The sequence below is a fragment of the Schistocerca gregaria genome, chromosome 2, assembly GCF_023897955.1.
Source record: "Schistocerca gregaria isolate iqSchGreg1 chromosome 2, iqSchGreg1.2, whole genome shotgun sequence".
NCBI classification, from domain to species: domain Eukaryota; kingdom Metazoa; phylum Arthropoda; class Insecta; order Orthoptera; family Acrididae; genus Schistocerca; species Schistocerca gregaria.
The window spans coordinates 172424123-172568301 of record NC_064921.1 but is presented as its reverse complement, the minus strand read 5'-3'; the positions used below and the strand labels follow the sequence as shown (position 1 = coordinate 172568301).

Here is a 144179-nt window from a genome sequence, read left to right as displayed (position 1 = left end):
TGGTTATGTTCATTATTGTACCTTTTGAACTGCAGTGGACTATTGACAACAAACTTAATGAGGAAATAAATGTACTGAGTAGCAGTAGTCAGAATGCCCAAATCATTAAACAGATGTCTATAAGATGATCATGGATGAGCACCACATATTATTCTCACAGCATGTTTTTGAGCTTTGAAAACTTTCTTTCTTAACAGTGAGTACCCACAGAACTTATTCCATACGACATCATTGACTGAAAATATGCAAAATAGGTCAGCTTACTGATGTGTCTCTGCCCAAGATTTTCAATGATTATGCAAATGTGGCTCAACTAAGTTGTTTTACGAGTTCTAAAACGTACCTTTTCCAGTTTAAATTCTCATCAATACGGAATCTAAAATTTTGAAGTTTACATTCTCTTTATTATCTCCTGACCATGTGTTACCCTTAGCATTGGTGTCGTACACTAGTTGTGTAGAGCTGAATACGTTAAGTCTTTTTAAAACTGAGGGAGAGACTATTTGCGGAAAATCAGTGAACGATATCTTTAAGAACTGTCTTTACTATTTCTTCTGTTTCTGTATGTGTGCTTGGATTGATTACAATACTTGTGTCATCTGCAAAATGATCGAATTCTCTTTGTTGTATAGTAGATGGAACATTGTTTATATATATGAGGAGCAATAGTGGACTAAAGATTGAAACTCAGGGACCTCTGTACATGATATCTCCCCAGCCATAATAACGTCTCTGGGTATATGTGATATCTCCCTAGTCATAATAATGTCTCTGGGTGCATTCCTTGAATTACTAAGCACAACTTCCTGTATTCTTTTGGTAGGATTTGATATTATCCATTGGTTTGCTAGACCATCAGATACATAAAACTTCTGTTTATCCAGGAGAATACTATGATTCATACATTCAAACGCCTTAGGTGTGTCACAGCAAATACTAAATGGCTGTATTTTATTATTTAATGTCTCCAAACTCTAGTGAGTAAATGGCATTTTCAGTAGAGCAACATTTTCTAAATCCAACATGTGATCTGTTGAGGAGAGATACTGTTCTAAAATACATCAAATTCTCAAAAATTTTGGAAAATGATGTCTCTTTATTAAAGAGAGGTTTGATAACAGCATAATTCAGCCTGTCTGGAAAAATGCTTAAAGCTGGTGATGCATTACATGTTTCAGGTAACACAGAACTTACAATGTTATATGGGAACAAATCCTTTGTACTCTATTGGGAACACCATAATAACCAGATGAGCTTTTATTTTTGAAACAACATCACTTTTTTTTTAATTTCAGAAGGATAAGAGGTGATACATTCATATGATTGAATTGTATGAGTTGCTTTTTCCATGCATTGCTGTGATTTTTCTCTTGAACTCTTCGTCCCTATTCTTTCTTCTATATTTAAAAAATGCTTATTAAATTTACTTGCTACCTTTGACCCATTATGTACAGTCTATCAATTCAGTTCAGTAATCATGTTAGCCTTTTGTTGTCGCTGGTTGTACTGTGCCTTGTTTCATTTCATTCCACCTACTCTTAAGTCTGTTGTTGGAATTGCTGATTTGTGACATTATGTCCATGTTCCTTCCTTTTTTATAACTTTTGATAGCAATTTTGAGTAGTTTTTGTAGCATATGACTACTGCAGGATCTCTACTCGTTCTTGCCTTTTCCTATCACAAGGTACTTTAATCCCTCTAGTGGTCCACTGTTTTTCACATGTCTGTTTAATGTTCTTTCTGATTAGTTTATGTGTAAATTAGTTTATGCTGATAGCTTCTCAAGAATAGAGTACATTTTCTGTTGGGATTTGGGTAATTATAAATTCCATTTCTTGTAAACTGTTCTTACAAACATTTATGCTGGAGTCATTAATTGTTCTAACTGATTTCTGCTGAGGAGTATCCACACTGTAAGGCACTATCTTATTTATGGTAACTAATTGTGCATCATGATCAGAGAGGGCACTTGTTACTGGCCAAACAGTTATTTTCTTGCTTTGATCTTCACTAAAGAAAACATTAACAGTTAGTGTCCTACTGCATTTATCTAGGCATTTTGGAAAATTATTTACTGATATCAAACTGTAGGATCCAAATGGGGTTACAATGTTCATTTTCCTATTAGAACCCCTTATAAAATCTCCACTGAAGCCACCAATGATCATTAACTGCTTGCTGCTGTCTGTCAGATAGCATAGTAAGGAATGCAGATTCCTCAAAAATGGATCACGTCCCATTCCATCACCTGATTATGCAATGCATTTCAAATAGAGACATCCACATTGGACATCCCATCCCATCATTTCACATCATGGCACTGTCCATGTTTCTCATAAAGAAAATTTTGAGTTTTGATGTCATCCATCCATTGTTGATCATGTGACCCCAAAGCTCAGTTCATTCCATTACACAGCCATGCACAGATTTACATACTTCGTTTCATTGTGGTCCTCATGACTGATATCAGTTGTTTGTAGTTCCTTATTTGTTATAAATTATTTTGTTTCATTATTTATCCAAATGTGTTGGAAAGATAATTACTAAGATCAAACTGTAGGATCCAAATAAGGTTTCAAGATCATTTTTCCTATTAGAATCCCTTCGAAAATCTGCACAGACAATTAACTGCTTCCTGGTGCCTGTCAGACAGCATAGTGAAAAATCCAGAGTCCTCAAAAACAATTCAAAATTTCCCAATGGGTATCTGTATACAGTTAAAATTAAAGGTGAAATGTTTTTCAGTAGTAATTCACAAACACACACTTATAAGTGCTGCTCACTACAAAACTACTTGTCTCAATGCCTGTGAACTTGCATTCTTTCTTAATATAATGTAACAACTCCTCCTTTCATCTGCACGGGTAAGCTGCTGTATGTGTAACGTAACTAACCCTGTGGTTATGTGGTGCTCAGATAAGCAGAGGGTGTCTGTCTTCTCAGAACTCTCTAAATCTTCCAAACATACAAGAAGCTTTTCTACCTTATTACTCAGTCGTCTAATATTTTGATGAAGTCAGCTAACCTTACTTTTCTCTGCTTTCTTAAGTATTAAGCATTTTGTAGGCCTCCTCTGTTATCTTGGCTTCTCTCAAAACAGAGTGACTGAATCCAGATTCTAGCTGTATGTTCGTCAGTTGCAGTCTAATATGTCACCATGTATTCTAGTTTTACGGTACCATAATGTTTTCATTTCTGCCACCCTTCAGACACATTACAAAAAATGCAGTCTATATATTGTAATTCCCATTCAGTTTAGCCTTTTAATGTACCTCATATTAAATGCACCAACTACAATCGTGATCTTTCGACCATAGAGAAATTATGTATACTGTGCCATAGATGGAAAATGTAACAAGAATTAATTGTTGTTCACAATCTTGCATTACTAGAAAGCCTAACCACAGCAGATTCAAGAGCTGTAGCAGTTATGATACTTCACATTAGTGGCCTGAACTAAATGTTACTACCTGCAGACAAAGACTAGCTATTGCACCAGACATTTGATGTCAAAAATAGTTTCGTGTGATGTAGCCACCATAGCCTGTATTGTTTATTTATATATTTGACCTAATCTGATTAGGGTCATCAGGTCCTCTCTTGTATCAGAGCAGAGTTTCACACAAACAGTGCTTCTTTTACATCATAGTTCCTAAGAAATGACTATTACTCTCACAGTTTACTCTCACTGCAAGCAACATCGTAGGTTCTGTTACCTACAACAGTTGAAAACCTATATGGCACTTTTCCTGTAACTTAAAGGCTACTACTGGAGCTTATTTGACATGCTATTCCAAGGCTTCATTGAAGACTCAAGCAATCTATATTTACCACTAAAGACCAGTTCACACTGGTCATTATGTAATGTCATGTCAGATCCCATGAGAACATTATTCAATACATTTCAAATGGCGGCATCCACATAGTGTAACGGTAGTCACATAAATATTGACATTTTTATCGGTTGTATACGGCAGTTAAAGTATTTTATGAATATAATTAGTGTAAAAGATATAGTTAATGTTCTTGAAACAACTGGTATGCAGCGATAATTTAAGATTGGCATCATTATTTAATGCCTATGAAGGATCGAAAGAGACGCGATTGAACGGCCGAGGAGGGAGGACGTATACACTCCTGGAAATGGAAAAAAGAACACATTGACACCGGTGTGTCAGACCCACCATACTTGCTCCGGATACTGCGAGAGGGCTGTACAAGCAATGATCACATGCACGGCACAGCGGACACACCAGGAACCGCGGTGTTGGCCGTCGAATGGCGCTAGCTGTGCAGCATTTGTGCACCGCCGCCGTCAGTGTCAGCCTGTTTGCCGTGGCATACGGAGCTCCATCGCAGTCTTTAACACTGGTAGCATGCCGCGACAGCGTGGACGTGAACCGTATGTGCAGTTGACGGACTTTGAGCGAGGGTGTATAGTGGGCATGCGGGAGGCCGGGTGGACGTACCGCCGAATTGCTCAACACGTGGGGCATGAGGTCTCCACAGTACATCGATGTTGTCGCCAGTGGTCGGCGGAAGGTGCACGTGCCCGTCGACCTGGGACCGGACCGCAGCGACGCACAGATGCACGCCAAGACCGTAGGATCCTACGCAGTGCCGTAGGGGACCGCACCGCCACTTACCAGCAAATTAGGGACACTGTTGCTCCTGGGGTATCGGCGAGGACCATTCGCAACCGTCTCCATGAAGCCGGGCTACGGTCCCGCACACCGTTAGGCCGTCTTCTGCTCACGCCCCAACATCGTGCAGCCCGCCTCCAGTGGAGGGACGAATGGAGACGTGTCGTCTTCAGCGATGAGAGTCGCTTCTGCCTTGGTGCCAATGATGGTCGTATGTGTGTTTGGCGCCGTGCAGGTGAGCGCCACAATCAGGACTGCATACAACCGAGGCACACAGGGCCAACACCCGGCATCATGGTGTGGGGAGCGATCTCCTACACTGGCCGTACACCTCTGGTGATCGTCGAGGGGACACTGAATAGTGCACGGTACATCCAAACCGTCATCGAACCCATCGTTCTACCATTCCTAGACCGGCAAGGGAACTTGCTGTTCCAACAGGACAATGCACGTCCGCATGTATCCCGTGCCACCCAACGTGCTCTAGAAGGTGCAAGTCAATTACCCTGGTCAGCAAAGATCTCCGGATCTGTCCCCCATTGAGCATGTTTGGGACTGGATGAAGCGTCGTCTCACGCGGTCTGCACGTCCAGCATGAACGCTGGTCCAATTGAGGCGCCAGGTGGAAATGGCATGGCAAGCCGTTCCACAGGACTACATCTAACATCTCTACGATCGTCTCCATGGGAGAATAGCAGCCTGCATTGCTGCGAAAGGTGGATATACACTGTACTAGTGCCGACATTGTGCATGCTCTGTTGCCTGTGGTTCTGTCAGTGTGATCATGTGATATATCTGACCCCAGGAATCTGTCAATAAAGTTTCCCCTTCCTGGGACAATGAATTCACGGTGTTCTTATTTCAATTTCCAGGAGTGTGTTTTATGGGACAAACGCTGTTTTGTTTCCCTACATGGAAGGCAGCCATTGAGCGGCTACACATATTTTATGTAATTTATTCGTATTTATGATACAATAAACTTGTTATTGTTATCACAAATTCAATTTCTTTGTAATAGTTGTCACCTCAAATGCTCGCAGTGGCTAATTACTTTTAATGAGCATTTTTCAGTAATTTGTGCTGTGAGAAGCTCATCTTCCGATGCAGCCTCTGGTCTGCCATTACGCGCCGAAGTATTAATTTATTTTTCAGTGTTAACAGTAACTGTAAATGCGAGAGATTTCGTTGTAAGAACCTTTTTAAATTGCAACAGATAATTGATTTACGTTAAAGTTCATTTTTTAAATTATACTGATTCTATGAGTTCAGTAAGTTTTATCTTGGCCGCTCCACAGCAACAATGGAAATTCTCTTGAGCTTTGCTTTGCATTCAGTAAATAGAAATTACCAAAGTTATATTCAATTTGGTTAACGGCAACTATATTTCAGTCATCATGTTCAAAATCTAAAGTTGGTACATGAATAACAGCGGCCCTTCAAGAACCCGTTTCATATTTACTTATGCATGTAAGTAAAGTGATAAGAAAAGATAATATCCCTGAGAGAAAGAATCATGTACTAACAAAAGAAAAATTATCCTGATAAATTAAAAATATATAAAATATATATGTAATTTTTTTGTTTATAATGTAACAAATGGCACCGACGTCACAACTGGCCATCCCATCCCATCCCATCACGTCATTGAACTATCATGGTTTCTCAGGAATAACGTTTTGGTGATTGACATCGTCGATCCATTGTTGATCATGTGACCCCTGCACTCATTTCCTCCCAATACATGGGACGAACTCACATCTTTTGTCATGGTTCTTGTGGTTGATATCAGTTGTTTGTTGGTCTTGTTTGTTATTTCTTTTGTTGAAATTTCTGTTAAATCGTGAAATATTAATTGAAACAGTAAGGTAGCAATGTGGATAGTACGACATGAGCATACTAAATTACTTGCCCTCCACTGCATATATAAAATAGATTTTTATACATACCGCTACCATATTTAATATTGTACACTGAAATGGATTTAGTGCTCTTGGTTGCATGCTAGGCGGGTGACCTTGAACGGAACTTAGCCGCTGGATGAGGCTGCCGGGCAACACGGGCCCTAGTATTAATAGGCTACCGTGTTGCAGAAAAATTCACTTCCGGTCGCGCTGATAAGGCGCTCTGGTGTTGGGTAGAATTGGATTGATTCATAGGTGAAACTTATTTTAACATTGCCAAACATTTGTAGTGGTTAATAAAGAAATGAACTGAAACTTTCAGATAATGCAAGTTGTTTGTTGAAATATGTTTTTATGGCAGGCTTATTTATTGTTAAGTAGCTCTCTGGATTGTGTGTGAAATCATTTTTCAAGCATCAGTGGTCAATATTTATCGTGTTTCATTAACTAAACCCAGTACAAATAAGCCACTTGAGCTATTAAAAGCCAAATACAACATGTAAAGAAAACCTGTAAATCCTGAAGGAAAAAGTATTGAGGGAGATATGAGTATTCTACTGGATTAGCAACTAAATCTTAAACAAAGCAGTTTTTCATGGGATGTAAATAGAAGCTCATAGCACTATGCTCTTTTTAGTAATTCTGGGTGCAATTTGTTGTAACAAATGAAAAAAACAATTGCTTCGATTTTCTAAAATAGAAAGTCCAGATTCCTCATCTTCAAGCTCTTGGTATACTTTGCGAAATTCTGCTTCTGTATCATGTAATGCCATTTTTCGGATTTAGACTCTTTTTGTGTTGTTTTTCACTTCCTTCTGTAATGTACAAGGTCTCCCTGCAAGCTGCAAACCATTTGAGCCCAATAAATGTCATTTATGTATAAATGTATAAATGTGCACTCCAGCTCCACGTATATAAGCTACTGCATTGTGTATGTGCACTTCACCTGTAGAATTAGTTGAAAACTAGTTGAAGATCACAATTCCCGCAAAAAAGAAACAGTTGAGGACAGCCATGCATATTGAAATCACATGACCTGAATTGACGTAACGTGCGATGACGTGGTGGACAGTGTGAATACAACTTAAGATGATGGTGCAATGATGCGATGGAGCCACTTAGTGTGAATTGGCCTTCATGCATTGGGTTGTTCTAAGCCACATGAATCCAAATGATACAGCGCTCATCAGTGACAGAATGCTCCATGTTTTCAATTCTTGGAATATAGCATAACATCCTCCACTGAAATGTATACTGAGTAAGATCCAAAGGGATAATGTCTGTTAGTAGCAAATTAGCTATAGTGCCAGTAGCGCCAGTGTCGTCGTAACTGCCGTCTGCATCACGTCTGCTGTGCAGCGAGCTACGTTAATTTAAGCATTAACTGTATTTTTCTTACTTGTCACTTCTTCTTCCGTGTGTTTTTGCTTTTAGGAAGCTTTAATTGTCGAGTGCTAGTAATAGTGATCCATAGATTTCGTGTTTTTTTTTAATACAGTCAGAGAGAGTCCCCTTAGTCAGCCATAGTGCCAGTAGTGCTAGTGTTTGTTTTGAATACAGTCCAGAGAGAGGTTGTACTAATTTCATTGTTATCTATAAGAAGTGTCTAGTAACCACAGTTTAGTCAACAATCAGCCGCCTTTAATGAATTAGCAGTATAGTTAAAAGTTGATTAAGTCTCTTCAGCAAATTGATTCCTTAGGATGGATAGGATGTGTGACTGCTGTGTACGGATGCAGGAGGAGCTGGCCACTGTCCGTGAACAGCTGAATGTATTGACGGCCACAGTCAGCCGTCTTCAAGCTGCTGCCTCGGAGTGTAGCGGCAGTTGGGAGTCTGGTGCGTCGCATGGTACACCCCAGGTGTCACATGCTTCACCCACTGTCCCTGCTGTCGAGACATCTTTGCGGGTACCGGGTGTGGTTGGGCCACCCTCTCCCCAAGAGGAGTGACGGGTTCAGCGGCGTTCACGGCGCACGAGGCAGAGGGTCAATGCGGAGGCTGGCCGTGTGGCATCGCCCACTCTGCCTGTGAGTGGACATGTGGCCACTCCTTCAGCAAGGTCCGAGCAGGCACACAGGGCGAGGGGTTTATTAGTGATTGGGAGCTCCAACGTCAGGCGAGTGATGGAGGCCCTTAGGGAAATAGCGGAAAGGTCTGCTTGCCGGGGGGTCTCATCCGAGATGTGGAGGAGGCCCTGCCGGCGGCGATAGAGAACACTGGGTGCACCTGACTGCAAATTGTTGCTCATGCCAGCACCAATGACTCCTGCCGTCTGGGTTCAGAGTTCATCCTCAGTTCATAAAGGCAGCTGCTGGAGTTGGTGAAGGCGGAAAGCCTCGCTCGCGGAGTGGAATCTGAGCTAACTATTTGTAGTATCGTTCCCAGAACCGATCGCGATCCTCTGGTTTGGAGCCGAGTGGTAGGCTTAAACCACAGGCTCAGACGATTCTGCGGAGATCTGGGGTGCAAATTTCTCGACCTCCGCTATCGGGTGGAGAAATGTAGGGTCCCCCTGAATAGTTCAGGAGTGCACTACATGCAGGAAGCGGCTGCAAGGGTAGCGGAGTACGTGTGGAGTGCACATGTGGGCTTTTTAGGTTAGAAAATTCCCTCCCTAGGCCTGACAAGACGCCTCCTGAGACACGGCAAGGTAGGAGTAGGCAAAATGCAACAGGGAATAACAATATTAATGTGCTAATAGTAAACTGCAGGGGCATCTATAGAAATGTCCCAGAACTGCTCTCATTAATAAACGGTCACAATGCCCACATAGTACTAGGGACAGAAAGTTGGCTTAAACCAGATGTAAACAGTAATGAAATTTTGAACTCAGATTGGGATGTATACCTCAGAGACAGGCTGGACAGTGAAGGGGGAGACGTGTTTACAACGATAAGAAGTGCAATAGTATCGAAGGAAATTGACGGAAATCCGAAATGTGAAATAATTTGGGTGAATGTCATGGTTAAATCAGGCTCAGAGGTAATTGGATGTCTCTATAGGCCCCCTGGCTCAGCAGCTGTTGTGGCTGAGCACCTGAAGGATAATTTGGAAAATATTTCGAGTAGATTTCCCCACCATGTTATAGTGCTGGGTGGAGATTTTAATATGCTGGATATAGACTGGGAGACTCAAATGTTCATAACGGGTGGCACGGACAAAGAATCCAGTTAAATGTTTTAAAGTGCTTTATCTGAAAACCAGCTTGAGCAGTTAACAGAGAACCGACTCGTGGCGATAACATATTAGACCTTCTGGTGACAAACAGACCCGACCTATTTGAAACAGTTAACGCAGAACAGGGAATCAGCAATCATAAAGCGGTTACTGCATCGATGATCTCAGCTGTAAATAGAAATATTAAAAAGGGTAGGAAGATTTTTATGTTTAGCAAAAGCGACAAAAAGCAGATTTCAGAGAACCTGACGACTCAACACAAAAGTTTTGTCTTAAGTGCAGATAGTGTTGAGGATCAGTGGACAAAGTTCAAAACCATCGTACAATATGCGTAAGATGAGTATGTGCCAAGCAAGATCATAAGTGATGGAAAGGAGACACCATGGTACAACAACCGAGTTAGAAAATTGCTGCGGAAGCAAAGGGAACTTCACAGCAAACATAAACATAGCCAAAGCCTTGCAGGCAAACAAAAATTACGCGAAGTGAAATTTAGTGTGAGGAGGACTATACGAGAGGCGTTCAATGAATTCGAAAGTAAAGTTCTATGTACTGACTTGGCAGAAAATCCTAAGAAATTTTGGTCTTATGTCAAAGCGGAAGGTGGATCAAAACAAAACGTCCAGACACTCCTTGACCAAAACGGTACTGAAACAGAAGATGACAGAGTAAAGGCCGAAATACTAAATGTCTTTTTCCAAAGCTGTTTCACAGAGGAAGACTGCACTGTAGTTCCTTCTCTAGATTTTCACACAGATGAGAAAATGGTAGATATTGCAATAGACGACAGAGGGATAGAGAAACAATTAAAATCGCTTAAAAGAGGAAAGACCGCTGAACCTGATGGGATACCAGTTCGATTTTACACAGCGTACGCGAAGAAACATGCCCCCCTTCTTGCAGCAGTGTACTGTAGTAGGTCTCTAGAAGAGTGTAGCATTCAAAAGGATTGGAAAAAGGCACAGGTCATCCCCGTTTTCAAGAAGGGACGTCGAACAGATGTGCAGAACTATAGACCTATATCTCTAACGTCGATCAGTTGTCGAATTTTGGAACACGTATTATGTTAGAGTATAATGACTTTTCTGGAGACTAGAAATCTACTCTGTAGGAATCAGCATGGGTTTTGAAAAAGACGATCGTGTGAAACCCAGCTCGCGCAATTCGTCCACGAGACTCAGAGGGCCATAGACACGGGTTACCAGGTAAATGCCAGGTTTCTTGACTTCCGCAAGGCGTTCGATACAGTTCCCCACAGTCGTTTAATGAACAAAGTAAGAGCATATGGACTATCAGACCAATTGTGTGATTGGATTGAAGAGTTCCTAGGTAACAGAATGTAGCATGTCATTCTCAATGGAGAGAAGACTTCCGAAGTAAGAGTGACTTCGGATGTGCCTCAGGGGAGTGTTGTAGGACCGTTGCTATTCACAATATATATAAATGACCTTGTGCATAACATTGGAAGTTCACTGAGGCTTTTGCGGATGATGCTGTAGTATATCGAGAGGCTGTAACAATGGAAAATTGTACTGAAATGCAGAAGGATCTGCAATGAATTGACGCATGGTGCAGGGAATGGCAATTGAATCTCAATGTAGACAAATGTAATGTGCTGCGAATACATAGAAAGAAAGATCCCTTATCATTTAGCTACAATATAGCAAGTCAGCAACTGGAAGTAGTTAATTCCATAAATTATCTGGGAGTACACATTAGGAGTGATTTAAAATGGAATGATCATATGAAGTTGATCGTCGGTAAAGCGATACCAGACAGAGATTCATTGGAAGAATCCTAAGGAAATGCAATCCGATAATAATGGAAGCAGCTTACAGTACACATGTTCGCCCACTGCTTGAATACTGCTCAGCAGTGTGGGATCCGTACCAGATAGGGTTGATAGAGAAGATCCAACGGAGAGCAGCGTGCTTCATTACAGGATCATTTAGTAATCGCGAAAGCATTACGGAGATGATAGATAAACTACAGTGGAAGACTTCACCGTGGAGTCAAGCAGTATATTGCTCCCTCCTACGTATATCTCGCGAAGTGACCATGAGGATAAAATCAGAGAGATTAGAGCCCACACAGAGGCATACCGACAATCCTTCTTTCCACGAACAGTACGAGACTGGAATAGAAGCGAGAACCGATAGAGGTACTCAATGTACCCTCCGCCACACACCGTTAGGTGGCTTGCGGAGTATGGATGTAGATGTAGATATGTGCAGTACCACAGTGCTCTGTTGGAATGCTCATCATTCCACCTCCATCGAGAACAAGATCATTTTCGTGTGCTACCAGTGTACTGTTATAATATAATACCATTAACATCATCACTGATGATACTTGAAGTGTTGAGTAAAACCACCTAAAAAAGTTCTAAAAATCATTCAAAAATTTTGGTCGATGTATATTTTTATAAACAAAATATCGTTTTCACCAATTTGTGTCAAATGTAAGACCTTTGGCTGGAGAGTGGCTTTAAGGTCAGTTCACATTGACCATCATATCATGTCACATGAAAGCATTCTACAATGCGTTTTAAATGACAGCTTTCACACAGGCTGTCAATGGACTGTGAAGTCATATCAAGATTTCTCAGGAAGAAAGTTTTGATGGTGTCATCGCCTGTTAATGTCGGAAGTTAACCTGGTTCTACATGCTCATTAGCGTTATTGTGGTCGATTTTGTGGTTTTGTATGTTATTTATACGTATTTTATTATTGCACTTTGTTTTTGTGGCACTTTCTAATGTTCCATAACGAGTTGAATATTTTTTCCATTGAGTGTTCTTCAAGTTTTACAATAACAGAACAGAGCTTGTAACACCGAAAATGCAGATAAAATACCTTCTTCATCATCCAAAATTTTTAGTCATATAATATCCATCAATAACTTGTACTGTACTTCTGATTCTAAATTTGTAAGCTTCGTTACAGAAACTATAGTTAATATCTAATGTATGTAATAGTGTATTTATATCTGACTGTATATAACTGATTGTAATTATAATGTAAATATTGTAAATTGCTGCGTAGTAGCCAAGTGAATTTTATTTTTGTGTATCGACGAAGTGGCAGTAGCTGTGCGATTCTTTATCCTTGTGTGTGGAGAGCCTCTGTCACACTGCGTGCAGAGAGGAACCAAAGCAATTTGAGTCATGAAAGAGTGTGGAAAGTGCTCATTGGGTGTTTCCACAGATGCAGAGCACAGCTAATGATCATTCCATTGTAGCTGCACCTAATTCATTAACCCACATGTATTGGGAGCATGGTATGAGTGAACAGGTGGAGGAAGCTGCAATTCTAACTATTGCCTATCCCATAATTATTCGTGGTTCTTAAGATGATTCGTGGTTCTCAGCCAGCAACAGCAGCAATGACGGCCGCTCAGCATTGTCATCAGCTACATTCTTCATCACCCACACAGCTACAGCATCATAAGACTGTTAACCAATGTAATAGAGGCATTATCCAGTGGCATTTATTCAACAGAGGTTAACTATCTTCGATAATAAGCAGCAATAGTTAAAACCTGCAGGACACCTGTGTTGTCATTTTCCTCAGACATTTCCTTTCCATGAAATCACCGAGTGTCGTAAAAATATGAAAATTGATTAACTATTTATCACCAGTTTTGTTTGTTTGCTAATGACCAGTTGCAGTCTAAATGTTACTGATTCAGTAACTGTTCATTCTTGTGTAGCGTAACAGAGACTTAACTGATTTGCAATTTTGAGTATTAATTTCACTCACTTAAAATAGTGTAAAGCCTAACTGGTAAAACTAAAACTAAAGACTGGCACAAATTAAGGGAGTGCAGCTTCATTTATTCTGTGTTTAACTTAGCAATTGACTTCTGGTGGCTTGGTACATGCCTTATTGTTGTGTTAATACGCAATCAGATACTCATTTGCTTAAAGTAAATTCAGTTCAATATTTCATTAATTAAAAGTAAATGGCTTCCCATTTCCAAAATTTTGCAGTATGTTAACTTGAGGTTACTGAAAATCATTTTAAATAAAACAAAGTTTCAGTTACTGTCAGCCATTCATTTAACTAGCAACTTCATTTAACTTTACTTTCAAAATTTAGTATTTCAGACTGAGTAATGGCCAACTTAGTGATTTTTGATTAATTTATTTTCTCATGCACTGTTGTATTGTGGAAAAGAGAACCTTCCACTGCTATGCCAGTCATCATTTGCTTAATTTTCTTTGCTATTACCTTTCTTAATATTCTGGATATTCACTACCCTAGTGGGCTGGCGACCTTTTAATTATCCTCTTTTTGCAAATCAGTATTATTTCTCTTATCAGTATTTCTTGTTTTAATATATCATGTGGTACCCTACCTTTCCCTTCCCCCAATATGCTTCATGAGTGTTTGCACTATGTTCAACCCATTTTACAGTTATCAACAGAATTTAGATTAGGTTTAGAATAGATTCTTCCTTGAGGAGGGTCTGTTGTACACTTTCTTCCTACTAACAAGTTATATTTTCCTTTGGTAACGATAGCCTTACTCACTGTAAAATTTCCTTAGACATATGTGATCATGGTCAATTATATTGCAGTCTAGTAGACTGATTTGGAAGAGGGAGGTTACAAGCTGACACCTGCACTGTATATAAATAAAAACATAAGTTGATGAAGCAAATTTAATTAAATAACAAAAATGGTTCAAATGGCTGTGAGCACTGTGGGACTTAACTTCTGAGGTCATCAGTCTCCTAGAACGTAGAACTACTTAAACCTAACTAACCTAAGGACATCACACACATCCATGGCCGAGGCAGGATTCGAACCTGCGACTGTAGAGCCTAGAACCGCTCGGCCACTCTGGTCGGCAATTAAATAACATTTTTGTGACAAAGTCGGCTGTAATGAAGAAGAAAAGTAGTTCTTTATGATTCTATTAGTTACAGTAAGAACAAAAGGGCACACTGGATAAGATAAACAAGCTCTGTTTATTCACGTTTGATATGTTTGTGTGAGTGTGCCTATATACACTCTGACTTTTTGTACAATGGATGGTAACTCATAAACTCAGTTTCACCATTGAGTTCTGGGCTATGTAATGTAATGTGACAGTGTGACTACACCTTCACATAATGGTGTTGTAACATGATATGATGTGATGGCATATCATGTTTAAATGTTTCAGAAAAGTAACTATTTCATACATAATTTTGGTTTATGTGATCATCTCTAACAGCAATATACAGTTTTACAGTCCAGAGTAGTATCTGTGACAGACACTAAAAGTTCGTCCAAGTTCTGCTTTGGTAGCTCCTGGAAGCTGAACTGCCTGTATCAGTGACCAGTAGACTGCCAGCTGGAGTGAAAGGCTGAGCAAGTTGTGGAAAGTTCGGAAGCTGTCGCCAGCATGGGGAAATGACCAAGCACCCAATCTGCAAGTGAAGCATAATGACAGCATTGAACCTGAGAGATACTATCATACTAGTGGCAAAGCAGATCGTTGTAAGGAAGCCTATGTGCAATGCAACAATATGTACTCAGGTACTGCACCATCATGAAAAAGCCTCAGAAGGATGAAGTAGCAGAAGTCCGTAGTCAGTAGGAGAGCTGACAGCGAGGGAAAACCAGGACATATGATGACATTGCCATTCCCATCACCGAAGAGCGTTCGTGAAGTGCCGACAAAAATACCCCACCCTTCTTAACAAATGTCTTATTGCTGAGTGCTGATTGTCGACTGCCCAGTGCATCTTGCAGGTCTGTTGGAGACTTGATCTGTGTGAGCAGGGCGCTGTCCTTCATCCTCCTTCAAGAAGGGGAGAAGAGGCACTGCAACTATTCATCATGTTGCTATGTTGCTGCGACAGACATTGATGCTGCCAGCTCCTGTCTCATACACAGGGGCTGGGAGCTAACCCCTATGAGCCAGTGAGTACTTCAGGTGGACATGGGGCAAGACTTCTGAGTGCAAATCTTCGACTTCAATGAGAGCACTTTCGAGATCAATGCATAGAGCTGCATACCACCAGAGTCCATGGGTCGACGACCACCCCATGATGCAACAGCCATCAATCGATGCATTTCTGTGCTGGTGGTATTGCCAGTCGAGCCCATGCCAGCCTTCTGCTGCTGGTGAGGCTCTGCTCTTCCAGCCTATTTGAGGCATGGCATTTTGGAAGACAATCTTGTATTACTGCCTAGTAAATGTGTTATTGTCAATACTGTTTTCTTGGAACTTTTGAGTGTAACTAGGTTCTTACTATTGCATCCTGCCTGGCTCTCTCCTGATGACTGTAGGAGTATGGGTCTGGACTCCTATAATACTCTAGAGAGAGGCGGAAGTAACTATAGATGTGACACCTTCACTATATTATTGGTCGTTTTATAGAATCATCTCGATTTAAAACTGTTAATTCTTCTTTCATAATGAAAACACCTATTCTCAAATGTGACAGAATTAGCAGAATTGTAGTTAGTTGCATGGCAAGATCCAGTGAAGGCAGGGAGAACTGTATTAGTTACAAAAAAAGCATGAATCTCAAATCTGGGATCAGAAAAGAAAAATTATAACAAATGATTCGCGAATAAAAATATATTAATCTATATACATTTGTTTGTTTTAATTTTGTTTAATTGCAACAGAGAACTGAAATAATTAACAAAATTGTCACTTGTGCATGTTGCCCATTGTCGTAAAAACTCTTTTGATAATTCTGATGGCTGTCCCCTTGTCAGAAGCAGCGCAGTTTCCAATGGACAGAAGGAAATTACCAGGGGCAAAATGAGTGTCAGTAGTAGCTGGTTTATTATTGGAACTGAGTTAGTTCTGAAAAAATGAAATGATCACGTGAGTCAAGTTGATTGACAGTACAAGAGAAGATTAAAAACCTCATATACCATCCACTCCTTCCACATCTTATGATTATGCGGATTCAGTAACTAAAATTGGTGTTAATTGAATGACAAGTACCAACGCTCAAATAACATACAGGTAACTATTATTTTGTGATTAATATGACTGTGCTTATGTGGACAATACTAATAAATAAGAAGCACAACAGCTATATTCTATAGCTGAATAAGCATCATCTTTTTCCTTTTATTTTTTTGAAAGAGAAAGTGCTGACTTCGTTAATTAAAATAATAACCAGTCTCGAACACAAAGATTCATTAAAAATTAATAATTCCATGTTCTGATGGTAACAGGTTTCGATTTTAACTAAAATCATCTTCAGACCATGTCTGAACAGAGATGATGGCTTATACATTGGTAAGCATCGGAGGTCACTACTGGTAACTACAATGGGGACCTGAGAATGAAGGTTGCAAGGCTGGTAGTATTGTACCAGCGCGTAAATCGCAAACTCACATTCTTTTAGATACTTGTGGAGCAATACCTTAGGTGCAGAGTTTGGGAGAAGGGAAGGTACGTGGAGGTGGTTACTTGGCGCTTTACTCGTGAAACCAGGTTGGACAGGTCAGAAGGTAAGTTAACAGCTGTTGGAAAAAAAGTTAGTAGGAAAGAAGAGCTCTTCGCCATACAAAATTTCAGTGAGCGAAGCTACAAGGCTGCATTTGCGGTTCTGTACACACTCCCAGGGGTACCAATGTTAGTGCCTCTGTCCAGAGTCTACAGTAGCACATGAGGTGCAATGCCACTGCTCGACGAACCTGTTGCTCTGTGGATTATATGCTATCGTTGGATGGGTGCCACCAACGTTGCATAACTCGAGGGAAAGGGCTGATTCTAACAGCCGACCTTGGTTGGTCATTATGAATGTGGGACGAGTGAAGCTCGAAATCCTCATATCAGTAATGGCTTCGACAGTGGATTTGGCCATAAAGTCCTTAAGAGGTATAGCTTCCGCCCATTGAGTGATGCGGTTGGATGATGACATAATGTACCGACAGCCATTAAAAGTGGGTAGTGCACATTCTGAAAACGTCCTTTTGGGACTTCAGAGCGACTTAGGGATGGTTGAGCGTGGCGTGATACTATGCTTATTTTGCACAGAACACACACACAAGTCCAGAGCTTACAATCCTTCTTAACATTAGACAATAAGAAATGGTCCATCACCAGGCGCGTATTCGGACATATGCTTGAGTGTGCTAACTTATGGAAATGGTGAAGTATGAAATAGCGAAAAGGTTGAGGTACACGGGAGAGTGTTCGTTTTTGAGAAATGTCTACATTTGCATTTAAATCTACAGCGATACACCGCAGTCCACATTTTGGCGCGTGGCGAAGGGTATCCCATACCATTACTAATTCTTTCCTTCCCTATTCCACACGCAAACAAAACGAGGGAAAAACGAGTGTCTATGTGCCTCCATATGAGCCTTAATTTCATAATTTTTAACATTTTTATGCAGCGACAGCAACTAATATTGTTTATATAAGAATATACAGCCTACAGCCCTAATTTCTCATGTATCATCTTCGTGGCAATTCATCACACCAACTACAATTTTGTCTAAGTCATCTTGTATCCTCCTACAGTCACTCAATGACAAAACTTTACTGTACGCCACTGCATCTGCAGCAAACAACCAAAGATAGCTGCCCACCCTGTCTGTCTGCCAAATCATTTTTGCATATAGAGAATAACAGCGGTCCTAGAATGAAATTTTCACTCTACAGCAGAGTGTCCGCTCATATGAAAGTTCCTGGCAGATTAAAACTGTGTGCCGGACCGAGACTCGAACTCGGGACCTGTTGCCTTTCGCGGGCAAGTGCTCTACCAACTGAGCTACCCAAGCACGACTCAGGCCCCGTCCTCACAGCTTTATTTCTGCCAGTACCTCGTCTCCTACCTTCCAAACGTCACACAAGCTCTTCTGCGAAACTTGCAGAACTAGCACTCCTGGAAGAAAGGATATTGCGGAAACATGGCTTAGCCACAGCCTGGGGGATGTTTCTAGAATGAAATTTTCACTTTACAGCGGAGTGTGCGCTGATATGAAACTTCCTGGCAGATTAAAACTGTGCTGGATCGAGAGTCGAACTCGGGAGTTTTGTCTTTCGCGGGCAAGCGCTCTACTGACTGAGCTACCCAAGCACGACTCACGCCCCGTTCTCACAGCTTTAATTCCGCCAGTACCTCGTCTGCTACCTCGGTAAAGCGCTTGCCTGCGAAAGACAAAGGTCCTGAGATCGAGTCTCGGTCCGGCACACAGTTTTAATCTGCCAGAAAGTTTCATTTAACAGCGGTCCTGTCACCTTCCCTGGGGCTCTCCTAACTATACACTTGTTTGTGATGAACATTTGCTGCCGACGACAACATCCTGGGTTCCATAACTTAACAAGTTTGTGAGCCACTCACATATCTGTGAACCAATTCCATATGCTTGTAAATTCTGTAACAGCCTGTAATAGTGCACTATGTCAAACACTTTCCAGAAATCTAGAAATATTGAATCTATTTATTGCCCTTCATCTATAGTTCGCAGTAAATCAGGTGAGAAAAGAGCAAACTGAATTTTGCACAGCAATGCTTTCCAAAATCATCCACATAACAGAGGATCAGATGCATCGCACTCGAAATAGGCCGAAGTTCGATCTAGAGGTTCATTGAGGAGTCATGAAGAAGAGTCTGTAACTATTAGTCTTCCTGTTGCACTTCTGTGAACTGATCATAGTCGAAGAAGGACGACATGGTATTGATGCACGAGAGGTTCTGTGACGTTTTCCACACATTTCACTTCACAAACGCTGGTGGTGAACTGTGCCGAAAATATTGTGGGCAGGTGTCATTGATCATATTTTGGATAGAGTCTGCAAGCAGTCAATGGTCCAGTAAATAATCGCGGGTGGTGGGAGGCTCGATGTCTTGCCAGAAGTAGTGTGCTACTTGATAAACTGCTAGCTGCTCTTGAACATACGTTGACCATTTGCATTGCGTAGACAAGAGCGTGCTAAAAAAAAAGAAGTATCTCTTGAACACCCCCCATCTCTTGTTGCACGGCAGTGCCAGTAATGGAGTTACTAGCAACCGTTATTATGAGGCTCTGGGCGTCAGGTACGGGTGTGAGCCAAAATAATGGCTCAGGTGAAACAGTTTTCAATGTGATCGAAAGTGTATTGCTTCTCTGAAGTCCACGTGAGCTGATGAGGGTTCAAGTGAGTAGGTCGAAGAGAAGCAGCCACCAGACGATTCCGGTAGTAGAAATTAACCTTGTCTAAAAATTGATGTAGTTCATGATAGTCTTACAGCAGCAGGAGATGTTGAATGGTCTTTGTGTACTGTGGCACAGGGAGAATGCCACAGATGTTTACTACATGGCCAAGGAAAACGAATTCATTTTGTTGGAGCTGGCATTTTTCTTCATTGATCACAGCTCTGCTGTTAATCAATGAATCAAAAACTGGCTGAGATGCATGTTATGGGAGTCTTCATCTTGTGAGAAAATAAGAATATCGTCAACATAAGCATAACGGAGTGAAACTTGAATAGTATGCTGTAAATAAAGTGCTGCCAGGCTCGAAAGGTGTCCTTAAGTCCATATGGAATAAACATAAATTCAAACAAGCCAAAAGTGGTGGTAATAGTCATTTTGTGGATACTGTCTGGGCATAAACGATTTGGACATATGCCTTTCTGCAGTCATTGACACTAAACACAAAGGTATCCACCAGATAAGGAGTGAAGTCCTGAATGTTTGGTATGGGGTAACTGTCCAGTACAGTTTGGGCATTGAGAGTTCTTTGAGCTACACACAACCTAACAGAGCCATCTTTTTTCAAACTAATTTGATGGGTGAAGCCCAGGAACTGTCAGAGGGCCACATGATACAAACCTGTAGGATTTTGCTGACTGATGATTTAGTGACCTTTAATAGATCTGGCAGCAGTCTAGGTGGTCTGTGATTTACTGGGGGGAGGGGAGGTGGGGAGGGGGCTGGGTGTGGTGTTGATCTTGCGGACCATTCCGCTTTTAATGGCACATGGCACAAACTGTTCTTGCAGGGAAACTAAGTCACATCAAGAGCAGGATGAACGAAAAATGTAGAACTGAACTTTGTATCAGCAGTTGGTTACAATGTTGTGGGTGTATCTGCAGATGGCGAAAGAGTTTCAAGGTCAGGGCAGTGCAGATAGACGGTAGGTGCGTCGGAATCGGTTGGTGATGGTCAAGGCTGCTGGTGAAACGGTGCCTTGTCATGTGGAATTCCTCTTCAACTTCGTAGATTCTCCACTGGATGGCATAATTTTCGTGTTCCAGGTGGATATTCTTCATGTGCGAGTTGAAATATAGCTGCAGCAATTGAACGCGACTGATAGTGGGAATGCAGTCCTGAAGGTACTGGTGACCATTGGGCATCTGGATAAGCAGCTCATGCTGTTGTGTGAAGTGGGTGACTCTTCTGTGCCAGACTGTCTATGGAACGTGGCTGATGACACCTGAGACAGACCAGTAATACCTCCATGACTCAAAATGCCACCAACAGCTAAGGAACCAAGAAGAATTTGTAAAAGAAATCTGTGGCAAGTACTGGCACACTAACATCCACAACAATGAATGCCCAATGAAAAACATCGTCAGAACCCAGGTCCAGCATGCAGGTCAGAGATCCATAAACTTGAATTATAAAATTGTTTACTGTGAGAAGCTGGATGGCTGAGCAGGCAGGCATTATCAATGTCAAAATGCCGAGGCTGACAAGGAAGTGTTGGCCACTGATATGGATGAAAATGAAGAGCCTGTTGTTGTGATGACAATGGGGCAGGAAAGATCCTACAGCATTATTCCACGTGTCTAGTCGGCTTAGATATACTGCATCGTTGGCGCACCTCCTGTGAACTGTGCATCAAGTTGGGGCTGTCGCTCTGTCCATGAAAGTTGTGAGTAGTGTCACTGAGTTGTATGTCGTACCAGCAGAAGTGGTAAGTGAAGTGCAATTGGTGTGTGTGTGGATGCTGTGATTGTGCACAGGTCGTCAATTTGGCTGGCAGCAGTGATGTCACAGTTGGCAGAGGTCAGATGAAACTGGCTTGGTTTGTGGTAGTGGGAAGCTAGTTGTACACCCATTGCAGTTGTAAGTCACATCTGATGCTACTGTCGTCTACATAATTAATATGTGTTCCATGTTGAATCATGGAAAATATTCTATCTGCAATTTTAAGGCGTGCATCTAGTGGTTCCAGCTCTTGGGCAATCATGGCCAGTGGAATGTGCAGGGGAGTGCTGACGACTCATGATGTCCATAGTGCGTTGTCAGGCATGAGGTGCAAATGTATTTGAGTGCATAACTGATACCATAGTTGCGATGGAATCCTGACCCTTAAATCTTCATTATAGATGACACTGTGTAACTGTTCTTTTGGTAAGCACGAGAGGCAGTGGAGGAGTGCTGTTGTAACAGCCTCTTAACTGTTGTTCAAGGGTGGGGCGAGGATGATATTGCTGATCATACTTGCCAGTTCACCCAACTGACTAAACAGTGCGATGCCTTTTGTGCTTTCACTGATGATGGCACTTGCAACAAATTTGCTTTCCATGATGACAAACCACAGGCTTGGTTGATCTGGCCATAAAATTGGCTGTTTAAGGCGAGTCCCCAGTAGGTTACCACAGTGACATCCATAGATGAAGAACAGCCATGCAGTTTGGCTCCCCATGTGGCATGACACGATGCACATTAGGAAAGTCAAAAGACAATGCATCTAGCTGCATGAGCCTGGAGTGAATGACTTCACACATGGTGTGGATGACACCTCAGGCAAAGCTAACGAATGCATATCTGACTTGTCAGATTGCTCTAACTCGAAAGTAGTCCAGTTTATGAGCAGAGCAGAGTCCAATCTGAAATCACAAAGTAAGACGTTCGATGCACTCCATTGTTCAGCACCCTTGTTCACTGTCGGAGCACTGTCATGAAGATTGCCACTATCACTTATGATAACATGAAGGATGTTATCAATAACACTGTATATTGTCGCATGAGGACTGCTGTTTGCTTGTGTGAAATGTGCAGCACAATGGGGTCATGACAGCAGCATTCTAGCTGCTCAGTAAAAGTAGTTGCCCAGAAATGAATGTGAACACGATCATCATAGATCAATAATGTATTGCTCTACTATAGGTAGGATATGGAATGTACAATAACACAATCTGTATCTGTACAAGCGCACACGTTATGTAATGAAGTTGGTACAACCACAGTCTAACACAACAGTCGCGACTACTGTAAAAGTTGTTACCGTTTGATAGCTGGAGCGACACTAGCGCTCCAAGCGGCGAGAAAGGAGAACGTCAGATGCGTCGTAAGCATAATGTTTGTTTTGCATCCCTTTTCTACATGATTTACGAAATATTTGAATTATTTTTTGCCTGATAAAGTTTGTGTAATATCAGAGAACACAGAAGCTTAAAAACGATTCTATAATAAGCACAAGTACGGATAAAAATCATGAATCCAGTGGAAACCTACAACACTTTTGTGAAGAAACACTTGTGACATTGGATAGAATTGCAACTTACCACGTTGATATCAAAAGCATATAGACACACATTTTCACACTTAATTAGCACAGACATGTACCTCTATGTGCAAAAGGGATCAACACCCCATTTGTCTTTCTATAGGTCTACTTTGTTTTAGTCTTTGTCGCCTGTTGCCCCAAGTACGACCTTCATCTTTATATTATTCTAAGTGGGACAAGCAATGGCGAAATAGTGGGAGAAATATACTGTGTGTGTAAATTCCAAGTCCTCAAAGCCAATAATGCTGTCAGAAGTACTGTCATATGTTAATTTTCAATTAGATACATTTCATCTGATGACATATTCACTAGTTTATCAGTATTGGAGAAATGCTTTACTTTCTGCTTTAAAAGGTGGAATATATTATCACTTATCCCACGTTTTATTTCCATGCCTTCCACATACCTCTGTAATGTATGCACTTATGGAAGCATAAAACTTTTGACAAAACCTGTATGCCTGAGTGCTGTCATATAATAAATTTAGAGCAAACAGCTTGTTTTCGTCTTTCCATCTTGCAGTACGTTTCTCCTTCAGTGGCATGCTATTCTGACTTAACAACTCAAGGGCATCTTATAGGCTTTACAATTTGTTTGTCCTTCTCCACTTGATCCTTCTGATACAGTTTCTTTTGCTGTCTGTACTTAAAATGACAGGCACATTCCTTGTCATGTAATAGTTTTGCGTGAAGACTAGCGATCTGCAAATTCTGACACTTCAGAGCTTTTGTAAAACACGAATAACTGCACTTAAACTAGCCACTTCACCATCATAACAGGTCTCTGTTGACGATCCAGATGAATTTGGTACTAATACATGAAGAGTTGAACTGACTGCTTTTGTGCCATAGGATTGTTTTACAGCTTTAGACGGTTTGTCGAAACTTTGTAGCAGTTTCCTCTTCATCGTCAGTTGAGGTGGCTTTTTTGGGATGTCAAATAGTGTGGGTTCTGCATTCCACACAAGTTTATTATTGTCAGCGTTCATGAACTGGTTTGGTTCACAGTGTAGTGAACAAAACTTAGCATCATTGTAAACATGTCTTTTTTCATAAGATCTTCTCGTCTGCTATTCACAGACCATTTTCTGCGTGTAAAACGAAACATTAATCATTAATACACACGTGGTTGGCAAGCGAATCCTGACGATATAGTTTAGTAACATGATGGTGTATACCTCTTAGAGTCCTTAGGAAACCTAGAAAAGGCAGATGTGTCTTCTTCTTGTATTTGTGCTACAGACTTTCCTGTCTGTAAAAAAACAATTGTAGAAACCAAAATAAACAACTACTATTCGCTTTCCCTGACACGATTGCGTCGAACTCAACAGTTTTACTTACTGGCTGCTTGGCACCCTGCTGGCGCAGTAGCCAACAGAATAGAGGCGAAGTGTTGCGAACATTATGTTAGACCGTGGTACAACATATTTTCCATAGTTGAAGTCCGTAAAGGAATTGTCTGCGAGAGATCTCTCGCGTGTGGTCTCAGTCGGCAACCAGCGATATTGTTTATGGTCACGGAGTACCCGCAAACATATAAATGCCGCGTCCACACGCTTGCCAAACTCCGACAAGCCATCACAAATTCAAACTTGTGGACAGGGCGTTTGGCTTGGCTTGCGTAGGCTTGTTAGGGCTTGTGGCCCATCCGATGGAGTGTCGGTTTTTTGGTACAAATAAAAGGAGGTTTGCGGCGAGCGCCTGCAACGCGTCCACACATTTGTTGTGGACTTAGTATTGTTTGTGCACTGGCGGCGGACAGAAGTGCGTTCCTCTTTGTATAGAAGTAAGCTACAGCAGAGAAAATGAATACTGGTCTAATGAGGAAATATTACAATCCATCGAATGTTATCAAGCAGAACCCTGCATTTGGGACCCAAGGAATAAAGACCATAAAGGTAAAAAAGTGGCTGATTATGGAGTCATCTCCGTGAAGTTTTAAAGAAACCGGTCTAGGAGATTAAAAACTGTGGTGACCGTACTGTAAGACCTTCCATACACACACCATCAGATTATTTGGCTTGTCACTCTAACGAAGTAGAGTGTCAGCAATATGTCTCATGGTCTTATCGTGGCGTGTTTATCTTCTGCCGTTAGGTCAGATGATAGAAATGCCACTTGCATGCTTAGAGTAGCAGATTGACGGTGACCAATTTAAACAGAACTTGATTAATTTTCATACACATGTATTAAAATAATAACAAGCATAAAAATTACTTAACTTGGTTCTGGATGCTATTTACAATTGACAATCTGAAGCTCCTTTGGTACGTTAATCTTATTCTCATATATATCTCTGATACTGGACAAAAGTGTCTATACATTTATCGTCGTGGCTATGTACAGGAATGTGGTAATCTTATTGGGTGCAGACTGAACCTTGACTATAGACTGGTACTGACAAATGTAGAACACGTACAGACTGTTGCAGACAAATGCAGACTGGTGCAGACAAATGCAGACTGACCAATCGGAGGTCTGTACACTCATTATAATACCTTGCGCGTTCATGTATCACTGCGCGAGTGTGATCCATGAGGAGAAAAAGTTCTACATTGTTTTAACTGTAAGACGGCAGAGTTCTGCGGGGAGAGGAGGAAGCAAGCATTGGCTGGCGAGGTGAGAGGAGCCATTGGGGGGGGGGGGGGGGTGACGACGACAAGGCACGCCTACCAGTTGCAGTGCTGGCACTACAAATTGCGCGTCATGCTTACACGAAAGCAGACGAAAGACTTGGAAGTAAAACTCGCTTTAAATGTTGTTCGTAAACGAAACTGAAATCGTCATGTATATTAAATTCTATATATATAAAAATGAATGTATGTATGTTTGTCTACTATGCGCTCGCAAACCATTCATCCAACTGCAATGAAACTTTGGTGAGTTTTTCTTCGAACCGCCGAAAAGAGTAATGGAAGCAATTTTTCTGCTCCCTTTCCCTTTCGCAGCATTCAATCTCACACAATATAAGTTTGCGAGCGTCCCTACGTAATACTGGTTTCCTTCTAACCGTAGCCCTACCGGTAGGGGTTGTTGGCGACTTCTGAGATGGGCCAGCAACTGCCTCTTCACTCATTTTGATAATGTTTAGCACAACTAGACGATAAAAACACGCAGAACAGTACAGCGCAAAACAATAACGAAGCAGACGACAATGGCTACCTTGTACAACACAGTCAGCTACGTAATGTTGGCAGCAGTCGCAACTGCGGGTCTGCCGAATCCTCCTGACGTTTACCGACTTCTACCGATTCAGGACTAGGGAGACGTCTGCCACCTAAGAGTTTACACACTGTACATTAGCAGCAATCTCATTGGCTGCGTTACATATTAATACACAGACCGGCGGAAGCAGAATTTGGACCGTCTCTGTGGCAGCGCCACCTCGTAGTGCAGAGACGGACGAGCACTGCGCTTGCAGTGTTGTGATTAGCGGGGCGCGCTCTAGTGGGAAAGTTGTGTACGCGCTGACTACGCAGAACCATGTGCACAACAAAAACAAAATAGGAAATTCTTATGGTCACATTTCGTAAACATTTAAAGAACAAACAAGGTTGTATTCGTTCTGACTCAGGTAAAAATTTATTTATTTATTAATATTTACTGGATATACGAAATAAACTTGATAAATGGGTGATTGGAACAAAGTGTCTATTTTTCATAGTTCTATATTTATTTTTACTAAAATAGTTGTGTTTCTAACAAAATGACATAAATAATAAATGTTTATGAAGTAAATAATAAATAATAATAATTTTCCCTCAGGAGTCGAAGATATTTACAAACCAGTTTGCTTTGCTTACCAGCTTATGAAATCATTTCTTCTGCCAATATATACCAAGATTGGTTTGAACTCAGGTGTGGTAAGCAAAAACACTTCAGTATTTTCGAACCTATCAATTTTGATTTTTACAGTTTCTATAACATGAAGTACATGCCCAAAAATTAAGAAGTCAGAACTCCTTGTGAAGCATTTGTTCTCATACAAAAGTACGATGTCCTTGACGGTATTTAGTGGTGATCTTCGAGGTACAAGTAGCAAATTTGGTATTGCATTATATTCTTTTATATTCCGCCATGCACCAGATGTTATCAGATTCCCATAACTACCCCATATATCCAAAGTTCCAGGGGGAACACATCTTTCTGAAGAAGATCTACTTTTTCTGAGTAAGTTATGTACTAGCACACAGGTCATAGTAATTTCTTTCAAAGTTTCGAGACCTAAATTAATAGGTCTTCGAAAAATTGTGAACACTGAAGTTAAAATGCCAAAAGTATTATCCACTCCAACCCGGGTTCTAGACAATTGTTCGTTAAATATTCTTTTTGGCGATCCAACCTCATGATGTCCAGGGTAAGGCTTCATAACATGTGTACTGAGTGCAAAGGCACCATCTGCTAAAAATACATACGGCACGTTTATGTTATTATTCGATCCAGGAAGTGGGCATGGTGTGGGGAAGTTCATTTCGTTTCTGAAGATTCTTTGCCATAATAATGAACTGTTAAAAACCCCACCATCGCTAATCCTCCCTTGACATCCTACGTTAACAAATATAAAGTTATAACTGCTATCGACTAATGCCAAAAGCACTATACTGAAAGTTTTCTTGTAGTATCCCCTTTCTAAATTAATCCAATCTTCTGCTGTTGAGGGCATCTGAGCAGATAATGTTAAAATAATAATTAAAATCGGAAATAATTCTTTGTACTGTAGAATTATTAATAAAATCTAATTTTTGCAGCAATCAAGATCATCAGAAACAGCTGGCGAAGAAATGGTGGATGAATCCGAGAAGACAGAAAATTATAACAGTGTGGCAGGTTCCTCAACTCCTGCGTCTACAGTTTCTTCACTATCTACAAGTAAATCTAAGGAGAAATCTCTTCGTCACACTGCGTGGAATATAGTGGAACAGCAAATGGCCACAGCATGTACTTAATCAACATCCATCATGAGCAAATTCTGAAGATGATGAATGTGCTCTGTATGCTAAGCTATTAGCCAAAAAGATGCGGGAACTTCCTCAGGACGACAGGAAATTTATGATGTATGAAATAGATGGTTTATTTATCAAAAGAATTAAACAGAGGTCATTTTCGTTGAAAGACCATCCCCTCATAATTTATTTCAATATTCTAGACCATCATCAGTGTCAAGTGGATATATAGTAGTACCAAACCGCTCAGGACGTGTTCAAACGTTTTTTTCTGAACCTTCTACTCCAGATGGTGACCCCTTCACTTCCAATCCCATCTCCAATTTTGAAAGATCCTCCACTCCATTACCACCACCATATCCTCGAAATAGAGACGATAACACAACTATTTACTCAACCGAATCCAACCCTTCAAAGCTCACCTCTACAATTACAGTAATACCGGTACCAGCATCTGAAGAAATATCCATGCCTCAGAGACAAAACATTATTAATGAAGCATTCCAGAAAGCTTACAAAGATTTTGAGCTGTATGATACTAGTGCATAAGTAATAACAATTGTATTGAACATTGATTAATATTTTTGTACACATAGCTCTTCAAAGTAATAAAAATATTAAAAGAATGTGTCAAACATTTTTCACATTACCTTTATTTCATGTTTCAGAACGTCGTTAATAGCTCTGCAGACTTCAGGTATAAGTTTTGATATTGCCTGGGTGGATACTTTAAACTAATAGGGTAGACTTTTGTAACTGTCTCCACATGTTAAATATCTTAGTGTTATTACCAGACGATATTTAGCGACAGTCTAACATAACAGTCGTGACACTCACTGCTGTAAAAGCTGTTACCGTTTGACAGATGGAGCGACACTAGCGCTCCAAGCGGCGAGTAAGGTGAACATCAGACGCGTCGTAGGTATGTTTGTTTTGCATCCATTTTCTACGTAATTTACGAAATATTTGAGTTTTTTCTTGCCTCCAAGGGTTTGTGTAGTACAGTATCAGAAGGCATATATGTTTTTAAAAATGATTCTAAAATAAGCGCAAGTATGGACAAATACCATTAATCGAGTGGCAAGCTACAACACATTCGTGAAGCAACACTTGTGATGTTGTATGGAATTGCAGTTTAACTCGTTGATATGAAAACAAAGATTCACATGTAAGAAGCACAGACATGTACCTCTACATGCAAAAGCGATCGACAGCTCATTTATCGTTCTGTAGGCCTACTGTGTTTGTAATTGTCGCCTGTTGCCACAAGTACGACCTTCGTCTTTATATTATTCTAAGTGGGACAAGCAACTGTGGGTGAAATATGTTGAAAACATTATAATGAGCTGATTACATTACATTTCACGCAAAACCAAATATCTGAATAATTTTCAATCTGTCAGTGAACAAGGTGCTAACAAAATAATGTCATCACACGAAGGAAGCAAGGAAAATTATGTGACTAACAACAGAAGTGAATGAAATACATGCCAAACATTACGATTTTGTAAGCCACGAATAACTGCACTTAATATAACCACTTCATCGTCAAAGCAGGTCTGTGTTGACGATTCACACGAATCTGGCACCGATACACGGAGAGCTGAACTGGCTGCTTCTGTGCTGGCTAAAGCTTTAGCTGGATTGTGGAATCTTTGTGGCAGTTTCCTCCTCATCGTCGGTTGAGGTGGCTTATTTGCGATGTCAAACAGTGTGGGTACTGCATGCCACATGAGTTTATTATTGTCTGCGCTCATGAACTGGTTTTGTTCGAAATGTAGCGAACAAAACCTAATATTATTATACAGCTAAATTGGGTCTTTTTTCATAAGTTCTCCTCGTCTGCTATTAACTAACCATTTTCTGCTCCTAAAACGAAACATTAATCATTAATACACCTGTAGTTTGCAAGTGAATGAGGATATATACCTCTCAGGATCCTTAGGAAACCTAAACAAAGACAGCTGTGGTGTCTTCTTCCTGTTGTTGCAATTTATTGCGCTACAAACGCTCCAATTGTAAAAACCATTGTAGAAATCAATATAAACAACCACTATGACTGATGACCATAGATGTTAAGTCCCATAGTGCTCAGAGCCATTTTTGAAGAACCACTATTCGCTTTCACGATCAGTTTAAGTTACTGGCCGCTTGCAGCGCTGCTGGCGCGGTAGGTGAAGTGTCGCGAATGTTAGACTGTGGTATAGCTTCTCTGAAGTCTGTATTTTTCTTCGAAATCATAGGTGAAAATTCATTCACCAAATACTCAAAATCAGCGTAGCTCATCATGCAGAAGATATCAAATTATCCAGATGGTTCATGAAGAAGCTCATTACATTTTTCTTCCATAAATTCTCTGCAATCACATATTGTAAATCAATAATTTTTTCATAGGCCTAATTATATTTAATGAGATACACATAAGAAACTATATAGTGATCATAGATATATGAATGAAGCTATAATATAATAATTTAACAATTACCTGTTACGATTTCTACGAATTTTTAACATCCATCACCTTCTTTGCCGTATTTTTCGTTTTCTTTCCTCATTCTTTTTACTTCTATAATAAAGATAGGTTAAGCCAGAAGTTAAGGCCGGCACAAGCTTTATGTCCATCATGCTTGCTTCTCCAGAGCAAACAAGCGCCCTCGCGAGCGTGTGGATAGTTCCCCCAAACGTAGCCAAGCGTTTGTAGAGGCTTGGAGTTTGCGGCAAGCGCCAAACGGGTGGACGCGGCATAATAGGTTGTAACTGTTTGTTGCATAGGGACTTTACGCTTTTTAAAAACTTGTTCGACACACACTTTCAACCAGTCAGTTTCTTCCTAGAATTCCCTGCCAAGCGTTTGTAGAGGCTTGGAGTTTGCGGCAAGCGCCAAACGGGTGGACGCGGCATAATAGGTTGTAACTGTTTGTTGCATAGGGACTTGACGCTGTTTGAAAACTTGTTCGACACACACTTTCAACCAGTCAGTTTCTTCCTAGAATCCCCTGCAGTGTGAATGATACCTACCATAACGAAATGTATAAAACGTTTATTCTGTTGTCACTAAAAAATACCTTCAACGGGTTACACTATTTCTGTCAATTAAGTACAAAAGGTGTAAAAAGCACTATGTATAATGAAAGTTTTGAAAAACCACAACTGTCACAATTAGATTTTGCTGGCTGTTAATTTTAGTTTTTGGATTTTCGGAAAATACCCGTCATTGGAGAGGCATTGTGAAGCGGACTGGTGTACATGCTTGCATTTATTGGCGACTAGCAACTACTGATAAACGCCACTTTCGCCCATGTCTAGTCATGGCATAAAAGATGCTTTCAATGTAATTGTAAATGACTAGAGTTTCAATAATCGTTTGATTCAAAATGATCTCTTAGTTTACCGCGACCTTAAATAGATAAATTTATTTAACCGCTTATAATTATGTCGGTATGAGATTTTATGGGAATTAAACATTTCATAACTGAAGCAGTCAATAAAGAAGGCTGGTAAGTTTACACATATTTTGAGGTTATGTGTCAGTACGAAATAATTCCTTAACGCAGAGTGTTATTGTTCTGTACCGAATATTGAAATAATAATTATTTAGGTTTTCATATCTGCTCTCATAATATGATGGCTGTGAATTCTCTTGCGGGGCAACCATCCGTATATGCGAAAATCTTGGGGATGTTTCCACAGAACCTGTCGTTCGCATTTGCTTATGGTTCAGGCGTTATGAAGCAAAGTGGAGCCAGTCGCAAGTCAAAAAATATGATTGATCTTATTTTTGCTGTGGATAGTTCATCCCTTTGGCATGCAGAAAATATACGAAGAAACCCGAAACATTATTCTCATTTAAAGTGGTTCGGACACAATTTTGTCGCCAATTTCCAAGAACACTGGGGAGCTAGGGTGTATTTCAATACTTTAGTGCCAGTGGAAGGTGAAGATGTAGTGATAAAGTATGGGATTATATCTCGTCAAGCAATGGAAACTGACTTGTTGGACTGGTGTGATTTGTATGTTGCAGGACGCCTCCATAAGCCAGTTGTAATATTAAAACAAGCTACAAACTCCCATTTGCGCTCAGCATTGCATCAAAATCTGTACAGTGCTGTCCACGCTGCTTTACTCATTCTTCCAGAAACATTTACGGAAACTGATTTTTATCGGTGTATTGCTGGATTGTCGTATTCTGGTGACTTTCGTATGACATTTGGGGAAGACAAGAATAAAGTTGTCAACATAGTTGCCCCGCAAGTGGAAGCTTTCAGGAGCCTTTATGCACCTGTTGTAAAATCCCTTCAAGATTACATGCATATGCCAGTTCTAGTGGGTGAAGGCGAATGCTGTTGCCAGGATATTAGCCCAAGTGCCCGAATGTATCATCTTAATCAGCTTCCCAGAACGCCCCAAAGAGCAGTAGTGAGATTTTGGAATACTAGGGGTCCACGCCGCCTTCGTCAGGATACCGAAGATACTTTAAGAGCCATTTCTCATGACCCTGAATGTGGGAACGTAGTAGAAACTTGCATACGGGACATTGTATGGAATTCCAGTGTAAAACAAAGTGTAAAGGGCATTGCCACAGCAGGTCTAATAAAATCCATCGTTTACAGTTGGAAAAAAATTAAAAAAATGTTGAAGGCAAGTTCTTGGAAGTCTAAGGATTAAAGATTAACGATTGTCAAATATGTCGTACTTTGTTAACAAGGGCTGTAGGCAGTATAATTGTTATGTACAAGTTAAAGTGCTTGTAGTATTTTCAAATTGTATTACGAATTCAAGCGCAAACATTATGCTACAAGATTACAGCTATGAAGTTCTTGCCAGTCATTGTCAGGTATGATTCATCTAAAGATAATTACAATTTTCTCTGAGCACACCATCATTCAATTTTTGTTACGTTGTTTATAAAATTTACTGTAAGTATGTTGCTTTAACTTAGTGGAGTTTGTAGATAGCATGTTAATCCATCTTTTAATAATTTCTGTAACAGTAATGTGTAGAAGGTGGTGGGTAGAAATTACTAACTCATATCTGTATATTTTTTTTCATTTTGTAAAATGTGTAAAAGACTTGTGCCACGTCATTACATCTATCGTGCAGAATGACGCATAGAACATGTGACTAAGTAACTAGAGCCGAAACCACCCCAACGCAGATGATATGTGAGCAGTTGTGGGTTTACAACTAACTCCCAGCAAACAGTTTACTCTCATAGAGACTCATATTACGCAATTTCAGAAAAGCAAAAACTATCTGCAGGAATCAGAACCAGACCTTAATGGTCATAAACCAGTCAAAGCACTGTCTGTCTGGTGTGTTTTCCTTTTACTAAGTACCTCATTATTCTGATTTGCAGTAAAGTTGTTAGTGTATTTTGTTTTCCTTCATTCCCTTATATGTGGAACTATCTTCTGTGGCAACAAAGCAGAAGTGTTTATTCAGGAAAACTGCGTAGGGAGAATATTGGGTGAAGGAGATAACAATACGTACAATAAATGCTTTCAAATAATTTGGAATTTGTGCACTCCACTTTGTTGAGATTGCTTATAATAGTATGATAATTGTCATTAAATGCTAGTTTTAGGAAAACAAAGTTCACAGGTGGTAGTAATAATATGAGTACAAATGTATACGGCTTTTGTTTAAATTAAAGGTAACAGGTTACACTGTAATAAATAAATAATACCACCCGCAAACCAGCACTAACATCAGTAATTCAGTTATAGATGCCGATGTGACAAGCAGAGGATGAATGGAGAAAGTAAATATGTGAGGGTAGTGAATTGGTAATTTGATACATAAATGGAGATGAAAATCTAATTATCATGGGGGATTGCAATGCGGTTGTAGGGGAGGGATTAGACAAAAGTGTAATTGAAGATATGGGCCTGGTAGTACGAATGGGAGATTAGAATGACGGTTCTGCAATAAATATTGAGTAATAGCAAATATTCTGTTCAAGAATCACAAGGAGGAGGATGTGTTCACAAAAATGCCGGGAGATATTGGAAGATTCCAGTTGCATTATATCATGGTCAGGCAGAGATTCTGAAATCAGATATTGTATTATAAGGCTTACTCAGGAGCAGATACAGACTCAGATTACACTTTAGTGCTGACGACGAATAGGCTCATGTTTAAGAGAACAGTTAGGAAGGATCAGTGTGCAAAAAAGAGGGATACAGAAATACTAAGGAATGAAGAGGTATGCTTGAAATTATCTGAGGCTATAGATACTGTGATAATGAATAGCTCTGTAAGTAATTCAGTTGAGGAATGGGTATTTCTAAAAGGGGCAATCATGGAAGTTGGTAAGAAAAAAATAGCTAGAAAGAAGGTAACTATGAAAAACCACAGTTAACAGAAGACATACTTCAGTGTTTGACTAATGAAGCAAGTACAAAAACTTTCAGGGAAATTAAAGAAATTGTTGCCTGAAGGACAGACTCAGTACATAGAAAAGTCAAAGCAACCTTTGGTGGAATGAAAAGCAAGGTTGGCAACCTTAAGACTGCAATGGGAAATCCACTGGTAAATGCAGAGGAGAGAGCAGATACGTGGAAAGAGTAAACTGAAGCCCTCTATGAGGGTTAGTACTTATCTAGTGACTTGATAGAAGAAGAAATAGGGAGCAGTCAACAGGGAAGAAATAGGGAATCTATTATTACAACCAGAATTTAAAAGAGCTTTGGATGACTTACGATCTAATAAGGTAGAAGGGATGTATAACATTCCATCAAAATTTCTAAAATCATTAGGGGGAAGTGGGAACAGAACGAGTATTTATATTGGTGTGTAGAATATGTGAGACTGTTAACAGCCCGGCCAATAACAATACAATGCCAAGAGAGACCCGTACAAGCTAGGTGCAGCAGCCTCCTGCACAAATGTGAGTTTTGTTTGTTTTGTAATGTGGCATGATCAACTGTGGATAAACAGACACATCGGGTGAGTCAACAAGGAATGGACCCAATTTCTGCTGAGAGAGAGGAGGAGGAGGAGAGGGAGGAGAAGAAGAAGAATAAGAATAAGAAGATGATGATGACTTATATCTTAACATGAAGGGGAAAGATGCTTAGCTGAAAATAAGGAGGTTGGGGAATGCCATCACCAAAGGTAGAATTCCTTTGATTACAGGCATGAGAGGTAAGCCTTTTTTATATTGAATACCGTATTCAGACAAACTGCTGTAAAAGAGATCCAGATAAATGTAGTGTCACACACAAAAGAAAGTTGAGTAAACTTACCATTATGCATTAGAGCACTAAACAGAAATGTTAACAAACCTCTTATTTCATTACATAGTCTAGTTCGTCAAAAAGAAGTTGATGTATTTGTCCAAACACCATGTAAATACAAGAATCCATATGTTAAACAGAGAGGACTACAAATTAGCAGACCACTTCTGCAGCCTTGAAAAAATTAGAGAAAATAGTGATTGTTTTACAGCATGTAAGAAAAAAAATAAAAAAAAAATCAACGTCAAATCTGTTGATACAAGTCGTTTCTGCTTAGATCAAAAATTCGAAACCTGCTTTTGGATTGCTGCTATTAGAGAAGTCATTTATAGTTGTTATAGTATATAGATCCTCGCTGGAAAACTCTCAAATAGTCGTACAAGAAATTAAAGTCATTATCATATCATCTAGTGGTGAAAGTAAAGTAAATGACAGTCTGGGCTCTTGAAATATTGTGAAAACTGTTTGATGATAGAAACAGTATCTGTTTTGCATTTTAAACTGTCAACATGTGAGTGGCTTGCCTCACATATTTTGGCTGTTTCAAACTGACCATTTTTTCATCTGCACTATTCTGTTTGGTTTGAAAGGAATCCTGTACACTACAACAGGTTCAAGAATTAGTAACAGCAGAGCTCTAGGTGTGGTTGGTAGCATGCTGTCTGCAAGTTTTGAGGATTTTATCTGTGAAATGGAGATTCCAGCACTCTCCGGATGGATCAGAAAGTAGGGAAAGAATGGAACAGTGAATGTTAGAGGCTGCAGAAGGGTGAATAAGGTACTCACATACAGGGTGTCCCAGCTATCTTGTCCACCCAAAATATCTCTGGAACAATAACAGCTATTGGAAAACGACTTTTACCGGTATCAATGTAGGGCTGGGGCCCATGAATGTACATATTTGGAAACATTCTAAAACGAAAGCATATGTGTTTTTTAACACAAACTTATGTTTTTTTTAAATGGACCTCCTATATTTTTTCTTCAGCAATCCATAGCATGACAAAGCACATACACAATGGCATTGATTGCATCGCAATATTCTCATTACATCCCGAGATATTAAGACGCGAAGTTGACGCTTGAAACACCCGACATGCGCTGCTAGCGCACGTCCTGAGGCTCAGGCGTGAACCCCATGCTGCTCGTAATCGCAGCAGGATGGCAGCAGACCGTATTATTCATTTCGGACCTCTTGATAAGTATGGAAGTGTGATTATGCATGTCAATCACATAATGATTACGGGCAGCATGGGGTTTACTCCTGAGCCTCAGGACTAATAAAACAAACGTGTCACATTACTGCCACATAAATGATGGATGAGAGACTCATGATATGAATGTTGTAAGATGGAAGTATATCAGATCACTAGACCAGTGTTAAGTTAAAAGAATGATAATCCAGTATGTGCGTATTGGGATTGGAGGAACAGAGAAAGTGAGAAAATGAAATTTACGCTGTATGTGTTGAATGGAAAGTTGCACAAGATACTAAACCAAGAAAGAGAGGTTAAGATGGGACTTGACATATTATGTTGCTCTTTATATGTGAAGAAAGCACATTTGTTCCAAAAAGTTAATATTCATTCACCATTTCATGTACTTTGCTGGTAAATTTACACTGTACATTGCAGTTACTTAATGGATACAAATAAATGTTGTGTTCTGCAGCAAGAATTTATTGTCACAGGCCGAGCACCTTTCCTCATCAGTAACAAGCAAAAGCATGATTACATGGTGGTGCTGTAGGGTTTTCAAGGGCGCATATTAAGAAAGTGATTGCAGTGTAACTGTTTTCACTGGTTAGCTTTTGGCCCTTGTTAATACCTTCAGTTTCTTAAGGAACTGAAGCCATTGGTTTACTCTTCAGTACATTCATTTTGCTCTGTTTAACTGGGAGTATGTGAATAAATAGGTTTTTACAAAATTGGTACTTCTGTATTTTGTTCATGCTGTGTAGCACAGTGTGTAATATTTTAGTTTGGTTTTTCGTTTCATTTAATTTTTAATTACTATTTTCAAGTTCAGTTGAGTGTGGTAACAGTTGAATTGTTTGAATTGTGCAGGACACTGAGACAAAGAAACATGTCCAACTTCATTGGACCAGCACTGCCACCACATCTGAAGATTTCAAGGAAAAATTCAGATGACAAAAATGAGTGTAATGATGATGATGTCGTAACAGGTGATGTTTCTGATGAAGAGTACCGTGAGGATGCTCCAAGTGAGCAACCTGTAGTCTCGGAAGACATGTATGGTCCAGCATTACCACCTGGCTTCAAGCCTCGGGTGGTAGGTCCAGCTGCAACAGTTACCATTTCTATGGCAGAGCAGTCATCTACACCGCCTGATTCCATAAACAAGAGCTCAGATGATGAGGATGGTGATGTGGTAGGGCCAATGCCTGCCAGTGATATATCAGCTCAAGTTACACAGCAATTACAACAGCAGCTAGAGAGCCGGGCTCACAGAATGAAGGAAAAACTTTCTGGCAAGGTTAGTGATAGCACTTTATTTTTGTCTCAATTTTTGTTTATAGAACAGACAAAAATACTGGTTGCTCCACAAAAATAACTGCCCAAAAACATTAGGCCATTGTGATACAATGCCTACTAGAACCATTTAATATGAATAATATGTTACGTATTGCAAGTGAGTTTCTTAAAAATAGCTCAGAACAGATATGGTATAAATAAGTCTCTTATAAAAAACCATATTGTCTAGTATGGGTTCTGCGATGGTTTCGGATCTTAAAGAATAGAATTTCGTAAAATAAACATTGCTTTTGAAAAACTGTAATTATGTGCCACTAATCAATCACAACTATTTGACTTTTTAAAAATTGTGTAGAAAATATGAACTAGGAAATGTATTCAGAGTTAGCATTTTTTGATGTAGAAATATGACTTATTAGAGAGTGCTTTCATAAAGTGCAGAAAAGCAGTAATCAGAGTTAAATTGGTTCAAATACCACATTGTTTATAAATCACAGTGCTGGTGGCTGCTTCTCTGTAACCTGAAAACCCAATCACTCTTTCAGTTTTAGAAAGACAGTTTATTGTGATATCTGGATGATGTTGCAGATTGACGTGTTTGGGTATAAAGTATTCCCAGGTTGAAAATCGCATCCATGGGACATAATTTGAATATAAGCAGACACGCAGACACCTGAACTATGGAGCGCCACTCATTGTCTCAATTTTGCAACTAAAAAAAAATAAAAAATAAATAAAAGAGCTGTTTAAATCTAGTACAGCTGCAGTTACAATTTAGAGTAAAAACAGAAACAGGTTAACTGTGTAATTGACTGGTGAACACTTCTTTCTGCATATATAATAATTTTTTTTCCTTTGTACACACTCTGGCATCATCTTGTAGTGTGTAGATAGCATATTTTTGTTGAATCCTTAATATCAAAATCCTTGAGTTACACAGCATAGGCAATTTAGGGTGTAATGTGTACATCCGAGCAACTGAAGAATGTGTTAGATGGCTTAAAAGTCAGAAGTAAAAGTATCTTAAGAAAGGAAGGGAAATTTTTTATTGGTCGTGATATTGATGTAATTTTGACCCTTTAATTGCTGCTTCTGTAGATCATTGTTTAAAGTATGTAAAACATATTTGTTATACACATTGGTCATTGGTCAACCAGAATTGTTTTCACTCTTTTCGCATTGTCCCTTAAACATCTTTTCAAGAACCTTTGACTACCATATTTACTCGAACCTAAGATGCACTTGAATCTAAGCCGCACCTGTAAAATGAAACACGAAATCAAGGGAAAAAAAAATTTCCCGAATCTGAGCCGCACCTGAAATTTGAGACTCAAAAGTCAATGGGAGAGAAAAGTTTTAGACCGCACCTCCAAATCGAAACAAAGTTGGTCCATTGTAACCTGAGACATAATTTAGGTGAAATGGATGAAGATACAGATACAGTAGTTTAGTTCGAGTCGTAAGCTTAACAGTTAAGCTTTACCAAGTAGCCATTGCTATGTGTTAGGCACTCCGTCTGTATTTATACGGGTAACCTTCCTTTTTCACGTGCTTCGTCTGGTTTGAATCGATTGCTTATTTTGCTTTGATCTGATAAATGCCGTTCTCTTTGTTATTGATGTTTGTCACTCTAAGCTGAAAATGCATTATTGTACTGTGTCATGCATTGTTTGTCGCATTCTGATAACGAGTGTTTGACATGTCGTCGCTCGCGGCATGACTTGCTTTTGTGCAGGCTACCGCGGCTTACAATTAAAAAAAAGAGAGGAATTGTCTCATAAGTGAAACAATGGCAAGAGACTGCTATTTGTTGTTACTTACACTGCTGCTTTCTTTGATAATGATCAACAAGAACCAAATAATAGACTGCGTATGATAGAAGATGTTCTGAACGAGAGTTTAGCGAAAATTTTTCTCCGTTTGAAAATCTTTGCAGACGTCTCCTTAGTACATTATTCTCCTCTTTAGTATATTTCATTCTGCACAGAAATTAGTCATCTTAGATTTAAAAATCTAGTTAGTTGCCTTGCTTCATTTCTGACTGTATTACTATTCAGCATAAGAATAATACGAATATAAACATGACACGATATGCATATTCTTCCGCATTTGCTGTTGTCTCACTCTAGTTTCGTAGTTTATTAGGCAGACAGGATTTAAATGAGAGAGCAGCAAACACAAAAGAATACGTGGTATAATGTTTACATTATTCTACATTTTCTTTTAATTTATTTACTGACGCAGATGATTTGGTGCCAGTATTTATCTTTGTGACTGCAAGCATGCCTGTGTAGTGCTACATATATTCGACGACAGATGTCAGTTGTGGCGGCACCTACAATTTTTCAGAACTTCCGCTTGCTTTGCACTCGATTCTAAGCTGCAGGCGGTTTTTTGGATTACAAAAACCAGAACAAAAGTATGGCTTAGATTCGAGTAAATACGGTAAGGTGCTGTTTTGGGCCTAAGACACAACTTCAAAACCTGCCCTATCATCTTGGTTTAACTTATACAGTTTGGCCAAATCACACCAAGCCATTGTCAGGATGGTTTATTCATCAGGGACAAAGCTGATCCGTCCTTGTAGTCATTCTCCATACGAGGCAGTCTAAAGAAATCCAGTCTGTGCTGTTAGGAGGCCACAAGTCTATGGATCAAACCAGTTACACATTATCTCCAAGCAATATTTGAGACAAATATGGTGAGGAAGTGTAACTTTTTAACTGGCCATTGTTTCTGTTCACCGCTGCCCTACCATCATAATTGGTAGGTAAATTAATCTTTCCCGATGATCCCTCCCATACCCCACCCTCCATTTTTAAATTAGTCGATGGCATGTCAAATGTTGTAGGAAAGTTCTTGGAGAATTTAAATAATTTAGGATTGAAGGAGACCACTCGCCAAAAGTATGAAGGTCACTCCAAAAGAAATGCATACTATTTTTTTTAATCCATATTTTATTCTACATGTTTGAAAGTTTTACAGTGTGTAAATACATCCTTTAGGAACAATATTTTCATTTCTCCACGTAATTTCCATCCCTCTCAACTGCCTTATGCCATCTTGGAACCAGCGCCTATATGCTCGCATAGTAAAATTCTGGACCAACCTGTTGGAGCCACTGTTTGGCAGCATGCACAAGGAGTCATCATCTTCAAACCTTGTTCCACGAAGTCTTTCAGTTTCCCAAAGAGATGACAGTCACAAGGAGCCGAGTCAGGATTGTAAGGCGAGTGTTTCAGTGTTGTCTATCCGAGTTCTGTGGTAGCTTCCATAGTTTTTTGACTGACATGTGGTGTGCAATGTTGTGCAACAGCAAAACATTCTGCTTTTGCCGTTGTGGTTGAACATGACTCAGTCGAGCTTGAAGTTTCTTCAGTGTCATCACATATGCGTCAGAATTTATGGCAGTTCCACTTGGCATGATGTCCACAAGCAAGAGTCCTTCGGAATCGAAAAACACCATAGCTATAACTTTTCCAGCAGAAGGTGTGGTTTTGAATTTTTTTTTTCCTTGGGTGAATTTGCATGATGCCACTCCATTGATTGCCTCTTCATCTCTGGTGAAAAATGATGGAACCATGTTTCATCACCTGTCACAATTCTTCCCAGATATTCATCTTCACCATTCTCGTACTGTTCCTAAAGTTCACTGCATACTGTTTTTCTTGTTTCTTTGTGAGCCACTGTCAACATCCTGGGAACCCAACTGGCATAAACCTTTTTTAATGCCAACACTTTCAGTATTCTGCAAACACTTACTTCCCCTATCCCAACGTAGTGTGACATTGTCTGGAGTGTGTGCAGTACGAGGCCTGCTGCGAGGACAATCCTCAATATTGCCGTGCCCGCTTTGTTCACGCAACCTGCTTGCCCACCGACTAACTGTGCTGTGATCGATTGTATAAGGATTGCCTTCATAAATCCTGTCATAACTTATTATATTACTATCTAGCCCTTGCTTCATTAACTATGTCTCCTAACTTACTTCACAGGATTCTCTCATCCTCGCCCTCTGACCTCTACCAACAAGTTTCTCATCCTATGTGTGTCTGCTTCTGCTGTGTCCCAGCTCTGTCTTTACTTTCAATATTATTTTTCTATTTAATTTCAGTATTGTTACTGGAACTTCTCTTTATCACTGAGGACACAACGGTGAGATGGACTATTGTTAGGCCTACAGTTGGCACTTTTACTTCTGTATGTAGATCAGTGTTTCCCAAATTGTGTTCTGCCAAACACTGGTGTTCACCAGGAAGTTAATAAGTGCTCTGTGAAAAACAATTAATAACATGGTGACTTTTTTGACATTTTGATGATACTAATTGTGGTTTTAAGATCTTATGATTTCTGTAAGGAAAAAATGGAAATGAGCGTTTGGCGTCATTGGCCGGGAGGCCCCTTATGGGACAGGTCTGGCCGCCTTGGTGCAGGTCTTATTACATTCGACGCCACATTGGGCGACCTGTGCACCAGATGGGAATGAAATGATGATGAAGAAAAACACAACACCCAGTCCCTGAGAGGAGAAAATCCCTGACCCAGCTGGGAATCAAACCCGGGCCCCTTAGGACGGCAGTCCATTACGCTGAACTTTTTTTTTTTAATTCAACAAAAACAATAACAAAAATGGCTAACTTACAATGAAATGACATAAATAAGGTGACAGATAATTGCAGTCATAAATTACAGCATTCAAAGAAAGTGGAATGATATGCAGTCTTTAACAGTAGCACATATTTAGCACCTCCACTGTCACCTTCAACTGGTGGCAGTTCATCATGCACATTTTCTTTTTCTGCAGCCTGAGGTTCCTTATCATCATTTCCCAGACAAAAATTAATCAGTCAGTAAATCCTTGATGTGTGTTCCTACCAGGGTAAATTACGTGGACAGAAGAGCAGTCCCGAACAGCGACATTGCAAAGTCCTTCACTGTTATTTTTGTCAGTTCCAGCTTTCTAAATGCATCCTTAGGGAGTTCAAGATCTTCCTTTATAACAGACCCCAGATGTTTGTCGCCATATTCTTGTATTTTGCTGTACTACTGATTTATTTTTCATGTGTGACTTGTAGGTGAGGTTAGGGTCAGAAACGTGACACAACCCATCCACTCTCCATGAGGAATCCAGTTCCTAACCTATACACATTCTGTTGAAGACAATTCGGACCATGTTACCATATTTCTTATTATGATTCTGATACTTAAGTGTTTTATTGAATTCATTTTCCATATACATCTTATATTCAATATGTTCATCGCTCCCAATATTGTTAAATATGTAACTTGTATATTTGCCCATTAACCAAATCACTGCGCTATTTTTTGCCTGAGGGTAGTAACTTTCTTCTGCTCTGAAGAAAATGTTAGTCTGTACGTTGTTTGCTGAAGTTCTTGTTATTTGAGCAATTTTCTCCTTGGTCCACCTCCAGTTGATAATCCGATCTCCACATGTGTAACGATGAGGCATACTATCAATGAGGTTGCATTTGCTGCAGAGGTTAGTGTCACTTAAACTGATGGCAAAGAGGAACTCATTAGTGCTGATGATGTTACTGACTATCTTGTACCACACTGTTCTCATGTCAGACAAAAGAACATCACTACTGATGTTTTTCCAGACCACATTACATGCTACTCCAGCATATTTAGTTTCTGTGTTATTTTTCCTTTCATGTTTCTGTCTTTCAGCTAAAATCGCCTTCGCTGTAACATTTTTGGAGTTTAAAAGCTTTTTCCTGAGATAGCTTAGTTCAAGATAATACTCCATAATATGTTTTAGTTTAAAACTTATTTTTTGTATATTTATTGGTGGCTCTACACTTTCTGGCCTGGCAATGTCTTATAGTTTTGCTGAAATGCACCATGGATCGATACACATTATGCTCCATGTTCATTTGACATACAGTACCATTGCTTTAGACTTGATGTCGATTAGTCCCATTCCTCCATTGCCCGTATCTAAAACTGCTGTCTTCCCTGGCACTCTAAACAACTCCCTTTTCCACAAAAACTTTGCTAAGGTGGACATGATAGTCTTCGCCACCATTGATGGAATGGGGAGAACCTGTGCTATGTGCTATGTAGTAGGCCTTGGATAAAATATATATGTTGATAAACAGTTTTCTCTGGAACTGGTCTATGCTACATTGACAGTTTTCAATCAAAGCTCCCTTGATTTTTCTTGCGGCCTCCCGCCAATTCATTGCTATCATTTTTAGAAGAGAAGTTGTCAATGCTATTCCAAGAGCTTTGTGTTCATTAACATGGTTCACCCACTCAATGTGCAAGTTAGCAAGCCGTTTTATATTTAGAAATTTACTTTTGTTTTCATTTTCCCTTGTGTCACGTCTGAGTGGTCTCTGATGATTATGCCTACATCGTCCGTATAAGCACCTCCACGGTCTTGCACCTACCACGGTCTTTGTTCGTTGAATGGTAATGCCTGTCAGCCTGTGCTGTAGCTGTCTCAGGAAAGGTTCCAGCGATATAATGAACAGGAGCACGGGTAAGGGGCTTCCTTATGTAACACCTCTTTCTATTTCAATTTGTTTTGTCAGTTGACAGTTAAACGGAGATTTGTGCAGTAACACTCATTGCCATGTTTTTGATTATGTCATTGGTTTTTGGCAGGAAGTCTATTCTTTGCATTCTCTCTATCTGGTATGTGTGATTAATTTGACCAAATACCTTATGGAAGTCTATGAAAAGCAGTCCACATTTTATGTTACTTGCCTGCGTTAGCGCAATGACATCACGATACAAAGCTGCAGTTTGTAAAATCGTCCTTCTAAAAGCAGAAGTCTGCTGTTGGCCTATGGTATCAGCAGTGCATGGAGTATAGTGCTTGTTAATTACTCGAGCTCACTTGTTAATTACTCGAGCTATAATTTTATAATCCGAATTTAAAACCGAAATCGGCCACAGGTTGTTTATTTTTTTGCAGCCTCTGTTCTTGGGGTCAATACGATTTTGCATTGTTTGAACTCTGCAGGCACTGGCTTTCCCTGTAAGACTTCATTGACAATTTCGGTTAACTTTTCTCCTATTAGGGTCCAAAATTGTTTATAGAATTCAATGGGTAGTCCGTCAGGTCCTGTAGATTTCCTAGCAGGGAAGCTGCACACGATTTTTAATACATCTTCCTTGGTGATGTCCAAAGAAATGTTTTCATCATCATCTCGCAATATTTGTGGAAGATATGTACCAAAGAGCTCATGGTATTCTTCTTCGTTTGTTTTCCCTGACGCATACATACGTTCATAGTACACTGAGATCTCTTTAATTATTTCCTTCTGGTTGTTGATTATGGTACCATCATCAATTTGAAGTTCATCCATGAAACTACTTCTTCTATTCTTGGCGTGTCTGACAAGGTGGTACAATGCAGCAGTCTCATCTTCAGTGACTGACTTTGCTTTGGATTTTATTTTAAGTCCCTCCAGTTCCTTACATTTCAGACTTATTAATTTTGCTTTTATTTGCTTGATGTCTTTTAATCTTTTAGGAATTGCATGTATCTGATTGTAGAGATCCCTTAGCATGTTGTAGTAGAATTCTACAGTCTGTGTTCTTTCTCTGGCCATATCTAAAAGATATTAAAACTTTCCTTACCTTCAGTTTCGCTCGTTGGCTCCACCATTCTATCACACTTGGGAAGTTGTTCAGTGAACGGAGACACATTTCCCAACCTCTGGTTAGGGCACCTTCTAAGTCTTCTTCTGATAATAATGATATTTTTAGATTGCCCTGGCTTCTTACTCGTCGGGTAGGTTGTGGTGTTAAATTTACACAGGTCAACAACGCACTGTGATCGGAAAAACTAACGGGAACAGTATCTATTTTCAGTACTTTATCTGCTAAATTTCCAATACATAAATTCTGTCAATTCTACTACAGGAATTCACAACAATATGAGTGAAGTTCACCATTGTTGGGTATTTTATTTCCCACGCAATTAATTTTAAAACTACAACAACAGGACATCTCAAGTCAGTTGAGTAATTGAAGTTGGGGAATTGATCCTTTCGACTCAATACACAATTAAAATCTCCTCCTATTATAAGTTGGAGGGGGTTTTTCCACAGTAAATAAATTACGCTTTCATTAAAGAATGTGGCCCTTGCAGCTCTATTGCTGCTGCCAGAAGGCGCATATAAATTGATGATAGTAACTCCAGATACATTTATTCCAATACCTTGCCCCAATTCTAATTTATCAATGTTATGTATGAGGATGTCTTCTCTAACTAAAATGGCCATACCAACACTCGTTTCAGTGGAAATATTGTAAAAATCAACATAATTGGAAAATTTTAATTGTAGGAATACCGCTTCCTGTAGGACAGCAATGTCCGTTGGTGACTCATACAGAAACTGTTTCAGAGCAGCTATTTTAACATCCGACTGTATCCTATTAATCTTTAGCGTGGTAATTGTTTATGACTGTAACATAGGGGAATGACCTTTTGTCCCCGCTAGTCTATCATTTCACGCCATTCCATGCCAGATACTTCCTGAGACTCTGCCAGGAGACCACCATCCCGGTTTGCATTAGAACCTGTCTTTTTACTTTTCTTGTGATGCTGGCCTTCACCAAATGTCTGCTCCGCCCACCCCCTGAGTAGTTTTCCACCGAGGGTGGCGCTGGTGAATCTTTGGGTCGTGCGCCACCATCTCTTCTGCCAAAGGTGGCGCAGACACAGTTTGCAAAAATTCTTCTAATGCCTGGTCACTTCTATGATCACTTTCGTCTTGGGATTTGGGCTGTGGCGTTGCTTGTTATTGACAATCACTCGCTACCTCCTCATGTTTGCTTTCAGTTGCATCCGTGAATGAATCTGTCTGCATTGATTGATGTAGCAGTACCGCAACGTGAGGTTGTGGCATCACCAAGACGAGCGCATTGCCATCTACTGGTGCATCCAGCGCTACAGAGTGGGACTGCGATGTCACTTCGACCTGTTCGGTTGATGGTGATGTACTCAATTTGTCTACTGGTATACTTGACTAAGAGTTTGAATCTCTGCTGACAATAGTGTCTGGAACAGTAGTTTCCAGTACTGTTTTCTGAATTTCACCTACAGCCTTCAGCGACGGGTTGATATCTTCATATGTGCTACTGCCGTCACAAGTTTGTCGTCTCTTGTTAGCGGCTATACTACTTTTTCCAGCCAGATTGTCTACAGTGTCTTTCCTGAGTAAAGGTGGACATGCTTCAAGAGTATTTCGTGGCCTGTCATCCACATTTCCCATAGTGCTGGAAACTTCACCACCAGTCATCTGATTTTCGGTCACAAGATCAGCCAGTGTTAACCTTTTATGCTGTTGTAAATTATTCTCCAATACAAACATCTTTTTTGGACAGTTTTGCTGAAGATGCCCACTTTCATTACGTATGTGACAAGTCAAAGTCTGTCCATTGTAAATAACGTGCATTTTGTAGCCACAAATCAAAATATGAGATGGAATGTTTCCTTTGACATGCATATTGACAGAACAAACACCACACAATCTATGTTGGCTTGACCACCGTTCATCACGAATTTGCTTGATGTCTCCATATTTAGATAATATGTCTTTTAAGTAGCAGTTTTCTGCATCAGGGGGCAAATTAAATACTCGCGCTTGTTTATAATAAACATCAGCATTTGAAATGGTGACTGTACTCAGCAAATTATCACGATGGTGGATTTCAGCTTTTCCTTCAAATTTTTGCAAAATCCGTTCCAGCACCAATGGGGAAAGCAGTTTCACAAAAAAGCAGTATTACTCCAAGTCATAATAAACAGTGTATGTCTGATCCAAAGTAAAACCAAAAACATCAACAATTCAGTAATGAATTTCCAGTGAACTTGGCTGAACATTACAGGTTGCTTTGTCAAATCCAGATTCTAGGGTAAGCTTCCTGAGAAACATGGTTGCCATGTGAGCAGTTAACAGCTCGTGAAAACAAGGGAACTAAAATGCTGCATCTCCACAATCACAATTTTACACAATACTGTCATGCAGAGACTGAATATAAAGTCGTAAAATCCAAACAGAAGCGCCACAGTGCGTCCGCTTAGTATGGCCACAAACACCGCTATTCTGGTCCCAGACAAATGAAACTTTTGTGTAATTGCTTGTCAAAAGGCTACGAACGATAATGGACAATGCTCAAAGTACAACTGTCTGTAATACAACTATATTTTTAAATTATTTTGCAATGCGAACCAAACTGAGCTCTCTGTTTGACCATTCAGCTATTGGGGTGGACATGATTACTGTATTATTAGCCATGATTTAAGATTGAACTAATCACTGCATAAAACAAATTTTCTGTTTTTAAAATTTTATTAACCGTCAGAATTCTTAAAGTGTAGTGTCAGAGGAAAAGGTTGGGACCCCCTGGTGTAGCTGCCATTCACATTAGTTCTAAAAAAATTTTCAGTAGAAATATATCCATTAAGTTTGTTTATTTGAAGATGATAACAACTCCAAGTGGCTGACATGGTGACAAAAATTGTAGGAACAGGTACTTCACTCTGATTAATATTATTTGTTAGCTTTGCTTATGTTTGTACATTTTTAGCAATAGTATTACCAGGCTTTGTTCCTTCATGAATGTAATAAAGTTTTGGTTGCAGGAAGAGGACCAAAAACAGAAACGTGAAGCCTGGATGCTTGAACTTCCTCCTGAGAAAGCTAATCAGTTTGGCCTGGGACCACGGCAGTTTCGGGCACGAGCTGCGCCAAATACAGGAGATCGCTCAGTGTGGACAGACACACCAGAAGACAGAGAAAGAAAGGCATCACATCAGGTATTGTTGCTTCAAATGAAATTCTTGCCATCTTTACAATGGATAACATAAATTTTGTATATGGGTGTTACCTGTTCCATGTCAGGCACTGTGCAGACATGGTTGGATGACATTGTAACTTTGTACATGTACACACAGTCAGTGAGTATGTGAATGATTACAGTTGCAATTGTCTGTGACTGGTAGAACAGCCACTAGAGGTTGTTCACGTTTAGTGTCGTTACCAGGCCTAGTAGGGTATAACAGGGGCATGAGGTAGGATACATCAGGGGCATGAACAGCATCATGTGTTGAATTATCACTGTGAAGGACTCTGAGATGCCATGCACGCATGTGAGATGGCATAATCAGCACCTGATACAGTTTTGTCATTGTGGATCTCCATTTGGCCAGCTAGTCAGATTGTGCAATATCCAGATTTGAGGGGCATTCGAACGTGACAGTGGCATGATGTTGGACTGCATGGGAACAAGAGGACAGGCATACTCGCCATCAAGATGCTGGTTGGCCTTGTCTGACCACCACGTGTGCTCCTGCCATTTGTGAAAAAGTAGTGGACTCCCTGAAGTATTCTGTGTCATCCCACACCATAGGTCAGGTACTGTCAGCAGTCAGACTAGGGAAGTACTGTCAAAAGTGTAGGCTGCCATTAAATCACAGCACAAATGGCTGTAGTGGTGCCATGATTGGGAAGCATGGACTACTGGTGAATGGCCTGCATTGTGTTCAGCGATGAATCACAGTTCTGCACTACCCTGGATGACCATTGTAGGTGAGTGTGGCAGTGATGTCGGAGAGGCCCTATTCTTCCAATGTTTTGGAGAGGCACAGCGATGGAACTTTTGGCATCATGGTGTGGGGAGCCATCAGGTGTGACAGCTGGTTATGTAGTGCTTCGAGAATTTCGGAGTAAATTCTAGTACCACTAGGCCTTCCACCGTTTCGAACATCTGATATTTTAGAGGTGTGTGGGAGACACAGATATGCCCTACTGCGCATCGCCTGTTTGTATGTGCATTCTAAAAACAGTTACGAGAAAGAGATGGACCCGGTGGCTGAATGGTGGCAGACAAGTACCTGCTGTACGGTCCACAGAGTTTCTGTGTATGGGTCGAGAAGAACAAGGAAATTTTATGTAGTATTCTGTACTCTTTAGTGTCTGTGTTGATTGTAAAAAGACTAGTGAACAATTGAATATAGATTTCTATGTTCATTCATGTATTGGACTTGCTTGAGACTGAAGACTTTTAACTTACTTTATGTCTTGGCTGTGAACATAGCAAGACACTTGTATGATGTTCATAAATTATTTGGTTATCAAACCAATGATATTTGAACATGTGTAAATGAGTCTAATATTTAAGGACTAAGTTACCTTGCAGAAGTTGGTGTCTGTGGACATTGAAAATATAAAGTGATTGAACTGAATCATCATGATTAAACCATACAGAAGAACTTCATGTCTATAGAAAATGTAACAGTTGTATTGTTTTCAGCCATTTGAAGTACCAACATAGCATGACATATTGGCTAATGTTGCAAAGCCATACCAATCAATCATTAGGCCATCGCTCCTGTAGTTATTGAAAAGGCTGCTGCCCCTCTTCAGGAACCACATGTTTGTCAGACCTCTCTACAGATACTCCCCCAAATTATTTCAAGGATAGAGTAGTAGTTTAGTAAATTCCCTTAACCAGCTATAGCCTTCAGAGAAGAAGCTTTTGGGAGATCGACGTAGCTGATTACCCAGAGAAGTTAATTGACTTGAGAGAGATGTGAGCCTTGCAACCCAATACCACTCTGTCTCTTGCCATCCAAAAAATGTTAGTCACAGCTGGAAGTGGTTGTAGTAATTCTCGACAGCACAGGGGTACTTCACGAACAGCCTGTGCCCTCACGTGTTTGCTCATGTATGATACTATTGTGTTGTCATTTTTCGACAGGACACTGCTTGTACACACATTGTACGTACCTCTATGAACTGTATGTGATGCTGAGGTACTCCTATGGTCAATAAGATACCCAGATCTCCCTGATAAAATTTGTGGACCTGTTTGGACATCAACTCTGCCCCAGTGCCATTATGCAGGATATCAAGGGCCAGTTACAGCAGCTTTGACACCCTTCTCAAGTGAATCAGTCCATGCTGCCAGGCCAGAAGAGGTGCAGTGATAAGTGGGCTAATACTGCCAAACTCTCTTTAAATATGACTTGATTTTGTAATCACTGTAATAACATCACATACCAGTCATGTGCCCCTTAGCCAACTCCACTCCAGGCCCCACGAAACCAATTACACACACACACACACACACACACACACACACACACACACACACAGAGAGAGAGAGAGAGAGAGAGAGAGAGAGAGAGAGAGAGAGAGAGAGAGAGCGCGCGAGCTAGCTTTGGTGAGTGTGTAGGGTGTCCTTTCATCCTGGGGACTGAGTGAGCTGCTCAACCTACTTTACGAAATCTAAAATAGTGTATGTACATTTATAGGCGTTTATTGCCAGGGCTGAAATTCACCTCAAGAATAAAAGTATGTAAATTATGTTTAATATGTATTTATTTCAGTGTTCCAAAGTTGACAACCATGGACGTTGCCACAGTGGGACAGCTTGTGTGCCTTAACAATACACATGGTTGTACCATCAGCAGAGCCGCATTGCGGGAGTATCTGTAGAGAGGTCTGACGAAAATGTAGTTCCTGAAGAGGGGCAGCAACCTTTTCAATAACTACAGGAGTGATGGCCTCAATGATTGATTGGTCTGGCTTTGTAACATTAGCCAATATGTCATGCTATGTTGATACTTCAAATGGCTGAAAACAATACAACTGTTACATTTTTTGTAGACATGAAGTTCTTCTGTATGGTTTAATCATGATGATGGCACCCTCCTGATTAAAAGTAGTTCCCCATTCTGATTTACAGGTAGGAAATATGTATGAGGATGCTGTCACAAAAAAAAAGAAAAAAAAACAGGTCTGGTATTCTAATGGTTGGGGTGTGGAATGTTAGGTCCTTTAATTGGGTTGATGGGTTAGAGAATTTGAAAAGAGAAATGGATAACTTAAAGTTAGATATAGTGAGAACTGGTGAAGTGTACAGGCAGAAAGGACAGGACTTCTGGTCAGTTGAGTACATGTTCGTCAACATAAAATCAATTACCGTATTTACTCGAATCTAAGCCGCACTCGAATCGAAGCCGCACCTGAAAATGAAGACTTGAAGTCAAGGAAAAAAATTTTCCCAAATCTAAGCCGCACCTAAAATTTGAGACTTGAAATTCAAGGGGAGAGAGAAGTTTTAGGCCGCACCTCCAAATCGAAACAAATTTGGTCCATTGTAGTATGAGATACAATTTAGGTCGAATGAATGACGATACAGCTACAGTAGTTTGGTTTGCGTAGTAAGCTTAGCAATTAAGCTTTACCAGGTATCCATTGCTATGCGTCAGGCGCTCCGTCCATATTTATTAGGGTACCCCTCCTTTTTTCACGTGCTTCGTCTGGTTTGAATTGATTGCTTATTTTTCTTTGATCTGATAAGTGCCGTTCTCTTTGTTATAGGTATTTATGTCACTCTAAGCTGAAAATGCATTACTGTAGTCTGTCATGCATTGTTTGTCGCATTCTGATAGTGCGTGTTTACGACCTGCCGCTGCTCGCGGCATCGCTTGCTTTTATGCGCACTACCACCGCTTACATATTTTTTTTTTTTAGAAGAGGAGTCATCTCATTAGTGAAACAATGGCAAAAGACTGCTATATGTCATAGACTTACTAAATAAAAATTTGTTGTTACTTAACACTGCTGCTTTCTTTGATAATGATCAACAAGAACCAAGTAACACACTGCGTATGATAGAAGATGTTCTGAATGAGAGTTTAGAGAAAAATTTTCTCCGTTTGAAAATCTTTGCAGGCGCCACTTTAGTACATTACATTTTGCACAGAAATAAGAGTCATCTTAGATTTAAAAATCTAGTCCATTGCCATGCTTCGTTTCTGACTGTATCACTATTAGACATAAGAATAATACGAATATAAACATGACATGATATGTATATTCTTCCGCGTTTGTTGTTGTCTCACTCTAGTTTCGTAGTTTGTTAGGCAGACAGGATTTAAATGAGATAGCTGCAAACACGAAGCAACACATGGCAAAATGTTTATACTCTTATTATTCTTATGGTGAAGAGAATACTCATGTGATTCACAATTTATATAAGTTCCTATTAGCAACCATCTCTTCTCACAGGTAGGAAAAAATTCAGAACGTAGAGAGATAAACATCCCAAACAGTCTTGCTAGTCGTATTTTCGTAGTACATTGAAATGCTGCTACATTTGAAGATGAACAATACGGAATTTGTATTTACTTCGATGGATAATGTATGAAAAAGCAGTGACCGAAACTCAAGGCGGAGAAAAAAATCTCGACTTCCACCTTTTTTAAATTTATTTACTGAGGCAGAGGTTTTGGTGCCAGTATTTATCTTTGTGCCTGCAAAGCATGCCTGTGTAGTGCTACATATATTCGATGGCAGAAGTTAGTTGTGGCAGCACCTACCAACATTTTTCAGAACTTCAGGTGCTTTGCACTCAATTCTAAATCGCAGGCATTTTTTGGAGTACAAATACCGAAAAAAAAGTGTGGCTTAGATTCGAGTAGCAGTAATACAGAAGTGGGTCTGATAATGAAAAAGAACACAAGGAAACAGATAAGCTGCTATAAACAGCTTTGTGAACATATTACTGTAGTCAAGATAGATACAAACCCAACATTCACTATTTATTACAAGTTTATGTGTGGACTGACTCCACAGATGACGGAGAGGTTGAAAGAATGTGTGAGGAGATAAAAGAAATTCTTCAGATGGTTAAGGAAGGTGAAAATTCAATTGACAGTAATGTGGTAGCAGGAAAAGGAAGAGAAAGAAAAGTTGTAGGATACCATGGATTGGAGGAAAGGAATGAATGGGGAAGCCACCTCGTAGAATTATGCACAGAGTGCAGTTTAGTCGTGCAAACATTTAGTCCAAGAATTGTGGAAGATGCCTAGAGGCAGATGCATCACAAACAGTAAAACATACCCAGTATGGACTGACCTAATTTATTGGTTATGAACTGCAGATATGTATTCAAGAAATTATGGAGTGCTAGAAAATTAATGAGATGAGACCTGGATAAGTTGAAATAACCAAAGGGAGCTTTAGACAACTATTTACTGAAACCGGGGAGTGAAACACAACAGAAGACCAATGCGTAGCTATGAGAGATTAGACAGTGAAGGCAGTGGAGGAACAAGAAGATAAAAAAGATAGGTCTTAGTAAAAATCCATGGGTAACATGCGAGATATTGAACTTAAGTGATGAAAGGGAGGGAAAAAAACAGCAAAATGGAATGTAAAGATGTAAAAAATCATATTAACAGGAAGTGTAACATGGAAAACAGGAATGGCTAGAAGAAAAATGCATTCCTGATTGGGAAAGGAGGATATCACATATGGGAAAATTAAATAAACCTTTGGAGACAGAGAATTTGTATGAATATAAACAGTTCAAGTGGAAATAAAGTGTTACTCACAGAAGGGGAGGCTGTAAGTTGAATAGGATGGCTATATAAAGGAAAGAAACATTAAGATAGTGTTATAGAAAATGAAGTCGAAGTAGATAAAGTTGAGAAGGAAGATGTGATAATGTGAGGAGAATTTGACAAGGCTCAGAAAGACCTTAGTGGAAACATGGCATCTGGAGTAGGTGCCATTTCTTCTGAATTATTAAGGTCTTTGATAATATCAATTTCAAAGAAGGCAGGTGCTGACACTGCACCATCAATTTAACAAATCATACTAGCAGAATTGTTTACAATAGAATGGAAACATTGGTTGAAACCAACTAGGGGGAAGGTCAATTTGGGTTCCAGAGAAATGTAATAACACACCAGACAATATTTCCCCTATGATTTGATTAAAAAGAGGCAAATCTACATTTATAGTAGTTGTAGATTTAGAGAAAGCTTTAGACATTGTTGGCTGGAGTATGCTCTTCCAAATTTGGAAAGTTGCAGGAATAAAATACAGGAAGAGAGTGGTTATCTATGACTTGTTCAGTAACCAGACTGCAGTATAAGAGTTTAGAAACTTGAAAGGGAGACTCAAAATTGGGAAGGGAGTTAGTTGGGGCTATACCTTATCCCCCTCCTGCTACCCCACTTTTGTTGTTACTCAGTCTGTACATTGAGGAATCAGTAAAAATGACCCAAGTAGGAATTTAAAAGGGCATTAATCTTTAAAATTCTGGAGAATAAATAGAAAATTTGAGGTTTACCGCTGAAAATACACACATCAAAAAGTTTTGGATCACCTCGGTTCCAAGAGTTCTCTGTACAGAAAATTGGGCTAGAGAGCAACATAAACATCATTTTCGCCCTTTTTATTGCTCATGAAAATCACACATTGCATGTCGTATCACCATACAGCAGCGAGACCTTCAGAGCCGTGGTGGTCCAGATTGCTATACACACCGGTACCTCTAATACCCAGTAGCATGTCATCTTGCATTGATGCATGCCTGTATTTGTCATGGCATACTATTCACAAGTTCATCAAGGCACTGTTGGTCCAGATTGTCCCACTCCTCAACTGCGATTCTGTGTCAATCCCTCAGAGACGTTGGTGGGTCATGTCCTCCATAAACAGCCCTTTTCAATCTATCCCAGGCATGTTCGATAGGGTTCATGTTTGGAGAAAATGCTGACCACTCTAGTTGAGCGATATCATTGTCATGAAGGAAGTCATTCACAAGATGTGCACAATGGGGTCGCAAATTGTCATTCATGAAGATGAATGCCTCGCCAATATGCTACCGATATGGTTGCACTATAGGTCGGAGGATGGCATTCACATATCGTACAGCCGTTATGGCGCTTTCCATGACCACCAGTGGCGTATGTTGGCCCCATATAATGCCACTCCAAAACAGCAGGGAATCCCCACCTTGCTGCACTTGCTCGACAGTGTGTCTAAGCCATTCAGCCTGACTGGGTTGCCTCCCAACATGTGTCCGACGATTGTCTGGTTGAAGGCATATGCAACACTCATCGGTGAAGAGAACGTGATGCCAGTCCTGAGCAGTCCATTCACCGTGTTGTTGGGCCCATCTGTACCACGCTGCAAGGTGTTGTGGTTGCAAAGTGACCCTCACCATGGACGTTGGGAGCGAAGTTGCACATCATGCAGCCTATTGCGCACAGTTTGAGTCGTAACACGAAAAGCGTTATTCAACAAGGAGGCATTGCTGTCAAGGTTCCTCTGAGCCGTAACCCGTAGTTAGCGGTCACCCGCTGCAGTAGTAGCCCTTGGGCGGCCTGAGTGAGGCATGTCATCAACAGTTTGTCTCTCTGTATCTCCTCCATGACTGAACAACATCTCTTTGGTTCACTCAGAGATGCCTGGACACTTCCCTTGTTGAGAGCCCTTCCTGGCACAAAGTAACAGTGCAGACCCTATCAAACCACAGTATTGACCATCTAGGCAGGGTTGAACTACAGACATCACGAGCCATGTACCACTTTCTGATGGAATGACTGGAACTGATCAGCTGTCGGACCCCCTCCGTCTAATAGGCACTGCTCATGCGGGGGTTGTTTACATATCGGGGGAGGGGGGGCGTTAGTGACATCTCTGAACAGTCAAAGGGACTGTGTCTGTCATACAATATTCACAGTCAATGTCTATCTTCAGGAGTCCTGGGAATCAGGGTGATGCAAAACTTTTTTTGATGTGTGTTTAATCAGCAGATCCAAGGAAGGAATTCAGATGTCAGTTGAACAGAGTGGATAATGTCTTGAAAAGAAGTAAAACAAGAAGTTAGAGCTAGCTGATTTTTCAAAACCAGTTAATACCTTTAAAAAGAAATACTTTTTTAAATTATTACAAATATCTGCTACACGTTAACTGTTGTTCAGGACTCACTCATTCTCTTTAATAGAAACAGTTTTATCTCGAAAGGTTCTTTTTCTTTCTTTCTTTTAAAGGTATTCAACATTGACTTTGTTTTATTGACTGACAAGATAAGAATTCTTCTGTAGTTCTTTTTAGTATGTTATCATACTTTTAATAACATGAAGTAATATTGGATTCCTTCTTTTTATAGCTAATTTGAATATGTCTCTTTTTGGTTCTGAAGATACTCTGATGTGTGTAATAATCTTTGAATTCTTCCTAATATTAGTAATAATCATTTTTTCATAGTTTGGAAAAGAGTTGGAAATGGAAATGCCATGTAGCTAGGGCCTCCCATCTGGTAGACTGTTTGCCTGGTGCAAGTCTTTAGAGTTGACACCACTTCGGCGACTTGCATGTCAATGAGGATGAAATGGTGATGATAAGGACAACACAATACCCAGTCCCTGAGCAGAGAAAATCTCTGACCCAGCCGGGAATCGAACCTCAGCTGTTAGGAATGACATTCCGTCATGCTGACCACTCAGCTACCAGGGGCGTGGAATAGAGTTTTCAAAAATGGATACAAATACTGTATGTTGATTTTAGAATTTGTATTAGGATAGCCTTTCCATATATTTTGGATCTAACCGAGGATATATTTTTGAAAAAACTTCAAAGTCTTATGTTTCATGAAAAGTAGCATTAATAGCACCCCTATTTTCAGCTGTTTTCACATGACCTGTAATATTACCCTTTTTTTTACGTGCAACAGAAAATTCTCCAGTACATGGTACTATGTGAAATAAACCCTTTCCTAGTTATTGTCTTTGAACAGTTTCAAAAATTTTTATTCCTGATACAGAGTAACATTAAACATACAGTACATCTTGTTTTGCTCGTTGCTGAACAATGAGACAAAAAATAAATACATATAAAATGATAAAAAGCATTTAAACAAGTTACTTTACACAGGAAAACAAAATAAACACATTGCCCCTGTTGTGTTGCCAAATGACTAAGTGAAAAGTTGTGGGGGAACTGGTAGCCACACCTTCCGATTGATGTCAGCACCTGTTCAAGGGGCTGCAAAATAATGTTTTAAAAAAGCAATATTGAACATATAGTTCTAAAATTAAAGAAAAAAAACCTTGTCAATTATAAGATGCTCAGACCCTGGACATTTTTGCAACCTTGGACTAAAAAATCAAGACCTGTCTGTACTAATCTCCAACATATGGTAAGCGTATATTGAATAATTGCAAACTTCACTCAAATCAAAATTTTTAATCATTCTCTTAAAATACATCATCATTTCCTTTGAGTACTTGCAACCAGTACATGTAGGTATGCTACGTAACGTGATAACTCATGGCTGCCAGCCTTGAGATGAGGCTATCAGTAATCACATGTCAAATATGGATAGAAGCCGGGTCCCTCCTTCCCCCAAACGAAAAATTTTAAAAATTGGTATTCTGCTTTAGGCCTTTAAACACTATATTGCAGATATTTTCTGAAAATATATTTAATTGATCATATATTTATTTTTATTTTCGTATTAAAATTCATCCACATTAGTGTTTTGAATAAAGAAAAGTTCTTCAGCTTAAATACCACAAATACCACTCACACGTACAATGAATGTGACAGGGGAATCTGCAGTTGATCTCCCTATCACATCCACATTATTGCCAAACACTGCCTCCACATGCATCGATTGCTGTCTCATAGAACATGTCGTAATCTGTTTTTGTCGTGCGTCATGAACAGAAAGTTGATTTACTACAGGATATGCATGCATAACTTCGACGTGTTGTTTTAATACATTATTGCTGTCTTGAGCTACTGTGATAGGGAAGTTTATGACTGATGTTCACTTGTAAGTGAATTATAGAACCTTGATCACTTTTCCCATCAGATCCGTTTAAGAAATTAAAATTAAAGTAATCACTTATCAATAACCATTTTTTTTCTCTGACAACAGCACAGTAAGGCTTCAAAATTTTTCATGGAAATTTTCCAGTAACCCTGTGGGGACTTTACACTGTAAAAGTAACAAGTATTAACTCCACTAATCTGTTCAGTGTAAACAGAAAAACGCTTGAGTTTTTTTCAATACATCTCAAACACATATATGTAGAGCAAAGATTTGAGGAATGGAAAAGACCTGCCATGGTTTAACAACTGTGTAAGGAAACCACTCCGATAGTAAAGATAGCTTCACATCAGATTTAAACATAGCCATAATCTCATAGAGAAATGAAAACTGAAAGAAAGGAAAATCATAGTATGTGAGGATCTGCCCACTTGCCTCTTATAAGGTGCCTAGGAAGCTGTTTCCTTGGATAGCTGGACAACATACAAGTAAATCATATTAATGGAATTTATTACAGTAATTGAATTGAGAGTATTTAACTTTCGTTTCTAAACGATAGGTTGCAAGCATTAATCAGTGTCCTTTGATATATACAATTTCCATGCAAGCTAATCACACAAGTTCATAAGTCACTGCTATCGTTAATATTGCTGTGGCTCTTCTAGTGCATTGAGGCTAGGCAGTGTGCCGCTTTTATTCTCTTTGTGTAGATGTCACACCTGTTGTGGTGACATCCTAGTCGTCTTGTTATTTGCTGATGTCAACTCACAGCCCCCTCTGCTGTATTGTTCTTGATCTTCATGCTGGCACTTGTCCTTATGCCAGAACATCGGAATATTCCTACCTCCACCCCCCTCCCCCGCCAAAGTGACGGTTTGTCATTGTGTAGGAAGCACGACAACGGCAAGGGAGGCAGGAGTGTTGGCGCACTGGAAGCTGTGTCTGCAGGGGACATCAAGCCTCTGTTCGTAGCCTACCAGCCGGCCCTTGCTCTGATGGAAACAGGCCCCGGAAAAGACCAGAAGGGTATGAGTCCACCTCCTGATGCCATGAACCAGATGGAGAAAGTCGCAACTGCTGCGGTGTGGGCAGGTCCAGCTCCATCGTTAGGACGGTAGGAAGCGGAAGAGGCTATGGCGCTGTCTCCATGGGGTCATTCCATAGTGTCATGAAGACACCCTCTAGCAGCTGCTTGGTTACTCTGTCCTTGGGATCTGTGAATCTGGGGAAAGGGACAGCAAAAGATCATCATGCACATGACAGAGGCGAAGTCGATATTGATGTTGTCTCTGCAAGCCATCTGGACGTGAAATACGATACATGCAAGTGTCAAGTTGGCACACGATCTCGCCTGACGCCCACCATCTGCTGCTGCTAAAAACCCTGTAAATGGCCATATCATGCAGCACGAAGTGATATATGCGGCCTTCCTTCGGATCTGGATGCTGAGGAGGGTGGAGCAGTGTCTGATGGCGGCGGCTGTGAAACAGTTCCGCTGGAAGTTGTCCGTTCCATAGGTGCGAATGATAGGAGGCGAGAAACAGTAGCAATGCTTATCCCTGGTGTGTGCGGAGCGAAGTTTGGCCATCTGCTGCTTGAAGATCCTGACAAAACATTCTGCTTTGCTGTTTGACTGTGAAGCGAATGATGCGCTAGTTAGTTACTGTACGCCATTGCATTCACAGAATGTTTCAGATTCATTTGATGTGAACTGAGGGCCATTCAGAATGCTAAGAATCGATGTGACAACAAGATGCAGCAGAAACGTCAAAGTCTGTATCAGGATCAATCAGAAGACGTGAAAGTGCATCCGCATTACCATGTTGAGCTGTTGGACGATACACAATCTCGTACTGGTATTGCGACAACAACAAAGCCCATCTTTGCAATTTTTGGGCAGTTAGAACAGGAACTGGTTTCGTCAGATGAAACAAGGACTGCAAAGACTTGTGATCCGGTACTAAGTAGAATTTTCTGCCATACTAATAGTGGTGGAATTTGGTGACACCACACACAATACACGCCTCTTTCTCAATTTGTGAATAGTTGCACTGAACTTTGGACAACACTTTTGATGCGAAAGCTATAGGCCTGTCTTTATCACCAATTCTGTGCAACAGCACTGCACCGATTCCATAAGAGGAAGCGTCAAGTTGCAGCACAACTGGTTGGTCAGGATCAAAGTGAACTAAGCATCGATCACTGAGCAATGTGTCTTTTAAGTTTTTGAAAAGCTACTTAGCACTCATCAGTCCAAACAAAAGGGACATTCTTTTGACGCAAGCAATGCAATGGAGGCGCGATGTGCGCAGAATTCAGAATGAACCGAATATAATAGTTCATTTTCCCTAAAACTGATTGCAGTTCTGTGACGTTTCGAGGAACTTGTCAAATGGCTAACAAATGTGACTGAATAGGATGTATACCTTGACTGTTCATAGCATGACCAAGATACTGCAGCTCCGGTTTAAAAAAAAATCAGACTTGTCCAGTCTAAATTTTAATCCAGCATCAGATAACACATGAAATAAAGCACGCAAGTTTGCAAGATGTTCTTCAAATGTACGACCTGCTACTACAATATTGTCCAGATAGTTTGAACAGTTTGGCACTTGTGCACTCAGCTGCTCCATTGCAAAATGGTGGGTGGAAGCACTGCCAAAAGGCAAATGCAAATATTTAAACAAACCCAAACGAGTATTTATGTCACAGACTTTTTGAGATTCATCATCGAGCGGTATTTGAAGACACGTGTTGCGCAAATCAATTTTTGAAAAGTAGCATCCAGCGCCTAATCTGTCTGTGAATTCTTCTGGTCTGGCAATGGATAAGTATCAATCACTGTTTGTGAGTTGATTGTAGACTTAGTCAACACAGAGGGGAATGCAGCCTGAAGGTTTGGAGAGCAAAACCAGTGAACTTGCCCACTGACTGTCTTGTATGGGGATAATAACTCCACTATCTTGCAATTTTTTAAGTTCAGCAGTGACTTTGTCCCATTCTGCAATGGGAACAGTTCTGGACTGGCAAAATTTTGACTCAGCATTGTCTTTCATAGTAATATGTGCAATAAAATTGTTAGCCGTGCCAAAACCTTCAGAAAAGAGCTTCGGTAATTCTTTTAGCAAGTCTATACTTTCTTGTGCATGGAATGCAGACACGAACAACACATTGTCCTGAATGTTAAAGCAAAAAAATCAAATAATCAGGACCAAATATGTTCTCTCAGTCATGTGATTGTAGCACCATAAAAGTTACTGTTCTTGTATGCAGGCAATGTACATTTTTTGAGAACGAGAATGTCTTGTCCATTATAAGCCGTCAGTTGCGTGCTAGTTTTAGACAGGCGTGGGGAGTCTAATAGTTCATATATGTGATGATTCAACAATTTAACAGAGGCACCCATGTCCAACCGAAAGTTCACACTTATTCCACTAATATGCAAATGAACAAAAAGTTTGTTGGACTAGTGTAGCACTGAAGAAACTGTTTGCTTGCTAATTTTGCTAATGCCTGCAGCAGGCTTTGAATACAGTGCATTGATTATGTGGGCCTTGTGATTAGATTTTTGTGAGTGGGCAGAATTCCTATGTTTGTTTTGTTGCAAACTTGCAGAATGTACATGTCCTTTCCTACCACAAGTGTAACACTGAGCTGGTTGGGAGGGGCAGTTGTGGCATTTGTGCCATGAATAACACGGAGGGCAAGACTTGATTATGTTCGCCTGTGTAGCCACCTGTTGAGCGAACTGCTTACGTGGCTTGAAGTGTTGTTTACTCAGCGTGGTGAGCACAAGCCACTGCTGTGGACTGGGTCGATTGTATACAAGTGACTCAACCTGACAAATAGCTGGCTGCTCAAATTTATCGGCTGACAGGGCACCTGAATCATACTGATCTAGTATTTGCACTATGTGCTGAAATGATGGATCATATTGTTCCAAAATCTGTTCTCTGAGTTCGACATCAGGTACATTGTACACAATCACATCACGCAACATAACATCAGAATATAAAGCTCCACAAACACATTTGAATGTGCATTTCCTTGCTATACCCTGCAAATCTGTTACCCACTTGTGATAAGTTTGTTCTAACAGTTTTTTTGCAGTTAAAGAATTGACACCTAGCTGCTACCACATTCACTTGTTGGTCATAATAGTTAGTTAGCGAATCCACAAGCTGTTCATAAGAAAGTTCACTCGGAGTGGCATTAAGGAAAAGTTCGTTGATGAGGCAGAACTCTGCACTTCCTACTGTGGATAAGAAATAATGGCTTTTCACAGTGCCTGGTACATTGTGAGTGAGTATGTGTGCTTTGAACCATTGCAACCACTCGAGCCATTCCTCTTCTTGGTCATGAAACTGGCGAAATGGCGGTATAGCTTTAGGTGTTGCTGTAGCTGGTGCTTGTTCCATCGGGCGTGCAGCGTTGGCCATTGTGACCGTGCCGAGCATGGTAGTGATTTGCTGTAGCTGGTGCTTGTTCCATCGGGCGTGCAGCGTTGGCCATTGCGACCATGCCGAGCATGGTGGTGATTTGCTGTAGCTGGTGCTTGTTCCATCGGGCGGTGCAGCATTGGCCATTGTGACCGTGCCGAGCATGGTGGTGATTTGCTGCGCCTGGAACTGGAACATCTGCATTAGCAGTGTTGCATCTAACACTTGCAGCTATGGCACCTGAGCAGGGGGGTGGGATAGGTGGAGTGGGCATTTTAAAAAGAGACAAATGCAAGAAACAGACAACGCAAGTAAGGAAATAAGTAAAAAAGCAAAGAAAATTTCTGCAACGCCCATCTGAAAACACGGATTAGCAAAAGAGACTGTTAAAACAAGTAAACGCCCTTCAAAGAAAAGACAAGAGAGAATTAAGGTGTGAGAAAAACACAACAGAAAATTACGTTGCGGCGAGGTGCGGGGTTGTTCGTATAACTCATCACACTTGTGGGATCATGCCCACTCATCTCTTGTAGGGTGCCTAGGAAGCTTGTTTTTTTTTTCAGATAGCTAGACAATATACAAGCAAATCATGTTAATGGAGTTAATTACAGTAATTGAATTGACAATACTTAACTTTCATTTCTACATGATGGGTTGCAAGCAATTGGCGACATGCAAATAATCAATGCCCTTTGATCTGTACAATTTCCATGCAAGCTAATCACACTAGTTCATAAGTCACTGCTATCGTTAATATCACTGCGGCTCTTCTAGTGTGGCTCTTGTAGTGCACCAAGGCTAGGCAGTGTGTCACTTTTATTCTCTTCATGTAGAGGCTCCTTTCGTGGTGACTTCCTAGTCAGCGTGCTGTTGGCTGATGTCGTCTGACAGCCCTCTCTGCTGTATCATTCTTGATCTTCATGCCGGCATATGATGTTACACCGGAACAGTGTACGTAGAGCTATGCGTTAATCATTCAGTAAATTTACGAGTAAAATGCTATATCCCAATCTGATGGAAAATTCTAAGAAGTTTTGGCTTAAGTTAAATGGGTAAATAGCTCAAAGCCATCTGTTCAAGTACTCTGTGATCATAATGACATTGAAACAGAGTGTGACAGAGAGAAGGCCATAATACTAAATTCCTTTTTGTAAAATTAATTCACAGAGGAAGATTGAACTACAGTCCCTCTTTTCAGTCATCATACAAATGTTGAAATGACAAGTATTGAAATAATTATGTGAGAGATAGAAAATCTGCTTACGAGGTCCGTTCAAAAAAATTCCGGAACATTAGTAATTTTGTGCTAATGGTGTGTTGGAGCAAAATTTGGTTGGTATCCATGCCCATGCTGTGCTTAATGTGTAGCTACTGAAAGTTTCATTGTTGTTTGTCTGTTAGTTAATTTTCAGTGCTATATTGAGTAGAATGTTGTGTCCCACAGTTTGCGAATTTCAAGATGACAGGTTTAGAGGAGTACGCCTGTGTTAAATTTTGCATGAAGCTCAAGAAAATCTTTACAGAGACACACCAAACGATGTATGAAGCCTATGATGATGAGTGCTTCAGCTGTACTCATTTTTACAAATGGTTCACAGGGTTTAAATATGGCCTTACGGAAGTTAAAGATGACCATCGTTCAGGACGCATTTCGACGTCTACTGATGATACTCATGTCAGGAACATCAATGAAATTGTGCATGCCAATCAAAAACTGACTGTCCAAGAGACTGCAGAAGAATGTAACATTTCAGTTGGATCATGTCATGAAATCCTGACACAGCATCTTGGAATGCATCGTGTTGCCACCAAATTTGTTCCACAGCACAGGAGTCACACATGACTATTGCACTAAAAGTGAAATTGCTGCACTGTCTCATCCTACGTATTCTCCATATGTGGTCCCTGTGGACATTTTTTATTTTCAGAGTTAAAAACCCCTTTGAAAGGATGAAGATTTGCAATGCTAGATGAGATAAAAGAATATTTGAAGATGGCACAAAGCATTTGTAATGATTGGAAAAATGCACAGGTTAGTCCTGTTCAAGAAGGATCATAGAACACTCGCACACAACAGATGGCCTGTATCGCTGATGTCAGTCTTTTGTAGAATTATGGAGCTCATTTTGAGTTCCCGTATTGTGATCTTTCAGAAGACCCAAAATGTCCTCTGTAGGAATCAGTAAGGGCTCTGCAAACAACACAGTGTTGAAATCTAGCTTATTTGTTCATACAAGAGACCCAAAAGATCTCTGATACCAGCGCCCAGGTTGACACCATGTTCCATGACTTTCTGAATGCATTCTGCACTGTCAGTCTTGGTACATTTTGGGTGGATGATTTTATTTGTAACTAATTTTGTCAAGGAAATGAACTAAAGTTTAAAATCTTACTTGTTGCAGTTAATAACAGTTATAGCATTTGTTGAAATAAGTGCTGTGTACACAGTGAAACAATAATTACTTTGATTATCTTTGTTATTATTTTTGAAAGGTCATTTACAACAATTAAATAAAACACGGGAAGTAATACATGAAATAAAGAAAAGGCAACAATTCACCTATAGCTCACTGATGTATGGTACATTGAAACTCGTGAGAGAACTGTTTGTATTTGCTTTTGAGCTCTTGCTCTTTCTCTGTTAGAAGTATACACATTTACAGGTACAACCACACAGATGTCCAATACACATTCCCATGGCCACAGCAAGACTAATTGTTGATAGCAGTTGCACGGGCAGATGAATGTGGGAAGGGGTTAAGGAAGGACAAATGAGGTGGGGAGAGGGTACAGAAGGACTTGTGAAGCGAGGAGGGTATAGTGTGCGGCAGGTCTTTTTTTACAGATGATTCAGTGGCTGCAGAACAAGACAAAAAAGAAGTTCAAAGGATAAAGCATATAACAGTTGAGGGGGAGGGGGTGAAGGGAGGGGAGGAAAGTAGAGGAAGGTGGAGATGAGGAGGGAGACAGGGAGGGAAAAGAGAAAGGGGGAGGGGTGGAAAGAGGAGGGGGGAAGAGAAAGGGAGAGGGGTGGGGCGACAGAGAGAGAGAGAGAGAGAGAGAGAGAGAGAGAGAGAGAGAGAGAGAGAGAGAGATTTAGGGGGGGGGGGGGAGTGGTGGTAGAAGGCAGCAGATGATGTGAACAGAGGAGGAGTGGTGTCGACAGAAGAGAGAGGTGAGAAAGTAAGGTGAGGCAGTGTGAAGAGGTTGTTGGAGGTTTAGGCCATGGAGACTGTAGGTTGTGCTGGAGAGGTAATTCCCACCTGTGTAGTTCAGAGAAACTAGTGCTGAAAGTGAGTATTCAGATGGATCACTTAATGAAGCATCTGTTGAAGACATTTGTGTTGTGGTGCACAGCATGTTTGGCAACTGGGTGGTCACATTTGCAGTTTGCCACAGTGTGTCGTTGACCATTCATGTGAATACAGTTGGTTACTTGTCATGTCCACATAAAATACTGTACAGTAAGTGCAGTGTAGCTAATATATAACATGGCTGATATCATACATGGTCCTGCCCTTGTAGGGTGGTAAATGCCTCTGACTGGACTGTCGTAAGAGGTGGGTGTTTGGAAAGGTCTTGTACCCGAGTCTATCACAACGGAATAACCCATGGGGTGGAGGATTGGAAGCCAGATTGGAACAGGGATGGGCAAGGATATTCTGTAGGTTGGGTGGCAGAAAGAACACAACTTTGGATGGCGTGGATAGGATTTTGGGTAGGATATCCCTTGTCTCAGGGCACAATGAGAGGTAGTTGAAGCCCTAGTGAAGGATGTGGTTGGGCTTTTCAAGGCAATAGTGATACTGGGTAATCAGAGGAATGCTGGTCAGTGGCACATTAACAAGTTTACTGGTGTCAGAGGAGGAGATTGGATGGGAGATCTGTTTATGGATGAGCTGGATATGATATTGTCCGTCAATAAAAGCTCTGATAAGGTTAACCCTATATTTCAACAGCTGCTTTCCACTGCAGATTTGGCATCCATGGGTTCCAAGGCAGTAAGTAAGAGATTTTCTGACACAGAATGGGCGACAGTTTTCGAAGTGGAGTGTCTGTGTGGTGTTTGTGTGGATGTGTGAGTTTCTACTAGAGAAAAAGCAAGAGTGGGAAAACTAGTATAAATAATTTTGTGTGGTTTTTTCCCCCCCTATGTGCCACACGTCAGTCAAATATAGGTGAATAGGTGATTGGTTGCTTTTTCTGTATATTATGTATTGTTTGTAACTCTCTCTCTCTCTCTCTCTCTCTCTCTCTCTCTTTCTCTTTCTCTCTCTTTCTCTCTCACTACTGTCCCAGTGCTGTGTCCTGACTCGGATGAGAGACTGTGTGGGACAGAATGGGCTGAGAAGAAGAGAGGGAAGGGACTGGTAAAGGAGGGAAGGGAGAGTGCCTGTTAGCAAGGGAGAGGCAACAGGGAAACAGTATAGGAATGTGGTGCTGACAAATTTACCTTGATGCAGACAGAGGAAGTTGTGTGTGAAATGCAGTTGAAGTGAAGGTGTGGGGTGGCAAGGGGTGAGAGTGGGCAGGTGTAAAATAGGGGAAATGGAGACCATAGAGAGAACAAAGTGGTGTAGGAAGTGCTGGAGGTGGGTGTGGAATTTTAAGATTGCAGACACTGAGGAGTTCAGGATGAAAGGATGTGTTTTAAGGACAGCTTCCAGCTACTCAATTAAAACAAATGCTGCTGTTCTGTGAGAACCGGAACATATGTTGACATTGCATAGAAGTCAAAGTGCTTAGCAGCATGCTCTAGTACAGGATGGTGAAATTTATTCTTGGCCACAGTTTGGTTATGGCCGCCTTCCATTCAGGTTGACAGCTCGTTGTTGGAGGTCATGTTGGCATGAAGGATGTGCAGGAGTTACGGCAAAGTCGATATATGATTTGTCTGCTTTCACAGGTTGCGCCGCATCTGATGGCTTAGGATGTGCTGGTGACAAGACTTAAATCAGAAACACGCAAGATGATTATTGTTGTTCATATCTGTGTGAAAAATCTATGTGGCAAGGGGTTGTTGGTAGGTTGGGTAGAATAATAGTTTGGTGTGTGCTGTGTTGAAAGTAGAGACTTTTTCTTATCAAACTTATTTTGGTTCATGTGTAAAACTAGCTTTTCAGTTTCAAGTAGTTTTCTCTCATCTTTGTTGCCAGAGTGTTTTTACTTTTACTCTTGACACATTTTACGGCACAATAACTGTCATAAGAATGGATAAAAACAGATTTTATACAATAACAGGATGTAGCGTAAGTCTTGGTGAAGTGTTATGTTGAATTACATACTTTAATGGATACACAGTATCCAGTCACCATTGAACATCCTTACCTAACATCAGTGGCCAAACTGGTTCATATGACATGGTCAGCCCTGAATGTTCTTCCTTAACATCAATGGCCACTCTGGTTTGTATGGCATTGCATAGTTTTTCATTTTATTTAGGAAAGTTACAGCATTTCACCATCGTATAGTATCTTAAACGTGAAGTTTTCTGTAAGCTTCATATTATTTTACTGTTGAATCAATCTCTGTCTTATACATTAATATTTCATTAAGGACTTAGAAAAAATTATAGGACTTTATAATAAATGCTGAAATCATTATTGTTAATTTATTCATCTTTCAAGGATATGTCAGCATGAACGTCTGTAAGAATGTTAATGTGCTTTTACCAAATATAGATCTTTTTTATGGATGCAACTTGAAATACTGTGCCTTATTACTCTGTTTATTTTCAAGTATGTTGACTGATTGTAATGGTGGTCTGTTATTAGCTTACACTTTTTAAACACTGTGTTTTCTCAGTGTGTAAAATTGGTAGGCACACTTTCTGTAATACTAAAACAAATAATTCTTCCTTTTGACCTGTGCCTTACTTACAACTTCACATTCAGGGTATTAATAAATGTTTTACTTATGTTGTTTCCAGCCAGTTGCACCAACAGACAGTCTAAAGCAGAAGGCTTTGAAACAACGTGACCAGGAAATAGAAAAACTGACTGAAGGATATTCAAAGAAAAGACAAAAGGAATCGTTATTGGAGTCTCATCAAAAGAAGCTGAAAAGTGAAAAGGTCAGTTAGGAAAATCTCCTCAATCAAATTAGGTTATTTTCATATTTTTTTAATATGTTCATTGTATTGTTTTACTAATTATATGTTTTATGGTTAAGGAATTCTACTGTTGGTGATTAGTTTCATGTTGATTACCTTTCCTTAAGCATCCTCAAACTACATCTTCTTCTGGAAGGTACTCCAACCCTGATATACAAGAATCCACCCTTCAGTTTCCTCACCACCTCAAGACACTATTGAATGCAATGATTCCCTACTCTGCCCTTGGAATACAACAACCCAATGAAACTACTGTATCCCTTAGCAAATTTTTCTGATCCCCATTCATAATCTCCAGATTCTGTTTTGCCCACCTGTTCCACGTGCCATCAACCTAAAAGCTGCTGCTGTCACCCACTCCCGCCCCTTCCCAGATATAAAGAGCACAAAACTCAAAGTGGTGATGTAGTTTTTAAACTATCTATTAAAAACTTATATTGCACAAGAGTTTCAGTCCTGTCAGAGGCTTCACGGTCCTACATCCAGTTTCAATGATACTACATTACTCAGTAGGTATCTACTTGCATTCACCCTCTTCACAAGTGGAAATGCTTCTTTGACATCCATCTTGCTGATTATAACTAAGTGAGTGTGTGCATAGGTCCAAACTTCACAATACCTATTCCAACCTAGTCATTCATAATGGTGTGGTGCAGCCATCTACATCCTTCGCAACTAGGAACCTGGAAAAAGTAGCTCTTATTTTTGGTAAAATTTGCATCTGTTTTTTTGCCAAACAAGCAACACTCAACACAAAGCATTCAGGGACAACTACGGTGCAGTTGCTTGTTGAGCTTAGCAGGGTATTTTTAATGACATAGTTCAGGCCTGACCTGTAGCAGTATTCGATGCAACCACAGTTCAAAACATCCGCACCTAATTTGCCATAATGCCACCTCCCAAGGCCGAGTAATATGTTGATTGCATTGTGTCGTTTGTATCTTAAACAGACCTTTCAACTGCCCACAGTACGCATGGCACCAGATCATTGAGTGCTTCGATACAATGTTGCATTCATACACTTTTTTATTTGCAGTTTCTTACATACATTATCTTTTCAAACTGGGCTTTGCCAGATGGCGTACAGCACCAGTAACTGATAATTGGTTACAGTTTTGATATTTGTATGCAGGAAATAAATCTCTTTCAAACAATCTCTGATAAAGTAGTTCAACTGGATGAAAATCACTAAGAAATAGCATCTATTAAGTAATTTCTCATTTTTGCATTATGAAGCATAATTTGCACATATTTTGCATTTATCACAAAATGCGAATTTTCCGGTCCATACTTGTAACAGAAAATTACCCAACTATACTTTCTGCAGACATAGGTTTCAACACTGCTGAATGACAGTGATTACTCTAAAGTCTCTGGTACTTATAAGGCTTGCTGCAGGAATGCCATTCCACAAGTTCGGCATGATCTGTAATATCTGTTTAAATTCTTATATCAGCTAAGAATATTTCACCTAAATCCATTTATTTTCTCACCACCATCAGTTTCCATACCTCTTTTTCTATGTGCTTTCTAAAATACAAAGAGTTACTGCTACATTAGTCATCCCGATGCTGCTTATTACTGTAATTTTTGCCTTAGTTGACAGAGATCTTGAGCGAGCACAATTGTTGCCTTCCCACAGAAAAATTCCTACTACCTCTCCATTGCGTCTTCAGTTACTGTTGATGCCATTCCTAATGCATCAACATACTTCATGCTCTTGCTTTTGCTGCTACTGTTCATTAGTATCTTTCCTGCAAACAGTTGGTGATTGTCTTTTCTCATACCCACCTTCATATTCCATGCAGAATTTTCACCAACCAAACGCATTGTGAATGATGCTTGTAAACACTTAAAATACTTGAACTTTCTAGTTATGTTGAATGTAAAAATTAATGTATGTTTACTTTTATAAGAAATTCGGTAATAAGCTCAGCTAAGCATCTGGGTAGCCATAATAACAGGAAGTTGTCTGACTGTTTCTATGTGAAGAAAGATAAAGAGCACAAGGAAAGTGAACAGTTGTTTTAATATTCCCAATATAAAATCTGAGCAATGGAAAATTCAGAATGGAATGACCACAATATCATGAAATGAATAGATTTCTACTCACCCTATCGAGGAGACTTTGAGGCCAGACTCAGTGGTCAGAGACAGTGGTCTCGTGTGTGTGTGTGTGTGTGTGTGTGTGTATATATATCTGCTTTAGAAGAAGACCTTTTGGCCAAAAGATCAAATGTATAGCGGTGTTTTTGTTGTGCCTGTCAGCGACTCGGTGTCTTATCTGTATGATGAGTGGCAATCTATCCTTTTCTTTGTCAGTGTAAAATCTGAATTTTCTTTAGCTACAATGCATCTAATTTGCAAGGACTCTCAACTTGCCCGTGTAAAAAAGAAAGAAAAAGAATGAAATAAAATCACTTGAGCTTATATTTGTTCCATTTTTTATGCTACTTAGATAAGACTCCAGACACGTATTTTTTTGACTAGGAAGTACCCATCAGTTGTTTTCCAGAGAAATCAGTCAAATAAATGTGGTGATCTATTTGAAAGTGACATGCCTTTATTGTGTATCTCTGGAAATGACAGTGTAATTGGTTTGACAGTTTGTATTTAACATACCCTATGTAAGGGTATATTAAAGAAGTAGTAAAAGCTTTTTAATTAATACGCCCTTTGGATTATGGGAATTGTTGACTTTGGATTTTCTGTTTCATTCTGGTGGGTAATATACAATGACTGTTCATAAAGTAATATTTTTTTAAAATGTGAGTGAAGTTATGGAGTTCGTTTTACAATTCTATGAACGTACACACTCTGATTTATTTTTCCAGCCACATTGAGTCATTTGTCGTAGTGATTGAAGAGGGTAGAAGTTCTGCAATTATCGAGTTCTGCTGCTTTCAACTGAACCCAACTATAACACTGTTCACCATTGCCAAAGTGCTCTGAACCAAGCCACTTCTTCATTTGCATGACGAAATGATAATTGCTAGATGGCAAATCATGGCTACAGGAAGGATGATCCAATACTTCCCATTTTAACACTCGCAGTCTTTTTTTTTTGTACTGTCTGCACAAACTAAGTTGACACACAGTGTGGAGTCTGATGGAACAGCCATACATTGGGAAATACCTTTACACTCCCATCAGCCACAGTGCCAAGTGTCAACTTATTTGGCGTAGATAGTACTTTGTGCTGTATGCAGGCAGGCATTGTCATGCAGGAAAATCATGCCAGAGTTCAACATGCCACGACATATGTTTTGAATGGTCCTTTGTCAGTGTGTTGCAGTAATTTTTGGCATTAATTGTGGTATATCTATCTAGGAACACCACTAGCAAAATTCGTAATCCGTCCAAAAAGACAGTACCATGAGTTTCCTGTTGCGAAGTGTTTGACGATGCTTTGTAGGTTCCAGTAACCTAATATGGCCCCACTGAAGTTTTTGTTTTTGCATTCACACACTGCAGTCATGTCTCATTGCCTGCCACAATCTGGTTAAGAGAAGTTTCACTTTCTTTTTCATAACATACAAGAAAGGACTGTGCTGCTGCCATAAACTGAGCCTTCTTCAGGGAGAAGTTTGTCACCTATCTGGCATTAAATTTGCAGCAGCCCAAATTTTCAGTAATCACTTCTTTCTAACCCTTTCTTCAACCAATCAAATCAGATCTGCATTTGTGATACTCTGTCAACAAACTTTTCTCTTCATTATGGAACATGGCATCATTCAAAGAAATTTTGGGGTTGCAATCGGTTGTTGTCAGCTACACTCCATGATATTTCACCTGGACACGTCAGTCACCCTCAGATGATAAATCGAAGTTTGATGCAGACTTGCTCTGTTTTATATAGCATTGTGTGAGTATTGCACACATGCATCAAAATCATGTGGACCTACGGAACTGCCACCTGGTGACAGTAGGCTCGCTTGTGGAACTGCAGAATGCAGCTGTCCTCAGAGTTCCACTTGCTGCAGCTGTTGGTGTACTCATGTCATCTTTGATTTGAGCAAACCATGGAGATGATAGGATTCCATATGGTATCCAGCTGGCAGCCGGTGTCATGGTTCATCAGATTTTCCGCCATGCATATTTCCGTGGATTCTTTAATAATGGAATCTTCTCCATGAAGACACACTACCAAAAAAATCATCCGCATATCTCCAAGGGCTACTGATTCAAGTACTCTCTCCTCAAAGTACTCCATACAAAGGTTGGCTGACAGGGAGACAGAGGGCTAACTGTGGTGGTACTGTCAGTCTGCTCAAAATATTCATGGTTGAACAAGAAAAAGATTGAGGAAAGAGTGTGCTGGGAGAAAGCACTGGTGTCTACCTGAAACTTATTACCAATTAGTTACAAAGAATCTGTGAGAGGGACCTTAGTAAAAAGAGATACTACATCAAAGCTGATCAAAGAGCCTGAACTTCATATGTGATGTGAATGTTTGCCCACCAGTTGCCTCAGCAAGGAAATAAGATGCTTGGCTGACTTGTATTTTGGGGCACCAATATTTCTTACTATTGGCCATAAAGGTAGACCTTTATGAACTTTAAGAAAGCCGTACAGTCATGGTGGTGCACAGCCATGTGGTCTTAATACCTGATGGCCCTTAGAAGTAATGCAGAAGAATTCAGGAGTGCAGAAGTCTTCCATTGCACAAGACCTGTAGGATCGTAATCAATTTCCTGTGTGTAGAATTGCTTAGCGGACCATATATCTTATCAACATACACTCTATGAAGTAACAACATTGTTGAATTACCTTTATCGGCCTTCAGTAACACTTATGTCAGAATCCTCTTGTAGATTTTGCAGTACAGCCCTTTTTGCAGAGGTTAAATTACTGCATTGAGGAGGAGCTTTCAAAAGAGCATGACAAATTTCCCTAATTATTTCCTCAACAGCTTGCAGCAAACCTGAAATCTCTTCAAACACTCAATTCACTGGGAAATTTCTAAAATTCTCATACAGCACCATTATACTACACCACCTTCACTCATTACATTTGGTCCGTAAACTTCACAAAGTTAGCGATGCATCTCACTAGCTTTACAGTTTTTGCCACAAGAAATCTTACAGAATCTACATAACATCTGGCGGGATGTGTGATTACAGTACGCATTTTGAAAACACGTGGCTCGGAGAGGGACAAAGATAAAACCTTTATTCTCCACTGCTCTCAGCATATTGGTTCAAGGTGCATTCCACTGCAAGAGTGGTGTACTGTATATGGGCAGGGAAGGGGGCAGAAGGTTGTTACATATGCCTCGTGATGACAGTGTGCAGGAGGTCGAGCGGTCAGGAGAGTGGGAATCCAGGGCTGCCTTTAAACGACAGAACAGGAAATTATGTACAATAAAGAGAATATATTTCAGTGTATGGCATACAAGGGGCGCACCTAGGGTTGAAACTTAGCAGGTTCAGGCCAGTCTAGAAGATAGAACAATTAATTGAAATGGGCAACGGAAGGGGAAGTGGTTCATGTTAACTTATGTTGGTGGCCATACATGAGAAGCAGAGCCAGAGGCTCTGCCTTCCAAAAAGATGTCTGTCTGCCTGCTCCAGGGCAACAATAGTATGGGTCACCAAGAAAGAGGCCATATTTTGATTAAATGGGGAACCGAGACTATGGACCAGCCCTTTATTTAGAAAACACATTTCCTCGTGATTAAAAACAATGCTTGTTTGGTTCTCAACCATCTGGTAAAAATTAAAAATTACATTTAGGAGCTACTTCTCAAGCAGAGTCAAACCTCAAACCTAATCTCTCCAGCTTCCTGATATGAGAACTAGTAATATTATCCTTCAGACAATCAATGAGAAATGTAATATACGCATATGCGTCGTCAAAAATAAAATGGGTCAGTTCCTCAGAAAATTTGAGTTTCGTTACATAGGCTTTCTTATTTATGAAATAATTTTTATTATATGCTTTGACTTGCTGTAAGTCACTGTAATTTTTTAAAAGTAAAGTTACTTTCCTACTTGAAAATGACTATTACTGTGGAACAAGTGGTTGGTTAGAAAATTTTGATACTAACAGAGGTACAAGTGGATGATAGGTGAAACATGTTGACTACCTCTGTGCTAAGGAGATCATCTACATCTACATGATAATCTGCAATTCATACGTAAGTGCCTGGCATAGGGTTCATTGAACCATATTCATGTTATATCTCTACCGTTCCATTCTCAAACAGCGTGCAGGAAAAGTGAACACTTAAATCTTTCTGTTTGAGCTCTGAGGTTTTTTATTTATTACAATGTTTGTTTCTCCCTCTGTAGGTGGGAGTCAACAAAATATTTTTGCATTCAGAGGAGAGTGTTGGTGTAGCAACCTGTATAAGATTCCACACTTGGGATCTGGGCTTGCAGCTGTGCAAGAGAGCATGTGTTTATCTGTACCTATATACTTGATGTAGTAAATGACTTATTAATGAGAATTAGGGTTGTTTTTCATATGTACCATTGTGCCATTTGCTTTTTGCATTGGGGAAGCTCTGCTTCAAATTTTGGTGCAACAGCAAATGGAACTTCTTATAAGTTTTTGCAGTGCCTGTGTTATTCTGATAACAATGCACTGCAGTGACCACAGCTATTAAGAAACACATCAGATGAATTCACTATTGTGAATAATGACTACCGTCAGCTGTAGAATGGAATGATGACAATGAAATTTTATGCCAGACCAGGACTTGAACCCTGATTTTCCACTTACCAAGAGCAGAACTTCTTATGGTCTTGGAACAGGCTGTGCCGGCATTGCTCGCTCCACCTTCATCTCTGGCTATGTTTTCTCTTCTGTTCCCACTGTTTTGTGAGGTGGCAGGAGTTTGGATTGTGTAAGAACACCTCCTCAGGCAGCATTTCCACACCTTTCATGTGACAGAAGCAGAGATACGTTGCCCACTGTTTTTGGCATGGATTTCTCCCACCTTGTATCGGGTACTGTGGCAGTTGGTCCTGTTGCAGGAACCTTCTTCATTGTCTTTCGACAGTTTATTCTTGTTGTTGTCCTCCTGTCATTGCTGCTGCATGCACATTGTGACCACTAGGGTTGAATTCTACCAGTGCAAGAAATGGTCTCATCAGTCTTATCATGCCTGGACTGCAACCCTCCACAGCCGTAGTTGCAAATGCCATTTTGTCACGTCCTATTCCAAAGAATCGTATGTGGACGACATGGATCGCAATGTTACAATCCGCTCTGCCCCAGATAAGTCGAGCAACAGGTCTTCCAATTAGAAAATCCTTCCCTTGTTGAGGCATTGTTAATTGCCCAGTTGTATGAGGTCCCACTTGCCACTGGTTGGCAACTGGAAGCATGGTGCGATATTGCTACAGTGCAGGGTGGCCCAGCTGCATCCGCATGTAAACAGTGTTCCAGCTGCCGCTCCCTGTTGCCATTGTGTGCATCTAATTACTCCCATCATGATTGACCAGTGTGTCACCAGTGTTGCGCCATCTGACGTAAGTGATGTAAGAAAGGCCACTTCATGGTAATCTGCCAATCAATAGCACAGAATGCTGTGTCAATACCAGTGGTTAATGTTTGGCACATGTCAAATGCCACTACAGTTTTTCAGTGCTATCTGGAACAGGTCATGTTCACTATACTGCAATGTTTCAACTATCTGAATGATATTAGTGTTACCAGATGTGCTATGAGTCACTATCTGCACACCCTCTAGGCTCATTTTGAAAACCTATGGACCATGGTTCTCCATTGCAATATGCAGAAATCTAAATTTTTCCTACTATCTCTAAAATATCTGGGCCACACCATATTACGGCAGGGTTTTCTATCCATGGTGAGTCTGGTCAAGGCCATTAAGGACCTGTCATTTACACGAATTGCAGGCTTTCTTGGGTAAAATAGCCTGTTACCACTGGTTCATTGCCAGGGTATCTACGATTGCACATCCTGTCTATCTTCTTTCCCACAAGGGTGCTTCCTTTATCTGGTCTCCAAAGTGCTGCAACCAGGCCTTTGCCATACTGAAGGACCACCTTAGGTCAATGCCATGCCTAGCTACTTTTGATACTAACAAAGCATTGGTTTTGGCGATGGATGTCTTGCAGTACACCGTGGGGGCCGTCCTCCCTCATGGGAATGGAGACTGCTTTGAGCATCCACTGGTGTTTGCGTCCAAAACTCTCAGTCCAGCACAGGTTCATTACTCTCAGGTCAAAAGGAGCTTCTGGCATATGCGGTCACCAGATTTCATATACTCTTGTATGGCACCAAATTCCAATTCATTATGGACCACAAGCCATTCTTTTGTTATTCAGTCCATCTGCCTGGATTTCCGAAAAGGTGGCTTACAGGATGCATTGGTGGGCATTGTCCCTCTCCAAATATCACTGACATTCATTTTCACCGTACTGAGCACCATGCCAATGCAGATGCCTTATCCAGGCTGCACATCCATTTGGATGTTGCCTTCTGTCCGTACCCAGGTCACAAGGGTCACAGTGTCTGATACTGTCTGCATGCAGATTGTCAACCTCGTGCAGCAAAGTTGGTCATCTTGTCCTCTGGGCTGGACTTCTGATCTGCTTTGTAATTATTTTTCTTGAGGTCTTAGATGGGGTCTTCCACCTCTCCAAGGACACAGCTCCCAGAGTGGTCATTCTCTGGAGTTTTCGGCAGGAGGTCTTACAGCTGTTGCTTGTGGGTGACTGGGGTGTTTCCCGCACCAAAGATGTGGATTGCAGACATGTACTGGCCTAGCATTGACCAGGAGCTGGAGCATTTGGTGGCTGTGTCCCCAGTGTGCTAGTCAACAGGCAGCTCCCAATGGCTGTTTATTGTTGGCACATTTTCACTTTTACCATACGTGGCCCATGCTCTTTGGACACTGTGGAGGTTACTATTCAGGCGCTCTCCCCCCCCCCCCCCCCCCTTTTTTTTTTTTTGTGTGTGTGTGTGTGTGTGTGTGTGTGTGTGTGTGTGTGTGTGTGTGTGTGTGTGTGTGGAAGGTCTCCCGGTTACCCTCATTGCTAACAACAGACCTCAGTTCCTGTCCCAGGCATTTCGTGATTTCTGGGTGTTGTCAGGCAGTTGCTATGTTCGGTCCCCTTTCTTTCAAACGCAATACAGTGAGAAGGCCAAGAGCATGGTTTGCACCTTTAAGGCTCAGTTGAAAAAATATCTACAGTACTATCCCACTAAGGAGGTGTTACTGGTTTCTTTTCTTGTGGCCTACTAGACGTATCCTATTGGTTCCCATAGGCCTCCTGAGCAACTTCATGGTCGCCAGTTGCGTACGCTACTCCACCTCCTCCATCCAGCTTCTTGCCCACCATCATGTTCCAATGTACTGCATTTTCCACCAGGGATGGCATTCTGGGCAAATGGTTTTGGTCAGTGCCCCTGCTGGTTGCTGGCAACCATCATGACCCCCTGTGGGTTCAGGGGTAAGAATAGGCCCGCGGTATTCCTGCCTGTCGTAAGAGGCGACTAAAAGGAGTCTCCAAAGTTTCGGCCTTATGTGATGGTCCCCACTTGGGTTTGACCTGCCATTTTCAAAATTTCCGTTGTTAGTGCGTGCCATTTGGGGAAGGACGCCTTACGTGGTGTTTTTCTATTGGTCCATCGTGCACCTCCATCTTGCATGCTATCTATTGTCGTGTGGAGGGATTTACACCCCATGTCTTCTGGGTTGCCTCCTCGTCTTGTGCGCAATCCCCTTCTTAGCGCCCACGACAACTGTGGTCCCTTTCAACACGTAAAATCCAGCACGGTAGCCAGTCCGTTGTGGTGGGGTCGTCATGTACCCTCTTGGTGGTAGCCCCCTGACCACGCAGGGATCGCACTACAGATGCCAGAGCTGTTTCCTCCCAATGCATGCCAAGGAGTATGTGCCCATCTTGTCTGGGGCACGGGGACTCCGGGCAATGGGATATCGGCCAGGTACCCGTTGCTTTGGCTGGGTGGTGCCCTTGGGGGAGAGTCCTCGTTCGGAGTAGGTGGCATCTGGGCGGATGTCGCGCAATGAAGCGCAATAAATCTCACCAAGCTGGTGGTCGCACTGCCACCAGCGTCTCTAAGCGAGGCAGAATTGAATTCGATGCTGCACAATATGATCCTCAGTCGTTCCCCTCGTTGGCTGCACCATGGGAGGGACGCAGATCTAGTGCCAAGCAGGAGCCTTATGTACCACAATACCTTGTCTGCAGCAGGACTGATGGTGACTCCTTTCTTTCGACAAAGCCTATGTTTTTTGTGGAACACCTGGAGGATAAGTTTGGGGAAGTGGCGGGTTGTCTAAAATGAGGAATGGGTCCATCCTCCTCAAGACACCCGCCCCAGCCCTATCACGGGTGTTGCTCTTGTGTGATAAGCTGGGAGACGTCACTCCTCACAGTAGCTTAAATATGGTCCAGGGGATTATTTACCATCGCGACCTCTTGTTACAGTCCGATGACGAGCTGAGAGCTGACTTGGTGTGCATTTTGTCCGTGGTGTGCACAGAGGACCCAAGACCAACAGGGTGGCCACCGGTGCCTTTATCTTGGCCTTCGAGGGTGCTGTATTGCCTGAGAAGGTCAAGGTAATGGTTTACCGTTGTGACGTCAAGCCATACGTCCCTCCCCCGATGCGGTGCTTCCAGTGCTGGAAGTTTGGGCATATGTCCTCCCGTTGCCCATCCAGCGCCACATGTCGAGATTGTGGACGCCCCTCTCATCCCGATTCTCCATGTGCGCCTCCGCCTGTCTGTGTCAGCTGTGGGGAACACCACTCTCCATGCTCGCCGGACTGCCCCGTTCTTCATAAGGAGCGGAAGATTATGGAATTTAAGACCCTGGACCGGCTTACTTATCGCGAGGCAAAACTGAAATTTGAAAGATTGCATCCTGTCCCTCTTCAAACTTCTGATGCTGCAGCTACGTTATCGTCGCCCTCGCGGGCGGCAGTTGTCGCCTCCTCTGTGCCGCCTTCAGTTGGCCCTCGGGGCCGTCCATCTCTGTCTGCCCCCCTCGTGTCTGGTGGCAAGCCTTCCTCTGTTGCCCCCTTAGCAGTTGGGGGCAAACCCCCTTCTGTCACTCCCCCCGCACATGCTTCAGGAGTGACATCTGCTCCAAAACCAGGGGGCTCGATCCCTCCCCCTCCCCCTTCTCTGCCGGCGTCGTCTCTGCCGGCGTCGTCTCTGCCGGCGTCGTCTCTGCCGGCGTCGTCTCTGCCGGCGTCGTCTCTGCCGGCGTCGTCTCTGCCGGCGTCGTCTCTGCCGGCGTCGTCTCTGCCGGCGTCGTCTCTGCCGGCGTCGTCTCTGCCGGCTCCTCTCTCGCGGAAGGGCCCCCTCGGGGCCCTCCCTTCTTCCGTTTCTTCTGCTACCCTGCCGGATGTCAGCCATTGGCTGAAGGTTCCTCCACCTGCTGGGCGTAGGGCTTCTGCGTCGTCGTCAGCCTCCAACGCTCCTTCAGAGAAACTCTCCCAGCCCTCTAAGCCAAAGGACAGATGCGAGAAGAAGGAACGGAACGTGTCCAAGAAGAAGGACGCTCCGGCAGTTTCAGTACCGCCTGCTGTCAATAGTTCTGGCTCTGGGGATGCGGTGGAGATCCTCGCCTCTGCCGCGGATCTCGCCCTCACGGAACCCTCGGGGACCTCTCCTATGGACACAGCTGACTCTCGCTCAGTGGCGGCCGTTGACTCTGCGGCGCCATCTGCCTCTTAGTCGCCTTCACGCCCTCCCAGTCCCTTCCTGCTTCCATTCTCCAGTGGAATTGCGGCGGTTATTTCCGCCACCTGCCTGAGCTCCGGATGCTTCTGAGTGTTTCCCCTGTTCTCTGCATTGCTCTTCAGGAAACTTGGTTTCCAGCAATGCGGACCCCTGCCCTTCGCGGTTATCGGGGATACTATAAGAACCGCGCTGACTGTCAACGAGCTTCAGGTGGAGTTTGCCTCTTTGTTCACCACTCTGTCTGTAGCTCGCCAGTACCCCTTCTGACGCCTTTAGAGGCAGTCGCTGTCAGGATTGAGCTCTCGCCGGCTATTACTGTTTGCTCTGTTTACATTCCTCTGTATGGGCAACTCCCCCGACATGTCTTGGCTGCGCTGCTGGCTCAACTCCCGCCGCCATTGCTGCTTCTGGGCGATATCAATGCCCACAACCCTCTATGGGGTCTCCGATGACCACGGTCGCGCTGTGGAGCATGTGTTGGCTCAGCTCGACCTTAGCCTCTTGAACACCGGTGCTCCCACGCATTTCAGTGTGGCCCATGGCTCGTTCTCGGCCATCGATCTCTCTCTTTGCAGCCCCGGACTTGTCCCATCCCTTCACTGGAGAGTGCTTCCTGATCTGTGTGGTAGTGACCATTTTCCCATCTATTTGTCACTGCCCCAGTGTCATTCTTCTGGGCGCCTGCCCCGCTGGGCTCTCAACAGGGCTGACTGGCCGGCTTTTACTTCCGCTGCCACCATTGCTTCTCCCCCACAGGGTGACATTGACGAGTTGACGAGGTGGTCTGTGTCTTGACCTCGTCAATTATTTCTGCGGCCGAGACTGCCATCCCCCGCTCTTCTGGACTCCCTCGGAGGAAGGCTGTCCCCTGGTGGTCGCCGGAGATTGCTGAGGCTATTAGCGACCGTAGGCGGGCTCTCCAGCGTCATAAACGTCACCCGTCTCTGGAGACTCTCATCGCCTTTAAGAAGCTCCGTGCCTTGGCCCGTCATCTTATTGCACGGCGTAAGCAGGAATGCTGGGAGAGGTACATTTCATCCTTGGGCTCCCGTGTCTCCTCGTTGCTCGTGTGGTCCCGCATCCGGCGGATTTATGGATACCAGACCCCTATGGGTGTCCCTGGAATCTCCCTGGATGGCGCTGTCTGCACGGACGCTGCCACCATTGCTGACCACCTTGCCACGCACTTTGCTATGAGCTCTGCGACTGCAACTTACCCTCCTGCCTTTCGCTCTCTAAAGGAGCGCGCCGAGCGGACGCTGTTATCATTCCACACACGTCGTTCTGAAAAATACAATGCTCCTATCAGCGAGAGGGAATTTTTCGCTGCCCTCGCCGATTGCCCTGATACAGTGCCAGGACCGGACTGCATCCACGCGCAGATGCTGAAGCATCTCTCCGGGGACTGCCAGACACACATCCTCACCATCTTTAACCGCATTTGGAGCGAGGGCGTGTTCCCGTCGCAATGGCGAGAGGGTGTTATCGTTCCCATCTTGAGGCCCGGGGCGGACCCTCTGGCGGTGGACGGCTATCGTCCCATTACCCTCACCAACGTTTTGTGCAAATTGCTCGAACATATGGTGGGGCGGCATTTTGTTGGGTCCTTGAGTCGCGCGGTCTCCTTGCTCCATCCCAGGGTGGCTTTCGTCAGGGCCGGTCTGCTGCGGACAATTTGGTGCGGCTGGAATCTGCTATCCGTACGGTCTTTTCCCGCCGTCAGCATCTCGTTGCTGTATTTTTTGATCTGCGGAAGGAATATGACACAACATGGAGGCATCACATCCTTGCTACGTTGCGCGAGTGGGGTCTTCGTGGTCAGCTCCCAGCTTTTCTTCAAAACTTTTTATTGCGCCGCTCTTTCCGGGTGCAAGTCAGTGCCGCCTCTAGTTCATCTTATATACAGGAAAATGGGGTCCCGCAGGGCTCGGTGTTGAGTGTTTCCTTATTTCTAGTGGCCATTAAGGGTCTGGCTGCAGCCGTGGGGTCGTCGGTGTCTCCTTCTTTGTATGCCAACGACTTCTGCATCTCATTCAGCTCAACGACTACGGGAGTCGCCGAACGCAGGCTGCAAGCAGCCATTCGCAAGGCGGCATCATGGGCTCTGACTCATGGATTTCAGTTCTCTGCGGCCAAGACTCGAGTTATGCACTTCTGCAGGCATCGGACGGTCCACCCTCATCCGGAACTTTACCTCGACGGTCACCTACTTGAAGTGGTGGACACTAGCCGCTTCTTAGGACTTGTCTTTGATGCCCGGCTCACATGGGTTCCTCATATTACTCAGTTGAAGCAAAAGTGCTGGTGGCACCTCAACGCCCTCCGCTGCCTGAGCCAAGCGTCTTTGGGTGCAGATCGCAGCACGCTGTTGCGATTGTACAGAGCCCTTGTGCAGTCCAGGCTTGATTATGGGAGCATCGCCCTCAGTGTTGACGTTGTTGGACCCCATACACCACTGTGGGGTTCGGCTTGCAACTGGCGCTTTCCGTACGACCCCCGTGGATAGTCTGCTGGTGGAGGCCGGGGTTCCCCCGCTGCGGATTCGCCACCACCGACTGCTCGCCGACTATGCTGTCCACGTGCATTGCTCACCGGGCCATCCCAATCATCGCCTGCTTTTCCCTGCCAGGGTCCTCCCTCTGCCCGACCGGCGACCTAGGTCTGGGCTTTCCATTGCTGTCCGCGTCCAGCCCCTGCTGTCTGAACTGGGGTAGTTACCTCTTCTGCCGCCCTTCCGGCCCTGTGCACCCACGCCTCCCTGGTGTATGACCCGTCCGTCCGTCCGCCTGGACTTGGCACAGGAACCCAAGGACTCGGTTCCGCATGTGGCCCTCCCTCACCGTTTTCTAGCGCGCGTCGCCTCATTTTCAGGCTGTGAGCCTGTCTACACTGATGGTTCCCTGGTGGATGGTCATTCTGCCTACGCTTTTGCTCACGCTGCCCATGTTGAACAGTGCTCCTTGCCGGTTGGCTGCAGTATTTTTACTGCAGAGCTGGTGGCTATATTGCGCACTCTTGAGCATATGCGTTCCTGCTCAGGTACGTCCATCATCATCTGCAGTGACTCCCTGAGCAGCCTCCAGGCTATCGACCGCTGCTATACCTCTTCTCCTCTGGTATCCTTTATTCAGGAGTCTGTTTTTGCCATTACCCGCTCTGGTCGTTCGATGGTCTTTGTTTGGACGCCAGGTCACGTTGGCATCCCAGGGAATGAACGTGTCGACAGGCTGGGCAAAGGGGCGGTCAACGCCCCCACTTTGGCGATCGGCCTCCCGGCTCGTGATTTGCAGCTGGCGTTGCGCCGTAAGGTGCTTCAGATGTGGCGTGACGAGTGGTGTAGCCTGACTTCTCCGAATAAACTGCGGGCTGTTAAGGAGACGACCAATGTGTGGCAGTCCTCCCTGCGGGCTTCTCGCAGGGACTCTGTCATCCTGTGTCGGCTCCGCATAGGCCATACCTACCTGACGCACGGACATCTTTTGCGTCAGGAGGATCCCCCCCTGTGTCAGTGTGGGTCCCGGTTGACAGTCGCCCACATTTTGTTGGAGTGTCCCCGCCTGCACACCCTCCGGCAGACTTTTAATCTCCCGGGCACATTGCCTTTGGTTTTATGCGACGATGCCTCCATGGCTGACGACGTTTTAAATTTTATCCGTGGTACTCCTTTTTATGGTTCCATTTAGGGGGGACCTGTCCCTTTCCCTTTCTGTGTATCTTGTCCTCGAGTGTCTCATTGGTTGCAGATTTTAATGTGTGTATTCAGATGGTTGACTCTTTCCCAATTTTTGTTCCCATGGTCAGTCAACCAGTCTCCGACCCTCTTCTTTTCTTCCGTTTCTTTCTGTCCAGTGTTTGTCTGTACTCTTCTTGTCTCTAGTGTTCGCTGCCACATTGGTGTTCTTTCAGTGACTGGGGGGAGGGGCGTCTCCTCCCCCCTTGGGGTTTTTACTTGTTCCGTAAATTTTGTTTCGCCGGTTTTGGAATGGGGGACTGATGACCTTAGCTGTTTAGTCCTCCTTAAGCATCCCAACAACAACAACAACAACAACAACAACCATCATGTGTCGGAATGGCTGCTGTGTCTACACTCTCTGGACAGGAGAACTGGAGGTCTTAAGGCATCAGAATCAGCTCCGAGTGCAGGTGGGCAATCACCCACTTTTCCTGGCCATGCAAACGCCCTAGCAGGTGCCCCAGTTGTTGTGTGCCACCTATCCAGTGGAGTTTCAGCCTCAGTTTCAACATGTATCAGTGCCTTGCCACTCGATCAGCTGCTCCAGTGCCCCTCCAGTCAGTGGACACACCCTTTGCCTGTTCAGTGTCTCCTGTGTGACCTCTGCCTGTGGCAGTCATCTCCACATTCCCCAGTGCCATCGGACATTGCCATGGATCCTGGCTTGGAATGCCGATCGGCAGTCCTGTCATCTCATGCTCCCGCAAGGGCCATCAGGGCGCTCATTGTATTGGCCACTTCAGTCCATTTGCCAAGGTCTCTGCTAACCAGAAGTTTAGCTCTCCTTTCTCCCCTCTCCCCTCTGAGGCCTCCGCGGATGTGGGCACCATGTTCACTTCGCATCCATTCACTTCTGGCCCTGTGAATCGGTGATGACGCGCCCCAAATGGGGAAGGGTATAGTGACATGTGTAACATTCCACACCTACAGTCTGGATGTGCAGCTGTAAGGCATGCCACAGAAATTGCAAGACACCAGCTGCAGCAGAGACTCCCACTCTCAGATGCATGCACAGCCTTTACATAGTGCACTCTACTTGCCAGCTGACAACTGATAGAACTGGGTCTGGTCAGCGTAGCCCTCAGTCCTATTGTTACTTCAGCCAGTGTGTCTTGAACTAGTAGGGCAGCCCTTGGCAACTACTTTTCTATATCCATATTCTTGATGTAATAAAGTGTTGTCCTCATTGTTATTTGTGTATTCTTGTACACAGAACAGTTGGAGATTGAACTTTGGTGAAAAGACCTCGCCACAATGAAAAATGCTTTTGTTTTAATGGATTATCATCCCATCCCCCCCCCCCCCCCCCCCTTTTTCACTGTAATACATAACGAAATGCCCTTCTTTGAACTTCTCTGATGTTCTCATTCAATCTAGTAGGGTAAGGATCCTATACTGCACAGCAGTACTCTTAATAGAGGAAGGACAAATGTAGTGCAGGCGATCTCTTTAGTAGACCTGATGCATCTTGTAAGTGTTCTGTCAGTAAAACAGTTTTTGGTTCATCTTTCTCACAAGATAATCAGTGTGATTGTTCCAATTTAGGTTGTTCATAATTATAATTGCAAGGTATATAATGAAATTGACTGCCTTTAAATTTGTAACCAAAAATTAATGGATTCCTATTAGTACTCACGTGGAGGACCTCACACTTCCCATTATTTAGGGCCAATTGCCTCTTTTCACACCATATAGGTATCCTGTATTAGCCATTTTGGTATTGATTCTGATCTTCTGATGATTTTAGTAATTTTATATGACAGTATCATCTGAAAATGATCCAAGATGGCTGCTCAGATTGTGTCCTAAATTCTTTATATAGATGTTGATTGCTTCCATTTTACTCGGTGACTTTCCATCAGTTATTATGATTTGTAATCTTTCCAACAAGAAATCGTGAATTTCAGTCTCACAACTTAGATGATATGCTATAGCTGTACAGTTTGATTAGGAGCCACTTGTGAGCAATGATGTCAAAAGACCTTGGGAAATCTAGAAATATAGAATCAATTTGAGATACCCTGTTGGTAGCTTTCATTACTTTGAGAGAATAAATAACAAGTTGTGTTTCTTAAGAATGATGTGTGCTGAGTGTGTGTCAACTGATTGTTATCCTCTAGGTAATCCATAATGTTTGAACACACTACGTATTCCAAAATCCTCCCGCAAATCGACATCAGTGATGTTGTTATTGTGGTCTTCAGTCCAAAGACTGGTCTGATGCAGCTCTCCATGCTACTCTATCCTGTGCAAGCTTCATCATCTCTGAGTAACTACTGCAAGCTATATCCTTCTGGAATCTGCTTAGTGCATTCATCTCATAATCTCCCTCCATGATTTTTACCCTCTGTGCTTCCCTCCAATACTAAATTGATGATTCCTTGATGATTCAGAATGTGTCCTACCAACCAATCCTATCTTCTACTCAAGTTGTGCCACAAACTCCTCTTCTTATCGATTCTATTCAGTACCACCTCATTAGATATCCATCTAATCTTCAGCATTCTTGTGTAGCACCCCATTTCAAAACCTTCTATTGTCTTCTTGTCTAAACTGTTTATCGTCCATGTTTCACTTCCATTCATGGCTACACTCCATACAAATACTTTCAAGAAAGGCTGTCTGACACTTAGATCTCTACTCAATGTTAAAAAATTCCTCTCCTTCAGAAACGCTTTCCTTGCCATTGCCAGTCTACATTTTATATCCTCTCTACTTCGACCATCATCAGTTATTTTGCTCCCCAAATAGCAAAGCTCACCTACTGCTTTAAGTGTCTCATTTCCTAATCTAATTTCTTCAGCATCACCTGATTTAATTGGACTACAGTCCATTATCCTCGTTTTGCTTTTGTTGATGTTCATCTTATATCCTCCTTTCAAGACTCTGTACATACTGTTAAGCTGCTCTTCCAGGTCCTTTGTTGTCTCTGACAGAATTACAATGCCATCGGCGAGCCTCAAAGTTTTCATTTCTTTTCCATGGATTTTAATTCCTACTCCAAATTTTTCTTTTGTTTCCTTCACTGCTTGCTCAATATACAGATTGAATAACATCGGGGAGAGACTGCAACCCTGTCTCACTCCCTTCCCAACAACTGCTTCCCTTTCGTGTCCCTCGACTCTTATAACTGCCATCTGGTTTCTGTGCAAGTTGTAATTAGCCTTTCGCTCCCTGTATTTTTTCCCTGACACCTGCAGAATTTGAAAGAGAGTATTCCAGTCACCATTGTCGAAAGCTTTCTCTAAGTCTACAAATGCTAGAAACGTAGGTTTGCCTTTCCTTAATCTAGCTTCTAAGATAAGTCGTAGGGTCAGTATTGCCTCACGTGTTCCAACATTTCTACGGAATCCAAACTGATCTTCCCCGAGGTCGGCTTCTACTAGTTTTTCCATTCGTCTGTAAAGAATTCATGTTAGTATTTTGCAGCCAAGACTTATTAAACTGATAGTTCGGTAATTTTTGCATCTGTCAACACCTGCTTTCTTTGGATCTTCTTGAAGTCTGAGGGTATTTCGCCTGTCTCATACATGTTGTCACCAGATGGTAGAGTTTTGTCATGGATGGCTCTCCCAAGGCTGTCAGTAGTTCTAATGGAATGTTGTCTACCCCCGAGGCCTTGTTTCGACTTGGTCTTTCGGTGCTCTGTCGAATTCATCATATCTTCCATTTCGTTTTTCTCTACATCTTTTTCCATTTCCACAATGTTGCTCTCAAGTACATTGTCCTTGTACAGACCCTCTATATACTCCTTCCACCTTATTGCTTTCCCTTCTTTGCTTGGAACTGGTTTTCCAGCTGAGCTATTGATATTCATACAGATCATTCTCTTTTCTTCAAAGGTCTGTTTAATTTTCCTGTAGGCAGTATCTATCTTACCTGTAGTGACATATGCCTCTACATCTCTGCTTAGTCATTTTGCAGTTTCTGTCATCTCATTTGTGAGACGCTTGTATTCCTTTTCGCCTGCTTCATTTACCCCGATTGTATATTTTATCCTTTCATCAATTGATAGCAATATCTCTTGTGTTACCCAAGGATTTCTACTAGCCCTTATCTTTTTACCTACTTGATCCTCTGATGCTGATTTCATCTCTCAAAGGGACCCATTCTTGTTATATTGTATTTCTTTTCCCCATTCTTGTCAATCGTTCCCTAATGCTCTCTCTGCAACTTTCTACAACCTCTGGTTCTTTCAGTTTATCTTGGTCCCATCTCCTTAAATTCCTACCTTTTTGCAGTTTCTTCAGTTTGGTCAAGAGTCCACATCTGCACCAGGAAATAGTACAATTAAAAATCTGGTTCCAAAATCTCTGTTTTACCATTATATAATCAACCTGAAACTTTCCGGTGTCTCCAGTTCTCCTCCACATAGACAGCCTTCTTTCATGATTCTTATACAAAGTGTTAGCTTTGATTAAATTATGCTCTGTGAAAATTTTGTACAGGGGATTTTCTGTTTCATTCCTTTCCAACAGTACATATACACTTTCTATTTTTCTTCATCTTCATTTTCTGACTATCGAATTCCAGTCCCCCCGTAGCTTAAAGTTACGTCTCCCTTAACAATCTAAATAATTTCTTTTATCTCGTCATATATTTCTTCATCACCTTTGGAGCTAGTTGAATATAATCTTATACTGCTTGGTGGGTGTGGCCTTCATGTCTATCTTGGCTACAATAATGCTGGTCGTAACAGTTTATCCACATTCCTATTTTTTTAAATTCATTATTAAGCCTACTCCTGCATTACCCGTATTTGATTTTGTATTTATAACCCTGTATTCACCCGACCATAAGTACTATTTCTCCTGCCACCAAACTTCACTAACTCCCACTATATGTAACATTAATCTATCCATTTCCCTTTTTAAATTTTCTAACCTGCCTGCCCGTTTAAGAGATCTGCCATTCCACGCTCCAATCTGTAGAATGCTAGTTTTGTTTCTCCTGATGATATCCTCCTAAGTAGTCCTCACCCGGAGATCAGAGTCGGGGAATATTTTACCTCTGGAATATTTTATGCAAGAGGATACCATCATCATTTAGCCAAATTGTAGAGCTGCATGTCCTTGGGAAAAATTACAGCTGTAGTTTTGCCCTTGCTTTCAGCTGTTCGCAGTACCAGCACAGCATATTGGCTGACGTTACAAGGCCAGATCAGTCAGTCATCCAGATAGTTGCCCCTGCAACTACTAAAAGAGCTGCTGTCCATCCTCAGAAACCACACATTTGTATGGCCTCTCAGCACTTGTGGTTGCACTTACAGTATGGCTGTCCAGACCACTAATGTTAGAAGAGGATGTATATCTTATATTTTTCAGTATCATTTAAGAAGGGATTGTCAAAATTCCATTCCTAAGAGGATGAAAAGCTTTTTGAAGATATGTTGTTTTAAGGCAATTTTCAACCTAGAGCTATGAAAATTGGTGTTTGGTTTCAAAGTCAGAAATTTTTTAAAAAAATGGTTTTTCAGCATTTTTTAAAATTAAACTTCTAAAATGGAAAAATAGTGAGTGAAAGTTTTTTTTTTAAAAATAAATCATTATCAAAGAACTACTAAAGTGTTTTTAAAGCCACTTCTATGAATACTGGTATTTGAGTTCTCACACAGAAATTTTAAAAAAAGGTACGTGTTTGGGTGTTTTTGGAAATTGAACCCCCTCACGGAGTGAAAAAGGGAATGAAAAACATTGTGAAAATATTTTGTTATATTAAAAAATTTAAAGGTAAATCTATGAAAATTGGCGTTTCACTGCTTGGTTTGATATAAAGAAATATGTGTTATGGGATGAAAGTTTCTGTGGAAATATCACTACAAGAAAGCAAAAGGCATGATTAACAAAAACCTTTGACTCCAGCTACCAGAATCACTGGTCAGAATTACATTAAGAAAAGACAATACATCTCTAGCCTTAATTAGTATAGAAAGTTTAGATGATTTTGCAGTTTGTGAACAACATAAAAAATTCAGTTGAAGAAAAGCAGATAAAATAATTTGCAGAGTCCATACATTGTACAGGAGTGCAGCAACTGACACTAAGCTAGTAGTAAATAAAAGGGGCAGATTTTCATTAGACAATATTGTTTTTGCGCCTAAAAGGACCATAAGTACTTGTCTCTGATTACATATGATGTTCTTAAATATAATAGATGCTTCATTATGAAAAATAAGAAAGAAACTACCATGATACACTTTTATTAATGTGAAAAATGCATACTGTTTTATAACCCAGGATGTGCGATTAAATTTACGGGGTTTCATAAAAATATGGAAACACTACGAGAAATACATGCTTTAAAATAAATTCACATGTGCAGATGCTAGCCAAGCCTGCAGGTGGTTCTGTCATATTTGACCACGAATGGCTCCCTGCAGTGCCCTTAGTACATTGCAAGTGTCAGTCATGGTCAGAACAGTGTTCTGTGTAGTTCTGAGTGCATTACATGGGAGTTAAGTCAATTTGAACATGGGCAAGTAGTTGATGCTCTTATGGTGGGTACTACTTTCTTAACCAAGGTAGGCAAAGCGTTTGGTGCTTTAGGAGGCACCTTACTGAAGATTTACACCACATGCAGGGAAAGTGGAAAAACATCATTCACCATGTGGCAATGTGGGCAAAAGTGTGTGTTGAGTGATCGTGCTAGACACTCATGGAAGAGGATTGTGTCAAAAAATGTGATAACAGCTGCAAAAATCACTACAGCACTGAGTGTCACACTCAAGAACTATCAGCACAAAAACAACACCAAGTGGGGGACTGATGACCTTAGCTGTTTAGTCCCCCTTAAACATCCCAACAACCACCACCACCACCACAACACCAAGAGTGCTCCCAAAGCTGCAAATTGCAGGGCATGCTGGAATTCCAAAACCACATGAGTGATGCAAATAACTATAACAGGAAAACGAGCTGCCAAAGTTTGAAGCAATTAATGATTGTCGTTTAGTTGGATGAGTCTTGTTTCACAGTGTTTGCAACTTCTGTCCAAGTTTACATCTGGTGTACGCTGTCCCATGCCTGTGCTGCTGAAGCTTGCTGTCAAGAGTGAAACATAGCAGAAGTTTGGTGACGATTTGGGGAGCCATCATGGTATTCTGTGGCCCTCATGGCTACTCTGCAAGAGTGCATTACTGCCAAGTATTATGGACCTTTTTGGCTGATCAGGTCCATCCCAAAATACAATGTTTGTCACCCCTGTGATGACACTGTCTTCCAAGATGACAGGTCCCTTTTTCTTACTGTCCAGGATTGGTTTTCTGGTTTCTGAGCATGAGGATAAATTGTTACATTCTCCTGACCACCACAGTCACCAGATTTCAATATTATTGAGCCTTTGTGGTCTTACTCTGCAGCGAAGGGTGTGTAATCACTATCCACTGTTTTCATCATTACTCGATCTTGACATTGTTTTGGAGGAAGACTGGTACAAGATTCTCTTGAAAACGATACAGGATCTGTATTTATCCATTCCAAGATGAGTAGAATCTGTTTTGAATGCTAACAGTTTTCCTGCATGGCATTAGGCTTGGTAATGTGGTTTTGGTGTTTCCATATTTTTTGACTGCCTCCTGTAGACAGATGAAGCTTTGAAAACCCTGTATCTACATTCCCATCATTGAATGGAACAATGGTAACCAACTGTTGTTGAGTTGGAGCACTGAGTCATTGACAAGAATATAAATAAGACTGAAATCACTGCTGAGTATATTAGTACAATATTAATTTCCATCAGCAGAATATTCAAGCAATTCTTCGTTATTTTTAACTAGCTATATTACTTTTTGAAATTTTGCAACATAAGATACTTCTCATTGTTGAGTGTTCAAGAACTGGCACCATAAATAAACGAAATAGTGAAAAATTTCAGAGATTTGTTGATGGTTATTATCAGAAGAAAAGCAGTTTATGTACCTTTCCCCCCCCCCCCCCCCCCTCCCCCCCACTGACTGGTTTGATGTTGCCCGCCACGAATTCCTTTCCTGTGCTAACCTCTTCATCTCAGAGTAGCACTTGCAACCTACGTTCTCAATTATTCCTATTCTAATACTGGATCCCCTATCTCTTCTAAATCGACTCCTGTTTCTTCTTCTATCACATCAGACAAATCTTCACCTTCATAGAGGCTTTCAATGTATTTTTTCCACCTATCTGCTCTCTCCTCTGCATTTAACAGTGGAATTCCCGTTGCACTCTTAATTTTACCACCGTTGCTTTTAATGTCACCAAAGGTTGTTTTGACTTTCCTGTATGCTGAGTCTGTCCTTCCGACAATCATATCTTTTTCGATGTCTTCACATTTTTCCTGATGTCTTCACATTTTTCCTGCAGCCATTTCGTCTTAGCTTCCCTGCACTTCCTATTTATTTCATTCCTCAGCGACTTGTATTTCTGTATTCCTGATTTTCCCGGAACATGTTTGTACTTCCTCCTTTCATCAATCAACTGAAGTATTTCTTCTGTTACCCATGGTTTCTTCACAGCTACCTTCTTTGTGCCTATGTTTTCCTTCCCAACTTCTGTGATGGCCCTTTTTAGAGATGTCCATTCCTCTTCAACTGTGTTGCCTTCTGCGCTATTCCTTATTGCTGTATCTATAGCGTTGGAGAACTTCAAACGTATCTCGTCATTCCTTAGAACTTCCGTATCTGTACTATCAAGTGCTAAATATCAGTTCTGGCATACTGTCCAAATGTCCTTCCAGTATTACTATTCAGTGATGGTCTAGGTAGAGAATGAAGCGTTCAGTCAGCAGATCAGCACCTAATACAACAGCAGCAGCACAGACTTCAGTTTAATTTTCAGATGTAAATGGTTGTTATTGCAAATGTTCTTCATAAGTGTAGCACTTTTATTTCCAGAATAATAGCAACTAATACTGCTACACATCGTCTTTCAGTGTTTTATTGCAGTGTGTCATTTATATTCCTCTTATAAACATATTCTTTCATTTATATATGGTGTTATGTTTTCATTACAGAAAAAAAACAGTGACAGTAAGCAAGAACGGAGGCCATTTGACAGAAATGTTGACCTGCAGGCAAACAGATTTGATGAGGCACAAAAGAAGGCAATTTTCAAGAAAGCTCAATTATTAAATGATAGGTTTTCTAGTGGTGAAAGCAAATACCTTTGAGCAATGCTCTTAGAAAGTGTGCAGATTTTTTGAATCACAAAAGTACAAATGTGTAGGAATATTTATGAACTAATTTTAAAATGATTTATTTTTGTCACTAATCTTACCAAGTGGAAACTTTATGAGTGGACAATTGTACTTGAAAAAAATTCTCATAGTAAGTGAAGAATCATATGTAATGTTAAGTGAGAGACTATTTTCTTATTTTATTTTTCCAATGAAAATGAGAGGTTCTAAGTTGTTTTCATTGTAATATACTGACTGTTTGCCACCTTATTTTTTCAAGTGGTGGTTATGGTTATGGTACTGTGTGTTCCATTTATATGTTCCAGTAAAACTATTTTTAACTTGTTGAAATAAAATGTTAATAAGTGATTTTTTTTAAATTACAGATTAGTTTTCAGATATTAATAACATTTTATTTGTTGAGTGATACCATTAATCACACATGTAAAAACTGATCTGCTGTGTTTGGTATTGTAGCGTATATATCTTTGCACATGTACAATTTCATAATTTTAACATGTATTATAATAATACAGCCCTTGTCAAAGTACGTTATATTTATCTTGAGAGAGAGAGAGAGAGAGAGAGAGAGAGAGAGAGAGAGAGAGAGAGAGAGAGAGAGGGGGAGGGGGAGGGGGGGGGGGGAACACCACATTACCAATTTACATTGTCAATTTAAATAAAATTTATGTGGGAATGGCCAGTAATATATGCGAGGAATATGTAAGGTGGCAAAATTCAATAAACATTGTTCTCTGTTTGTATGTTCCTTGTTCACCATGATAAATGCTATGTGCTCTTGTTCCTAGAGGATGTGAAGTATTGCTCTCTATGACACTGGGGAACAATATCCAGGATATAACAAGTTAATTGAAAAAAAGATGTGTGCATCAACAGTAACGAAATAAAGGCCAAGAATATGGTAACAAGAGTAACGCAATATGTACAAAATAACTGTGGATCTCAAAAGATCAGACTGGCTACAAGTACGAAGGGCAGTAGTCAGAGAATAAATTCACAGCTCTGTGTGGAACTAAACACACCTTGTAGCTGGGAATGAGCACTTGCTGTATGCTTAATATTATCACTGGCTGGGTGCTATGTTCATGGCCTTTATATCTGAGTCCAAGGATGGGGATTGTTCTGATTAAGGTTCAGTAAGATAGCACATAAGAGTTTGGAGCCGAAGGCCAAAACGTCCAGTTCAGAATACATCGCAACTGATGAGTACACTGTGCTGCTGCTCTGGGTATCAGCTCACATGAGTGTATGGAAGAAGAAGTGATAATTACTTTTGATAGCAGCGTTTGTCCATAATGATAGAAGTCCTGTTTGGTGGGGTGAGTAGCAGCCATTGCTTGGACTAGAAGATGCTCTTGAATCCTGTCTGACTCATGCTGTCCTGTTGCCGGCTTATAGAGCTACCTGCAGTGGAGTAATGTTGGGAATATTATCTGCCACATGGCACACCGATGTGAGTAGGTTCCATGGTGGTGGCAGTCTGCACAGGTGCCAACTTAGCCACTTGGTGGCCAGTCTTGATGGCATCATGTCATGTTAATGGTGCTGAGACATGCAGGGGTTGCCTGCCTGATGGAACTGCCAGTCTATTGAGAGAGAGCCTCCTTCATGGCTGCATGCAGTGCATAAAGGAAATTAATTGTATCATTAACAGGCAGTGTTTATCTTTGTAAAAAATGAAGGAGTGTTATGCAGATTCAGGTAAGTTGGTTTTTTGACTAGAGCTATGATGTGTGTGTGTGTAGGGGGGGGGGGGGGGGAGGTGGGAGGCATTTGTCGTACTTCTGAGGCTGTTTTAATTTGTAGTTTGGAGAAAATTTAAATTATAACTTTCACTGAAGAGAGCAGGTGTTGTCATTCAAATCACGAGTTCCAACAAAGAATCTAGGTGGTTGTAGTACTGAGAATTATTTAGACATACACTGACTTGCCATATTGCCCTAGAGGAACACAGTGACCATTTTGTGAACTGAATTCTTTTATTGTATTTTTCACCCCTGGTAATACAAATGGTGTCATAACAGGTTTCTACTCCTTAACAAGTTGTCATATGATCTGAGTGCATTACGTAGTAACTCATCAAAGTTGTGCTATGACTGGTTTCTATGTTATGTGCCCTAATCATCTGCTAACAACTTGTTAAGAAGCTCAAGCTGGTGGTGATACTCTGCCTGCGGGTCTGGGCATTAGAATAGGCCCACAATATTCCTGCCAGTCGTAAGAGGCGACTAAAAGGAGTCTCTCACATTTCATCCTTTATGTGTTGGTCCTCTCTCAGGTTTGACCTCCATCATTTCCAAATTTCTGTTGCTACTGTGTGCCATTTGGGGAAGGATGCCTTATGTGGTGTTTTTTTGTTTGTCCATCGTGCGCCAAGATCTTGCATGCTACTTATTGTCGTGTAGCAGGCTTTGCACCCAACATCTTATGGGTTGCCTACTTCTGCTCCTGCGCCGTACCATTCTTCACGCCCATGACAATTCTGGACCATTTCAGCACCCGAAATCCTGCGCCGTAGCCAGTCCGTGGTGGTGGGGTTGTCATGCGCCCTCTTGGAGGTAGCCCCCTGATAACACAGGAATCGCACAGCTGATGCCAGAGCTGAGACCTCCCCGCATGTGCTAAGGAGTAGGTGCCCATCTTTCTGGGGCACCACGACTCCCGGCAATGGCCATTGGAAATATTATCTGTCACATAGCACACTGATGTGTGGCCCTTGCTGAGGCTGGGTGGCACCCATGGGGGAGCCCCTGGTTGGAGTGGGTGGCATCAAGGCAGATGACCCACAATAAAATGGGTTAAATAAAATCATGCTGGTGGTAGCTCGATCCCCAGCAGTCTCCAAGCGCATATGAAATGAATTTGATGCTGCGACCTATGATTCCCAATCATTCCCCTCCCTGACCAAGCCTTGGGAGGACCATAGGGCGACCTGGTCTCGTGAGCCGTATTTACCTTAGTACCTAGTTTGCTGCAGGACTGATGGAGAGACCTTTTAGGCAATGAAGCCCCAGTTTTTCGTAGACCACCTTGAAGATAGGTTTGGGGTAGTGGCGGCGCAGTATGGCGATTTTGATCCAAGCGGCCTCCTCAGCCCAGTTGCGGGCATTGCTCGCCTGTGAGATTCTGGGTGATATCCCCGTCTCGTTTACTTCTCATGAAAGCCTTAATTTGGTCCAGGGTCTTATTTTCCATCCCGACCTTCATTTGCAGTCGGATGAGGATCTATGCGCCAACTTAGTGACGGGGTGTCCACTTCATCTGGCGCGTGCATAGGGGACCCAAAGACAACAGGATTGCTACCGGTGTCTCCATCTTGGTCTTTGAGGGTGACTCATTGCCTGAAAAGGTCAAGGTGATGGTTTAATGTTGTGACTTTAAACCATACATCCCTCCCCCTATGCGGTGCTTCAAGTGTTGGAAGTTTGCTCACATGTCATCTCATTGTGCTTCCACCGCCACATGCAGGGACTGGAATCGTCCTCTGCACCTGGGTGCTCTGTATGTGCCTCCCCCCACTTGTGGCAGCTGTGAGAAGCACCACTCTCCCTGTTTGCCTGACTGCCCCGTTCTCCATAAGGAGTGATGAATCATGGAAATAAAAACCCTGGACAGGCTCGCCTATCAGGATATGAAGAGGAAATATGAACGGCTTCATCCTGTGCAGATGACTACATCATATGCTGTGACTGCGACTTCGTTACCCCTGATGGCGATGGCTGTCCTTGCAGTTCTTAAGCCTCCATTGGGCCCTCAGGGCCGCCCTGGCTCTTCCCCTGTGTCTGTGATAGGGGACACTGCTTCTTCTGGTACTCCCAAGGTAACTCCTTTGGGAGACCAACCCCCAAAATTGATGGAGATATCGGACTCCCACCCCCCTGCCCACTTGCCAGAGGAACACCAGCCTCCTCCGGCTTCTCTCGCACAGAAAGGGTCCCTTGGAAGTCTATCTTCTAAGGTGTTCTCCAGCGCGGCAGCTGACATCAGTCAGTGGCTCAAGGAGCCAGGAGTGGCAGATCGCAGAGCTTCCCGCTCTTCTTCTGTCCCTGGCCCTCCTTCTGTGACTCCCTCCCAGGTTGCTCCTAAGGAGCAGCAAGAGGAAGAAGAAGAAGAAGAAAAAGAAGAAGCTGGTTAAGACGGAAGAGGTTCAGCTTGGCTCTGTGCCACCTTTTACTACCAGCTCTGCATCTGAGGATGATTTGCAGATTTTGGCATCCCCTGACAACCTCAATCTCGCCTCTTCCTCAGATGCAGTGGTCCTTGATTCTGGCTCTCCTGTGGTGGTGGTAGATGATCCAGTGGCGTAATCTGCCTCCTCAGCCCTTCACGCCTTTTTCGGCCATGGACAGTGTCATTCTCCAGTGGAACTGTAGCTGTTTTTTCCACCATCTTGCTGAGCTCTGACAACTTCTCAGCCTCCACCCTTTCTTTTTCATTGCTCTCCAGGAAACTTGGTTTCCGGTGCTGCAAACCCCCACCCTCCATGGCTGTCGGGGTTATTATAAGAACTGGGCAGCTTATGAGAGGGTATCTGATGGAGTCTGCGTCTACATCCTTAACTCTCTTTACAGTGTGCATGTGCCTCTTCAAACACCTTTAGAGGCTGTCGCTGTTAAGGTGTGGATGTCGTGGTTTAATATTTTTTTTGTGGGATCAAAAATTTAAAAACCTCTCTCACACCGGCCTCCTTTAGCTTCACTGATCAGGATAGTAAAAAACATGCGTATATTAAGGGAATTTTCATTCAAAAAGCAGGCGTATCACATTCACAAAGTTCAATACTGTTCTATTCTGATTAAATTGAGCTTAACTTAAATTCCATAAGGCAGTTAAGCAATTTCGAAGTCTCGGTGCAACGAAAATTGTCAGTCGATATCCTGAAAACATTTGTAATAATTATTAACTTTCAGTGATCACATGGGGAAGACCGGAGATCTGCTGGCAAGACCGCATTAGCCTATTTATTGAAAATAATAAGCTGGATATCTTGAGCATACAAAATGGCAGGTTCGTCCAGTGTAAATCAGACGTTCCCCACTGATCCCGTGCAACACAGCGTAGTAAGCAGACACTGTTAATAGTAATCAGTTAAATAATACGTGAACACACTTACTGTAGTTTAGTTCATGTATTAAATTCCTTCTCATACAGAATCTCATCAAGATGGCGACTAGCTCAACAATACATACATATACATCTTCGTTCTTTCACGGCTAATTGGCAAGATCTCCTTCATTCTTTTTATAAGAGAAAACATAGATAGCAGAGAAGCTATTTCATGGAGTAAATGCACGCTCCAAGGAATAATAGGGCTTGAAACTACTTTGTATTGATAATCATCGTATATTAAAGTTTAGGAATCGATAAGATGAGAGATTTCGAAATATGTACCTAGTTATATAATTTATAAAATTTCTGAAAATATCACGGAGAGACCGCTGGAAGAGACATTACAATGGGCTGTTACCGTCTGCAGTATCTACCTTCCACCAGATGGTGATGTCTCACAGCATGTACTGACTGCACTGATAGCCCAACTGCCACCACCTTTTCTATTACTGGGCAACTTCAACGCCCATAACTCTTTGTGGGATGGATTGGTGTCAACGGGCCGACGCACTGTCTTTGAGCAAGTGTTGGCACAGCTCGACTTTTCTCTTTTAAATAATGTTGCCTCCACACATTTCAGTGTGGCGCATTGCACATACTCAGCCATCGACCTTTTGGTCTGCAGCCCTGGCCTTCTACTGTTTGTCCAATGGAGTGTGCATGGCGTCTTTTGTGGTAGTGATGATCTTTCTGTCACTTCCCCAGCATCACTCACCTGGTTGCCTCCCCAGATGGGCTTTGAATAAGGCGAACTGGGACTTGTTCGCCTCCATTGCTGCTATTGAGCCTCTTTTTGCATGATGCCATTGATGTGATGGTTCGCACGGTTACCACCGGCATCATTTCTCCAGCAGAATGTGCAGTTCCCTGTTCTTCTGGGACCCCTCGGTGGAGCGCTGTGCCTTGGTGCTCACCAGAGATCGCTGAAGCGATTCGTGATTGCAGACGTGCCCTCCAACGTCATAAGCAGCACCTGTCAGTGGACCACCTCATTGCCTTTAAGCAGCTCCATGCCCGAGCCTGACGCCTTATTTGCCGAGGGAAGCAGGAGTGCTGGGGAAGGTATGTCTCCACTATTGGCATCTGTACCTCTCCATCGCAGGTTTGGGCCAAGATTAGGTGGCTATGGCTATCAACCCCCGTCATTGTACCTGGGCTTTCCCTGAATGGAGCAGTCTGTACTGACTCTGACGCGATTGCACAACTCTTAGCAGAGCATTATGCTCAGAGTCCGCTTCTACGAATTACCCTCTGGCTTTCCACTCCCCGAAAGAGCAGTTGGAACGTCGGAGTCTTTCATTGCATATGTGCCACCCCGAATTGTATAATGCTCCGTTCAGTGAATGGGAGTTCCAAAGTGCCACTTGCCCTGATATGGCTCTTGGGCCAGATTAGATCCACTATAAGATGCTCAAACACCTCTCGGTGAACTGCCAGTGGTGCCTCCTAGACCTTTTTAACCATATCTGGGTTAAGGGTGAGTTCCCATCACAGTGGTGGGAAAGCGTCGTCATTCGCGTGTTGGAACCTGGCAAGAACCCACTGGAATTGGACAGCTACTGCCCCATTAGCTTCACCAACTTTCCGTGCAAGTTGCTCGAACGCATGGTGAACTGGAGGTTGAGTTGGCTATTTGAGTCTCGTGGCCTTCTGGCTCCGTCCCAAGGTGGTTTCCGTAAGGGCCGTTTTGCCACCGATAATCTAGTCTGACTGGAGTCTGCCATCCACACGGCACTTGCCCGCCGTCAGCATCTGGTAGCTGTCTTTTTTGACATGTGGAAGGCATACGATATGACATGGCGGCATCACATCCTCACCACGCTTCATGGATGGGGTCTTCGGGGCCCGCTCCCAATTTTTTATTCAAAATTTTCTGTCGTTTCGTTCTTTCTGCATGCAAGTTGGTCCCTCCCATAGTTCCTCCTGAGTCCAGGAGAATGGGGTCCTGCAAGGCTCTGTCTTGAGTTTTTAGTTGCTATCAATGTGCTAGCTGCAGCTGTGGGAACATCCGTATTGGCTTCTTTGTATGCTGACGACATTTGCCTGTACTATAGCTCCACTGTCATTGTGGTTGCTGAAAGGCAGCTACAGGGCACTATTTGCAGGGCGTAGTCTTGGGCTGTCATGCACGGCTTCCAGTTCTCGGCCGCCAAGACCTGTGTCATGCATTTCTACTGGCTTCACACTGTTCACCCTGAGCCACGGCTTTATCTTGATGTTGAACCTCTTGCCATGGTGGTGACGCTTCGGTTTTTGGGCTTGCTTTCTGATGCCCGGTTGACTTTGCTCCCTCATATTCTACAGCTTAAACAAACATGCTGGTGCCATCTTAACGCTCTTTGTTGCTTGAGTCACTCCAGCTGGGGTGCCGATCGCTCTACCCCTCTAAGACTGTATCAGGCGTTGGTTCAGTCCCATCTCGATTGTGGGAGCCTGGCTTATGGTTCAGCATCGCCTACCATGTTGCAATTGCTTGACCCCATACTTCACTGTGGGATCTGACTCGCAACTGGAGCTTTCCGCACAAGCCTTGTAAACAGCATCCTTGTGGAGGCTGGTGTCCCTCCATTGCGGATCCAGCGCCAGCGACTACTGGCCGCTTATGCTGCACATGCTTGTAGCTTGCCCAGGCATCCAAATTACTGTCTGCTGTTCCCCAACTTGGTCGTCCTCTTCCCAAATGGCGGCCCCAGTCAGTGTGTCTGATTGTGGCTCACATCCGATCTCTTCTCTCTGGACTTGAGTTTCTCCCTCCCCCCCCTCTTTAGTGGGCCCATGTATGTATACTCCCGTGGTGTGTGCCCCACCCATGCCTTCAGCTGGATTTGACACAAGGCTCGAAAGACTCAGTCCCTCCTGAGGCCCTCCACCGACGCTTTCTTTCCATCCTTGCCACGTTTCCCGGCTCTGCTGTCATCTATACCGACGGTTCGATGGTTGCTGGTCGAGTTGGGTATGCTCTTACTCTTGGGGAACAAACTGAACCATGCTTATTGCTGGTTGGCTGCGGTGTTTTCACTGCAGAGCTTGTCACCATCTCTCATGCCCTAGAGTATATCCACTCCTGCTCAGGTGAGTCCTTCATTATCAGTTGTGATTCCCTGAGCAGTTTACGAGCTATCGACCATTGTTTTCCTTGCTCTCGTCTGGCGATGGCTATCCAGGAGTCCATCCATACTCTTGCCTGTTGCGGCTGCTCTGTGGTTTTTGTGTGGACCCCGGGTCCTGTCAGCATCCTGGGTAATGAACATGTTGACGCGCTGAGCACACAGGGTGTCAGTGCACTGGCCCTGAAGATTGGCCTTTTGGAGTGAGATTTTGAGTCAGTTTTGCGGCGGGAGGTACTTGGTACCTGGAGTGAAGAATGACGCGCCCTGCCTTCACCCAACAAACTTCAGGTCGTCAAGGAGACTACCGGTGTGTGGCGCTCCTCCTTGTGGGCCTCTTGCAAGAACTCCGTTGTACTCTGCCGGCTACGCATTGGCCACACCTGGCTGGCGCACGGATATTTAGTGGGCCGCAAGGACCCAGCTCTTTGTAGCTGTGGTTCAGCATTTACGATGGTCCATATTTTGCTTGACTGTCCACTTTAACTGTTCTCAGGCAGATGTTTGCGCTGCCTGATACGCTCTCTGCATTTTTAACAGATGACGCTGCAATGGCAGACTTAGTTTTGAGTTTTATTTGAGCTGGTGGGAGCTTTTATTACTCGATCTGAGGGTTTGTCTCTCTTGTGCGTTGCATCTGGCCTTTGGCCTGCTGTTTTAGATTGGGATTTTTAGTATGTCTTTAGGTGGTTTGCTTTTCCTTTTTCGTTTCCATGGTCGGCCAACCACTGTAACATTCTGTGTGCTTTTAATTCCTTTTGTCTGGTCTTTGTCTGTGTCTTTCTTGTGCTGTGTCATTCCTTGTCATCTCCATTGCTTGTTTTTGTTCCTTGTGGGTGTTTCATGGTTGTGAAAAAAGGGACTGATGGCCTTTGTAGCCTGGTCCCTTCAACCCCCACAAACCAACCAACCAACTGGTATGATACCTTTTTTTGTGACTGAGGCTGAAAAATACAATAAAAGGATTTAAATAAGGTATTGGAAACCTTGTGGAATGAAGTGTACGATGATGTGGGGTGAATTGGGAGGTGGAGACTGTGGGGAAGAGGATATGGGTACAGCAAAGGTGAAATTGGGGTCATGGAGTGGGATAGAGTTGGGTGTATGCTAGGAGTCTAATAGAGATTTAGGATAGGAGAATTAATAAAATTGAAGGAAAACATCTAAATTATTCAGAGAAGCTGATGTTGATGATGGCATGAGTTATGAAGAAGCTCTTGAAATCAAGCATGTTGTGCTTATCTGTGTGTTCCAGGCCTTGAGTGACTGCTCTTGGCCACAGTTTAAGCACTGACTATTTATCCAGGGTGACAGCTGGATGGTGCTCATGTCCTCATTAAACACTGCAGAAATAGGAGCAGAGTTGGTAAACGGCACGACTGCTTTCACAGTTGATTAGATAGCAGAACCCTATTGTGGAACTGAAGTAGGATGTGCTGGGTGGTTGTATCAGACAGGTTGTGCACCTGAGCTTTCCACAGGGGAATAAACCCCAAATCTGCTGCCTTTCCATACAAGCTGTCCAACCGCCCATTCCTCTATCCCACTCCCCACGTGCACTCCACACAACAAATGTTTCACACCAGTCAAACTGCAATGCTAATGTGGCTTTCAACATCTCATTGCCTCTGCTACCTGTTGAGTCAATAAAAGAATTCATTTAGACAAATTCAAAGCTTGTTTAGTTGTGGTTAATTCTGTATTGGAAGAAGCTAAGGTCACAGTAAAGTGAGATTTACATTGTAACGAGTACGCAGCTCTTCAAAATTTCTGATGTATTAAGTTATAAGCTAAGAAGGAAGGAAACAATACTGAAACAACTTAATATTGAACTCTCTCTCTCATTCCCCCTGTCTCACAGCAGGTACCAATACGCTTAAACTTAACACTCCTTAAAAATTACTAGTATTTATGAGTGATCATATCAGTGCCTATGGCACAATAACACATACACATGTATCACCTTGCCTCCAACACAGATCCAGCCACAATTTTCTCCCTTCACGAAACCTATTACAGCGAATACTCTTACATTTGCATGACATATGGTCTAGAACACAAATTCCAATTAGTAACACTGGTTGATGGTTCTGCACTCAAACACTGGTAGGCATATTAATATAACAGGTCCAAGTCCATATAACACAGGCATGGCCTTACAATATCTGGTACTCTAAATAAGAAAACAACACTTAACTCCACTCCGGTGTGAAGAAGTCGCGACTTGCAGGATTCCAGCTAGGGCATTATTGCCCCCAACCCATGCAGATGATCGTTGAGGTGTCATCAGTCTTAAGTTTCCTGAGTATGCCAGCAACTTGCTGACCAGGTTGCATGCAATGACATCTGTCTTAGCTCCACCCACTCCTACCAGTTCTTAAGTGAGTCGGCCAGACTCTCCCTTGACCGATTTAACTTTACACCGTTTCTCGAGGCCTGCATTGGACAGCTGGAGTCCTGCAAAAACTGCAAATTGCCAGTCACGTGACCCTTAGTCAACTCCACTCCAGGCCCCACCAAACCAACACCTCCCCCCCCCCCCCCCCCCCCCCCCCCCCCCCCCCCCGAAGATCTTCCCTATGGGTAAATCCTTGACCAGCAAGTTAACTGTACCCAAAACGTTAACAATGGACGATGAGCCAATAAAGTGGGGGGTGAACTTACCAAGTCAATGCCACCCTGAGTGCGCCTAGCATCATTTCTACTGCAGATCTTATTCCCTGCCTTGCCCAGAAAGTGATGTCTACCCTTTTTATAACGCTTTGCTTGTAGACAATGGGCCAATTCGATATTGTTCGTAGCCCATTGCCAATGTTACTTAAGGGTATCAGGAATGATAGAAGTGGCATAAGATCATTGATATTCCACATGTTAGATAGTGGAGAGTTGAGGGGATAAGGCAACATAAGGGGGCAGGAGCAGCCTTTGAAGCTTCGTATTAAGCAGAATTAAACCTGAAATTGAGCCAAGGAAGTGTAGTATCCCATTTATTCAGGGACTTATCGGGGTATATAATCAAGCTCGACTTAAGAGTATGGTTCACTCTACCAGCAAAGGATTCCTGAGGATAATATAGTGTGGTAGAGATGTGCTTAATGGTATTGCGAAAGCAAAACTGTTTAAATTGTTTAGAAACAAACGCTGGTCCATTATCACTCACCAGAGCCTTATGAGGGCCAAACCAGGAGATGATATTGGTGAGGTTCTAGCAGCAATAAACCTCCCCTCTAGGAATGAGCCAAACACATCACTGGAATGTGTCAATGAGCACAGGGATATAAAGATTTCCTTTCTTAACATGGGGAAGGATTCCCACAAAACCAATAAAGATTTTATCCATGGGGTACTATTTGCGCTCAGACTGTAATAAACCACTCAATGGGTATTATTCCTTTTGAGCCTTCCAGTGTAACTTTTACAAGATTTTTGATCTTTGGTATTCCAAACTTTTGCATTTTCTCTCACAACTTTTTTCTGTTTTTGCTACCATAGGCTTTCTTAAAATCAACAAACAATATTGCCATTGTTTTCTTTTACTCCCAATATTTTGATATGCCTTCTTTCAGTACAGATATCTCTTAAATATGGTTCCAGTCTTGTATGGAGAATCTTGAAGGTTTAGTATTTTGTGCCAACTAATGAGAGATATCTCTATAATTTCTGCATTCTTGTTTACTGTCCATTTTATGGATTGGCTCTATGACTACTTCTTTTCACTTATGTAGCATTCCTTCTTCAATTTAAATGTTGGTCACAAGTTTGTGTACTTGTTTTGCAATTGTACCCTGTCTTAAATAGTTCAACCATTATTCCATCTTTCCTTGGAGCTATTTTTTCTTCTTTTTTTTTTTTAAGTATTTTGATTGCATCTATTATCTCTTTGGATGTCAGTGGCACAACTAAGAAATTTACGTTCTGATCTTTATGTTGCTCCTTCGTTTTCATATTTTCATCTTAAATGTAAAAAGCTCCTCAGAATATTCCTTCCAAATTTCCGTAAATTTTGTTCTTTCCAAAACTGTACTGCATTTTCGTCTTTAGTACGATACATCTGTAGTGTGTATCCTTTCCTGAAGAACCTAAATCACCTGTAAAAACCTCTTGCATTCCCTGCAGTTGTATCCTATTCTGCTCTTCAGACATATTACTCATACATGTTATATATTTATACACATAATATGATGAAGTAACTGAAGCAGGGACAAGAGTCTCAGTGAAATTGTTCTGCTAATGGAACATCTGAATGCCAAAAGTGCAGTGATTTCAGGACAGACCACCACTTTCTTTTAAGATGTAGAATTAAGTGGCAGATAGCGTGGGGTCTTGCCGACTCGTCACTTAGAGTGTCTAAGGATGCTAGGTTCTCGGAATGCTATACAACAATCCAAACAAATAACATTAGTAGTTTTAGGTCTACAAAGTAATTGGCAATACTTAACTTTGGAGTTACATCATTGTAGCAAGTAATATGCAAACAGTAGTAGTCATTGCTATAGGCAAAGTCCAGACAAGTAACATAGGATCACTACTAGTTGTTCTTTTAGCACGCTGCGCAAATACATTCCACTAATGTCAGGTGGTCTGAGTGGTCGAGGCTGGCAGGAGTGGCACTTATATTCACTTGTTGTAGGCGTCACTCCTGGTGCTGCGCTGTCCAGTTCCGTGCACCATTGGCTGACGTTTCCTCACTGCCTCCTCTGGTCTTTCATTCTGCATCTTTGTTCCGGTGTTTGTGGTTACCCCAGAACATTCCTCCCCCCTAAAGCAACGGATCGTTGTTGTGTAAGGAGATGGTGGAGTGTGGGCGCCTCGATGGGCCGGTAGCTGTGGCTGCCTTCTGGCCGTACCCAGCCGTCTGGCCTGACCTTCGGGGGAAACGTCCCCCGGAAAATGACCAGAAGGGTAAGCATCCACATCCTGCTGCCATGAACCAGATGAAGAAGGCAGCGACTGCTGCAGTTTGGGCAGGTCCAGCTCCATCGGTAGGGCAAGAGGAGTGGAGGAGGCGAAGGCTCTGTCTCCGTGGGGTGATCCCATAATGTTGTGATGACACTCTCTGGTGGCTACTGTGGCTGTGCTGTCCTCTGGACCTGCGAATCAGGGTAGAGAGACTGAAAGAACGTGTACATGACAGAGGTGAAGCTGATTTTGATGGTGGCACTGCAAGCCATCTGGACCTGAAAGAAGATACATGCAAGCACAAAGTCGACAGAAGGTCTCGCCTCATGTACACCGTCTGCTGCTGCTAAAAACCCTGTAAAAGACAATATCATGCGGCGCAAAGCAATACTTGCGGCCTTCCTGCAGTGCTGGATGGTCCATCTCTTGGGTGCAAGCAATATGAGGTGAGAAACAGTTGCAAGGCTTGAACCGTGGTGTGTGTGGAGCGAAGTTTGGCCATCTGCTACCTGAATGTCCTGACAAAACGTTCCACTTCACCATTTGAGTGTGCATGGAACGGAGTACTAGTTAGATGCTCTGTATCATTGCATTCACAGAATGTTTCAAGTTCACATGATGTGAACTGAGGGCCGTTGTCTGACACTATTACTTCAGGTAAACCTTCTAGGCAAAAGACAACACCTGAATTCTGCTCTGTGATATTGTCATATGGCAAGGAAACTTGCCATATGAGTCAACCCCAATTAAGCAACAGGTGTTTCAAAAAGGTCCTGCAAAGTCTATCTACACACGTTACCATGGCAATTGCGACTTAGGCCAAGCAGAAAATTTTTGTGGCAGAGCGGACTGATTTTCCACACATGCGTGACACTGTGATGTCATCTGTTCTATTTGGGCATCCATATCCTGCCAAGTACAGTGTCGACGTGCTAACTCTTTTGTACGAACAACCCCCCAGTGTCCTTGATGAAATAACTGCAACACTTTTTTTTGCAAAGGTTTTGAGTTGAACACACATGACTGGCCATCATCATTCTGAATAAGAATCACACCTTTCTGTACAGCGAGGCTATGCTGGCGTGCAAAGTATCGGTGCACTAAATAGTTGTGTTTGCTGTGCAGTGAGTGAGGCCAAGATGTGCAAATATCATTAAGCACAATGTTCAAATCTGAATCAGCTTCTGTGCCGTGTGCAATTTTCTTATAGTTCAGCAGAAAAGATTGGAGCAATTCAGAATCCTGAGCATCGAAGTGACAACAAGATGCAGCAGAAGCATCAGAGTCTGTATCAGGGCCAATTGGAAGATGTGAAAGTGCATATGCATTACCATGTTGAGGCGTCAGATGGCACACAATCTTGTGCTGGTATTGCAACAACGAAGCCCATCTTTGTAATTTTTAGGCAGTTCATACAGGAACCGGTTTCATTGGATGGAACAAGGACTTCAAAGACTTGTGATCCATTACTAAGTAGAATTTTCTGGTGGAATTTGGTGACCCCGTACACAATAGCCAAATCCTCTTTCTCAATTTGTGAATAGTTACACTGAGCTTTGGACAACACCTTTGATGCGAAAGCAATAGGTCTGTCCTTACCACCAATTCTGTGCAAAAGCACTGCATTGATTCTGTAAGAGGAAGTGTCAACTTGCAATGCACCTGATTTTTCAGGTTCACAGTGAACTAAGCATCAATCACTGAGCAATGCATCTTTAAGTTTTTGAAAAGCTACTTGACATTCTTGTGACACAAGTGATGCAATGGAACTGCGTTGTGTGCAGGCATTTGGTATGAACTGAATAAAATATTTAGCTTTCCCTAAAACTGACATCAATTCTGTGACATTGCGAGGACCTGGTAAATCTCGTATGGCTAACAAATGCGACTGAAGAGGATGTACACCTTGACTATTTATGACATGACCAAGATACTGCAACTTGGGTTAAAAAAAAAAAAAAAAATCACACTTGACCAGTCTACACTTGCATCTCACTCCAGATAACACATGAAACAAAGCACATAAATTTGCAATGTGTTCGGCAGGTGTACGACCTGCTACTACAATATCATCCAAATAGTTTGAACAGTTTGGCTCATGTGCAGTCAGCTGTTCCAAATACTGTTGGAAAATGGCAAACACAAATACTTATGCAATCCCATGTGAGTATTTCTACACACTTTTTAAGATACTTCATCGAGCGGTATTTGAAGATATGTGCTGTGCAAATAACTTTTAGAAAAGTAGCATCCAGCGCCTACTCAAGCGCCAGTAACAGCTGAACCATGTTGAGTAATGTGGGTATTTCCAGAGTCTGGAACTGAAACGTCTGCCTTAGCTGTGTGGCATCTAATGCTTGCATCTGTGACGCCTGAGCAGGGGGCAGGACTCGAGGGGTGGGTATGATGGATGACACAAATGTAACAAAAAGATGAGGCAAACAAAATAGGCAAAAATATGCACAAAAAAAGAAATGCCCACCTGAAACTACTGATTAGCAACAACGACAAGAAACTGCTAAAGCAATATGTGCCCCTCCAAAGTAAAGACTAGACAGAATTAAGGTGCCTGCACAAAAAAATGATACAGGATAAAGAAGTCCGTGGCCAGCAGGCATGTAGTTTGTAACACCTCATTGCCAGTTGTGTGGTCTTGCCCACTTGTCGCTTATAGGGTGCCTAAGGATGTTAGGCTCTTGGAATGCTATAAAGCAACTGACAGTACTTAACTTTGGATTTACATCGTCATAGCAGGTAACATGCAAACAGTAATAGTCATTGCTATAGGTAAAGTCCAGACAAGGAACTGATAAGGATCACAACCAGTTGTTCTTGTAGCATGCTCTGCAAATATGTTCCACTAATGCCAGGTGATTTGAGTGGCAGAGGCTGGCGGACGCGACGCTCATATTCACTTCTCTCAGGGAATGCTCCTGGCACAGAGTGGTCAATTCCTCATACCATTGGCCAACATTTCCTCACCTCCTTCTCTGGTCTTCTGTTCTGTGTCTTTGTTCTGGCACTTGTGGTTATGCCAGAACAGGTAGAAAGCTGAAATGTCTCTTTATTACTGGGTTGATGCACAAGATTATAGCGTTTCTGTTTTACATGTTGATATTCTGGTTGCTGTGGGTTTATTTATTGACTGTTTCTATTTGAGGTTACATATTGTCGTTCTGTCATTTGGAGATAGTGAGTGGAGCTATGGATGACAGCAGCAGAAGCAGACAAAGTCAACTTAAAGTTTGAAGAACCAGCTGTAAATGTGGACTCTAGGAGTATACTACAACCCCTAGTTATCACTCTCATAGGTATCACGGGGAAAGATTAATTACAGACCACATAGAGGCATTTAAAGAAGCATTATTCCCACACTCAGTATGTGAATGGAAGAGGAAGAAAACCTAATAATTGGTACAATGGGATGTACCTACTGCTGTGTGCTTCACAGTGGTTTGCAGAGAGTAGATGTAGTCTTTTATGGTATCTTCGTGGACACTGCTTTCTTCACTAAGGTGGCAGTTGCCCATATTGAAATCTTCCTTACTGAGACTGTCATATTTAGGTGATGTGTTGGAGTGATTAACAACATTCAGGAACTGGTGCCATGATTTCCTTTAGATCTCTTCTCTACAGGCTGACTGCTCTCGAACCTTCAGAACAACATTGCTCATTCCACCAAAGGCAGGCTTAGTTCTGATATGTTGTGAAGGCTTCAGTATTCTAGTTTCTCAAGGAGATTTAGTTATACTGGAAAATAGTCACATGAGATAAGGTGCCTCCTCACTTTCTATCAGATAGTATTGCTGAGGTCTACTATCTCTGGACATGAAAGATTTCGCCATTGACAAGTACATAATACCCAAATTCATATACTAATTATCAATGTCATGTAACACAACTCTGATATGGGTATATAAGCACAAACATGTAGGCAAGGAATTAGTGTGGCCTTAGTGTCTATCTTCCATGTGTGTGGTAAATGTGGAAACATGAAATATGGTGATGTTATTACCAAATGTGTTCAAATGGGAAATTTGCTGTCATTCTTTTTGTAGATGCTGAAGGATAAACACCAGTAGATATCCATGGGAGAATGAAGAATGCATATGGGACAGGATTTTTTTTGAAAAGCACCTTTGTGGAATGGTGTGCCAGGTTCTGTGCTGCTTGCAGTTCGACATAAGATGCTGGCTGATCTGAGAGACCAGCCTCATCCATTACAGACACATTGTAGACACTTGAGTACCCACCCTATAGTCCTGATCTCTCCCAAAGTAATTATTTTGCCTTTGGTCCCTTAGAGAAAGCCTTGAAGGGTCAACGATTCCTGCTTATAGATAATTACGTGAATATTATCGGCATACATCTTTGACGTGTACTAAGTAACCAGAATATATAAGTAACCACTGATGATGGGTATGTGCACCTGATACTAGTCTGGTAATAAATAAATGAAAGTATTCTCTTTTGGGCAGCTTGTAGAAACATAATTTATTGTCCTGTGTGAAAAAGTTGTCAAGGGAACGTCTCTGTTTAGGTAGCAGACATGCATTATAATATTCCAACAAAATAAGTTGTCATCTTCAGGAGCATAAATGGACTGATGTTATGAGGTTGGAGTTTCACTTTATACTTTTGAGTGTCCAGTACACTTATCACGCAGCATGGCCGTGACTCTTGTGTTGTCTCTGAGGTTTGCACCCTGAAACTCTCGGCACCAACTCAGCAAACCTGCAGTCTCATCCTCCAACTGTTTAAAGAAAAATGAAGGTTAAGACAAAATTCAAGAATCAAAATGTAAGTGTCAGACAAGACTGGGTGTGGAATGCCGGTGCTGCTAATCAGTGTGTCAGTGAGGCAATGCTGCAACGATCCTGCTTCCTATCTCTGCTTATATTTTACCTTGAAGTTCAATGTACAGTGCAATATTTGTTGTTTATTGCAGTGGTGTCCCAGTAAGAAGGCAGCTGCAGTGATCTATTCTGTGTAGAGAGGGACAGAGCATACTTTGTGTGCCCTTTGTCTCTGTCCATGCCTCACTCGCCAATCATTGCCTTCCCTGGTAACTGGCAACTCTAGGGTAAAGCACCACATGGGGCCAACATTTCTGGCTCTCACACTCCCTATAAAAATTATTACGTTGGTCATAAGTTTATAATCTTTTGCCGTAAGTTTAATAAACATAACAGGTACACATAAAAGAGGCTTTAGTTATTAGTAATATAGTGTGCCAAAGCTGGGGTAACTTTTCGATTCTATGACTATAGAAATCATGTGATTTTTAGCTTTTGCTGATCCATATTTGGAGCACATTTTCATCCAGAAAGAAAGTTCCTTGAGGGCTCTTTGATAGAGAGCAGGAAAGGCGAAAATCTGAGGGTGCAAGATCAGGTGGATAAGACTGGTACTGAGTAACTTTCCAACCAAATTCCTGTATTGTAATTTTTGTCAGTCTAGCAGAATTTGAGTTGGCGTTATTGTGAAGTAGCATCACTTGACACAGTCTTCCTGTTTGTTTTTCTTGGATTGCATCTGCAAGGCCTCTTGTTGTTGACAGTAAATGTCAGCAGTGATAGTTACACCTCAGGGAAGCAATTTGCTGTCCCATCAGATGCATAATATTATCTTTTGTGGACACATACAGGTCTTTGTACAAGGAGTTGCTGCTTTGTTTGGGTTCAACCATTCCTTTCTTTTCCTTATATTAGCCTAAAGACACCATTTCTCTTCACAAGTAACAATACAGAATAGGAATGGTTAGTGTTGTTCATAAGCCAGTTGACGATGCACATGTTGCCACTTGTTAATTTTGTAATTTTGGCTTAGAGCATGCAGTATACATAAAGCTGATTTTTAAACCCTGCAGATATTGCACAATGTTGGAATGATCACAGTTCATCACATTTGCCTGTTCTCAAGTACTATCACTGAATTGTTGTGGGTTAATGCATTCAAATGATCTTCATCAAACCCCAAATGTCATCCTGAACATGCAGAGTCCCTAATATCAAAATGATCCTCCTCAACATGAGAAAACCATTTTATTGTTACGCTGTCCAATAGCATTGTCCTTACCCATGGCACAAATGTTTCTGGCTGCATTCACTGCTGTCACCCCTCTATTGAACTTGTACAGAAGAATATGTGGGAAATGTTCCAATTTCTCCAATTGGCATTCCATTGTCTAGCATCCACAGCTCCACTGACTATCTCCAAATGATGAAATGACAATACATAAACTCAAATAGGAACGGTGAACTACAAATAAAAAATGACAATCAATAAAGAAACCAATAGCACCCGAATATCAACATACAAAACAAAAACACTACAAACTTATGCACCAACCTAATAATATGCTCAGAAAATGGCTCTGTCAGTTATTGACATGATATTTACCATTTTTGCTTTGACGCCTGTAATGAACACTACAGTGACTAAGTACTTCACCATACCTAAATTAACATTAAAATAAATGCAAAATATTCTATGCACACTCTGATCACATTGTACACTGTCCTCTACTACTACTCATCGCCCCATCACCTACCTTCTTACATGCACCCACTGTATTTATGATCTTCATTATCTCTTTGAAGACTTAGTATTGTCACCTGCAGGAAAAACTTAACTGTGTTGTAACTGTACACAATGTTTTTTTTTTCAGATCTGAAACAATGTGTAAATATTTTAGGTTGTACAATGAAAGCACTAACATTATTTTTTAACCTAAATTACTATTCAGAAAGCACTGAAAAATTGTATGAGTATGTAAAAATCTACACTTTTGTGAGTGTCCACAGCAAGATAATGTCGGTTTGAAATGCTTAGTTAATTATATCAATAGCTGTTTTGTTCAATTGGAAGTATGCTGATACTATTGTATCATGTTTTGTTGCTGTCAGGAGTGTACATTCCTGGCTTATTCTTGTAGTTCTTGTTGTTAGTTCCAGTTTTATGAAGACTGTTATTCCTCCTGTAGGCCTTCCTCCTTTGCCCCTTTTTGCTTGAAGATGAGTGCAGCGAAATTCTGGGTGTTGTCTGAGTGCAGCGAAATTCTGGGTGTTGTCAATTTCTTGTAGGATTGCTATATCATATCCATGTAGAAAGTTTCTTGGAGCCATGTTCATTACACTTTTCAGACCTCTATATTCCATAGGAGGGTCTTAAAGTTTCCTTCTGTTTCTGTATCTTTGATTTTTTTAAACAGTGTTTTTGTGTCTTATTCAAGGGATGCCCCTCCATTTTCTTGGAAAAGATCCTGGGGGATCCCAAGCATTCAACAGTGACCCCTACTGACTTGAATTCAGTTTTATTTGCCATTTATAAGTAGTGAAAGGGGAGTCCTATTTTTAAAGGATTTTGTGTTATTGTTGTTAGTCACTTCTTCAAATATCACATTTTCTTTGACTCCCTTCTTACTGAGGAATTATTTTATTGAGTCTGATGCTGTCTCAGGTTTCAGTTGTCCTATGTAGAGCCAGGACCTCTTATCTGTGGCTTGTAGTTTTGCATCTCTTGAGCAGATAATGGTCAGTGACGTGTGTTCCTTAACTGGTCTCCTTTCTTTTATGTGGGTTCCTGTTGTCCATTGCTTTTTGTTTATTTTTTTTGGATCTCATGTCATATTTCTTATTGTGGGTTTTTGGTCTTTATTCATGATGTGAGAGACCTTTTCTGTCCTCCCTTCCATGTCAAGTGTGTCTTTGTTGTGGTTTTGGTATCTTTTGTCTTGTGCTTTCAATTTCTTCCTAAACCATAATGTTGCTATGAAAGCCAGCATTTTGGCGACCTTGGCATGCAACAAATAGGCAATTTGTGGGAGATACATAACTGGAATTGAATGTTTCTTACCAGTTTATTGTCTTAACAATTAAATAACTATCCAACGTGGAGTAGAGACTTCATGCTGAGATGAAGAAGATACAAGATATCAGTATTATGAAGCAAATGTTTTGTGCAGAGGTGAATAAACTATTACGCACTGCAGCTATGGCATCCTATTTATCTTCTACCTTTGTTGGCAAGAAGTTGACTTCCAAAGTAAATGCATCAATATAGACATATTAACCCAAGGGCAATAAATCCCCTGTAAACTTGCATGTGGGTATTGTAATCTTACCCTCCCACACATCACCATTAAAGTTCTCATTCTTTGCACAAATATTTGAAAATTGTGAGAGGAGTAAGATTACAAAAGAAGAACTTTTTTACTTATCTTCATTATCTCATCATTGTTGTATGTGGCTCAAAGTCTTGTGTAGGAGTACCTTCTTGAAGCTGAAAATTTCGATTTCTTAGGTCCTTGATGACAAAGTAACTGATGAAGAGTTGCCTGTTGCTATGAATATCTTTTTATTTTATCCAATTATTCTAAATCATACTGACTTTACAATTTCCACATTCAAAAAAACAATAATTTCATTGTTGTTGACTAGTGTAGCAAAATACATTCATTCCCATCAGAGGAAAATACTGAGAAAGCAAAGAGAGCTTCACTGCAAATTTAAATGCAGCCAAAACCTCTCAGATAAACAGTCAAAATTAGTGTAAGGAGGGCTATGCGTGAAGCGTTCAGTGAATTTGAAAGTAAAATTCTATGTACCGACTTGACAGAAAATCCTAGGAAGTTCTGGTCTTACGTTAAATCAGTAAGTGGATCAAAACAGCAAATCCAGACTCTCTGGCATGATAATGGCATTGAAACAGAGGATGAAACGCGTAAAGCTGAAATACTAAACATTTTTTTCCAAAGCTGTTTCACAGAGGAAGACCACACTGCAGTTCCTTCTCTAAACCCTCACACGAATGGGGAGGGTGGGGGGCAGGGGGGGGGGGGGTAGGCTGACATTGAAATAAGTGTCCAAGGAATAGAAAAGCAACTGAAATCACTCAACAGAGGAAAGTGCACTGACCTGATGGGATACCAATTCGATTCTACACAGAGTACGCGAAAGAACTTGCCCCCCTTCTAACAGCCATGTACCACAAGTCTCTAGAGGAACGGAAGGTTCCAAATGATTGGAAAAAAGCACAGACAGTTCCAGTTTTCAAGAAGGGTCATCGAGCAGATGCACAAAACTATAGGCCTATATCTCTGACATCGATCTGTTGTAGAATTTTAGAATATGTTTTTTGCTCGTGTATCATGTCATTTCTGGAAACTCAGAATCTACTCTTTAGGACATAGATTCCAGAAACAACGATCGTGTGAGACCCAACTCGCTATATTTGTTCATGAGACCCAGAAAATATTAAATACAGGCTCCCAGGTAGATGCCATTTTCCTTGACTTCTGGAAGGCATTCGATACAGTTCCACACTGTCACATGATAAAGTAAGAGCCTACAGAATATCAGACCAGCCGTGTGACTGGATTGAAGAGTTTTTAGCAAACAGAACACAGCATGTTGTTCTCAATGGAGAGACGTCTACAGATGTTAAAGTAACCTCTGGCATGCCACAGTGGAGTGTTATGGGACCATTGCTTTTCAGGATATATATATAAATGACCTAGTAGGTAGTGTCAGAAGTTCCATGCGGCTTTTTGCGGATGATGCTGTAGTATACAGAGAAGTTGCAGCATTAGAAAATTGCAGCGAAATGCAGGAAGATCTGCAATGGATAGGCACTTGGTACAGGGAGTGGCAACTGACACTTAACATAGACAAATGTAATGTACTGCGAATACATAGAAAAAAGGATCCTTTATTGTATGATTATATGATACCAGAACAAACACTGGTAGCAGTTACTTCTGTAAAATATCTGGGCGTATGCGTATGGAACAATTTGAAGTGCAATGATCATATAAAATTAATTGTTGGTAAGGCGGGTGCCAGGTTGAGATTCATTGGGAGAGTCCTTAGAAAATGTAGTCCATCAGCAAAGGAGGTGGCTTACAAAACACTCGTTCGACCTATAGTTGAGTATTGCTCATCAGTGTGGGATCCGTACCATGTTGGGTTGATAGAGAAGATCCAAAGAAGAGTGGTGCATTTTATCACAGGGTTATTTGGTAAGTGTGATAGTGTTACGGAGATGTTTAGCAAACTCAAGTGGCAGACTCTGCAAGAGAGGTGCTCTGCATCACGGTGTAGCTTGCTGTCCAGGTTTCGAGAGGGTGCATTTCTGGATGAGGTATTGAATGTATTGCTTCCACCTACTTATACCTGCCGAGGAGATCACAAATGTAAAATCAGAGAGATTTGAGCGTGCACGGAGGCTTTTTGGTAGTCGTTCTTCCTGCGAACCACACGCGACTGGAACAGGAAAGGGAGGTAATGACAGTGGCATGTAAAGTGCCCTCCACCACACACTGTTGGGTGGCTTGCAGAGCATAAATGTAGATGTGGATGTGGATGTAGATGTAGGCATGTCCACCACTATCTAACTTCTGCAGTACTCACAATTTCCAAAGAGTTTACAAAGCAAAAGAGTTTACAAACTTTCTTGACAGGAGAAGCATCTTTACCAAATTATTTACCAAATTATATCATTATTTCATAAATAAATCCAGAAACAAATTTAATAATTAGCATTTGATTGTGCAGTTAATAATATGAATTTTAAATATGCCAGAAATGTTGTAATTTCAATTATTTTTAAAAGAAGAGTAATTTTAATGGTTAGTACAAATCAGTTGTAATACATTAATTTCTTTTTTATATGTTTTAGCCTGAAATATAATGCATCATATACAAAATCATATGAATTCTTTCAATGAAGCAGCTGAGATAATATTTTAACCTATACAAGATTCAAGATTTTATATATACAGGGTGTTACAAAAAGGTATGGCCAAACTTTCAGGAAACATTCCTCACACACAAATAAAGAAAAGATGTTATGTGGACATGTGTTTATGATGTGGGATCGACCAATAACTCCAAACCATACAGGGTACAAACCACCAAAAAAAGTTTCGACACAACAAAATGAATAAAGTTCATAATCATATTAGTGAGTTCAATCATATGCAAAGAGAAATTGTGAGAAGAATCTGGCTTCAATCAATGGTTGTACACTCTCCTGGAGTACACACTCAGCCAGTCGCGGTGACCAGGGATACCCAAAACAGAGCTAAGTATGTGTCTGTCTACAACTCAAGATCCAGTGAGATACAATATTGCAATATTCAGGATAAATTCAGGTAAACATAGTCATAGTTATCTTTGAATGATATTGTGACAAATATGTCTGCTTGTGTCTGTGTATGTGCGGATGGATATGTGTGATGTGTGATGTGTGTGTGTGTGTGTGTGTGTGTGTGTGTGTGTGTGTGTGTGTGTGTGTACACCTGTCCTTTTTTTCCCCTAAGGGAAGTCTTTCTGCTCCCGGGATTGGAATGACTCCTTACCCTCTCCCTTAAAACCCACATCCTTTCGTCTTTCCCTCTCCTTCCTGAAGAAGCAACCATCGGTTGCGAAAGCTAGTAATTCTGTGTGTGTGTTTGTGTGTTTTGTTCATTGTGCCTGTCTGCCGGCACTTTCCCGCTTGGTAAGTCTTGGAGTCTTTGTTTCATGAATATTGCCCCCATTTCAAAACTGTAAAAGGTTCTTCTCATTTTGTGTCATGGCATATATGTATCAAATTTTGAAGTGCAAATCCATTACAGAACATAATTGTACAGAGTATCATAGATTTTAACCCGGTCAATACATAAAACAGAACTTCAAAATTCGCATCAACTCACATATTAAATTTCAGAAAACAAAACAGTTACATGTTCTTAAGAAACTACAGAGAGATTTAAACTCAATCAACGGATAAAATAGAACTCTGGAAATCACATCCTCTTCTGTACTAAATTCATGGCAGACAAAACACCATCACATAGTTTTAAAAATCTACAGACATAGTGAATATTTTCTTCTAGACTAGGTGTCATTATGCATCCATGTTCATATGTTTTGTCCTTGATACTAAATGTGTTGTGACTCGCCGATCATTCAAAGTGCCGCCACGCAATTACAAGTGTCGTCTACATGTGGTGCTGTCTGCCAGCCATGCAGCAGCTGCGCCACCTAAGCGGCCAGCCAGCCAGCTGCTGCTAGACTTGGACTCGGTGCTCATTCGAATGTTACAGTGTTCACATGTATTGATTTGTCAACTTGCTCAGTGACTTATATGTGTTGTATCGTTTTGAAATATATGTGTTCAACTTGATGTTATGACAAAATGTTAACAGTACTTGGCATCTTACATACTTGCTTTGCTTATCAGTAGCTCAAGACATCTCACAAATGGGCTGCATGTATCAATCAAATCTTTTGCTTCCCACTGATCAATCTTAATTTTAATGTAAGGACATCCAAAATCTGAATTATCATATCTGCTATTAGACACTTCAAGTAAAACATCACTTTCAATTTCGTAAAATGCTACATCTACACTGTTTTTGCAAGGTTTTATCAACTTCACCGATATCATAGCATTACTTTGGTTACACATGTTGTCAGGTAAAGATTGAACTCACTGGAATGGTTCCAAAGCACAACTAACATAACTTATTACAGAATGTACACAAAATACATTACTGTCAAAATTATATTTCCTTCTTAGATCTTCTTTCACTTCATTTCACCAATTTGGATACAAACTTTGACTAACCACAGGTATGTTATTCCAGAATGCAAATTTATCTATGTTGCAGTATCACCAATATAATTCCAAACAAATTTTAAAAAATTTCACCTTTATTCTCTAAGTTTACAGATAACCCACCTTTATGGTTTTGATCATTACTCTGCATGACATTACTGAAAATCTGCTTTGAATGGACTGGTATCCCATGACTCTGACTTACATCATCAAAAATATGACTTACCTTACCTGCATTTGCAAATAACTCTGAAACTTCATTATTCTTAACCAACACAAAAATGTGACCATCACCATCATCATCATCAGCATTATTGTCATCATCATATTTTTCCAAAATTACTTCATCAACAACATCATTAACATCACAATTCTCATTACCTCTCAGACTTAGCAACCTCAGTCCCTTTGCAGCTCTCATTCACATCTGCATAAAAAATACTACCTAATTCAGATCCAATACAGTCAGCACCTTATTTTTACATTTATCGATTGCACTGTTTTCTGACCAAGAGAAGAAATCATTAATACATACTATATTAATGGCACATCATTGTAATTAAACATAATATTCCAAAAATTTTGATCAAAACATAAATGAGAAATTGGATGTTCCTTATGTTCAATTTCAGATATCTGTGATACATTATTAATACTATTATTATTGTCTAAATGTAAATGTAAATTGGGGGTCCTGTATTTGTTGTGTTTCCTTGCCCCAAAACTGGGGATCTACATTGAGGCAGACCACCATTTCCTGAATAGTTGCCTCTATGTTTGTTTCTTCTATTAAATTGCCCATAGTTGTCCCCCGACCTCGGGGAAGATCAGTTTGGAATCCGTAGAAATGTTGGAACATGTGAGGCAATACTGACCCTACGACTTATCTTAGAAGCTAGATTAAGGAAAGGCAAACCTATGTTTCTAGCATTTGTAGACTTAGAGAGAAAGCTTTTGACAATGTTGACTGGAATACTCTCTTTCATATTCTGAAGGTGGCAGGGGTAAAATACAGGGAGCGAAAGGCTATTCACAATTTGTACAGAAACCAGATGGGAGTTATAAGAGCTGAGGGACTTGAAAGGGAAGCAGTGGTTGGGAAGGGAGTGAGACAAGGTTGTAGTCTCTCCCTTATGTTATTCAATCTGTGTATTGAGCAAGCAGTAAAGGAAACAAAAGAAAAATTTGGAGTAGGTATTAAAATCCATGGAGAAGAAATAAAAACTTTGAGGTTCGCCGATGACATTGGAATTCTGTCAGAGACAGCAAAGAACTTAGAATAGCAGTTGAACGGAATGGGTAGTGTCTTGAAAGGAGAATATAAGATGAACATCAACAAAAGCAAAACGAGGATAATGGAATGTTATCGAATTAAGTCGGGTGATGCTGAGGGAATTAGATTAGGAATTGAGACACTTAAAGTAGTAAAGGAGTTTTGCTATTTGGGGAGCAAAATAACTGATGATGGTCAAAGTAGAGAGGATATAAAATGTAGACTGGCAATGGCAAGGAAAGCGTTTCTGAAGAAGAGAAATTTGTTAACATCGAGTATAGATTTAAGTGTCAGGAAGTCATTTCTGAAAGTATTTGTTTGGAGCGTAGCCATGTATGGAAGTGAAACATGGACAATAACTAGTTTGGAAAGGAAGCGAATAGAAGCTTTCGAAATGTGATGCTACAGAAGAATGCTGAAGATTAGATCATATAACTAATGAGGAGGTATTGAATAGGATTGGGGAGAAGAGAAGTTTGTGGCACAACTTGACTAGAAGAAGGGATCGGTTGATAGGACATGTTCTGAGACATCAAAGGATCACCAATTTTGTATTGGAGGGCAGCGTGGAGGGTAAAAATCATAGAGGGAGACCAAGAGATGAATACACTAAACAGATTCAGAAGGATGTAGGTTGAAGTAGGTACTGGGAGATGAAGCAGCTTGCACAGGATAGAGTAGCATGGAGAGCTGCATCAAACCAGTCTCAGGACTGAAGACCACAACAACAACAACAACAACAACAACAACAACAACAATAGTTACCCCATTGTTCCTATTCTGCTGAGGTTCAAAATTTCTGTCTCTATTACCATTTTGACCATGATTGAAATTACCATTATCTCTGTTTCCATAGTTGTAACCATTGTGATTTCTATCATTACAATTTTTATGGTACATGTTTCTTTCTACTGCCCTATCAAGCCTGTCTACATATCGTAAAAATTGTCCTAGACAGTTGTCAGGTCCATGAACTAAATCCCACTGCAACCTTTCTGGTAATCTACTTTTTAGTGCATCAATTAAATTCTTTTCATCAAATGGCCTATCAAAGTGTGCTAATTTCTTAAGTTGATCCTCACAAAATTCTTTCAGTGTACTGTCCCTAATCCTATAATTTGGACCATTCAGAAATTAACTTTTAATTCCACCTTGTACAGCTTCTGACCAAAATTTATTTAAAAAACTTTTTTTTCCAAAACTTTGATATGTCTCCCACTACTTAAATGTAGATTTACCCATGACAGAGCTTCACCTTCACCTTTAAAAAAATTTAATGTTTCGATCATCACTCATGCCTGACACAAAACTATCTCTACAGTCGTGTGGAAAAACTGGACTTTAATTGTCTGATGAAAAACTTTTAATTTGAATGTTGGACCACACAATATCATTGTTTGAATACAGATTATTGTGAATACAATTTTTCTGACTCTAATGAAATTTTTTGGTCTAAAACATTTACATTAGTTAGCATACTGTTTTCAATATTTAATATTTTTTTATCTAAACTTGTTAAGTTCTGTTCCATTCCTTCTGCTACAGTTTTCTGTTCGACTCTCACATCACCAACATTCTTTGCTTGTTGTGCCGATTGGGCCATGAACTCATTTTCCAAAACAATAAATTTATTTTCTAATACATAGCCTTTTTTTAGTCACACTTTTTAATCCCTCTGACAACCCATTTTTTAGCTCTGAAACCTGATTACTAAGTTGGTCTATTTGGTATTGTACCCTATCCATTCTATCATTGTTTTCACACTGTTATGTTTTAATTTCTGTTAACTGATCATTGACTGCACTAAATTTGCTATTGTTGTCCATTTTTATTCTATTAACTGATCATTAACTGCACTGAGTTTTGCCAAAATAAGCTGCATAATAAGGGTTTTCATTGTTTTCCTGCTTTCTACACTTTCACTTGGTTCAAACATGTATAGGCTACGACCTACAGCTTTCACTTCATCACCACTACCCACGTCCCTATTCATTTTGCTAGCAATCACACGAGTCCACCAAGAAGAATTAATTTAACAAATGGTTTGTACTTATCTTTTCTGATGTCCTTCATTGTAGTTGTCAAGTCCTCTTTCAATTCATCTGCTCCATTACTGTTCATATTATATGAAATTCTCGTCACTGTTGATAACGACTTTGTTGGGCAGTTTTCTGGTCTTCTTTTGTTGAGTAATTGGAGCTTCCAAATCTTCATTTACATGAAAACTGAAAATACACATATCCAAAAACCATTCGTCTTCTGCCACAGACAAAACTTCGTTATCAGTCAACAGATCCCGGCTGACGACACCACTTGTGATCCTACCCTCCCACACATCACCATTAAAGTTCTCATTCTGTGCACAGATTTTAACTGTTAGTACATATCAATTTTAACACAGTAATTTCTTTTTTTTATACATTTTAGTCTGAAGTATAATACATTGTGTAAAAAATCATATGAATTCTTTTAATGAAACAGCTGAGATAATTTTAACCTATGCAAGACTCGAGATTATACATGGTATTGGTTATCTCTCTAAAAATAGATAATGTTAGAGGAGGATGATTCATTACAGGAAGAACAATCTCCATGATAAGACAGCTGATGGGGGAGGTATTCGTGTATTGAGTAGCAATGAATAACATACCTCATATGTTTTCCTCTCCATATTTTTTAAAGAAGTTGCAGTTATGATATGCACTCAAAACAAAGTAATAGAGAGCATGAAAAGGTCACAACAGGAGTTCCTGTATTGAATTGAATGAATGACTTCCATCAAAATACAGCAAGCTATCAATAGGGTTTCTTGCACAGAATCCATGGCAACAGTATCTACTGTCCTTATACAAGAAAGCCTAACTGCGTATGTTGCCTGGGCAGTGTCAGAACCGGTGGTAGATACAGAAGAACCTCAAGGAGGGGGTGCTAAAGATATCTTGAGCTAACTTTACTTTTACCATTATAAAAAATAATCAAGCTAAATGTAAAGTTTAAGAAAGTTTTATTTAAACTGATTATACATATATACAAGACAATGCCATATTATGATATAAAAAAGTTACAATTGTGGTTCTCTTCCTTAAATGATGAATTCTATATATCTATTCTTCCTGGGAAATTTGTTAATTACATCATCAATTCAACAATCAAAGTCAGGGTGTTCAACAGAGCTAAGCCATTAAGTTGATCCTCTTTTATTGTTGACCTCAGCCATGTCTTTGTACGCCGCAATGTTGAAAAACTTCTTTCATCTGTAGCAATAGCTGCAGGTAGGCAAGCAAATATTTTCTACAGTGTGTGCAAAGTAGGATAGTCAGATCTAGGACAGACAGACAACACTTGCATAATCATTAAGGGCGTTTATGCTCATTTGCTTACATTGAAGAATCTCTCCCATTAATCTCTTTTTAATCACAAAACAGTAAAATATTCATGACTTTTCTTGAACAAATGCCAAACAGAATAACATATCGAGATCACTAGAATGTCTGCGACTTTTCTCGTAGGTATCAGTTAGCTATCTGTGCACCAGACAGAAATGTATAAAATATGATGACATGTGTGCTACATAGGAAAGTACAGCTACTCGATAACTCAATTCGGTGGAGCTGACTGGCGAAAGAAATGAACGAATAGCATGCAGGCTGACTGGACGTCATGGGTGGCAATTGGGGGACCCTGAATTGGAGGGGGAGAGGGCACTCGTAGGCCCCCCCTCCCCATATGTATCCACCACTGGTCAGAAAATTATGCTGTTGTGATTCCGATAGCTTTTTGGATCCATTATTTTGCTGCCACAAAAAGGTTCCGAAGTGGTGTAGCTGTAATTTCATTTCCAACAATGAAGATGAGTATAAAGGTCCTTTCTCTATGTGGGAGCTGGTGTCCATTCTGTCTAAGGCTCTGGACATGTCTCCTGGCAGTGATTAGGTCCAGCATAGCATATGGTAAAAATTTAACTGTCAATCAAAGACAACTGTCCCCTAACTTTTAGTCAAATGTGGCAGACATAATAGTTTCCACATTTTTAGAGAGAAACAATTGTCATCACCTTTCTGAAACCAGGGAAGTGGTGTGCATGATTGAGTGCTGACTGAAATGTTGCATTTGCTAGATGTTTAGAAAAAACTTTGAGTGGATAGTAATTACAATTAACTAGGGTTCTAGAAATCAAAATGTTCCTTAGTTGCTCCCAGTGTGGATTCAGAAGATATTTTTCAACTATTGATAATCCAACCAATTGGCGGCACCTATTAGGTGAGAAACTAGACAATCAAAAACTAGTAGCAGTTTTCAAGGAAAGAGAGGAATGACACAATACTACTTAAATGCTTCACATTCTACAAGGACTCCACAAATGGAAAGTCTGCAGCCCCCGCCATTCAGTATCTGCCAAGTGCATTGTGGCACTTAATACATGTTAAATTCCTGTTCTAATCCCAGAGTAGAGCCAATTGCCACCTTTTCATAATATTGTTACATTCCAACTCAGATATAACTGTCATTAGAGATTTTCTTTGCCTCATGGATAATGTTGTTAAATATTGTTTTGTACATTTTGAAATACGGGCGAAATCTATCAGCCCCGATGCAAGTTTTTGAGATGTCATGAAGTTTTCATTTTTCTGCACAAATATTGAAGTTTTATGCTTTTTGCCTGGGAATGATACATTACAATGATGGTAATTGTTTTTGGAAAACAAATTTTTCACATGTATTTTTATATACATCCAGCAATCTCAAAATAGGTTTAAGTTTATCCTCCAAAATTCTAAAAGGCCTAAGAAATAGGCACACTGATTTGGACACCACAGCATGTATTAATAAACCAGATGTTTTGATTATTACTGAGCTTTGATGCTCTGAAGAAAAAATTCTCACTATGCACCCATTAATAATGAATTTTTACCCAGCTTTAATTAGGGAGTAAATGTTTGATGTGATAAAATTTGCAAAATGTATTGTAATTATCATGCCATTAGACATAAGTTGTCACTGAACTTTCTGTGATGAGCTACAGAAGGGAGAGGCAACATATAATCATAGATGTATGTGGACCTCCATGTGCAAGCATAGATATTTTTCTAGCTAACCTCTATCAAGTTGCAGATACTCTGGGCAAGATAGCTGCATAAATGTAATAGCAACTAGAAACATCAGTATTGATACTCTATCTAATAATCATACTATAAAAATTACAGCTCTTACTCGAAAGTAAAGTGAATTCGAAAGTAAAGTTCTATGTACTGACTTGGCAGAAAATACTAAGAAATTTTGGTCTTATGTCAAAGCAGCAGGTGGATCAAAACAAAACGTCCAGACACTCCTTAACCAAAATGGTACTGAAACAGTGGACGACAGACTAAAGGCCGAAATACTAAATGCCTTTTTCCAAAGCTGTTTCACAGAAGAAGACTACACTGTAGTTCCTTCTCTAGATTGTCACACAGATGATAAAATGGTAGATATCAAAATAGATGACAGAGGGATAGAAAAACAATTACAATCGCTCAAAAGAGGAAAGATTGCTGGACCTGATGGGATACCAGTTTGATTTTACACATAGTATGCAAAGGAATTTGCCCCCCTTGATGCAGCGGTATACCGTAGGTCTCTAGAAGTGCGTAGTATTCCAAAAGATTGGAAAAGGGCACAGGTCATCCCTATTTTCAAGAAGGGATGTCGAACAGATGTGCAGAACTATAGAGCTATATCTCTAACATCGACCATTTGTAGAATTTTGGAACACGTATTATGTTTGAGTATAATGACTTTCCTGGAGACTAGAAATCTACTCTGTAGGAATCAGCATGCATTTCAAAAAAGACAATTGTTTGAAACCCATCTCACCCTATTCATCCACGAGACTCAGAGGGCCATAGACACGGGTTACCAAGTAGATGCCAGGTTTCTTGACTTCTGCAAGGCATTTGATACAGTTCCCCACAGTCATTTAATGAACACAGGAAGAGCTTATGGACTATCAGACCAATTGTGTGATTGGATTGAAGAGTTCCTAGGTAACAGAATGTAGCATGTCATTCTCAATAGAGAAAAGTCTTCCAAAGTAAGAGTGACTTCGGATGTGCCACAGGAGAGTGTTGTAGGACTGTTGCTATTCACAATATATATAAATGACCTTGTGGATAACATTGGAAGTTCACTGAGGCTTTTTGCGGATGATGCTGTAGTATATCGACGGGTTGTAACAATGGAAAATTGTACTGAAATGCAGGAGGATCTGCAATGAATTGACGCATGGTGCAGGGAATGGCAATTGAATCTCAATGTAGACAAGTGTAATGTGCTGCGAATACACAGAAATATTGTTTATCATTTAGCTACAATATAGCAGGTCAACAACTGGAAGCAGTTAATTTCACAAATTATCTGGGAGTAGGCGTTAGGAGTGATTTAAAATGGAATGCCCATATAAAATTAATCGTCAGTAAAGCAGATGCCAGACTGAGATTCATTGGGAGAATCCTAAGGAAATGCAGTCCGAAAACAAAGGAAGTATATTACAGTACACTTGTTTGTCCACTGCTTGAATACTGCTCACCGGTGTGGGATCTGTACCAGATAGGGTTGATAGAAGAGATAGAGAAGATCCAATGGGGAGCAGTGTGCTTTGTTACAGGATTATTTAGTAATCACAAAAGCATTATGGAGATGATAGATAATCTCCAGTGGAAGACTCTGCAAGAGAGACACTCAATAGCTTGGTACAGGCTTGGTATGGCTTCCTCCTATGTATATCTTGCAAAGAGACCACGAGGATAAAATCAGAGAGATTAGAGCCCACACAGAGGCATACTGACAACCTTTCTTTCCATGACCAATACAAGACTGCAGTAGAAGGGAGAACCGATAGAGGTACTCAAGGTACCCTTCACCATACACCGTCAGGTGGCTTGCGGAGTATGGATGTAGATGTAGATGTAGATGCAGGTGCATTTAATTTAAATTTAATAATCAAGGAACAGAAATTTTCAGTGTAAGACAGCTGTCATACTCACTAACTCTGACCATCGTGCTATGGAAATACAAAGCCTATCTAATATAAACACTCCACTCAATGAAGTGAAACAATGTACTGAAAAGAATTATATATGAAGATGATATTGAGGAAATGCCGCATGGGCTGAAACAAACTGTTACACTTGTAAACATTTTGCTAGTGACTCACTCTACTATTTTGACATTGACTGCCCAAGAAAACCATAGCAGTGAAAAATAAACAAAATATGCATGGAAGTAGGTGTAGTGACAACAAAGTTGTACAAGCAAAGAAAAAATTAACATTTTTCCCATGCAAAATGTTGGAACCTGGTAAAAATGTTTAGCTAAAAGAAGCATTCAGCAAACAACATGAATATAATATGGACATATTAGTATACACAAGAACTAAATATGAAACTCACATACTAAAAAAATGGAAGCAATACCGTGCCTAGTGTCTGAAATGCCATAAACAGCTTCCGCATAAGAAAGGATAAATTTGTTAATGATTTTGTAATAAACTGCTGTGTTACTATTAAAGAATGCCAACATATTGCAAATTCTGTAGTTTTACTGAATAGTTCTGTTCTCTTTATAAGTTCATCAACAATAATTTCAATAACCTTAAACGTAACTTTAAGGGCTGTTCTGCTGCATACAGCATGTACTGTCAGCAAAGAAGTAAACAGCATAGAAAAATCATTAAGAAATTTTAAGTCTGATGAATATGGTGTTGTCGTGGTTGGTAGGAGAGCCAACCATATGGTTAAAGGAGGCCGATATGTATGCGTTTTAGCTCACGCAGGCTGGCGTGAGGTCTGGAAAATGACAAGGGAATTAGAAGTGAGAAAAACGGACGTAGCTAGTGGAATACTTAACTTTAATCCATTAATGACGAATGTCGCTCTTTTATGGTACATGATTCACAATATCAATAGTACGAATACTGGCGCCTTGCTAGGTCATAGCAAATAACGTAGCTGAAGGCTATGTGAACTATCGTCTCGGCAAATGAGAGCATAGAAGTCAGTGAACCATCGCTAGCAAAGTCGGCTGTACAACTGGGGTGAGTGCTAGGAAGTCTCTCTAGACCTGCTGTGTGGCGGCGCTCGGACTGCAATCATTGATAGTGACAACACGCGGGTCTGACGTATACTACTGGACCCCGGCCGATTTAAAGGCTACCACCTAGCAACTGTGGTGTCTGGCAGTGACACCACATTCCTCCCCCGCAAATCGGAATACGGTTGTAGAATAAGGCTTCCTCCCACCGTGGGCAGGACCGCATGTTGATGTATGCGACGAGGTGGGGAGCCTAACAACAGGTGAGGCTGTGCCACCCACACCCTGCCATTCGGACCGCGGGGAGCGAGGAAATGCCTGAAAACCTGCTCCAGGGTGCACGCCAACATGCGGTGTATGCACCCTGTAGAGAGACAGGAGGGGCCGAAGGGTCGACCTCCGTCGGGCTGGGGCACCTGACGGGTGAAGACGACACATGGTCCGGAGCAGGCATGAGTTCCATGTCGGAGGACAACTGGTCCCGGGAAGCGATCGGCGGCGCATGACCCAGGAAGGCGTCCGGTGGTTGCTGCGACGTCGCCGTCGGCGGTGGCGCATCACCATGGGGCAAAATGGAAGGCAGTGTTGGTAACACCTGAGGCTGAGGCGAGCCAGTAGATGGGTCCCCGGGGCGCTGACCGGACGGCACCGTCGCTGAAAGCAGACGGCGAGCGCCAGCTCCCATGCGACGACAGAGGCGCAGCTGATTGAGATGCCGACGCACCTCACCAGAGGCCCCCAAAACCAGATACATAGCGCATCCGAAGCAGCGAAGAATGCACCCTTCGAGCCAACGCCGTGAACCTCGATAGTGGTGATAGTAGACAACGTCGCCTGGAGCAGAAGCTGGTGTCTGCCGCTGCACAGGAACCTGATGCGGCGGATGTAGCAAAGACATCAAGGTTCGATGATGACGACCGTCGAGCTACTTAGCCGGCGAGCGACCATCTCGGGGCTGAGAGCGATACGAGGACAAAAAGAGCAATAAAGCGTCCTCCCGAGAATGCGACTCTTTCAACTTCAACATCTGTGACATGAAAGTCCTGACCAACCGTGCAGCGCCACCGTTTGACTGTGGCGAAAACGGAAACATTAGTCTGTGGAAGACCTTCAATGCAAAAGATAGCAGATAATCTTCAATGCAAAAGATAGCAGATAATGCTTGGATGGTGGCAGATGATGTCGTGGAAGACATCCGGACAACAAAAGGAAAATTACTAAATGAATCTACCACAACCAACCATCGAGCATTCCAGAATGGACCAGCAAAATCGATGTGTAAGCGTTGCCAAGGGGAAGTGGCTTTTGGCCATGTAAAGAATTTCCATGGAGGTGCTGACTGTTGTTCGGCACACACCATGCAAGAAGAGCACATATTCGTAATCGCGGCATCGATTTCGAACCAAGTAGAGTGCTGACGAGCAAGTTGCTTCATTCTCACTATACCCCAATGTCCTTGGTGGAGAAGCTGTAAGACAGAGGACTGTAACGAACATGGTACCACGACCCTGGACTGATCAGTATCAGAATGTAACAGCAAAACACCACGTCGTACAAAATCTCTCCTTGTGAGCAAAAAATCGGCGAACCAACGGGTCCCCGATCCGTGACTTTGACAAGGGCCATTGCATAGCAACAAAACGCAGAACGGTAGCAAGGACAGGGTCGGCAGCTGTGGCTGTAGCTACACGACGAAAATCAATCGGAAACGATTCGACCACGTCATTGGTTTGCGCATCAATGAACATGCAAGCAAGTTCGGAGGAATCGAATGCCCTATCCTCAGCAACAGGCAAGCGGGCAACGCATCGGCATTTCCATGCTTAGCAGTGGACCGATACAAGATATCGTAGCGGTACTGCGAGAGGAAAATAGACCAGCGAATGAATTTCTGCACTGTACATGGAGGTACAGGCTTCGTCGGATGGAAAAGCGATGTCAAAGGTTTCTGGTCTGTGATGATGGTAAAGTGGCGACCATATAAGAAATCATGAAACTTTGTAACACCAAATACGAGAGCCAATGCTTATTTCTCGATCTGTGAATAATTTCTTTGCGCAGATGAGAGCAATTTGGATGCAAAGGCAATAGGGCGATCGTATGATGCGCAAGCACAGCACCGATCCCAAAATCCAATGCATCCACCATCAACAAGAGGGGCTTCTGTGGATCGAATGGCGTAAGGCAAGTATTGGAAAGCAATGCCGATTTCAACTGGCGAAAGGTGCGTTCGCATTCCGTCGTCCAGACGAACGGAACACCCTTATGGCGTAAGCAATGAAGCGGAGCTGAAATGGAAGAGGCGTGCGGCACATATTTATTATAATAGTTGATTTTTCCCAGCAGACTCTGTACCTGCTTCAAATTCTGCGGCGACGGTAAGTCTTGTATGGCACGAAGGTGCGTGGGACTTGGATGTATGCCTTGGGCATTGAGTACATGGCCCAAGTATGGCAAGTCCCGAGCAAAAAACACACATTTGTCCTTCCGTAAGCGAAGACCATTTTGTCGCAAGACCTGAAACAATGTTCTGAGATTGGCCAAATGTTCTTCTTCCGTCTTTCCGGAGATCACAATATCGTCCAGATAATTTGCTGCAGTAGGGACCGGCACACAAACAGTTTGTAGATATTGCTGAAACAATGCAGGGGTGGATGCACACCCGAATGGCAGTCGTTTGAATCGATACAAACCAAGATGCGTGTTAACCACCAAAATGCGCTGGGATTCTTCGTCCACCGGTATCTGCAAGTACACATCTGCTAGGTCCAACTTCGAAAAATATTTACCCGGGCACAGTTTGTCAAAAATATCTTCCGGGCTAGGTAAAGGAAAAGTTGCAATCACTTTTTGTGGATTCACTGTTGCCTTAAGTCCACACAAAGTCTCAATTTTCCGGAAGGTTTTGGCAAAATTACTAAGGGTGATGCCCAGAGAGAAGCCTGCACACGTTCAATTACACCTTGTGATTCTAAATCGTTTAATGTTTTTGCGACCTCATCACACAATGCGTGGGGAACATTGCGCGCTCTGAAAAATTTCGGTTGCGCGTTTACTTTCAGTTTCAAATGTGCTTTATAGTTCTTAGCGCAACTGAGGCCTGGTGCAAAAATGTCTGCAAATTCTTCACATAGATGAGAAACACTGTCCGAAGGCACAGTCTGGTTCACTGATAGGACCTGATTTACTATAGACAAGTTAAACAACTGAAATAAATCGAAACCAAACAAGTTCACTGCAGAAGAAGAACGAAGCACATAAAATGACACAAGTTTTGTTTGTCCTTTGTATGTTGCAAGAAGGCTGCACTGTCCTAACACAGGGATCTTTTGTCCGGAATAACTAGATAAGTTAACATTTGCGGCATGCAACAGAGGTGTGCCCAGCAGTGTGTAAGTGTCCTGATTGATCAGTGAAACTGCAGCTCCTGTATCGAGCTGGAATGGTATTACTTTGCCGTTAATGTCCAAGTCTACAAAAAGTTTATTGTCCTGCTGACGACAAGAGCGACTGTCTCATGCAACATGAACTGACACTGGTACATAATCACTTCCAACTTGACGGGAGTTCCGGCGATGTCGACGCACACTATTTTTGGGATGATCACAGTCACTGTTAGAGAGAGTGGCACTGAGTGGAGTGGAATGAACTACATGAATTTCCATGGGCGAAGTTTCGCGAGCCTGAGTATCCTTGGTTCGATTCTGATTCCGGCGCGAAGCAAAGGGCCTGGAACAGTTTTGAGCTTCCAGTCTGAGTTTTTTCTGGCAAACACTCTGAACATGTCCTTTTTTATTACAATAAAAGCAAATAGCTTGGCGTGACGGGCAATTCTCATGCGAATGTTTAGTAGCACACCGCTGGCATGATTTGATCACTGCATTTGCTTGCCGGCACGGCACACGTGGCTGAGAGCCTGGCAGCAGCGGCGCGTCCGGGCGCGAGGGCTGTTTACTGCTCCGTGCAGCTCGCTCGGCGGGCCGGTTAACCTGACACACTGCTGGCGAAGTTTCAAATGATTCCTGAGCAAAGTCAAGTGTGTCCTGTCGATCCAATGTGTCCATCACTTGTTGAAGGGAGGGATTTACTAGTTTCAAGATCTGTTCCCTTATACGACATCAGGAACATTCTGTGCAATTGCATCACGTATGATAGTATCTGAATAAGGGAGTCCACATTGACACTCAAAGGCACAATCCCTAGTAAGGCCTTGCAAGGTTGCAACCCACTCCCGATTAGTCTGACCTGCCATATGTTTTGTACGAAAGAAGGTATACCTTTCTGCAACTACATTGACTGATTCTTTGAAATATGCATCTAATGCAGACAAAATTTCTTCGTAGGACAGAGTAGCTATGTCACGTCAGGGAAATAATTTGACTATCACATGGTACGTTTGTACCCCTACGGAGGAAAGGAGGAAAGGCTGCCACTCGTTACCTTGAATTCTGTAGGCGGCGAGATGGAATCCAAAATGGGCGTGACCACTCCGTCCAGCTTTCCAGTGCAGCATCAAAAGGTCGAAAAGTGGGTGAAACAGCGTGTTGTGGCTGCGTTAGCGGTGAAGCACCTGCTGCCACATCGCTTTGCATTGCACGTTGACCCTGGACGAGCTGTCCAAGGGCATCCAGTAAGGCCTGCGTCTGCTGATTCTGTAAGCGATAAAATTCGGACAGTACATCTGGAGATTGTGGCGAAGCCATTACACAAGTAAATCAGGGCAATTTAGAAAAGAATGTGGTATTGCCTCGTCGCCAATGTTGTGGTTGGCAGGAGAGCCAACCGTGCTACTGAAGGAGGCCGATATGCACTCGTTTTAGCTCACGCAGGCTGGCGTGAGGTCTGGAACATGACAAGGGAATTAGAAGTGAGAAAAACGGACGTAGCTGGTGGAATACTTAACTTTAATCCATTAATGACAAACATCGCTCTTTATGGTACATGATTCACAATATCAATAGTACGAATACTGGCGCCTTGCTAGATCGTAGCAAGTGTGATGTCTGGCGGTGACACCACAGGTGTGCTAAATATAAAAATTCTGGAGCCCTGCATCGGAAACATATTCAGATCTCTTTTCAATGAAATTAATAGCATATTAACATCAGAAGATTTTCTTGGCCCATTGAAAACAACCCAAATGACTTCTGTTTTCAAGAAAGATGACAGACTGAAAATAATAAATTTGCTTAACCAGTTATGCTGCTATGAGCATTATTTTTGCGTGAACTATAGGCCTATTTCAGATATGCGACCATCATTTGGTTATCTGTAGTAGAACATCTTATAAATTTTGGTACAAATTATTGTATTACATGTGATGTACTTTTGAATAATATAATTTTACATATGTTTTCAAGTCCTCGCTTCCATGCAATACCATTATTTCTGTTGCTGTCTGTTTGTTACTGATTATATTTTATGTTAATGAAGCAATAGCAATTAGTTTTGTTGTATGTTCTGACTTTTCTTTCAGTGGTGGTCAGAAATGAATCTCAGTCTGTAGTTGACATATAGTGACAGCAGTTGTGTCAGATTATCAGTGATTTTGTTATTTCCCTTGCTGTCTGTTTGTTTACTGATTATATTCTTCCATTGTTATTCCAGTAGTAATCAGTTGTGTGTTATGTTCTGACATTTGATTAATAATGGTCAGAAATAAACTTAATTTGCAATTAAAATTCCATGACAGAAAATATGCCAGATTTTCCCAATTCTATCAGCAATGTTATCGGGCTGTATTGAATGGATATCTGTGTTACTTACATTAAAAAATTTTCTCTAGTTATATGATTGTTTATTCAGGATCTTGGTGGATAATTTCTTGTGGGTAAATATATCATGATATACACCAGTATATTCATGATGAGTCCTTTTGTTGTTATGTGTAAAACAGAAAACTGCAGACAAATCTCATAATTACGCTTTCTGTCATCATTATTTTAAAATTTGTAATCTATCAAAGAACTAAAGTAAATATGAAAAATAAATCTTAAAGTTTTATCCTTCTGTAGTATGTATTACTTTGAAGATACATCAATTACATATACACCAATAAAGCTTAAATGGCTGGTTTCCTAGGCACAATAGTCTTCTAAGTGACTTGTCTCCAAAGAGTTATCTGGTCTGTATGGTCTGAAGCTTCCCTGTTGGTAGCATGATAACCATTCCAGTTGGGGAAAGATATGGGTAGGCAGATCATTGAGCGTTTCAATGTCCATTTCAATGTTGGCTGGTGCATGTGGCTACTCTTGCAGTGGGGGCATCATCATGAAGCTGGAGCCAGTAGTTGCTTGCGTTCTGGTCCCTAGTCATCGCTGGTGGAGGTGGGAAGTGGCTCCACTCCATGGGGGACGAGGTCCGATGTTGATAGACATGGGGTTGTTGAAGCATTTTTGTCTAGCTTCTAACGTTACAATGAGCCAGCTTCAGGCCAGGTGTGAGTGCAGATGGTTTGCTTGCCATACCAGCCAGCACAATGCCATTGGCTTCCAAGGTGCACATCTGTCATTTCCAGGTGGTTCTGATGATGGCTGGTGGCCACCACGTGTGAGCCCATATCCCTGTTCCCAGTGAGTAGTGGAATTGATGTTTGGGCCAGCAGGGCTGTGCTTTAGCCCAAAGGAGGTTGGCAACCATGCAGCAGTTCTGACGGACTGCATAAATGGATTGGTGTGGCCCTGTAGGTGACCAGGAATTGGGTCAGGACTGGGGCTTTGGGTACACCTGGTATCAGTTTTCACAGCCAAACCACTTGGCTTTACCATTGGAAGCTGAGTGGGACACTGCTGTTGTCATTTGTGCTATGTCATTCTTCATGTGTGCTATGTCATTCTGAGAGTAGAACTCCTGAAACGTGCTAGGTGAGAACTGAGGGGCTTATTGTTTCTCTTGCAATGGTGCTCAGCATTTGAATGACATATGAGAAGTTTTATTATGAGTTGATGATGATAAACACTGTCTACATGTCTCTTGCAGGAATAGACCAGCAAAGTCCACATGTATGTGTTCCCATGGGAACTGCGGTTTTGGCCAGGCATGTAATTATTTTGGGGCTGCTGATTTTGTTGTCACACAGTTGTGTAGGAGCAGACCATCCTCTACATGTCATGTCTTACATGTTGCCAGGAGGTGGGGGGGGGGGGGGGTGCCACCTTTTTTTATTATTTATTTATTACTTGTCATTAGCCAACATTTGTTGAAATAGACAGTTTTGACATTACATTTGATAGTGAATCTAAAATTGCAGTTTTGACATTACATTTGATAGTGAATCTAAAATTGGGAAACTATGTACATTCAGATTACATTACATGAGGATAAAGAGTTATTCTCTACATTCCAATTACTTAATATCATCGTTACACTCTACTACATTCCAATTCCTTTACATCATAGATACACTTATCAGCTAACAATTTGTGCAGCTGCTTCTTGAAGGCATCACCTTGTAGGTCTTTCAGTGATGGTGGTAACTTGTTATATAATTTTAATCCTGTTTGCTTAAAGCTACTTTGGACCTTAGACAGCCTAGTAAAGTCTACATCAAGATTGTTTTCATATCTGGTATCATGTGAATGAACATGAGGTAAGGTATGTATTTGTTTTTTATGAAAAGTGAGTGCATTTGTGTGTGTCAACCCCCCCAATGATCAGCATGCTGGAGAGTTATGGCATGCTGATCCAGTGGCACTGGGGTGACCATCCAGCAGTCATCATCGTTGTCAGGATCAGTACTCCGTGCACCATATGGATCTTATTTTTGAGAGAAAAGTATGTGTGGAGTTCTCGAAGAGAGTGAAGTAGGAAGCATTCAGGGTAACCTTGGCACATATATCTCATAATTTGCTTTAGGAGGAGTTTCTCAACTGTGTCCTTTGTAATTATGGCTGCTGTGAGGTGAAAATTTTGTAGGTGGTTTTTTAGGTCATCATTGATTTGGAACAACAGTGCTTCCTGAGGGTCAAGTGTTGAGTCTGGACTGATAGGTCATATGGATAGTGCATCAGAATTAGTAATTTGTGCTGCCAGTTGATGATTATGAATTGCAATATTGAGGAAACTCGTCATCTAATATTAAAATAATAAAGCGTCTGTTCTCTCTCACTTTTTCAGCAACTTTCTGCACCAGATCATCACTATTGACTGAAGGTCACCTACATGATTCCTGTTCATGCAAATTCAGATGGCCATCTTTAAAAGCTCTCACCCATTTACATCCCATTCCATTGCCTGTAAGTGTCAAGAAGTGTGCTTTATGCAACTGTTACAGAATGTTTAAATTATGAGAAATTATGTTCAGGTGGCGTATTTATAGGCAGATGGTATTCAAAGCTGGTTGTATGATATAATAAGTGCCATAGTATCAATAAGAAATATGTAGAAAAGTAGATTAAAGTACAGGCTTTAATGTAAAAATAAAATTTCTAAGGAAAGTCTACTTGTTTTATTTTTATTTCAAAATGCTACTTACTTAAAAAAAAACACTTTGTAGTACCACTACTATTAGCAAGATTTCTACAAATTATGTCATTATTAAGGTTTTTGAATTTATTAGCAGGAATGGAAATACTACTCTCTTAATTTCATACATTACTTTTACTGACCATTTTATTTGAATTTACATTCTAAAATGAACTAGACAGCTATCTACGTCACAGTGTAACACAGAGGTAAGGACATTTTTTAACCAACTTTTTCTGCGTGTAGGATACATTTCCTGAAAAACTGTGTTCTTCCATGGAGAAGTTTGGATTGATATTCGAATAATTTAGGATTTCTCTGGTAATTAGTATCAACAATAGTCAAAATCAAAGTTGTACAAGATGGCTGACTTTGCATCACAAGCATTCATAATGGTGCAGTGGTTCTTTATTGTTTCATCTCAATAATGTTGTCTTTCCAGAATGTTCTTGCTCAGCAGTACAGTTATTGGTATGTTTATATTTAACTGAGGTCTGTGATTTTACACACATGATTTCAGTCATCATACATGTTAGGGTAAAAATAGAGAAATCCACTAAAATGAAAACTGAAACAAGAAATGAGATAGGACCCAAGGGTGGTTATAGCAAATTTGCTGATGCGGCAGTTGAGATTGCTGGAACTTCACTTCACACACTTTCACACATGCTAAGAACTCAGGTGTCCAATGGACAACAGGCATAATGATGCAGTGTCATGCCCAACCATTCTGGGGCCTGAGTGCCAGACTTGATTGTCACTGTAACTACTGGGCATTGTAATCTCCCCCCTCCTTCCTACTTCCATCTAGATTCCACATTACAAAATGCCCAGTCCAAGTAATTAATAAGCTAAGTCTTTTATGAACATTTGATAGGAGCGAAGATTACAATAAACTTTCAAGTTTACTTGACTCGTCATGTTCAAATGGAACCAGTTCTTCTTGTCTAGGGGTCTGATTCTTGAAGCTGAAAATATAACATCAGGTCTTCATGGTTAGTTTGAAATAAATAAATTGGAAGATTGTTGTTGCAGAATTTTTTATATAAATATACACTCCTGGAAATGGAAAAAAGAACACATTGACACCGGTGTGTCAGACCCACCATACTTGCTCCGGACACTGCGAGAGGGCTGTACAAGCAATGATCACACGCACGGCACAGCGGACACACCAGGAACCGCGGTGTTGGCCGTCGAATGGCGCTAGCTGCGCAGCATTTGTGCACCGCCGCCGTCAGTGTCAGCCAGTTTGCCGTGGCATACGGAGCTCCATCGCAGTCTTTAACACTGGTAGTATGCCGTGACAGCGTGGACGTGAACCGTATGTGCAGTTGCCGGACTTTGAGCGAGGGCGTATAGTGGGCATGCGGGAGGCCGGGTGGACGTAACGCCGAATTGCTCAACATGTGGGGCGTGAGGTCTCCACAGTACATCAATGTTGTCGCCAGTGGTCGGTGGAAGGTGCACGTGCCCGTCGACCTGGGACCGGACCGCAGCAATGCACGGATGCAAGCCAAGACCGTAGGATCCTACGCAGTGCCGTAGGGGACCGCACCGCCACTTCCCAGCAAATTAGGGACACTGTTGCTCCTGGGGTATCGGCGAGGACCATTCGCAACCATCTCCATGAAGCTGGGCTACGGTCTCGCACACCGTAGGCCGTCTTCCGCTCAAGCCCCAACATTGTGCAGCCCGCCTCCAGTGGTGTCGCGACAGGCGTGAATGGAGGGACGAATGGAGACGTGTCGTCTTCAGCGATGAGAGTCGCTTCTGCCTTGGTGCCAATGATGGTCATATGCGTGTTTGGCGCCGTGCAGGTGAGCGCCACAATCAGGACTGCATATGACCGAGGCACACAGGGCCAACACCCGGAATCATGGTAAGGGGAGCGATCTCCTACACTGGCCGTACACCTCTGGTGATCGTCAAGGGGACACTGAATAGTGCACGGTACATCCAAACCGTCATCGAACCCATCGTTCTACCATTCCTAGACCGGCAAGGGAACTTGCTGTTCCAACAGGACAATGCACGTCCGCATGTATCCCGTGCCACCCAACGTGCTCTAGAAGGTGTAAGTTAACTACCCTGGCCAGCAAGATCTCCGGATCTGTCCCCCATTGAGCATGTTTGGGACTGGATGAAGCGTCGTCTCACGCGCTCTGCACGTCGAGCATGAACGCTGATCCAACTGAGGCGCCAGGTGGAAATGGCATGGCAAGCCGTTCCACAGGACTACATCCAGCATCTCTACGATCGTCTCCATGGGAGAATAGCAGCCTGCATTGCTGCGAAAGGTGGATATACACTGTACTAGTGCCGACATTGTGCATGCTCTGTTGCCTGTGTCTATATGCCTGTGGTTCTGACAGTGTGATCATGTGATATATCTGACCCCAGGAATGTGTCAATAAAGTTTCCCCTTCCTGGGACAATGAATTCATGGTGTTATTATTTCAGTTTCCAGGAGTGTATAAACAGTCAATATGCAGAAATTTTCAACTGTTATGTAAATGTACAAATGGTTAACATGCAAAATTTTAGTAGAGAACTTTACACTGCTCATGGCCTTAACCTCAATTGGCACGGAAAAAGTCAGTAACCATAATTTATGAAATCGTCGTAAATGCTAGGAACAACATATACTCAAAAACACACACATTCGAAGAATGAGTGCTCCACAACACAAGAAGACTGCAGGAATGGGTATAGACAGACAACATTGGACAAATTGCTGCTGAAAACACCAGGTAAACCTGATTCTTCCCAGTCTCCCAATACATGGAAACAGACCAACTTGACTAAATCGATAGTGAAAAATACCAAACCCATTCTGTCAACTGATATTTCTTTTTTAGGGATAAATGTGTAAGTGGTTCTGGAAATCAAAATCTGACTATTTACCATCAAAACATGTGTAGCCTGAACAACAAGATTAATGAACTCTTAATTAATATCCAGGAGCCACAAGGTATAGATTGTGCCCATGTTCTGTGCTTTAGTGTGCACCATGTTATGTCAGATATTGAAAAACTTGCTATAGATAATTACTGCTTGGCAACATCTTACTGAAGAAAATTCATAGAAAAAGATGGAATAGTGATCTATGTCAGAAACAGCATCACATATAGTGTGATTAATGCGCAGAATTTTTGTATAGATTACCAATTTGAAGTGTGTGCCATAGAGCTGGCTTTAAATAATTCTTATATAGCAGTAGTGGCTTTATACAGGGTGCCATCAGGTAACTTCAGCATTTTTTTGAAACAGTTAGATGCTCTCTTAATATACATATTTAAACTCAGTTGAGATGTCATAGCTGATGGAGACTTCAATGCAAATTTCGTAACGAACTCCAGAGATAGAACAGACATTGAGAACTTGATGTCCTCATATAATCTTGCTTCTGTTGTAAATTTTGCCACCAGAATTACTTCATGAACAAAATCATTAATTGATAATGTATTTATTGACATAACCAAGATTGATGATACAGCTGTCAGCCAAGTCCTGAATGGTCTCTCTGACCATGATGGACAAAGACTCCCCATTAACAATTCAATTATTTGTGAGATTAATAGTGGTCCCAACTGGAAAATTGCTAGGAAATCTACTGATGAAACTACTGAGATCTTTAAATCACACCTCCGAAAAGTACACTGGGGTTCAGTATATACGAGGATCACTCCAAAAGATGTGCACACTATTTTTGTAAAAATACGGTTTTCATTCTCCATGTGTGAAAGTTTTACAGTGTGTAGATACATCCTTCCTTCTTGTTTTCAAACTTAATTCAACCTGTTCCTGTGAGTGGTGCCGTCACAGCATGTCTTCAAGATAGATGCTACATTTGATGTTCGTCAGAAGCAACATGTTGTCATAGAATTCCTGTGCTGAGGAAATTAGACAGTGGGAAACATCCACAAGAGGTTGAACAAGGTGTATGGAGCTAATGCTGTTGATTGCAGTACAGTTAGTCGGTGGGCAAGCAGGTTATGTGATGAAAGCGGGCATGGAAATATTGAGGATTGTCCTCACAGGGCAGGCCTCATACTGCACACACTCCAGACAATGTGCAGAGAGTTAACGAATTGGTGACTGCTGACAGACACATCACAGTGAAGAATTGTCATGCTACGTTGGTATAGGGGAAGGAAGTGTTTGCAGAACACTGAACATGTTGGCATTAAAAAAGGTTTGCACCAGGTGGGTTCCCATGATGTTGACAGTGGCTCACAAAGAGACAAGAAAAATGGTATGCAGCGAACCTTTGGAACAGTACAAGAATGGTGGAGATGAATTTCTTGGAAGAATTGTGACAGGTGATGAAACATGGCACCATCATTTTTCACCAGAGACAAAGAGGCAATCAATGGCCATATGTCAGTCAAAAAACCATGGAACCGATCACAAAACTCGGATGGACAACACTGAAAACACCCGTCCTACAGTCCTGACCTGGCCCCATGTGAATATCATCTCTTTGGGAAACTGAAAGACTCTCTTCGTGGAACAAGGTTTGAAGATGATGACTCCCTTGTGGACACTGCCAAACAGTGGCTCCAACAGGTTGGTCCAGAATTTACTATGCGGGTATAGAGGCGCTGGTTCCAAGATGGTGTAAGGCGGTTGAGAGGGACAGAAATTATGTGGAGAAATGAAAATATTGTTCCTGATGGATGTACCTACACACCGTAAAACTGTCAAACACGTAGAATAAAAGATGGACTTAAAAAAATAGTGCGCATTTCTTTTGGAGTGACCCTCATAATGTAGAAAATGCCAATTCCAAATACAATCTTTTCAGTAATGAAGTGGCTATAATATTTGAAAGTACCTTCCCAAAAAGAATATATAAAACCCATACTAAAAAGTCTACCAACAAGCCTTGGATTACCACTGGAATTAGGATTTCATGCAAAAGAAAGAGAGAGTTGTACATTGCCTCAAAAAAATCAGATGACCCTAACCTTTTAAATAACCATAAAAATACTGTAAAATATTGAACAAAGCCATTCAGAAATAAAAAGTATGTATCTGTGCTCAAAAATTAATGACTCCACTAATAAAATCAAAACTATATGGGAACGATATGAAATGAGACTGGTGCAAATTACCCCAACAACACCCAAAATATTTCTCTTAACACTGAAGGTAAGCTAGTTCAAAATCAAGATATTGTAGCTAAAATCTGTAATGAACACTTTTTAACTGTTGCTGAGAAAACAGCATGCAAAGGCTCTTCAGAAAAGGCAATAAAAACTCTGAAATAACTTTCCCTGCCTCTACAGACATGATAGGTATAGCCCACATAACTGTGCAAGAAGTAAGAAAAACCATAGTTTCTCTAAAAAGTAAAAATTTATCGGGTGTAGACAATATTTCCAGCAAAGTGCTAAAAGCCAGCTGTAATCAGCCATATAAAGTTCTAGCTCATGTATTCAATGCCTCTCTAAATCAAGGTATCTTCCCTGACAGAATGAAGTATGTTACTGTGAAGCCCCTCTACAAAACAGGTGATCTCACAGATGTTTCCAACTATCATCCTATCTCTCTTGTAACAGCATTTTCTTAAGTCTTTGAAAAATTAATATACATCAGGATTGTCAGTCACCTTGAAAAACTTACACTAATTAGTAAACAACAATTTGGTTTCATATCAGGTATATCAGGTATAAATGAAGCAATTTATGCACTTACAGATAACATTTTAGAATGCCTTGACAGGAAAAAATTACCTGTTGGCATATTCTGTGACCTGAATAAGGCTTTTGACTGCATCAATTACAGAATATTTTTAGGAAAAGCAGCCCCATATGGAATCCGTGGAAAAATGGGTAACTGTCTCAGATCATATCTAGACGACAGACAACAAAAAATAGTATTAGGTGTTAACAATCTAGAAGTAGGAGAGGTAGAGTCAGACGGGGGGAAAAGTACACCATGGAATTCCACAAGGGTCTGTCCTTTGCCCCCCTCCTATTGATTATATATATTAATGGCCTACCCCTGTCCTCGAACAGTGCTAGCAACATCACAATTTTTGCAGATGACAGAAGTATAGTGACAGCCAGCAAAACCTCCACTGACGTTGAGTTAAATGCCAACCAAGCACTTGCAAATGCTCTGAACTGGTTCACAGCAAATTCTCTAGCAATAAACCTCACTAAAACAAATTACATGCAGTATCAATCCAGTTACATAAGCCCAGAAGAGATTAACATTGCACACGAGAGCCAAAAGTTACAGAGTGTTCACTGCACAAAGTTCCTAGGTGTTCACGTAGATAACTGGGTCAACTGGGAATTCCATACACAGCAAACACTAAAAAAAGCTTAGCTCAGCAATATTTGCCATCTGAATAATCTCCAAAATTGGAGACATCAACGTATCAAACTCTGCTTATTTGGGCTACTTTCATTCAGTGATGTGCTATGAAATAATCTTTTGAGGCAACTCACCACTTAAAAAAAAAAATTGTAAGCCAAAAAATGTAGTCCGAATTATATGTCATGTTCCTCCAAGAACCTCACGTCCCAATCTTTTTAAACAGTCAGGTATATTAACCACTACCTCACAATATCTTCTCTCACTCATGGCTTTCACACTTCTCAATTCCTCTTAATATGAAACAAATGAGGCATACCATCATTATAACACAAGACGGAAAGGTGATATGCACTGTGAACAGAAAAATCTGTCTCTGGTACAAAAAGGGGTAAAGTACACAAGTACAAAAATCTTTAACACACTCCCGAGTAATATAAAGTGTCTAAAAGAAAATGAAATACTATTTTATTATTAAATCTAAAGGAATTCCTTCTGGAAAAATGGTTTTACTCTTTAGATGAATTCTTCAGCATGGATAAATAATTTGACTAGTAATTCAGATTACCGGTATTTCCTTTGTCATTGTATTTCTATTGTTTTTATGTATTATTGTATTTTTGTATTGTATTGTTTATTATCTATATTATAGTATTGTATTGTACCAGTTTTGAATCATTCATCCACC

At 41.4% G+C, this 144179-nt stretch overlaps 2 protein-coding genes across 4 annotated transcripts; both read left to right on the top strand.

The window, feature by feature from the left end:
- The first annotated feature begins 30411 nt into the window (after window positions 1-30411).
- Window positions 30412-94166, top strand: LOC126336616 (GPALPP motifs-containing protein 1). 3 transcript variants are annotated; one of them, XM_050000490.1, is made up of 5 exons: window positions 30412-30509; window positions 37443-37872; window positions 48499-48672; window positions 68865-69008; window positions 93455-94166. In XM_050000490.1, exons 2-5 carry the CDS (start codon window positions 37462-37464, stop codon window positions 93608-93610), a joined length of 885 nt encoding a protein of 294 aa, XP_049856447.1. In that variant the 5' UTR covers window positions 30412-30509; window positions 37443-37461; the 3' UTR covers window positions 93611-94166. The 3 variants fall into 3 exon arrangements, with proteins under 3 accessions (XP_049856447.1, XP_049856445.1, XP_049856446.1); XM_050000488.1 differs by lacking the exon at window positions 30412-30509 and adding an exon at window positions 30841-31635; XM_050000489.1 differs by lacking the exon at window positions 30412-30509 and adding an exon at window positions 31752-32972.
- Window positions 31760-32803, top strand: LOC126336615 (phosphatidate cytidylyltransferase, mitochondrial). Its single transcript, XM_050000487.1, has one exon. It carries the CDS (start codon window positions 31760-31762, stop codon window positions 32801-32803), a length of 1044 nt encoding a protein of 347 aa, XP_049856444.1.
- Window positions 94167-144179: the final 50013 nt, after the last annotated feature.

Bases quoted from the DNA above. Each gene is read 5' to 3' on its own strand.
- LOC126336616 (XM_050000488.1), top strand. From the start codon at position 31,589: ATGGGAATTAAACATTTCATAACTGAAGCAGTCAATAAAGAAGGCTG. The intron at 31,636-37,442 runs GTAAGTTTACAC...TGAATTGTGCAG, and splicing joins GCAGTCAATAAAGAAGGCTG to GACACTGAGACAAAGAAACA. The intron at 69,009-93,454 runs GTCAGTTAGGAA...TTTTCATTACAG, and splicing joins AGAAGCTGAAAAGTGAAAAG to AAAAAAAACAGTGACAGTAA.
- LOC126336615 (XM_050000487.1), top strand. From the start codon at position 31,760: ATGATGGCTGTGAATTCTCTTGCGGGGCAACCATCCGTATATGCGAAA.